The 144,179-nt window shown below is 39.7% G+C and overlaps 3 protein-coding genes and 1 long non-coding RNA gene across 24 annotated transcripts, besides 7 other annotated features; 2 read left to right on the top strand and 2 right to left on the bottom strand.

Annotated features, from left to right (window-relative positions):
• Positions 27,881-73,876, bottom strand: SPATA18 (spermatogenesis associated 18). Of its 14 annotated transcripts, none has more exons than NR_123728.2 (13): positions 73,389-73,876; positions 64,656-64,761; positions 64,283-64,398; positions 62,848-62,960; positions 55,264-55,359; positions 53,024-53,263; positions 48,140-48,401; positions 46,287-46,445; positions 45,261-45,436; positions 42,620-42,793; positions 40,181-40,264; positions 30,608-30,653; positions 27,881-30,300 (listed from the first exon to the last, which is right to left on the bottom strand). NR_123728.2 is itself a non-coding variant. In NM_145263.4 (13 exons), exons 1-13 carry the CDS (start codon positions 73,473-73,475, stop codon positions 30,293-30,295), a joined length of 1,617 nt encoding a protein of 538 aa, NP_660306.1. In that variant the 5' UTR covers positions 73,476-73,876; the 3' UTR covers positions 27,881-30,292. The 14 variants fall into 14 exon arrangements, 10 of the variants coding, with proteins under 10 accessions (NP_660306.1, NP_001284537.1, NP_001333031.1 ...); NM_145263.4 differs by having other exon boundaries at positions 42,670-42,793; NM_001297608.2 differs by lacking the exon at positions 55,264-55,359 and having other exon boundaries at positions 42,670-42,793.
• Positions 73,084-73,433: an enhancer, noted in NCBI's record as "active region_21553". NCBI's record gives its function as "activates an Ori minimal core promoter by ATAC-STARR-seq in GM12878 lymphoblastoid cells {active_cell/tissue: GM12878}" and the evidence as "EXISTENCE:reporter gene assay evidence [ECO:0000049][PMID:35858748]".
• Positions 73,084-74,227: a biological region, named in NCBI's record as "H3K27ac hESC enhancers GRCh37_chr4:52917119-52917620 and GRCh37_chr4:52917621-52918120".
• Positions 73,226-73,725: an enhancer, noted in NCBI's record as "H3K27ac hESC enhancer chr4:52917621-52918120 (GRCh37/hg19 assembly coordinates)". NCBI's record gives its function as "activates a minimal SCP1, AML or CMV promoter by ChIP-STARR-seq in naive H9 embryonic stem cells {active_cell/tissue: H9 hESC(naive)}" and the evidence as "EXISTENCE:reporter gene assay evidence [ECO:0000049][PMID:30033119]".
• Positions 73,604-73,903: a silencer, noted in NCBI's record as "silent region_15422". NCBI's record gives its function as "represses an Ori minimal core promoter by ATAC-STARR-seq in GM12878 lymphoblastoid cells {active_cell/tissue: GM12878}" and the evidence as "EXISTENCE:reporter gene assay evidence [ECO:0000049][PMID:35858748]".
• Positions 73,726-74,227: an enhancer, noted in NCBI's record as "H3K27ac hESC enhancer chr4:52917119-52917620 (GRCh37/hg19 assembly coordinates)". NCBI's record gives its function as "activates a minimal SCP1, AML or CMV promoter by ChIP-STARR-seq in primed H9 embryonic stem cells {active_cell/tissue: H9 hESC(primed)}" and the evidence as "EXISTENCE:reporter gene assay evidence [ECO:0000049][PMID:30033119]".
• Positions 78,261-80,375, bottom strand: LINC02480 (long intergenic non-protein coding RNA 2480). Its single transcript, NR_147189.1, has 3 exons — positions 80,145-80,375; positions 79,051-79,155; positions 78,261-78,501 (listed from the first exon to the last, which is right to left on the bottom strand). It is a non-coding gene; the product is annotated as a long intergenic non-protein coding RNA 2480 (long non-coding RNA).
• Positions 86,669-87,108: a silencer, noted in NCBI's record as "silent region_15421". NCBI's record gives its function as "represses an Ori minimal core promoter by ATAC-STARR-seq in GM12878 lymphoblastoid cells {active_cell/tissue: GM12878}" and the evidence as "EXISTENCE:reporter gene assay evidence [ECO:0000049][PMID:35858748]".
• On the top strand, positions 86,881-104,474 carry SGCB (sarcoglycan beta). Of its 4 annotated transcripts, NM_001440520.1 has the most exons (7): positions 86,881-86,953; positions 91,540-91,749; positions 93,219-93,328; positions 95,317-95,502; positions 96,259-96,450; positions 97,081-97,212; positions 101,020-104,474. In NM_001440520.1, the coding sequence occupies exons 4-7, from the start codon at positions 95,371-95,373 to the stop codon at positions 101,221-101,223; spliced, it is 660 nt and encodes a 219-aa protein (NP_001427449.1). In that variant the 5' UTR covers positions 86,881-86,953; positions 91,540-91,749; positions 93,219-93,328; positions 95,317-95,370; the 3' UTR covers positions 101,224-104,474. The 4 variants fall into 4 exon arrangements, with proteins under 4 accessions (NP_001427449.1, NP_000223.1, NP_001427448.1 ...); NM_000232.5 differs by lacking the exon at positions 93,219-93,328; NM_001440519.1 differs by lacking the exons at positions 91,540-91,749; positions 93,219-93,328.
• Positions 87,349-87,468: an enhancer, noted in NCBI's record as "active region_21552". NCBI's record gives its function as "activates an Ori minimal core promoter by ATAC-STARR-seq in GM12878 lymphoblastoid cells {active_cell/tissue: GM12878}" and the evidence as "EXISTENCE:reporter gene assay evidence [ECO:0000049][PMID:35858748]".
• On the top strand, positions 104,817-131,528 carry LRRC66 (leucine rich repeat containing 66). 5 transcript variants are annotated; one of them, NM_001024611.3, is made up of 5 exons: positions 104,817-104,876; positions 107,562-108,062; positions 121,788-121,957; positions 127,243-127,432; positions 129,015-131,528. In NM_001024611.3, exons 2-5 carry the CDS (start codon positions 107,567-107,569, stop codon positions 130,799-130,801), a joined length of 2,643 nt encoding a protein of 880 aa, NP_001019782.1. In that variant the 5' UTR covers positions 104,817-104,876; positions 107,562-107,566; the 3' UTR covers positions 130,802-131,528. The 5 variants fall into 5 exon arrangements, with proteins under 5 accessions (NP_001019782.1, XP_047271600.1, XP_047271601.1 ...); XM_047415644.1 differs by having other exon boundaries at positions 104,817-107,297; XM_047415646.1 differs by lacking the exon at positions 104,817-104,876 and having other exon boundaries at positions 107,704-107,764.

Raw genomic sequence — 144,179 nt, 5'->3', positions numbered from 1 at the left:
ATGTTGGCCTTTAAATATCTATCTGGGAGATATCTACTTCTAGCCAATATGGAAAGTGTAACATGAACCAGATTTACCCTCTTTCCTGGAATAACTTAAAAACCAGACAAAATATATGAAGCAAAGGTTTTCAAGACATCAGACATCAAGCAAGGAAGGACAGTGATCTCTATCAGATGGGAAACAAATGAAGTGAGCCCTGTGATTACCTCAACTTACTACCTGGAAAGTTTCCAGAGCACAGAGCAGGGAGAAGGACCCCAAGTGCACCCTGGCTCTCTCTCTGAGTTGAGGATGCAGGTTTGAGCATCTAGGGAGGGGACAGAGGCTAGAGTTTCAGGACAAAGTACTGGAGCAGCGAAACCCAGACAGTGAGATACCTGGAGGCCTGAAGAGGGTTCTAAAGGAGTCTCAGGTGAGTTTCAACCAGCACATCCATGTGAGGAAGCTACCCAAAGCAGGAAAACAACTACTGAGAAAGATTAGAGGGAACAATCCCAAAGATCACACCAGGTCAGGGATAGCTCTTGTCCCCACAAGCCAGAATGGAAAAATCTCATAATTCTTGGGCATTAGTAAAGTATTTAGAAGGATTTTGCCTCAATAATGAGATAAAATTAGCCCTAAACTAAATGCTGCTTTGATACCACATAAGAAAGCTGAAAAGCAAGTCCCAGGAGGATCAAACTGTTTACAAGTAACTTAATTATACCAAGTAACTTAATTAACATATTAGGTAATGACATGATAAATTTATAGGCAGATTTTGGAGGAATAAAAAAGAGAAATTGCAGATTACCAATAGGAGCAATGAAAAATATGACATCACTAAAGATCTTACAGCAATTAAAAGAATAATAAGGAAATATGAACACATTTATGCAATAAATTTAACTCTGATATAATGGACAAGTTCCTTCAAAGAAACAAACTACCAATGCTACCCAAGAAGAAATAGATAACCTGACTATCCCCTATATCTATAATTAAAATTGAATTTGTAGTTCAAAAACTTTCTCATAAAGAAAATCCTAGGGATAGATGGCTTCACTGGAAAATTCTGCCAAACACTTAAGGAAGAAATAATATGCTATTCAAACTCTTGCTGAAATTCTCAGAGGAAAGAATATTTCCCAACTTATTTTATGAGGCTGGCATTACTTTATTACCCAAACCAAACCTATGATAAGAAAAAAATAACTAGAGATGAATATCCTTTATGAAGACATATGCAAAAATCCTAAGTAAAACTTCAGAAAATGTAAACTAAAAATATATAAAAAGAATAATATATCATGACCAAGTGGGATTTATCCCAGGAATGAAGATTGGTTTGACATTCAAAATCAATCAACGTAATTTACCATTTTTACAAACAATAACAAAAAATGTGTACAACTGGCCGGGTGCAGTGGCTCATGCCTGTAATCCCAGCACTTTGGGAGGCCAAGGCAGGCAGATCACTTGAGGTCAGGAGTTCAAGACCAGTCTGGACAACATATTGAAACTCCTATCTCTACTAAAAATACAAATATTAGCCAGGTGTGGTGGCACACCCCTGTAGTCCCAGCTACTTGTGAGGCTAAAGCACGAGAATTGTTTGATTCTCGTGCCTTAGGCAGAGGTTGCAGTGAGTTGAGTTTGTGCCACTGTATTCCAGCCTGGGCGACAGACTGAAACTCTGTAAAAAAAAAAAAAAAAAAAGTATACGATTATTCCAACAGATCAAGAAAAAGCATTTGACAAAATCCCAACATCCAATATTAATTTCTGATAAAAACCCTCAGTAACTTGAAATACAGGAGAACTTCTTCAACCTGATAAAAAATTATCTACAAAACCCTATAGCTAATGCCATACTTACTGGTGAACAACTGAATGCATTCCCTTCAAGATCAGGAACAGAAGATATCCACTGTCATTATTTTACTCAGTCATTATACTGGAGGGTCTAGCCAAGGCAATTAGCCAAGGAAAGAAAAAAAAAGCATCCAAATTTAACATGAGTAAACAAAATCGCCTTTATTCACAGATGGCATAATCATGATGGTCTATTAAAAAAAAATCTTGGCAGTGGAGCCAAGATGGCCAAATAGGAAAAGCTCCAGTCTACAGCTCCCAGGGTGAGTGACACAGAAGACAGCTGATTTCTGCATTTCCAAATGACTTACCGGGTTCATCTCATGGGGGAGTGCTGGACAGTGGGTGCAGGACAGTGGGTGCAGTGCACCATGCGTGAGCCGAAGCAGGGTGAGGCATCGCCTCACCCTGGAAGTGCAAGGGGTCAGGGAATTCCCTTTCCTAGTCAAAGAAAGGTATCAGAGACAGCGCCTGGAAAATCGGGTCACTCCCACCCTAATACTACACTCTTCCAATGGGCTTAACAAATGGCACACCAGGAGATTATATCCCGCACATGGCTCGGAGGGTCCTGCACCCATGGAACCTCGCTCATTGCTAGCACAGCAGTCTGAGATCAAACTGCAAGGTGACAGCGAGGCTGGGGGAGGGGTGCCTGCCATTGCTCAGGCCTGAGTAGGTAAACAAAGCAGCCGGGAAGCCCACCACAGCTCAAGGAGGCCTGCCTGACTCTGTAGGCTCCACCTCTGGGGGCAGGGCACAGACAAACAAGACAGCGATAACCTCTGTAGTCTTAAATGTCCCGTCTCACAGCTTTAAAGAGAGTAATGGTTCTCCCAGCACGCAGCTTGAGATCTGAGAACCGGCAGACTGCCTCCTCAAGTGGGTCCCTGACCCCCGAGTAGCCTAACTGGGAGGCACCCCCTAGTAGGGGCAGACTGACACCTCACATGGCCAGGTACTCCTCTGAGACAAAACTACCAGAGCAACCATCAGGCAGCAGCATTTGCGGTTCACCAATATCCACTGTTCTGCAGCCACTGCTGCTGATACCCAGGCAAACAGGGTCTGGAGTGGACCTCCAGTAAACTCCAACAGACCTGCAGCTGAGGGTCCTGACTCTTAGAAGGAAAACTAAAAAACAGAAAGGACATCCACACCAAAACCCCATCTGTACATCACCATCATCAAAGACCAAAGGTAGATAAAACCACAAAGATGGGGAAAAAACAGAGCAGAAAAATCAGAAACTCTAAAAATCAGAGCGCCTCTCCTCCTCCAAAGGAACGCAACTCCTCAACAGCAATGGAACAAAGCTGGGTGGAGAATGACTTTGACAATTTGAGAGAGGAAGGCTTCAGAATATCAAACTACTCTGAGCTAAAGGAGGAAGTTTGAAACAATGGCAAAGAAGTTAAAACCTTTGAAAAAAAATTAGACGAATGGATAACTAGAATAACCAATGCAGAGAAGTCCTTAAAGGACCTGATGGAGCTGAAAACCAAGGCATGAGAGCTACGTGATGAATGCACAAGTCTCAGTAACCAATGCGATCAACTGGAAGAAAGGGTATCAGTGATGGAAGATGAAATGAATGAAATGAAGCATGAAGAGAAGTTTAGAGAAAAAAGAATAAAAAGAAACAAACAAAGCCTCCAAGAAACATGGGACTATGTGAAAAGACCAAATCTATGTCTAATTGGTGTACCTGAAAGTGACAGGGAGAATGGAACCAAGTTGGAAAACACTCTGCAGGATATTATCCAGGAGAACTTCCCCAATCTAGCAAGGCAGGACAACAGTCAGATTCAGGAAATACAGAGAATGCCACAAAGATACTCCTCGAGAAGAGCAACTCCAAGACACATAATTGTCAGATTCACCAAAGTTGAAATGAAGGAAAAAGTGTTAAGGGCAGCCAGAGAGAAAAGTCGGGTTACCCACAAAGGGAAGCCCATCAGACTAACAGCGGATCTTTCGGCAGAAACTCTACAAGCCAGAAGAGAGTGGGGGCCAATATTCAACATTCTTAAAGAAAAGAATTTTCAACCCAGAATTTCATATCCAGCCAAACTAAGCTTCATAAGTGAAGGAGAAATAAAATACTTTATAGACAAGCAAATGCTGAGAGATTTTGTCACCACCAGGCCTGTCCTAAAAGAGCTCCTGAAGGAAGCACTAAACATGGAAAGGAACAACTGGTACTAGCCACTGCAAAAACATGCCAAATTGTAAAGACCATCGAGGCTAGGAAGAAACCGCATCAACTAATGAGCAAAATAACCAGCTAACATCATAGTGACGGGATCAAATTCACACATAACAATATTAACCTTAAATGTAAATGGGCTAAATGCTCCAATTAAAAGACACAGACTGGCAAATTGGATAAAGAGTCAAGACCCATCAGTGTGCTGTATTCAGGAAACCCATCTCATGTGCAGAGACACACATAGGCTCAAAATAAAGGGATGGAGGAAGATCTACCAAGCAAATGGAAAACAAAAAAGGCAGGGGTTGCAACCCTAGCCTCGGATAAAACAGACTTTCAACCAACAAAGATCAAAAGAGACAAAGAAGGCCATTACATAATGGTAAAGGGATCAATTCAACAAGAAGAACTAACTATCCTAAGCATATATACAGCCAATACAGGAGCACCCAGATTCATAAAGCAAGTCCTTAGTGACCTACAAAGAGACTTAGACTCCCACACATTAATAATGGGAGACTTTAACACCCCACTGTCAACATGAGACAGATCAGTGAGACAGAAAGTTAACAAGGATATCCAGGAATTGAACTCAGCTCTGCACCAAGTGAACCTAATAGACATCTACAGAACTCTCCACCCCAAATCAACAGAATATACATTCTTTTCAGCACCACACCACACCTATTCCAAAATTGACCAGATAGTTGGAAGTAAAACACTCCTCAGCAAATGTAAAAGAACAGAAATTATAACAAACGGTCTCTCAGACCACAGTGCCAACAAACTAGGACTCAGGATTAAGAAACTCACTCAAAACCGCTCAACTACTTGGAAACTGAACAACCTGCTCCTGAATGACTACTGGGTACATAACAAAATGAACACAGAAATAAAGATGTTCTTTGAAACCAATGAGAACAAAGACACAACATACTAGAATCTCTGGGACACATTCAAAGCAGCATGTAGAGGGAAATTTATAGCACTAAATGCCCACAAGAGAAAGCAGGAAAGATCTAAAATTGACACCCTAATATCACAATTAAAAGAACTACAGAAGCAAGAGCAAACACATTCAAAAGCTAGCAGAAGGCAAGAAATAACTAAGATCAGAACACAACTGAAGGAAATAGAGACACAAAAAAGCCTTCAAAAAATTAATGAATCCAGGAGCTGGTTTTTTGAAAAGATCAACAAAATTGATAGACCGCTAGCAAGACTAATAAAGAAGAAAAGAGAGAAGAATCAAATAGATGCAATAACAAATGACAAAGGGGATATCACCACCGATCCCACAGAAATACAAACAATCATCAGAGAATACTATAAACACCTCTACACAAATAAAATAGAAAATCTAGAAGAAATGTATAAATTTCTCGACACATACACTCTCCCAAGACTAAACCAGGAAGAAGATGAAACTCTGAATAGACCAATAACAGGCTCTGAAATTGAGGCAATAATTAAGAGCTTACCAACAAAAAAAAGTCCAGGACCAGATGGCTTCACAGACAAATTCTACCAGAGGTACAAGGAGGAGCTGGTACCATTCCGTCTGAAACTATTCCAATCAATAGAAAAAGAGGGAATCCTCCCTAACTCATTTTATGAGACCAGCATCATCCTGATACCAAAGCCTGGCAGAGACACAACAAAAAAAGAGAATTTTAGACCAATATCCTTGATGAACATTGATGCAAAAATCCTCAATAAAATACTGGCAAACTGAATGCAGCAGCAAATCAAAAAGCTTATCCACCATGATCAAGTGGGCTTCATCCCTGGGATGCAAAGCTGGTTCAACATACGAAAATCAATAAACGTGATCCAGCATATAAACAGAACCAAAGACATAAACCACATGATTATCTTAAAACTAGCGATAATGTTATAATGTAAATTAAAATTCTTTTTATTGCTATATTCCCAAAAGATAATGATCAACTTTTAAGACATTTGTGAGACATTTATTTGTTCTTCTTTTTCTCTGCTTTTCTCCCTTTTCCCAGCCTCTGTTCTCTCTTTTTCTAGAAGAAACATTAAACAGTAAATGTCAAAAGTCACTGCCAGGCAAATAAAGAAATAAAATCATTGTTAGTTTTTTCAAACAAGGATTATTTCACCCATGTGAAAATGAGTGGTCAACTGTGCTTCATCTTATTATGTGAAAAAAGAAAAGATATTGAAAGCATCACACACAAAGAAATAAAGGAAATATTAAATCTCATTTACAGTACAGTGAAATCTACACAATTAAGCTGAAAAACATTTTCCCCTAGATGGCTGCTCCCCTGTGAGCAGATGTGGCCTTCGAAGAATTTTAGGCAACAGTGGATGAAAAACTTTCTAAATATAATTTTTCAAAATATTGTGCATGTATTTAAATATATACACAACTTTATATACGTTTGTATTCATATGTTTCCCAATACTCCAGTGGCATAGACCCATTTTTTTATGGGGGATTCAATTTTTTCTCAGTTGCCTTGATCTGTCTAATAAGTTTCAAATAATTGTGGCCTTTATTATATCCTAAAACTTAATGAATTTGGCAAGAAATAAATAGAACTTTGATTTCCTCTTTAGCCACTCACCAAAGCTATTATTTGTAATTTATTTGTTTTTTTTATTCCTCTGGCTCAAAATCTATTTTATTGGAAAGCCATGCAATGATATAGAGAAAGTCAAGCCAGGATTATCTCCCAACAATCAGGAAGCAAAAGTAAAAACCAAATTTGTCCGTTGTTTTCGCCTTAATGGGATTTTTGGGAAAAGATCACTACTTTGTCTCAATTCATTTGCAATGGAAAAATCAAACCTTGAACCTGGAAGAATCATCCCTTTATTAACATTTATGTTGTTATTTTCTCTGTAAGTCTAGTGGAGATTGCCACATGTCAGCTAGATGCCCAAAAACAATTCTGAGTTTATTTTCTTAGATGAGTTTATTTTTCATAAATGTTCCTAACCCCCAGCTTTTTTTTTTTTTTTTTTTTTTGGACAGGCCAGAGTACAGCTCAAGCAATCCTCTGCCTCAGCCTCCCTAGTAGCCTGGACTGAAGGCCCATACCACCACACCCCACTAATTTTTGTACTTTTTGCAAAGATGGGGTTCACCACATTGCCCGGGCTGGTCTTGAATTCCTGTGCTCAGCAATCTGTCTACTTCAACCTCCCAAAATGCTGGGATTACAGGCGTGAGGCACCGCACTCGGCCTCCTCTCCCTTTTTAAGCAAACAAATTTCATTGGCTTCTTCTAATGTGAGAAATTGTACCAATTGCTTTTGTATATGCATTCTTCCTAAAATTCTAGTTTCTATAACTCAGTTCCAGGGCGAGCTTCCTGGGTGTGTGACCTATTAGTTGCACAGGGACCCCACTCCCACTCCAAATTTAAGATACTCTGTTGTTGCCATATTACATTTCTTAATGATTATTGAACGAGGTAACATTTTCATTTTGTACTGAGTCCCCCAAATTATGTAGCAGGTCCTGTGCAATTCATGTAATCAATTACCAGAGCTTAAACGAAAGAGTATCATGAGCCCTATGTGGTATAATAATAGTAATAGAGAAGAACTTTATGGGTATTAACTTTTTTGAGCCTTGAAAAACATCACTACAAGATAAGTATTATCATTAGCTCCATTTTACAGATGGAGAAATTAAAATACAAAGAGGATAATGAAATTGCCCAAAATCACTGGTAATTGTGGGGCCAGAATTAGATCCCAGACAATTTGACTGCAGAGACCGTTATGCTAAAAACAGTGAATACTGTTTAAAGGGAACTTCAGAATCACCTGGCTTCCATAACACAGCTCTACCCCCAAGAACTTATAAAGCCAAACCTGTTTTGCATCTCTGTCTCTTCTGTTTGCCCCTAAGTTTTGGACTTGATTGAGTAACAGGTACACTATAGGTGTTTTAATTAGCAGAATTTATAGGACGACTCACTTCTTTGATCGACAAAATATCTCACCTGCAGTATATCCGCAGAGCAAAGGGTCACATTTTAATTCTTCTGGGAGCATCCACATTACCATCAGTGCATGTGGGAGGTGTAATGTTGATTTTCTAGTTCATGTATTTGCTAACCCAGGAAACACTCTTACTTTTTACTTCTTATTCAAGATGGGTTCAGTTCCTTGGCTAAACTAAAAAAGCATTTTCCCCATAAAACTTGCTCCACCAGACTTCTAATTAGTTTGCCTTCTGTCAGGAATGGAGAAACCAGCTTCTGGACACTAGTATTTTTCAGGCAAGAAAGGTAGTAAAATTTGGCAGTCAGCGTCTATGAATAAAAACAAAGAGCAGAAAGGAATTTCCATTTTGTAAGACATGGTAATAACTCAAGGCCAAATGTCTATGTGCTAAGTGATTTACTTAAAGTGTTTTTAAAGTAAAGAAGGTGTAGCATAAATACTCACTGGAGAGAATATAACTGAAGGTGCTGGACGGGATTGCCAATATATGTCCACTAAAGGCTGGTGGCTACGAATTCTGTATCCTGCAGACCTGGCTTTAAATCCTGGCTCTACTACTTACTAGAAAGTGAAATATTAGACAAAGTTTTCTTCATATGTAAAACAAACACTTGCTACATGCCAAGTGTTGTGCTAGATTCTGGATACCTAGAAGTGCCTGCTGAGGGGAGAAAAAACTATGGTGCCTGCCTTTAAGGTGCTTACAGTCTAGTGGGATACTACTATTCTACTTATAGACAACAAGTGTAGAAGGGATACAGTGGATTCTAGCATCATTCTGTATTTCCACCTCTCTGAGGAATTGTTATATCCCTTAACCAAGGACTAAGAAAATGATCTGGTTCAATCTGGACTAACTCCTGTGGGTCCCAAGATGACTGTACTGAAATATCCATTTCTAGCTTCTTAATCCTTTTTTCCAATGACAGACAGTTCTGACTCTGTACTTAGGTGCTCATCAAGAAGAAAGTCTTTACTTCCTTCTAAAATCCTCCAGAGAGAGGTTCAGAAAAAAAAAAAACTGTTGGGTACTATGCTCAGTACTAGGGTGACAAAGGAATCTGTACACCAGACCCCCAAGTCATAAGTTTACCTATATAACAAACCTGCACATGTACCCCTGAACCTATAATAAAAGTTAAAAAATTAAGTAAATTTAATTTAATTAACTAAAAAAATGCATTTAAAAACTTATGTGGAGGCCAGGCATGGTGGTTTATGCCTGTAATCCCAGCACTTTGGGAGACCAAGGTGGGCAGATCACTTGAGTTCAGGAGTTTGACACCAGCCTGGGCAACACGGTGAAACCCCATCGCTACAAAAAACACAACAAAACAAAAATTGGCCAGGTTTGGTGGCATGTACCTGTAGTCCCAGCTACTTGGGAGGCTGAAGTGGGAGGATGGCTTGAGCCCAGGAGACAGAGGCTGCAGTGAGCTAAGATCAAGGCACTATACTCTAGCCTGGGCGACAGACTGAGACCCTGTTTCAAAAAAAACAAAAAACAAAAAACAAAAAAAACAAGTATGTGGTACTTGATAGAAAAGTAATAAATATAATCCCAGTTCCTTGAAATTCCACATTTCAGATTTTATAACTTGTGTTGTTTTCAATGTGTGATTTTGTCTAAAGTTACTATGCTATATGTACATGTATACTAATTGAAGCTCTATACTACACTCAAAATAGATACTTAATCCTTGTAAAGCACACAAATACTTAGGATATATGCATGATAGAGCTTTTCTTTATTTTGACAAGTGTGACAAATCTTTTTAGAGAAACACTGTATTTTCCAAATATTTTTAATAAGATGCAATAATATACACTGCTTAAAATGCAATTCTTCAGTTTTATAAAATATCAGTGTTTTAATTCCTTCTGAAGCCCCTTTTTGTAAATGTGTCAATCTGCTCATCAGACAATATATTAATATGGTATAGTAGAATCTCTTTTATATTTAATAATAAAATTCTGTCAAGATTGGTTTAAATAAAAACATCCTCTAAAATATTGACAGCAGTGTCATGATGCTGCAGCTCGCTGTGCCTCTACCCTGAGCATTATTGTGTCTGGGTTCCCTCTGGTTGCTTTCTCTCCTGGGTACAGCATTTCCAGAGTCCTATATAAATTTGGACGTACATTTAAATACCTTCGTCGACAGGAGTCAGTCACCAGTGAGAGTCCAAGCTAAAAATGATGCTGCCTGTAAAAACACGCAGCACTTCTGGTCAATGCCATGAAACACCCTCTTCCTATAACCACAATATCCCTTAACAGTTGTGTGTTTCATATAGTGTTGAATCACTTTATGCCCAATTATCAGGTAGATGCATACTCCCCAGGAATTGAAGGTATACTATGAGTACATGAAGCCTCAGGAAGACATCTCCTCAAAGCATTGATTCATTCAGAGATGTGGAAGGAAAACACAGATTTGTCATATATATCTCCTCATGTATATGAATCTGGATTATCTAAATCTGACATCAAGAAAGTAGAAAAACCAGACTGACTGGGCTCAGTGCCTTGCACCTGTAATCCCAGCACTTTGGAAGGCGAAGGCAGGCAGATCGCTTGAGCCTAGGATTTCAAAACCAGTCTGGACAACATGGCAAAACTCCATCTCTACAAAATATACAAAAATTAGCTGGGCATGGTGGTGTGCACCTGTAGCCCCAGCTATTTGAGAGGCTGAGGTGGGAGGATCGCTTGAGCCCAGAGGGTGGAGGCTGCAGTGAGCCAAGATGGCATCACTACACTGTAGTCTGGGCACCAGAGGGAGACTGTCTCAAAAAAAAAAAAAAGAAAAAGAAAAATAAAGAAAGGAAGCAGAAAAACCACCTGATGCTGACTTGCTAGGCAGTGTCAATTCTCTTCAATTCAACCCAGTTCCCCACATTTATACACTTAATATAACATCTCCTCCACTGACCAGCAGGGCAAGTAGGAATTGTTTTTTGGTTTTTAAGATAAAGCAGGAGCTGTGAAAGTTTCATGCTTTAAAACTATGCTTTCAGCTACCCTCCCAGACTACGCAATCATAATGTAGCAGGATTGCATGTTAATTCTTTCTTATGTTGTTAGATATTTCCATGAAAATATGAGAAAAATACTGATCAGGTTATTCTTGCACACTTCAGAAGTTATTTATTCTCACAACACCAAAGGGATTAAAAACTACAATGTTCACTCTACAAGAAACCCTAGAAATCATCTCATCTGGGATTCCTCAAACTGTACTTTGAGAAGCCCCCTCAGGGGTCACTGCAAAGGTCAGGTAAGGGCAAGAGGGAACTCGGCCTCCTCCATCTCAACCCCTCTGCCAACCCCATTGCCTCTTTCCTGTGTCAACCAAATAGGATCTGCTTTGATCCTATTTTTTATTTGTCTAGGATTTTTAAGTAAGGCTTATTTAAGGAAAATATTGTAAGGGAGGGAAAAAAAGAGTGTGAAAATATCTGATCTAGTCCAATCCTCTTATTTTTTATGTTACCAAAGCCACATTTTGCCCCAACTCAGTCCCACCCAAAATCCCACCCACCTCGACCCAAAGCTACAGGGACCTAATCCTAGCTACAGGGACCCAGAGGAAGCCCCGCTTTAGAGTGGCGGGACAACAACCTCTACTTTCATTTGTGTAGCTGTCACCAGGATTCTTTGACAAAGTAATATGGCTAATGGGCAAATTGGGTGAATTTAAGAAACTAATTGCATGTTGTTTGTTGTGTGCATGTGTTTGCATGTGTGTTTGGTTTTCTTGTTTTGTGTTTTAATCATAACATGTTACTATCATTCATAGCAAAGAGTCATTGGCATTAGAGACTCCTGCCTGACGTGAGAAGGCGTTACTCCCTCTGAAAGCACTTTTTGAGGAAAGGGGATGCCCACACCTTCATGAGACAGGAATATAAGTGGCCAAAACACCTTTCACGAGCCCCATTTTGATGTATAACAGTATTTCTCAAACTGTTCAGAGTCATTATTATTATTCTTAAAAAGATTTCCTGGGAAAACAAGTGGGTAACCCTGGATTATAAAAGAAACACTTAAATGTATCTTTACTGAAAAACTTCTCACAGCTTTTATCTGCTAATACTCATTGCAGCTTTCCAAGAAAGAAATATGGCTTGCATTGTTTCTCAAAGCTATCCCATGGAACCCTTTTTTAAGAAGCATATCATGGAACTTGTGTCTCATGGAATACACTTTGGAAAACATTCTGGAATCATCCTGCAATGTAATATCAGCCAAGATTGAAAGCCCCCGGAGGAGAGAGACAGCACCTTTGGTACTTCTTCCTTTGCCCTAGACCCTGCTGGCAGAAAATCTGCTTACAATTGGCTACTGAGTATTGGAGAGATGAGACTTTGTGGAAAATTAGCAATTCTCTGGCAGAAGTTAAGAAGTAAGAGAAGATAAGGAGAGAAATGCTGGAGTATATAGCATTGACTGTATATGACTTACATTACACTCATAGACTCCCAGGAGATAGAAAGAGCTTCAACTCACTCAGAGTCCTAGAGACTGGGGTTGAGAACAGACAGACAGCATGTAGTATGTTGGCTGCACACTGAGGCAGAGGTGGGCTCGACACTTGCATTCAACAACTAATGATGTTTAGAGTTCTTCCCTTGGGACATTTCAAGTCTCATACTGAGCCAATGAAGATGATTTTGAATATTTTCTTAGGGCTAAGAACATAAATTTTACTATAAAACTGGAATTTTTTCAATGCTGTTTCCCCATAATGTGGGTATTTGGGTTTTTCTTTTTAAATATTTTTCCAGTAAAATTGCACACTGCTCGTCCACAGACATAAACAGCAGCCTAAGGGCAGATGGTGAAAACTATGGCTCTCTGAGCATGAGTTGTAAGAACATTTCTTCTTCAAATGTCACTGAATTTCTGAAGCCAAGTTAAGCACAATGTGTGTGCCATATTTATTCCCAGGGAAGCTTTTATTCTTATTCCCACCAGCAAAGTCATGAGTCATGTTTGGGTGTCTTGAGGCTTTATAAACTGTGGTAAATAGAGTCAAATTTTCTTTTTGCAATGTTATTGAGCAACAAACCCACTGCATTTGATACAACAAAATTAGAGTTGTTGACATGTGCCTAAAGGGCTTGTGACACCCCATATTTTAAGGTTCATGTTTTTCCAGGACAGATTTGTATGTCAACTTGAATGATATTTTTTAATGTTCTTTGTCTTGCTGGATTAAAATCCTATGCTCTGGCCAAATTCAATCTCTAATACAAACCTTTAACTAGATAAAAGAAAAGGTGCCAGTGATTATGCTCTGGAAAAAGAGTCCACAGGCCCTAATTAACCTCACAGGGATGGGTAAGAAGAAAACTTTCATTATCATCAGTTTGGTAGATTGTCTGAGTGAAAATGGCAGCAGTTATTCCCCTCCTTGCATCCAAGACCTTTGTAGTGCAATGTTGCAGCTCCTATCATCAAGAGGCGTGGTCTGTCACCCCAGTCCTTGGACCTGGACTGGGCTTGTAACTTGTTTGGCCAATAGAATATGGAAGAAGCAACAGTGTGCTAGGCCTTGCACGCTTGTCCTTTCTTTGACCCTTGTGAACAACCCAGGCTAGCTGCTGGAGAATGACAGAACAAGGGTTCCAGGGTCAGCCAGCCCCACTGTACCACTAAGACCTGAGCTGGTACATGCAGTACATGTGGTACATGGTACAAGAGCCCCATGTGACAAAGTCCACCAAGATGAGCTTGTTGATCTGCACCTGACTGGCGACACATGTGCAGCCCAGCTGAGATCAGCCAAACCTGGCTCAAATTATCAGAATACCCAGTTGACTGGCCCCATTGACTTGTGAGTAATAATATTTATTGTCTTAAACCACTAAAGTTTAGGGTGCCTTGATATGCAGCAATAACTAACTAGTACAAACATAATCATCATAACCATCTTCATCATCAATAACTATCATTCATTTTCACATTTTCCCCACATACTCCCTCTCTCTTAAGTTACTACGTTGCATTAGTGTGGTACATTTGTTACAAGTGATGAGCTAATATTGATACATTATTATTAAATGAAGTCCCTAGTTACAATAGGATTCTCCATGTTGTATATTCTATGGGTTTTGACAAATGTATAATGACGTGTATTCATGTTATAGAATCATAAGAATAGTATCACTACCCTAAAAAAATCCCTGGTGCTCCACCTATTCATCCTTCTTTCCTCTCCCCATGAATCCCTGACAACCACTGACCTTTTTAGAACCTCCACAGCTTTGCCTTTTCCAGAACTTCATATAGTTGGAATCATATGGTATATAGCTTTTACAGATTGGCTCATTTTATCATGTTCTATGTGTCTAGCACTGTGTTACATTTCCTAAATTATCTCCTTTAACCCAGTCGGATGCTACTATTATGCTCAGTATATGGCATATATATATATATATATATATATATATATATATGCTATATAGTATATAGCAAATAGCTACTATTATGCTCATCTATATAGATGAGAGAACTGAGCTCAGAGAAGATAAGTTAATTGGCCCAAGGACACATGGTAAGTGCTGGGGTTTGAGAAACTCAGGCCTATCTTATTTTAGAGCCTAAACTCTTAACTACCATGGGAAAAGTTGCAAAGTGGTGAGGCAGAGGCCACATTCAGCCTACAGCTTTGTTACATTTGGCTCACCTAGTGTAAATACCAGAACATTTCAGCCTTTCTTTAAAAATTGTAGTGTGTGGCAATTGTAGGCCTGCATTCCCACAGGGCAATTGTCTTAGTCAGCTTGGGCTGATACTACGAAATACTAGAGATGCATGGCTTAAACAACAGATGTTTATTTCTCACAGTTCTGGAGGCTGGGAAGTCCAAGATCCAGGTGCTGGCAGATTCAGTTTCTGGTAAGGACTCTCTTCCTGGCTGGCAACAGCTGTTGCCTTGTCTCTGTGTCCTCATATGGCAGAGGGAGGGAGCTCTGGTCTCTCCTCCTCTTCTAACTAGGACACCAGTCCCATCATGGGGTCCCACCCGCATGAACACATCTAAACCTAATTAACTCCCAAAGGCCCTACTTCCAAATACCATCATATTGGGGGGTATGGTTTTAACTTAGGAATTTTGCTGAGGACACAAACATTCAATCCATAGCAGCAATGATTGGCTAAAGTGAGGTAGCAGCTGTTCCATTAGGGCATAAAATTTCACTTCTCCAGAGTCCTCACTACTCCTTATTGTATAGAACCTGGTCCAATTTCCTTATTTACATTATCTCTCTGGCCCCAGAAGTATTTGAGATTTTACTGTACTCCCTCCCAGAGATGCCCCTAGCCCTGGCTAGGAGTCTTGCAGGGGAAGTGTGGAGTTCAGCAGTAAATATGAAACAGCTCAGCTAGGTCTTAAAATACAATGGTGACTAAAATATCTTGCTGCCTCAGAACTGTGCTGAACATATATATGGGAAGTCCTGACCTGGAATGTGGAGAACCTTAAACTAGGCAGTTCCCTGGGTTGATGCTTTTCAGCTTGAAAACTCCTCCCAAAGTGCTTTGAGTTCATAAGGGCCTCTCTACTTTGAGCATCAACAAGACCACCAGGACACCTTGACTCTGACCTAATGATGAGGCCAAGGGGCCAGCATAGCCAATCTCTGGTCTCTGAGAAGGTCTCTTCAGAGCGACCCATCTATCTGTCCCTAACTCATTCCCTGCAGTCAAAAGTCTATTCTTTTTGGTTGGGTGTGGTGGCTCATGCCTGTAATCTCAGCACTTTGGGAGGCCGAGGCAGGTGGATCGCCTGAGGTCAGGAGTTCCAGACCAGCCTGACCAACATGGTGAAACTCTGTTTCTACTAAAAATACAAAAATTAGCCGGGCATGGTGGCGGGCACCTGTAATCCCAGCTACTCAAAAGGCTGAGACAGGAGAATTGCTTGAACCCAGGAGGCAGAGATTGCAGTGAGCTGAGATTACACTGTTGCACTCCAGCCTGGGCAAAACAGTGAGACTCCATCTTGAAAAAATAAAAAATAAAAAATAAAAAGTCTGTTCATTTTAAAAGCTTCTGGGGAGCAATTTTCTTAGCTTTGTTTGAGAACATACTCCAACATTCAAGAGTTCCATCACTTTATCACTTCTTCTGCCATTTCTGGTATTCAGTGATCAGGTCCATTGTACCTTTGTTGGCTTCCTAAGAAAGTGACCCATCAGCTTCTAGTTGCTGTTGGTTTTGAACATAAAAACACTAATTGGCTTCATTCCCAGTTTTTTGAGGAATGGCTTTCAACTGTGACTTCTTAGGTATACCTGAAGGAAGAAATGCTTTGAAAAATACCTCCCCTGCCTTGTAAGGACCAGGGTCCAGTGAAAGGAATGACACTTTTATTCAACCAAACACCATGTGAAATTTGGACATGAAAAGGTAGGCCTGGATCTAAGTTGGGAATAAGGATTGGAGAGAACTGAGTTAGAGAAATATAGAATCCCTGGGAGCAATCTGGGAGATAAGTGGAAATTAAAGAAAAAGGAAATTAAGAAGACAAATTAAAATTGGAAGAGGAGCTAGCAAAGTGGCAAGAAGCATAGGCATTATGCAGAGTCCATGGTGGTGGCAGAGCTAGTGAGACATCATGATGGTGCTGGATGTCTTAAAACAACATTTAAGAATAAGACTACAGTTAACTCGAACAACAGGAGAGTTAGGGATGCTCACCTCCTGCACAGTTGAAAATCCATGTATAACTTTTAACTCCCCAAAAACTTAACTGCTAAAAGCCTACTGTTGATGGGAAGCCTTACCAATGACATGAACAGTCAATTAACACATAATTTGTATGTTATATGTACTACATGCTAATTCTTACAATAAAGTAAGCTAGAGAAAATAAAATATTATTAAGAAAATAATAAGGAAGAGAAAATACATTTACTATTCATTAAGTGGAAGAGGATCATCTAAATATGTTCTTTATCCTCCTTGTCTTCATGTTGAGTAGGTTAAGGAGGAGGAAGAGGAGAGGTTGGCTTGCTGTCTAAGGAGTGGCAAAGGTGGAAGAATATCCATGTATAAGTGAACTCATGCAGTTCAAATCCACAGTGTTCAAGGGTCAGCTGTATCTAATATATAATTTTATGCTGATTCCCATGCAGTGTGGTGATATGAAGCCCCCTCCTGGTAACATGAAGAACTTTGGTAAAAGTCCTGCTACAGTCTACAGCCGTGTACTTAACAATTGTTTGGAGGAGAAAAATCAAGAAGACCTCAAGTTTGGGGTAATATGGGGAAGAAACATTGAAACAGCTTTAAGATGCAAAGTATAAAACAAAACTTCAGAGGACACAGGAACTCAGAGCCAGAGGTGACAGTGAATTTCAGAATTTTGGCTGGGCATCGAACTTTCCTGGTCCTTATTTGGGGGCTTGGGCCATTCTTATCTAGATTATAAAAGTCCAGGGAACTCCAGATGAGATCTGAATTCCACAACCATTGTGTTTAATCCAGAATTTCCTACCAAAACCTCCCAGCTGGTTCCATTCACCCTGCCCCCAGATGAATACAAACCACAGGTATTTGACCCTATCAGAGGGAACTTGTGTCCAGACAGAATGAATATGTGGGCCACAGTGTGTGTATTTTCCCAGCAGCCTCTGCAATTTACAGAAGTTTGCGATTCAAGATTTGTAAAGTAGTCGTATGAAAAAAAAAATAGAATCCATCTGAGGTTTCTAGATGAGGTATGAATAACACAAATTCTTAACTTGCACTGAACTATTTACTTTCAAAAGCATGTCTTCTAAATAAGAGCCTTTTTGTCATCTTGACCTGGTGGAAATTTAAATCCCAAGTTCTTGACACTAAAGACTATTTCACTACATATTTTAATCAGAATAATATCTACATTGATAAGTCTCCATAAACCATTTTCCAGGGCAAACCTATTTACTGGAAAAGCATGCATAAACCCCATTGCAACCTATTGATTGCAAACCCAAACTTATGATCCTCCAAAACGTCTTCTGACTTCCTGAAATGGTTATGTAGCCAGGTTCCAGTTCACAAGAAGCCCGAAGATCTTATGCAACTTTTTAGCGTCCAAAAATTTGAGCTGTGTTCCCTTTAAGATGGGCTGGAAATCTGGAATTAAAATGTTTCTAAATCAGCTTCTCCTGGGCTGTGTGCTCCAGTGGCTCGAGTTTCATTAGGATGACTTCTCGGGGCCTTCAGATCTTATTTCACATCAGGCTAAGTCTGGTCTTGATTAAAGTCACTGTGAGGAAAGCATATGGCAGGCAGAGAGACGGAGGCTGGGTAACAAGCCCCTGCAGGTTCATGCTGAAAAAAAGGCAGAGCCCATAAACTGTCTGCTGTTCCTCCAGTTTGGGCTCCAAATGAAATCTGAGCTTGCACAGTGCCTGTGCTTATATATTTGAGTTAATTGAGTTTTTAATTATTAAAAGTGAGTCCAGTCAGGCAAGGGATTTAGCAAACTAAGTATTAAAATAGCACATGACTGAGGCAAATTTTTTCTAAAGTTTCCCCAAACACAATTAGTGTGGGACTCTTTGCTGTCATATGTTTTAATAGCAAAGGAGGGGTGAAGCTGTGACCATTCTCATTTTGTTAAGCTTTTGCATCTGCAGAGTGGGAAAGATAATGCCTTTAGCTTTTGAATTCCGTTAGGACCAGACAAAACACTTCTCCTAGGAAACACTTTCATTTGATGCAAGAACTAGCCATACAAAGAGGAAATGGAGCTTCTCTTCCTGTCATCAGAGCTCCAGGCCAGACCAGACCATAAATTATTCTGGTTACTTCTACAGATATAGGAAGGAGAGAGCCTTGCAGAGAAGTCTCATTACAGGATGAATTGGTGCATGGATTTTTGTCTTAAATGGTCATGAATTCTTTATGTTGTAGGAGAAAAAAAGCTTTAGAGGTAGTTTCCTTACTTCATACACTTTTGCTTGTCTCTGATAATAATGTGAAATATTTCAAAGTAGAAAGAGTATTATTACAGCAGCGTACTCTGTTTTTTAGAGCTATCTGCTCCCCTTCCTGTTAAAATAATTTTACTTCTTTCTCTTATGCATGGCTCTTAATTAGTTCTTTTCAAAAATGTTAACACTTTCAAAAGAAACAGCAACGATGTGCTTTCACCACAGCTGGTATGAGAACCAGGCCTGCCCTGGTAACCTGTACACTCTTCATGTTTTTCCTTGGCTAACATAGTGTCCTGCCTTCACTGGCAGCTTCTCCCAGGTAAAGTCCCAGGATTCTTGGAAATGCCCATGATGGTCCATACCCAGGAACTGAAGGCTGGAGGCCCAGGGAACTCAAAGAAATGAGCAGTGGCTACAAGGGAGAAAGGGATTGGGTTTGGGGAGGGTAGGTCCACAGAGCAGGGAAATGCTCAGCAACTCCAGCAAGAAACAACTTGTCACTTTATAGCTGCTTCTTTGACGTTCTATAGAAATTTGCGTTCTCAGCCTGCTTATTTAACACATCTTCTGTATTGTTTCAAATTCAGCTCCCACAGATGTTCCATTTTGTTCATCAAGAAAGTGAGTCTCTGGGAAGTTAAGTGACTCACATAAGTTCACAAAGGAAGCCATGGGCAGAGCAGAAGTTCTCACCTCAATGGCCTGAATCCAAGGCTTGGGCACTAGTTCCACAGAACAAACAGCCTGACCATGCGGCTCGGCGGGTCAGGAGTTGGTTCTCCCTGAGTAATAGAGCTATGCAGGGCTCAGCAATTCTGGAGAATGGGGATGGGATAACCCAGTTATCTGCCATCCTTCTAATGTACCTATATTTACTCCAGTATCTCTCTCTCTCCCCTGTCTCTTTCCACTTCAAATACGCCCCTCACACTGACTCATCTACAGCCTTCTTTCTTGCCCACCCAAATCAATTTCTGCTTCCTTCCAGTGCTCAGAGAGAATTTCCACCTCTGGTAGGAAAGTCTGGTTGCAGTGAGAGATTTTTCCCAGTTAGGGCAAAATCCAAGTAGGGAGGAAAGGAGAAGGGAGAGAAGGTAAGGAAGACAGATCAACACCCTATATCTGCAAGATGGCACCTTAACAAGGGTCAACCTCAGGGAGTCATTTCTGGTCTTTTTTCTATACCCTTTTATTCCTGACACAAGTCTCCCTACAGGCCCTACATCCCTCTACAGAAATAAGATCTCCAGGGTCCTTCTTCTGAAGTTTCTGGCCTGAGGGTTATTTTAAAGTTGGCATCAACTCAACTCAGACACTACTCTAAGAAGGGGAAGATATTTTACTTCATGAGTGAGTGATTTTTTTCTTTTAAGACTCAAGGTGTGAGTAGCTTCTCTCTTTGAACCCTCCCTCTCAAAAAAAAAAAAAAAAAACAGGCTTTCTAGCTGGAATATTTTACATATTCAAAGTAAAACTGCCCACAGCCACATCTTGGGCCTTTTCAGTTTGACAGTATCTGTGGTAATGTGTGTGTGTGTGTGTGTGTGTGCTCACGTCTGTGTGTTCGTGCAGAATGGACTCAATCCCACACTCCTTAAGCCAGTCCTGGAAGGTCTGTTGGTCTAAACCTGAGGGGAACCAGCCCAGTGAAAACGCAGTACCTTTGGCTCAGCCATACCTTGCAGACTTCATTACCTGGAGTCCTGAACTTTGCACAGAGCATCCACAATCTGCTGCCCTCAAAGCATGGCTAGAGAAATAATAAAGTAGATACCACACTCACTACTCTCAATAAAACCCACAGAGTTGAAATATTTCTTTCTGCAGAGATTTTTTTAAAAAAAAATTATTATTAACTATATTTTTTTTGCCTTCATACAGAATTGTGCCTCTTTCAAGTACTCTAGGAATTTCACTCTGGCAAGTTCCTACAATTTCTTTGAGAGTTGCTTAGCAATATTATTCCATCTTTTAGGGGAAAACTAAAACACTTACTTGAAATAACCCTAAGAGTTTCTGAAATTGAGTTTGGGTCATGTAAAATATTAATCATTTGAAAATCTTGGAAATCATAGAGGATCATGAAAGAAACCATTATTTTCTCCTTTTTTCCATGTTTAAGAGCAAAGACCTACATCCAAAACATTTGTTAACAAATTGCAATAAGAACTCCAAGTTGACAAGATGATGGTATTGGTTTGCATAAGGGGATTTTTTTAAAGTAGCAAAAAAAAATGTTCTAGCAGAAAAGTTGCCTCCTGAGCCTTAATGGGAACAAATGCATAAATCCTTTACTACATATACAGTTATTTAACACTCCACATTTTCTTTTTTTTTCACATTTTTTTATTTTTTATTTTTATTTTTATTTTTTTCTCTCTTTTTTTTTTAATTGCCTTAATGGGATCAAATGCATAAATCCTTTATTACATATATAGTTATTTAACACTTCAAATTTTCTATCACACTTTTTATTTTATCCCTGGCTACCCTCCATCAATTTATTATCCAAATTCATGGAGAGCAGTAAGACCAGTAATTAAGTTATAAATTTTATCTGAGGAGTTGCTATTTGTTTCCCAATTTGAATCTTATTACTAACTGCTGGTATCCTCTCATTTCCTAAGCAACATTGCCATCTCATGGCTAACTCCATACATTTCCCAGGGAAACACCAGGCCTAGGTGAACTAGAGAGACCCTAATAGGATCAATGATGGGAACTGATTTATGTCCCTAGAATTTCCTCCAATTGTCGATCAAGTTTGGTTACAGAGGGAGAGCTCATCCCAGGAAATTGTACAACTTTGGTTTCCAGTAATCAGTGTCATTTTATCTTACATTATCACCTTTGGCTATTTGATGAAGAAAAGTTTAATTCAGTCAAGGAAAACACAAAGAGGAAAATCTGTCATTGCCACCAAGGCATCTCTTAGATCTATTAGCCAATGTATTTGAAACGCTGGCACACTCCAAGTGGAGTTACTTTTGGCCCTTTCCTGGAGATTTTCAGAACGTACTTGTCAACACTAAGATACTGTAATGATAAGAAATTATACCCAGACTTGAAAAGAAGAAAAATGCTTCAATTTTCATGAATGGAAATTGCAACAAGTTCAATTCAAGTATTATCTTTGGAACATTTGCCAAGTAAACAGAAAAAGCCAAATTTTTCTATTCAGTGTTTGCGAAAATTTTAGTTGAGGTAGGCCACCTGTGAGATCTAATATTTGAATGTCAGTTTCACTCCATTTTAGATTTTTCTCTAGAGACTCATATGAATAACTATAAAGATGTTCCCAAATCTGAATCATCCAGGTGACATCTAGCTCTATTTGGCAGATGACCATGACTAATCAAACAATGACCAATAGGGACTCATTATTCTAAGTCTATGACTGCAAATCTCAATGACACATAGTGAACACAGACTTGTAAGATGGAAGGAAATGACTTATAAGTTTAGTAAGAAAACATATTCTGTCAGTTCAACAAAGAAGCTGTCCAAATATAAACCACAAGATAAGCAAATTTTTACCTCTAGGGAAGACAGAAGTACTATACTTTCTCATCCTTCTCCTTTTATTGAAAATTTAATTGCATAGCCCATAATTAGCTATTTACATATGAATTTTCAGTAAATTATCTATTTCTGGATTGTAGCAAATAACATTCTGAGAGTCTTTTAAACGGAGACATCATTTTCCATTTAGAAATTTCCATCTATTGCATGTATGATGCTGCCCCATCATATATGCAATAATTTATTTTTGCAATATTCTCCTTGTCGGGCATTAAGGATGGTCCAGACTAGTGTTTTTCACACTTGGCTACTGATGTTGAAAATACAGATGTCCCTGGAGACTTTGATCCAGGGAGCTTGAGGTGGGATCCAAGAGTTTACCTCTAATAATCAAGCCAAGTGATTTTCATCATCAAACAAACTTTGAAAATACTAGTCAACATTTTCATTGAAGTTACTCAAAATCTAAGTATATTCAAAGCTCAGACTTATTGGAAGTGTAATTCATCTTAAAACTTGTCACTTTTTAATAACCCATATATTTTTTAAATGTGAAACATAATTTGAAATGTTCATAAAATGCATTCATGAATTATGATATAAATGAATCTTCACATGAAATGCTATTTAGTGTGTCCTAATTTTGAATAATGTGTATTTGTCACTTTCATTGGCTCATAATTCCATTTAAGATTAGGTGTCTGTATTTTTTCATAAATTTTTTGATGCCTAATATTTCTGCATATTTATGAGGTACATATCATATTTTGTTACATGCATAGAATGTGTAATAATCAAGTCATGGTATTTAGGATATCCATCACCTCGAGCATTTATCATTTTGTTGTGTTGGGAACATTGCAAACCCTCTCTTCTAGCTATTTTGAAATATATATTGTTATTAACTGTAGTCACCCTAATGTGTTACTGAACATTAGAACTTATTCTATCTGCATGTATGTTTGTACTGATTAACTCACCTCTCTTTATCTCCCCACAATCCCCCCAAAACACACACACCCATCCCAGCCACTAGTAACTATCATTCTACTTTCTACCTCCATGAGATCAACTACTTTTAGCTCCCCCATGAGTGAGAACATGTGATATTTTTGTCTTTCTGCATCTGGCTTATGGGTGCCTGTATTTAAGAAGCATAAATGGATTTGCATCAGGGAGATTAATTAGGAAAACTCAAACCATGAGAAAGAAAGAAATTATAAGAGAAGCAGGGAGAAAAAATAGAAGTGAAGATGAAAAGGTACAATAGGGTAAGGGACTTAAGGAAAAATAGAAACACAGGAAAAACAACACTGACATAAATATTAGGGCTCAAGTGAATTTTATTTTATGATACAGTTAATAGAAGGGTGTAGAAAATAGATGAAAGGAAAAGATAGAATAGACGAAAGGGAAACATAGATATAAAGAAGAGATTTCTGTAAAAGGTTTTGGCCTTTAGTAGATAATTTGTTGGGTGAAAACTGTTTATCTGGTGATAAAACATAACTCCAAATGGTCAGCAACATCTTTAATTCGAAGGAAACAGGTCCCAAGGAAGCATTTTCTAAAACAGATCTTCTGGCACAGTACAGTGGCAAGAGCTTCATGAAGAAAGGGGTTCCTTGGTGAAATCAGTTTGGAGAATGCTGCATATTACATTCTTCTTCTTAAAGATTCTCATGCACAGTAGAGGATTAGGAGAAGACCTGTTAAACTCACTCTTACCTCAGTGTTTTCCAGGCCTGTCTGACCATAGGACTCATTTCACTCTAAATCTTACTAACATCCTATAGAGTTATTGACAAGAGGGTGGGTTGAATATCAGAAAACCTGGGTTTGAACCTTCACTCCAACATTTACTAGCTATGTGACCTGAGGCAGATTACTTAATAATAACCTTAAGCCTCAGCTTCTCCCTGTGTGAAATGGGTTTAATAATGTAAAGTTTTGGCACAATGTCGGGTACATGGTAAATGCTGGATTAAGTACCAGTTATTAGTTATCTTTCAGAAGATATTTTGGGAAACCTATGAACATCCTAAGCTTTCTGCCAAATTATCAATAAAAAGTACTAAATTATGCCATCATTCTTAGAACATCTAGAAGAAATATATTTTTCCAATCAAAGAAAATTAGCAAGTTTTTCTTTTATTTTTCCTTCCCTGCCTCCTCCACAAACTTTTTTTTTCCAGTTAGGAAATTTCAAATCAAACTAAGAAAAAACATAAATTAGTCACATCACAGCAAGTCAATGATTTGCAGCAAGGAGGTGTCATAAGCAACAGTCTAGACATAAATAGAACAGTATAGACATAAATAGATCTTGGATCAAAGATAACCATTTCTAAGGTGAAGCTGCCTTAGAAAACCACAACTCTCTCACAGGCCAGTAAGACTGTGTTCATGCCAAACACAACAGTGGAATAGGCGAAACCTGGTTTCCTGCCCTTGACTATCCAGCTCAGATAAAAAAAAAAAAGCCTTCCTTACAAAACCTGCCAACCCTGATCATGTACTAAGGGCCCTACGAGTCTGCATTGCTCCCTCTACCCATATGACTTTCAGGAAGAATCTAAAACCTCATTCATGCTATGGGGTTACTGCTCTGAATTATGTGCATTTGCATTCTAACATCCTTCAACTTCAGTCTGAGTAAAATTCTAAAAGTGAAATGTCAGGAATTTGCTAATAAAGTGTGGAGTGGGGAGGTCTTCCTAGGGAGAGCTCCTACAAGTACTTCTGTGGAAAGTAGATTCTCCAACCTCTGTGTCTGCTCTGGTTCTAAAGCCTTATTTCTAAGGGTGCATGCAAGGTCCTTTGGGCCCTGTTTGGCATTTTCAGCACTTTACTCAGGCAGCATCTGGATTTTCTCAGATCCATTCTCACTGTATGTTACACCGGGCAGGGAAACCTCCTGTTTGAAGCCTGAATGAGTTATTACACATTACTAAGTCTGGGCTTCCAGGTGACAGTGCCAGGAAAGATTGATTCAACCCTCTATCAACATCATGGACTTACTATTATCTCCCAAACAAGATGTCATTAACAGCCACTGCCCCATCTTTCAGAAAGATCACAGATCTATCCCATAGGTACACACTGCCAAGGAGTGCTGAGAGCACTCTCTCCATAACTGAAAGTCTTGCTCACCACTGTGTCCTCAGGGTCTAATGCAGTGCCTGGAACACTACTTAACAAAGCATCAGCAAGTGCTTCTTAAATGAATTAATGATGAATGAACAAATAACATTTTTCCATTCCAACTTCAAATTTGTGACCCAATCCTAAGTCTATTATTCTAAAGACATGGTTCTGAAACGTGTTCCCTGACCTAAGAAAACAGAAATAAATAGGAGGAAAATGTCACGCTCAATCCTCAGCATCCCAACCCCAGAAATCAATTGTTGAAGTGTCTGATTCATCAAATGACACTCAAGGTCTTCAGACAGTTGTCCAATTACTAAATAGTTTTGTAAGACATATTTTATCTCACATTTTAATACACTTATTTCCACTGTATCTCCAAAATTATGGCTTAAACTACATTGAAATAAACCTGTAACATAACCATTTATTACATTCATTTGTTGCTTACCCAGCAAAGAATAGAGATAGCTGCTTGGTGTTGATAGGCAGTTGTCAATGATATTATAGAAAGTATGATGTTCATGCTGACACCCAGTATGCAGTTTTTTAAGAGTAAAATTGTCCCATTGCATTTCATTTTGAAATAAGAAAATTAGTTCCTCTTTTATTTTTAAGGCCTCTGCCCACACTGTATTAAGTAAGACCAATGCACTTCATTGCTTTGGTATTTAAGTGGCATATACTGAATGCCACTTATCTATAGGGCTCCTGGGCTCATGTTTCAATGACCTCATGCGGTGTGTAACATTAGTTTCTTAAAAGCTCCATAGCCTCTTGCCTTTAATTATAGGTATGAAATTATTCAAAGCAATACTACTAAGACATCTTCCACTCAACCCAAATGTTATAGAATGCTATTGGCAGCAATCCACCTCATGAAGGATTTGTGGGGTACTTAAAAGGAAATTAGAATGGCCTGCAAATTGCCTTTACTTAGGAATACAGCAGGTGGAGCACCCAGCTATGGTCATGGGAGGTGCAAGAATTGATCTTATGAGCCCATCCTTCTCCCCACACTCATTTTATTACTAATAATCCTAGGATTATAGGCTTAATAAATCTTTGTTAAAGGACTGAGTAATTCACCTGTGGCTGACATAATTGAGTTACACTCTATTTTGTACTTCACCATACTACTTTTCTACTATTACCTTTCAAAGTTTTTTTTATGTACAGGTATTTGCTCCATAAATTCATGTATTTAAATCCTTCAACTGATATATAACATTTTCTCTTTTAATTTTGCTGTACTCTTATTTTATTGATTTCTTCCTTCATATCTGCTCTCTACGACACAAAAATCACCAAGGAATGCAACTGAACATGACATAAAACTCATAAAAACCAGAGCCTTGTCCACCACTATATCCCTAGAAGTGTGTATTATGGGTAGCACAGAGGAGGTATTCAATAAGATTATGAATGAATAAATGAACAATCAATAAACAGAAAAACTGATAATGTATGTCATGAAGAAACAAAAAGAACAGGACAGAATCTTATTCTGAAATAAAAGTCAGTCTTGGAACAAGACTGAATAGTGTATCGGATGAACAGATTCCTTACATATAAAGTTGACACACCTTGATTGCCATGGTAAGTGAAATAATGTAAGTGAAAGCTCCACAAAATGGTAAAGCACTACTCAGAGAGAGTGTCTTGAACATGACAATGAGCTGTGAATAAAATAAAGCTAGCAATTAAGGCTACCATATGGAATTGCAGCAATCCCATGGTCTTCCTCAGCGCAGGGTGCAGTAAGTATTTCTGAATGAATTTATGGTCCTGGTTTGGACCACAGACATTGGTATGGTTTGGTTCTGTGTCCCCATCCAAATCTGATCTCAAATTGTAATCTCCATGTGTCGAGGGAGGGACCTGGTGGGAGGTGACTGGATCATGGGGGCAGTTCCCCCCATGCTGTTCTTGTGATAGTGAGTTCTCACAAGATCTGATGGTTTAAACGCGCTTGGCAGTTCCCTCCTTGCGCTCTCTCTGCTGCCAACTTGTGAAGAAGGCATTTGTTTCTCCTTTACCTTCTGCCATGACTGTAAGTTTCCTGAGGGTTCCCAGCCATGCAGAACTATGAGTCAATTAAAAAAACCTCTTTCGTTATAAATTACCCAGTCTCAAGTAGTTCTTTATAGCAGTGTGAAAATGGACTAATACAGAGATTATAGATGGGTAAAGGACATCATTGAACTTGGGACTGTAGAAGGAAAGCATTTTATTGCAAATAACTAATAGTTACAAAAGCACTTTTTAAATGTTATTATTAGATGTTAAGCCGAAAATCTAGAAACTAACATTTACCCAGGTTACAAAATAAGAGCTTCACATTTTTCAAAGTCTCTAAGGGTAAGGTACATCCCCAGATAAAATGAGTATAGGCCAGTCTCCTTTGGCTTTGTGGATTCTTTCCAAAAATTTTCCAGACTATTTAGCTTTCCTTGTGTAGTTACAGCTCAAATTAGAAACTGAAGAAACAGCAAGTGGCCAGGCAGGGTAGAAAGCAAATAAACTGAGCTACCTGTGCCTTTTTCCAAATCAGTATATGTGCTTGGCTCCTGAAAAAAAAAATTCTGATATGTAGGCATTCTCATTACTTAGTGAGATATTAGTGAAGACCTTTCAACGTATAACACACAGTAACTGTTGCATAGTTTTAATAAACACTTGAATTTTCCAGGAATGTGACTGCTGTGTAAATCAGGGCAAGACTGTAAGGTTTTTTTTTTTTTGTTTAAAACATTAACAAGAATTGCCCACCACTTCAGAAAGTCACATCCAATGACAACACCGTGATTTTCTGTTGCCAATACACACATTGATTTTCATTTGTAGCTGGTGGCTCTACATGCAGGTTCAGCCATCTAATGACTTAATTTTATCTTCTAGGGTGGTTATACCCAAGCTTTTTTATTGAAATACATTTTATTTTATTAAAAGTTGCCTTTTTTTCTGCTTTATATTATAGTTAGGGTACTATGTTCACTGCTTAAAATTATACATGCACATAGATGATTATATTAACTTTAATTTTCATTTCATATTCAGAATAAAATACTTGTTATAAAAGGGAACATTGAGTCTGCAGGGTTAAGAGGGGCACTAATTGTATCCAACCTCCTCACCCTATGATAAAACCAAGGCTCAGAGAAGTGAAGTAACTTGCTCAGTGCCACAAAGCAAGCTGATGACCAAGTCATGACTAGCAGTTACCTAGGCAGATAGTGCTCCTTCCAGCACACTGCATTGCTTCAAAGTGATGACTAATGTAAATATGCAAAGAGGGCAAAAAATTCAACTCATACTTCAGAATGAGGTGGTGACCATTAGACTCAAGGGGCAGGCACTGAAGAGGTCCCTCAAACCTCCAGCACAGGGGTAAGATGCTTTAGAGAAGCTGTTTGTTTTATTTTCACCTGAAAAGCATCAGGTGCTGGTTCTGGCACTAAGCTTATGCAAAACTGAGCTGAGGCCAATTCAGTGTCTCTCTCAAAGGTATGTGGAGAAAGTAGATGTTTGTGAGGCATGTGTTTAAGGCTGACTTAAAAGTGAAAAAAAGGCAGAAAGAACATTACTTATTGCAAGAAAGCAACATTCCATTCTTATCTTGAACGTGAAGTTTCAAAAGTATTTGACAGTGAAGAAGTCAAGGGATATATACTCAATTTAAAATCAGTAAATGGTGCCCCTAGTTTTGGGCCTTGAGTTTAAGTAGTTTTGGTCAGACAGAGTTCAATAGGAGGTCTGAATTTGCAAATAACTAGGTAGAACAGGTGAAGAGCATGTCCCAAGAAACTTTTATATATAACACATGCATTAAAACAGTTTGAAATATTCCCAGGAGATATGCATGAGGTAATTAACATTTATCTCAAAGCTGGCTTCTAATCAAATCACTGCTCTACATTTATGAACAAGGAAATTCTCTCAACTAAGTAGCTTTGACATTCATTGGTCAACTAAACCAAACTGGGCACTCTCAAAATCAGAACGGAAAAGCAAGCCAACCAATAAATATAATTTGTTGGCTAATATATAAAGAAAATGTATCTTAAATTATCTTCTACACTTAGCCTTAAGTCACTGCTACTAACATGAGCTCCCCAACCTGAGATTAGGGCTGTCTTCCAAACCTTAAAAGGAAATTAAAACACCTAATATTGGTTTTGAGCTAAAGCTGATACCAACAATTATATTTACGATCCATCTGCAAACTAAAATGATTCATCTTTTCTTTTAGCCTCAGCATGGTAGATGCTTTCCACTTCAGTTCACACAGTTCCCATAAAAGAGCGTAGTGTTTTGAGATGGAAATCTTGAACCTTTGTAACGGACTTTGCTTCGAATGAATATGATCCTAAATGCCTATACAATCATTTTTATGAAATTAATGGAATTAGTATCTATAAAATAAAATAGAATGCAATATATCTAAAGTTACAAATGCGCCAAGCCAAAACATTTAACTCTCTGTGTGGGGTGATACACAGAATTGCCTTTTGACATTATCTTAAGTGAGGTCTGAGGCAGACACAGAAGACAGATGGCGGCACTGGAGAAAGCAGCTGTTTCCACGCACTGGGTCAAAGGAGCAGGTCTGGTGCTTTTAAAATCCTAGGGAGAAAAATAGACAGTTCATTATTATGGTCACTTTCTTCGATTTTCTTTTGGAAGCACCTAAATGAAAGAGGCGGTTAATCTAGGTTTATGGCAATGAAGCCTCTTGGTTGGAAGCTCCTTCTACATGACCCATGGGACCTGCCTGGGTACCATCAGCCAGAGGCCCAGACATGAAAGGTGTGAGGAGTAAGAAAAAGATGCTCTCTAGGAAGCAAAGCATTCATTTTGCTGCTCAGTGCTAAGTACTAGAAGGAGTATTAAAAAGCAGAAAATTTGATCCATCTGAACTAATCCCACTTACTTGGCAATCCACATCTTATTGGAGAAGGACTCCGACTTCGAGACATCTGGAAAATATAAAAGAATAATGTGAATTACATAGTAGACGGAGCTCAAAGGATGAATTCTTTTGACATATTTTTTTTCCCTAAAACCAACCAAATAGCTTTCTCTGAGGCACTTTAGCACTATGATTTTTCACCCTAAGGTTGACTATTGTGATTCTTTTTAGACTTCTGAAGTATTGGTTTAAATTATATTATTAGTTAAAAGCTGGGTTCAGTAGCCTAAGAGCAGCCATACTGAATTCAGTGCTTTCCAGAAAATAAAAATATTTATTAAAACTCACAAATTAAAGCTAAAATGATGATACAATATCTGGGAGATCCTTTATAAAAATTATAAGTCATAAACTCTGCTCTATTAAGAAGGGTCACCAGGCAACCAGAAAATCTTCATCTTTCAAATCTCACCTTTACTTTCACTAAGTAGAAGGTACTGCACCGGAACCACAAGTCAGTGACATAGCCGGTCAGGCGTAACTGGCTACAAGCATCATCCTTGCTCTGAGCTTTCAAACACTCTAGATAAATAGATGCTGATAAAGATGGAATCCATTCTGGATGAATCAAGACCCCCACATAGGCAAAAATAAACCCAACTAACCAAAAATATTTGTATTTTATTTTGCAGGTATACCCAGTTTTGTTGTGGCAAGAGGATGATGGAAACAGACAGAAAGTTGACTGCAGTGATACCTTTGAGATTAGATTTTATTCTCATCTAAAGTTTAAATTAATGTGTTCTTTCTGAGCACAACATGAGAAAGAAAGAGAAGGTATAGGGGATTCTCACAGAGGACATTGCCCATGAATAAGCCTTTTGATGGGAGTCCGGAGTTACAATTTGCCATGGCTGTTGCACAATAACTGTCTAATAGTATTTTCTTCTTATATGCCATTTCCTCTTAGAATGAGGAATTCTGGTTCTCTCAGTATCATGCTCCCAATGTTTCCTTTTTATTTACCAGTCTACTAAGTGCACTATTGTTTTGCTTTTACTTACCATAAATACTTATTCATGAAAAAAGATAATGATGCTATATGAAAATCTCTAAGAGCAAAAGGATTGTGCCAGATGCATGACTTTTCCATTTCCCTATCATTTTTTAGGTCATTTTCTTCACCTGAATATTCCTTCCCAATTTCCTAGCCCATTGAAATTCCACCCATTCTAAAACACCAAATTAAATACTACCACCCCATTGAATGCCTTCCTCATGACCAAATCTGGGAGGAATCTCTATCTCATCTGATGACTCTAGCCCTTTCTGCTTCTTTTATTGACTATCATATTGTATCATATTATAGATGTATTGGTTTGTTGACTGTATCACATTCAGCTAATCTGTTTAAATCATAATAATCTTTCTCTTTCCTATATTTTATTTTTCTTTTTAAGTTTAGGGGTACATCTGCAGGTTTGTTATATTGGTAAAACCTTGTCATGGGGGATTTCTGGACAGATTTTCATCACCTGGGTATTAAGCCTAGTACCAATTAGTTATTTTTCCCGATCCTCTCCCTCCTCCCACCATCCACTCTCTGGTGGTCCCCAGTGTCTGCTGTTCCCTCTTTGTGTCCATGTGTTCTCATCATTTAGTTTCAACTTATAAGTGAGAAAGGTATTTGGTTTTCTGTTCCTGTGTTAGTTTGCTAAAGATAATGACCTTCAGCTCCATCCATGTTCCTGCAAAGGACATGGTCTCGTGATCTTCCTATATTAAGACCTATTCAGAGAAGATAACATGTTTTTGTCATTTTTGTGTCCCTCCCAAATCAAGCATCCATCAGATCCAGAAAGAATGTATGATAAGGAGCATGCAGGAGTCACAATAGATGCTCATTAAAGTCCGTAAGGGGGAGTAGATTCAAGATGGCTGAATAGAAACAGCACTGGTCTGCAGCCCCCAGCAAGATCAACGCAGAAGGCAAGTGAGTTCTGCATTTCCAACTGAGGAACCCAGTTCATCTCATTGGAACTGGTTGGACAGAGGGTGTAGCCCATGGAGGGCAAGCCAATGTATGGTGGGGCATCACCTCACCTGGGAAGTGCAAAGGGCCAGAGAATGTTCCCCCCTACCCAAGGGAAGCCGTGAGGGTCTGAGCCTGAGGAACTCTGGCACAGATGCTGCGCTTGTCCCATGGTCTTTGCAACCTGCAAACCAGGAGATTCCCTCCAGTGACTACCTCACCAGGGCCCTGGGTTTCAAGCACAAAACTGGGCAGCCAATTGGGCAGACATCAAACTAGCTGCAGGGGCTTTTTTTTTTTTCTCCCATATCCCAGTGGCGCCTGGAACACCAGCAAAACAGAACCGTTCACTTCCCTGGAAAGGGGGCAATGAACCCAGGCAGCCAAGAGGTCTGGCTCAGCGGGTCCCATCCCCACGGAGCCCAGGAAACTAAGATCCACTGGCTTGAAATTCTCACTGCCAGCACAGCAGAAATCTGAGATCTATCTGGGATGGTCAAGCTTGGTCGGGGAGGGGTGTCCACCATTGCTGAGGCTTGAGTAGGCGGTTTTACAGCCACAGTGTAAACAAAGCTGCTAGGAAGTTCAAATTGGGTGGAGCACACTGCAGCTCAGCAAGGCTGCTGTGGCCAGACTGGCAGATTGCTCCTCTTTGGACAGGGCATCTCTGTAAAAAAGGCAGCAGCCCCAGTCAGGGGCTTATAGCAGACTTAAACGTCCCAGCCTGATGGCTCTGAAGAGAGCAGCAAACCTCCCAGCCCAGCATTCGAGCTCTGCTAAGGGTCAGTCTACCTTCTCAAGTGGATCCCTGACTCCTGTGTATACTGACTGGGAGACACCTCCCAACTGGGGCCAACAGACACCTCATACAGGAGCGCTCTGGCTGGCATCTGGCAGGTGCCCCTCTGGGTTAAAGCTTCCAGAGGAAAGAACAGGCAGCAATCTTTGCTGCTCTGCAGCCTCCACTGGTGATACCCAGGCAAACAGGGTTGGGAGTGGACTTTCAGTAAACTCCAGCAGGCTGACAGCAGAGGGGCCTGACTGTTAAAAGGAAAAGAAACAAACAGAAAGGATTAGCATGTCCACTCAAAGACCCCATCCAAAGGTCACCAACATCAAAGACCAAAGGTAGATAATTCCACAAAGATGGGGAAAAACCAGCACAAAAAGGCTGAAAATTCCAAAAACCAGAACACCTTTCCTCCTCCAAAGGATCACAACTCATAGCCAGCAAGGGAACAAAACTGGATGGAGAATGAGTTTGATGAACTGACAGAAGTAGGCTTCAGAACGATGGTAATAACAAACAACTCCAAGCTAAAGGAGTATGTTCTAACCCACTGCAAGGAAGCTAAGAACCTTGAAAAAAGGTTAGTCGAATTGCTAACTAGAATAACCAATGTAGAGAAGAACATAAATGACCTGATGGGGCTGAACACAGCACAAGAACTTCGTGAGGAATACACAAGTATCAATAGCCAAATCAATCAAGCAGAAGAAAGGATATCAGTGATTGAAGATTAACTTAATGAAATAAAGAGAGAAGACAAGATTAGAGAAAAAAGAATAAAAAGGAACAAACAAAGCCTCCAAGAAATATGGGATTATGTTAAAAGACCAAATCTACATTTGACTGAAAATGTACTTGAAAGTGATGGGGAGAATGGAACCAAGCTGGAAAACACTCTTCAGGTTATTATCCAGGAGATATTCCCCAACCAAGCAAGACAGGCCAAGATCCAAATTCAGGAAATACAGAGAACTCCACAAAGATGCTCTTCAAGAAGAGCAACCCCAAGACACATAATCGTCAGATTCACCAAGGTTGAAATGAAAGAAAAAATGCCAAGGGCAGCCAAAGAGAAAGGTTGGGTTAACCACAAAGGGAAGCTCATCATACTAACAGTGAGTGAATCTGTCTGCAGAAAACCTACAAGCCAGAAGAGAGTGAGGGCCAATATTCAACGTTCATTAAAGAAAAGAATTTTTAACCCAGAATTTCATATCCAGCCAAACTAAGCTTCATAAGCAAAGGAGAAATAAAATCCTTTACAGACAAGCAAATGCTGAGGGATTTTGCCATCACCAGACCTGCCTTACAAGAGCTCCTGAAAGACGCACTAAACATGAAAAGGAAAAACCGGTACCAGCCACTGCAAAAACAAACCAAAATGTAAAGGCCATTGACACTATGAAGGAACTGCATTAACTAATGGGCAAAACAATCAGCTAGCATCATAATGACAGGATCAAGTACACACATAACAATATTAACCTTAAATGTAAACGGACTAAATGCCCCAATTAAAAGACACAGACTGGCAAACTGGATAAAGAGTCAAGACCCATCAGTGTGCTATATTCAGGAAACTGATCTCACGTGCAAAGACACACATAGGCTCAAAATAAAGGGATGGGAGAATATTTACCAAGCAAATGGAAAGCAAAAAAAAGCAGGGGTTGCAATCCTAATCTCTGATAAAACAGACTTTAAACCAACAAAGATCAAAAGAGGCAAAGAAGGGCATTACATAATGGTAAAGGGAACAATGCAGCAAGAACTAACCATCCTAAATATATATGCACCCAATACAGAAGCACCCAGATTCATAAAGCAAATTCTTAGAGACCTACAAAGAGACTTATACTCCCACACAATAATAGTGAGAGACTTTAACACCCCACTGTCAATATTAGACAGATCAATGAGACAGAAAATGAACAAGGATATTCAGGACTTGAACTCAGGTCTAGACCAAGTGGACCTAATAGACCTCTACAAAACTCTCCACCCCAAATCAACAGAATATACATTCTTCTCGGCACCAGATAGCACTTATTCTAAAATTGACCACATAATTGGAAGTAAAACACTCTTCAGCAAATGCAAAAGTATGGAAATAATAACAAACAGTCTCTCAGATCACAGAGCAATCAAATTAGAACTCAGGTTTAAGAAACTCACTCAAAAGCACACAAATACATAGAAACTGAACAACCTGCTCCTGAATGACTACTGGGTAAATAACGAAATGAAGGCAGAAATAAAGATGTTCTTTGAAACCAATGAGAACGAAGACAACTTACCAGAATCTGTGGGACACATTTAAAGCAGTGTTTAGAGATAAATTTATAGCATTAAATACCCATAAGACAAAGCAGGAAAGATCTAAAATTGACACCCTAACATCAAAATTAAAAGAACTAGAGAAGCAACAGCAAACAAATTCAAAAGCTAGCAGAAGGCATGAAATAACTAAGATCAGAGTAGAACTGAAGGAGATAGAGACATTAACAACACTTCAAAAAATCAATGAATCCAGGAGCTGGTTTTTTTAAAAAAGATCTGCAAAATAGATATACTGCTAGCCAGACTAATAAGGAAGAAAAGAGAGAAGAATCAAATAGACACAATAAAAAATGATAAGAGGGGTATCATCACTGATCCCACAGAAATACAAACTACCATCAGAGAATACTATAAACACCTCTTCACAAATAAACTAGAAAATCTAGAAGAAATGGATAAATTCCTGGACACATACACCCTCCCAAGTCTAAGCCAGGAAGAAGTCGAATCCCTGAATAGACCAATAACAAGTTCTGAAACTGAGGCAGTAATTAATAGCCTACCAACCAAAAAAAGTCCAGGACCAGACGGATTCACAGCTGAATTCTACCAGAGGTACAAAGAGGAAATGGTACCATTCGTTCTGAAACTATTCCAAACAATAGAAAAATAGGGAATCCTCCCTAACTCATTTTAAGAGGCCAGCATCATCCTGACACCAAAACCTGGCAGAGACACAACAAAAAAAGAAAATTTCAGGCCAATATCCCTGATGAACATCGATGCAAAAATCCTCAATAAAATACTGGCAAACTGAATCCAGCAGCACATCAAAAAGCTTATCCACTATGAACAAGTTGGCTTCATTCCTGGGATGCAAGGCTGGTTCAATATATGCAAATCAATAAACGTAATCCATCACATAAACAGAACCAATGACAAAAACCACATGATTATCTTAATAGATGCAGAAAAATTCAATAAATTCAATAAAATTCCACACGCCTTCATGCTAAAAAACTCTCAATAAACTAAGTATCAATGGAACATATCTCAAAATAATAAGAGCTATTTATGACAAATCCACAGCCAATATCATACTTGCTGAATGGTAAAAACTGGAAGCATTCCTTTTGAAAACCGGCACAAGACAAGGATGCCTTCTCTCACCACTCCTATTCAACACAGTATTGGAAGTTCTGGCCAGGGCAATCAGGCAAGAGAAAAAAATAAAGGGGATTCAAATAGGAAGAGAGGAAGTCAAATTGTCTCTGTTTGCAGATGACATGATTGTATATTTAGAAAACCGCATCGTCTCAGCCCAAAACCTCCTTAAGCTAATAAGCAACTTCAGCAAAGTCTCAGGATACAAAATCAACATGCAAAAATCACAAGCATTCCTATACACCAATAACAGACAAACAGAGAGCCAAATCATGAGTGAACTCACATTCACAATTGCTACTAAGAGAATAAAATACCTAGGAATACAACTTACAAGGAATGTGAAGGACCCCTTCAAGGAGAACGACAAACCCACTGCTCAAGGAAATCAGAGAAGACACAAATAAATGGAAACATATTCCATGTTCATGGATAGGAAGAGTTAATATCGTGAAAATGGCCATACTGTCCAAAGTAATTTATAGATTCAATGCTATCTCCATCAAGCTACCACTGACTTTCTTCACAGAATTGGAAAAAACCACTTTAAATTTCATATGGAACCAAAAAAGAGCCCTCCTAGCCAAGACAATCCTGGGCAAGAAGAACAAAGCTAGAGGCATCACGCTACCTGACTTCAAACTATACTACAAGGCTAGAGTAAGCAAAACAGCATGGTACTTGTACAAAAACAGATATATAGACCAATGGAACAGAACAGAGGCCTCAGAAATAAAACCATACAGCTACAACCATCTGATCTTTGACAAATCTGACAAAAACAAGCAAAGGGGAAAAAAGATTTCCTATTTAATAAATGGTGTTGTGAAAACTGGCTAGCCATAATGCAGAAAACTGAAACTGGACCCCTTCCTTACACCTTTTACAAAAATCAACTCAAGATGGACCAAAGACTTAAATGTAAGACCTAGGACCATAAAAATCCTAGAAGAAAACCTGGACAATACCATTCAGGACATAGGCATGGGCAAAGACTTCACGCCTAAAACACCAAAAGCAATGGTAACAAAAGCCAAAATTGACAAATGGGATCTAATAAACTAAAGAGCTTTTGCACAGCAAAAGAAACTGTCATTAGAATGAACAGGCAACCTACAGAATGGGAGAAAATATTTGCAGTCTCTCCATCTGACAAAGGGCTAATATCCACAATCTACAAAGAACTTAAACAAATTTACAAGAAAAAAACAAACAACCCCATCAAAAAGTGGGCAAAGGATATGAACAGACGCTTTTCCAAAGAAGACATTTATGCAGCCAACAGACATATGAAAAAAATGCTCATCATCACTGGTCATTAGAGAAATGCACATCAAAACCACAATGAGATACCATCTCACACCAGTTAGAATGGCAATCATTAAAAAGTCAGGAAACAACACATCCTGGAGAGGTTGTGGAAAAATAGGAATGCTTTTACACTGTTGGTGAGAGTGTAAATTAGTTCAACCATTGTGAAAGAGAGTGTGGTGATTCCTCAAGGATCTAGAACTGGAAATACCATTTGACCCAGCAATGCCATTACTGGGCATATACCCAAATGATTATAAATCATTCTACGATAAAGACACATGCAGACATATGCTTATTGCAGCACTACTCACAAAAGCAAAGACTTGAAACCAACCCAAATGCCCATCAATGATAGAATGGATTAAGAAAATGTGGCACATATACACCATGGAATACTATGCAGCCATAAAAAAGGATGAATTTATGTCCTTTGCAGGGACATTGATGAAGCTGGAAGCCATCATTCTCAGCAAACTATCATAAGATCAGAAAACCAAACACCACATGTTCTCACTCATAAGTGGGAGTTGAACAGTGATAACACATGGACACAGGGAGGGGAACATCACACACTGGGGCCTGTCAGGGGTTGGGGGTGAGGGTCTAGGAGAGGGATAACATTAGGGGAAATACCTAATGTAGGCGATTGGTTGATGGGTGCATCAAACCACCAGGGCACGTGTATACCTATGTAACAAAACTGCATGTTCTGCACATGTAACCCAGAACTTAAAGTATAAAAGAAAAAAGTCAGTAAGGAAGCTGGGTTTCATCAACTGCAGGGGTTTTTGGTTTTGTTTTTGTTTTGCTGAGGAAGTTTTGCAACTTTGGGGCTACAGCTGCATGCTAGAGGCAATTTCAGAAAAGTGTGTAGGGTTGCCGGATGTGATTCTCCTTCTCTACCACTCTCTCTAAACAAGGTTGGACAAATATTTAAATAATTATTATTTGGAGGAACAGCACATTGTTAGCCTATTTGGTGTCCACATGTCTTGGTCTAGCCCTGTATTCAAAAGACACTGACTAAATATGTGTTGAATAAATGAATAGTGGTGAATCATAATTTTTTTAATGTTTTGGGGAGTTTTGTTTTCTTTTGTTTAAGACAGGATCTCACTCTCTCACCCAGGCTAGAGTGCAGTGTGGTACAATCACGGCTAACTGCAGCCTCGACCTCCCTGGGCTCAGATGATCCTCCCAGCTCAGCCTCCTAAGTAGCTGGGACTACAGGCACATGCCACCATGCCTGGCTAATTTGGGGGGGAATTTTTTGTTATACCCAGATAATTTGGGGGAGGATTTTTGTTTTGTTTTATAGGGACAATGTTTCCCCATGTTGCCATAGCTGGTCTCAAACTCCTGGGCTCAAGCAATCCTCCCACCTCAGCCTCTGAAAGTGCTAGAGTTACAGGTGTCAGCCACCCTACCCAGCCCATAATAATGTTTTTAGGGATGTTATCTTCATAGTTTTCATGATGTTTTTGCTGTTATTTTTTTCTTTAACAGAAGTATTAGCAATCTTTCCAAAAACTAATACACACAAAAAAACCTTATTTTTTCTAATTTGAAGTTGAGGACACATTAATACCTGCAATGCCCTTTATAAGGTATTGAAATCCAGACCATTTGAGTAATTTCTCTAAACTCATACACAAATTTCTAGAGGAACCAGGGACTTGTGCCAAGATCAGTTGACTATGGTATCCCATTCACTCTTCAGTCCACTATCTGATCTCTAATAGCCCATTTCATCCAAGATAAAAATAAAACTATGAAATACATAAAATCTACTATTCCTTGAACTAAGAAAGAAAGATAAAACTCTACTCCTTTCTAGAATAATAAATTATTTAGCCCACAGTAGTATAAAAATCAATTTGGAGCTAGCATTATTGCAACAGGTTCTCTTTCCACCTGTAGACTTATAATCACCTCTTTTGTATTGCTGAAGCAAAAAAAAAAAAAAGCCAACCATAGATGAATTTTGTGTAAAAATGATTAGATAGATATGTACCGTGTTTAAACCAATTTGGCTACGGGGGCAAATGGGACTTAAACTCCTGCTTCGACAACGACTTACAGATCGCACCGAATTCCACTTAAAAAAGAGAGAGAAAGAGAGAGACATAGTCAGGAGTTTGTGAAAACTGTCATGGCTCAAAACAACATGCATATCCCACAGAATAAGAGTTTTACTTATGTGATTACACTTGCCCATTACTGATCATCTGCACAAGCCACACTCCGTTCACCTCCTATAGCTGCCCAATATTTGGCAGTAACTTCAGGTACTTTTTAAATATAATCCCATTACAATGAACCTTGGGATATTCTGGTGTTTGATGCCAGTAGAATGTTTTTTATGAGTAAGCTATTGGAAATTACATAGGAGTTTGTTAGTGCTGGAGAATGTAAGCTCCATGTGGGTAGAGATTTGTATCTGTTTTATTTATTGCTAAATCTCTAGCACATAAATACAGTGTTTGGGTCATAAATAACTATTGAATAAATAAATATCATTGGATGAATGAATAAAACACCACTACTGCCTATCTGCTTTCTAACTAAATGAATAAGAAGAAAGCTATAGTCACTAAAATGAGATTTTACTGGTAAAATCCTTGAAATTTCCCTACTTCAACCCCTTTCTTTTCCAAGTTCTTTCTTTTAGGAAGAACTTCCTATTATTTTGTTTTAGGGTTTAAGCTTGGACAAATGTTCCTGATATGCTTGATGGGAGAGAAGAAGGAAGTTAAAAGGCAATGGCTATTTGATGTAAAACGTAAGAATAATGGGTATTTCTTCTCCCTCCTTTCCAAACTGCGCAACAGATAAGATCTTCTTAACAGAGTGTGACTGCTGTAGGAGCAAGAAGTATGTTTTATTGTAGAACATGTGTAGCTGTTGGATCAATAAAACCCAATTTCTATTTCTATGGACTCAATATCTTTTTTTTTTTTTTTGACAGGATCTCAGGCCGGGTGTGGTGGTTCATGCCTGTAATCGCAGCACTTTGGGATGCTGAGGTGGGTGGATCATGAGGTCAGGAGTTTGAGACCAGCCTGACCAACATGGTGAAACCCCGTCTCTACTAAAAATATGAAAATTAGCTGGGCATGGTGGCATGCACCTGTAATCCCAGCTACTTAGGAGGCTGAGGCAGGAGAATCGCTTGAACCTGGGAGGCGGAGGTTGCAGTGAGCTGAGATCGTACCACTGCACTCCAGCTGGGAGACAGAACGAGACTCCATCTCAAAAAAAAAAAAAAAAAAGACAGGATCTTACTCTGTCATCCAGGCTGGAGTGCAGTGGCACAATCATGGCTCACACAGCCTCAACCTCTCCAGCTCAAGCAATCCTCCCTCCTCAGCCTCCCAAGTAGCTGGTACTACAGGTATGCACCACGATGCCCAGCTAATTTGTTTATTTTTTGTAGAGATGAGGTCTCGCTATGTTGCCCAGGCTCATCTCAAACTCCTCAAACAATCCTCCTGCCTTGGCTTCCCAAAGTGCTAGGATTACAGGTGTGGGCCACCATGCCCAGCTAAGGGCTCAACATTTATGGAACAAAACATTTTAAGATAGTATTCACTGTAATGGGATTTTTAAGCTACAAAAACCCTTTTCTTCAGTTCTTTTAAAATAAAATATTCCCCTTCTCCACTGTATGTGTGAAAGCTGCCATAAAACACTTCCCCTATTCTTCAGTTCAAGGAGAACAGGAACAGAGATCAGCCAGCTGTGGGCATCATCCTGGACTAAGGGGCTTCATTTAACTCTTTCTAGGAAAGGCAGGGGTAAAAACTACATAACATAAACTATGCAGAATATCCAAGCACTACCAGTTCCATCACCCAATCCCCAGTACAACACGTACACACCCACATGCTCACATACGGTACCTAAGACTCCTTTTTTTTAAAGGCTGTTCAAGTATTTAACATTCTGTAGGTTCAAAACATTCTATAACCAATGGATATAGGAAGCGACCTTCCCAAACTGATTGGTTCCTCTCTCCCACCTCCTCTGCCCTCTTTGTCTCCATCCCTCCCCTCCATACACATCATACCAAGGAGAGAAAAACAGGGCACATTGGCAGTTTCCCAAAACAGAAAATCGTCAGTAAAAATTTGGCAAATCGTTTCCTGAGAGTTAATTGATTTTAAGTGCTTAGGATTATGGCAATCCTCCTACAAGATAACTTCAAAGGGCTTTGTTTTTAAAATATTATAATAATTCTAAGATGGAGGAGGTAAATATGACTGATTCCATCTCCTAAATAAAGCAAGAAGTAAAGAAATTACTGCCAGGAAATTATGCAGAATTATGGAAGAATCAAAGAAAAGAATCAGTTCTTCTTGAGATCATCTCCGACCTCTCCTTTGTATGAAATCTTATCAACTCTTTATAAACTTCTTTTATAGAATCTCTGGGTTTATAAATGTTCTCGAACTTGTGAATCAAACACTTGGGATGAATTGTCACTATGCAAGGCCACCGTACAAAAGCCCCTCTCCTGGTGACAGCTTCTCCCTTCATAATGACACAGTCATTCTCCATGAGAGCAGGCCACACGTGATAGAGGACTAAGGGAGCAGTGAAATCCGAGTCGTAGCTGCGGCGGTATCTGTTTTCAATATACAAAAAAAGAAAGAGAAGTTAAGCAATTATGGAGCATATCTAGGGGAAAACATCAGTGTGAATTCTCATTTTGTATTATGCTCAGATCTGAGTAAATATAGGTCAAATTCTGTTATTTAAGAATCTTTGTGGCCTCTTAGAATAGGAACTAATGATAACTGGGACCCAGCACGGATATGCTAAGACCAAATCGTGTCAAACTAATTGTATTCCTTCTCTTCTCAGGATTACAAGAGTTGCAATTCAGGGGAATTCTAAAGACATAGACTAGCATCTGAAGTCCCATCAGGCTTCCCATAGAATTTTTCATGCTGTCTTTGTGGACAAAATAAAAGAAATATAGGAGGATGATTAACTTAAGTAGGTGGATTGGAAACTAATTAAATGATCATATCCAAAGAGGGGTAATTAATGGATCGACAGAAACCTGAAGGAAGATGCTGAGGGCTCTCTCTCAATCCCATGATAAGTCATCATGTTTATGAATGAGTTGTATGAAATATAGAAAACATGCTCAAAGATGCAGGTGGTTAGGAAAAAAAAAAGATGACATTGATTAAAAACAGCTCAACAGGCTGGAACAATAAGCTGAATTTAATAAGATAAAATAAAATGTGAATAAATATGAGGTCCTATAATTGAGTCTAAAAAGCATTTTCACAAATAGAGGAGATATATGGTTTAGTCACAGTACAAGAAAAATACAGCAGGTTTCAGTTGTATTCAAAATGAATAAACACTGTTAGAAGGCTAAAAAAGAAAGAAAAACTACTGTAAGTTAGCTGAATTAATGGAGAATAAGAATAAAAAGGGTGTTAGTCCCTCTAGGCCAGTCAGTTCACTTTCTTTAAAAGGTGCACAGATCAAGAACAAGACAATGAATCTATTTGTCAAGAAGTCCCAAATCTACTTCATATGAAGAAACCCTGAAGCCCTGAGGCCAGAAGGAGGAGGGTTTGAGTAATTGCTTTCAAATGTACAAAAGGCTGCCAGGGTGAAAAAGGGTTAGCCTTGTTCTGTGAAGTTCTAGAAGTAGAACTAAATCCAATCATTGTTAGAAAATCCAATTCCAGCTGCACAGATGTCCAGGCACACAGGCCAGAGAATGCCCTAGAAGCTGCACATTCCCTCTGGTTAAAGGAATGTCAGCAAGAGGCCCTACAGAAGTCTTTGACATGTGCAGATTCCATAAACTAAAATGGTGAATGGTTCTGAATGGCACTCTCCATCCTCTAAAGGAGAAAGGAATAAAGGGAGACAAATGAAGATAATGTGCTCTGTGGAACCAAAAAGACCCAACTGCAGTGTAATGTCCTAGTATCAGCTCTTCCATGAGTTGATCCATGTTGGAGAAACTAGAAGCAAGACAATGGCAAGAAAATATTACATGCTATAAGGCAATTGGAAAGTTCATTATTGTTGTGATTTGCATAAGTGAAAGAAAGTGAATGATTCTGAGTGGTACTATCCATCCTCCCTCATCAACAAGCTTTCAGGAATGCTGGGCATAACTTTACAACCTGAACAAAAACCCGGAGTGAATATTTCCTGGGCACCCACTTCATGCTGGGCAGCATCCTAAGTGCCTTGTCTGAATTATCTCAACTAACCTTCTACGACCCTAGGAAGTAGGCATTATTATTGCCCCCATTGGATAGAGAAGAAACTAAGAAATAGAAAAATTAAGTGGCATGCCTAACATTATACAGCTAATAGGTGATGGAGCTGAAATTTGAACCTAAGCAGCTTGAGGCTGCTTAGGTTCTTAACCACTAGCTTGTGTTCTTAACCACTAGCTTGATTTCTTCCCAGATAATCTCCAGCTATATCCTGTGATCTCAAGAAATCACAATACAATGTTTTAAATTAGTTTAATGTATTTTAATTTATAAGGGGAATATTTATCCTGTAAAAGTTGGTAGCAATCTATTGGTCCTAGACAAAAGAGTCAAGAGCATTAATTTTCAAACATTAGTGTGCACAAGGAACACCTGGGTGCTTGTTAAATTGCAGATTCCTGAGCCCTGTCTTAGACTTACTGCATAAAATGTCAGAAAATGTAATCCAGGAATGTGTATTTTTAACAAGTACCTTGAGTAATTCTGATGCAGGTGATCCACACATCATACTTTGAGAAGCCTGGCCTGAGTAATGCAATAAAAACCAATAGAAAGTAATGCACATTTGTATTTATAGAGCATCTTTAAAAAAGTGTTCTAGATAGGCTCCAAGTCCTCATTAGTTCTCTCCCAAAGACCAATATGTTCAATGGAAAATAACTCTAGGAGTGGGTCCTGCCCTGGAGTACAGAGAAGTATATGGTAGGGCCTGAAAATCAGGTAGTGTCTGTTAATTTCTCCACCCAGAGTTCTTTTCCTTAAATTGTTTTCAGGAAACAGACAAGACAATGTATTCATGATAAATCCCTTAGCTTCTGCTCCTGTGTCTCTTACTTGCAATCATTAAAAACTTCTCCATCTGCTCCATATGCAATATCTAGGGGTGGTTCTAAGGCCTGCATTGCAAAGGCAATGCAACATATCTCCTGGATGAAGTCACTGAGAAGGCAAAAGTCAACGACAGGAGGGAATGAAATCTTGGGATTGACATTCATGGCTCGGATCACATCCTGAAAAACAAAAGATGGCATCACTTTGTTACCAGCCTGTGACAAAAACACTCTGACATCCTAAGAATATTAGGATTGATGGGAGGTGGGAAAAGAGAATGTGAGCCAAAGCAAGTTAAAGCAGAAAAACAGTGAATGTGCTAAAAGGAGAAAGATGTTGCCACCCATTCACAGGGAAGAAGGAAAGAGGACACAGAGTAGAAATGACACAGTAAAAGCCAAGAGAGTCCTAAAAAAGCAAGGAAAAAAACCTTCTGTGGCTTTTATTTATCATATCCTTATTTTTCTATTCTGAGCAAGGGTATGATGTGCCAACACAGAACTCTGAATTGTTCATAATCCATAACAATCATTATTAATAGTTTGCTTTTATTGAGTGTTAACTATGTGCCATGTCTTGTGCTAAGCAAATTGCCTACTTTCTTTCATTTAATGCTCTCAATGACTCTATGGAGTAATGAACAGTGTTACTCCCACTTAAGGATTAGAAAACTAAAGCATACAGAGATTAAGTAAATGTGTAAGATCACACAGCTAGTAAGTGTCAGAGTCAGGAAGCAAATCCATACATACTTTTCCCCAAATCCTTGCTCTTAAGAACTATGATATTCCATCTCCTGATCATAACAGCCTATCTAAAGAAACTCAGACATTTTTTCCCTATAATATGTTTAAGGAAGAAACAGTCAATAATGGCAGGTGCTACCAAGTAAATTGAATGCTGTTCCTTTCTTCTTTTTCATTACATAGAATTAATACTAAATACTGGATGGATTTCTGAGTTATTAGTACTCAATATAAACTGCAGCAGCAGCAGCAAACCAGTCCTAATAAAAGACTCAACACTTACATTGACACTGCTTTGAGAATCATATAGATCAAGATGACAAATGACATAATCCAAGACAGCATTCTCAAAGTCATTCGACCCCACATAAGATGGTGTCAACGATTTTCTCACATGGATCTTGAAGTGTCTGAATGCCATTTTTGCTACATGGAATGCCTCCTGCACATAAAAATGCAGCAAATTTATTTGGTGAAAAGAGGTAGGTGAAGAGATCCAAAACAAGGAATTAGAAAGAATCCGAGCTTCAACATCATATTGGTCTTCTGATAACTAAACACAGTTGATCAAAAACATTTTTAGTCTGGAAGAAAATACATCTCTAACTTTGAAAAGTACATAAACATATAATAATCCATGCTCACTAACATCAAGACAGTTGACTATTATTCTAGAAATTCTGAGTGCAGGAAGCAGGACAGTGCAGAAATTGAAGGAAATAAATCCCCTGCTATAAGCCCATAGCAATATCACATTACTGGTCAAGAAATAAGAGAACATTATCAGTCTAGTGTTTATGTTATAAACACATATCCAGACTCAGACATGTGTCCTGGCATATGTTAATTCAACAAATATTTATTAAATGCTTATGGTGTGGTAAGCATTGGGAAAACTCCGTTATGCAAGGAAGATGTGGTCTGTACATTGACAGAGCTTTAACTAACTCAGTAAGTGGTTCTTAATTATATAAACCAGGGGATGGCAAACGTTTTTCAATACGGAGCCAGACAGCAAATATTGTATGCATGTTGAGCTACATACAGTTTCTGTCTTTTTTTTTTTTTACAACCCTTTAAAAATCTAAAAACATTCTTACATTCTTAGCTTTCAGACAGTAGTATTTCTCTTAGAAATATGAGCCAGGTCCAGATAAGGTCCATAGATCATGGTTTGCTAACCCTGATTTAAATGAATAAATACAGGATAAAGTTCAGTATTTCTGATAATTCTGCTCTCATACCAATGTTTTGTTTTGTTTCTTAATATTTAACAATTCTCCTCATGAACTCTCAGTATCTTAGTATGACACTAACCCATAGAACAAACATATTTGTTTTGGAAATTAAGGATACATATGTGCACTTTTAAAATTTGTCATGCTCAAATAGCTGATATGTAAGCAGTTTTAATAACTACTCTTAATTAAACAAACAGAAGCATTAATACAATCACAGCCTTCTCATTTGTTTAAGAACTAAAGTAAACCAAATGACAGCCATTAGCAATAATATATCCACTGTGTGTGCATATGCTCATATTAGACAAAAGGTACAGTGCAAATCTACTTTGTATAAACCCATTTGAGATAGTCCTGCGTTTACGGATACTTCTTAAACAAATGCCTGGTCAATATAACCAACTAAATAAATAAATATTATATAACTATTCATATATATATGAATAGTTATCGATTGTGAAGATGATTCATCCCCCAAATATTTGTAATGAAAGGGAAGGAAGGAAGGAAGGAGAGAGAGGAAGGAAACAATGGAGGAAGAAGGGAGAAAGGAAGGAAAGAAGGAGGAAGAGATGGAGAGAGGGAGGGAAAGAGAAAGGAAGGGAGGGAGGGAAGGAAGGAGAGAGGGAGAGAGACGGGAAGAAACAAAGAGGAAGGAAAGAAAGGAGGGAGGGAGGGAGGGATGGAGGGAACAAGGAAGGAAGGAAGGAAATAGGAAAGGAGGAAGAAAGGGAAGGAGGAAGAAAGAGAAGGAAGGAGACAGATGGGGAGACTGGAATCTCCCCCACTTCAGTGACCTCAGGATCCACTAGTCTTTGTAAGTTGTTCCATTCACGTTACAGAACTTGTCTCCCGGCTGCCCTAAGGAGCCGGGAGTCCCGCAGGCGTCACATACCACTGTGGCGATGTAGATGATCCGCTGAACGGTCTCAGCCTTGTCGATGCAGCGCCGCAGCAGGCACTGCGCGTCCAGGCGGGCCTGGGAATAGGAATCGCTGAACCGGGACAAGAGGGCAGCCTTGCGCGCCACATTGGACAGCTTGGAGCGGTTTGGGGACGGTCTCCTGACCTTGACAGCGGTGGAGGGGCTGGCAGATCTGCTGCGGCTGCAGCTACGGCTGCGAGGGGCAGGGCTGGGAGACCGGCTCCTGGAGGACCTGTTGGTGAGCGAGAATCAGCCAGGGAAATCCTTTGATTTGCTTCTTAAGTAAAGCAAAGATCATCTGGTGGCCAATGAATCCGACCATCCGGAGGCAAAACTCCTTATCTGAGGAATTCAGAAGTGATTAGACTTCCCTATTATCTGACTCCAGCATCTGGTACCAGACTTCTGTCCCAAAAATTTATAAGCAACTAGAATTTCTATACATCTCCAGAATGCATGCGTTCTTAAAAATCAGTCCGATTTTGACCCATAAACGCTCAAAAAGAAGCATGTAATTTTCTTTTGTAATCCCTAATACATCAAATTGGCCTATTAATGGAACTTTGCATCACAATATTATTTTACAAGTAGATGCATTTTACCAGACCCTCAAAAAGGATATGTTCTGGTCTTTTTGTCTTTATCCCATATGTTCAGGTCTTTTTGGCTTTATCCCAAAACTCAAAATTACATAAAAATTTTCATGTATCCTTCCAAGAAACTTCCTACCTCCTCAAGTCTGGTGTCTTAGATGACCCTTTTGCCTATCACTCTGTCCTCAGCCTGCTCCTGCTTTACCTACGCTCTCCCCATCTGCTCCATCCCCTAATCAAACATCCCCATGTCCATATACTTTATCCCTGTCAGATACTCACACAGGAGTTACATATACCACTAGTACAGAGTCCTCGGAAAATCCCAAAATGTTTTGCCTCTCTGTGAGGTAGCTAATGGAGATTTAGGAGCAATCCAAGTTCATGTCCCTTTTCTAATGTCTGATTTTTCACAAATTTAATCCAAGTTTGGGTTCATTTAGCCTGGATCCCTCTAAGTTCATTCAAGAATTTTAGGCTTCAACTATTGCCTTTGATTGAATCTAGCAAGATATATTTGTGGTATTAACTACTTGTTGTTCCCATGAAGAAAGGTCACGCATATGGTCAAGCTTGGGCAGATGAAGCTCATGTCCATAATCCTAACAATGATAAAGCCGGGGCAGAAGCTGTCCCTGACCCAGAACCCAATTGGCAATACCGGGCCGCTGATGCCGGCCCAAAGAGAGGCAGGGGCAGATGACATTATATGATCTCTTTTTTGTTGGAAGAAATGAAAAAGGCAGTAATAAAACCTGTTAATTTTTCTAAATTACAAGAAATCACTCAGGAGCCATCTGAGAGCCTCATCCTTTTCCAGGCTACACTGGTGGAGGATGTGCATAAATACACAAGTTTTGACCCCCAAATCCCTAACAGCCTATCAATTCTGGCCATACATTTTATAAGTCAGACTTCCCCAGACATCAGACAAAAACTCCAAAAATTAGAGCATGGCCCACAAACTCCCTTTCTTACTTTATTAAATGTAGGCTTTAAGATTTTCAATAATCAGGAGGAAATATCCAAAACAAAAACAGTTCCATTGGAGGAGGAAAAATGCCAGCACCACACTAATTACACGGTGACAGCATTGGCACATTCTTTTTCATTAGCCAATAACCCCAAGGCTCGTCCCCATAACACTAACAGAACACGGGCCTGTCATCACTGCAGAAATCCAGGACACTAGAGAAGAAAATGTCCAAAACCTCCAGATTACAAGCCACCCCCAGGACCCTGTTCTCATTGCAAACAAGAGCATCATCAGAAAAATGAGTGCCCCTCCCTCCCTTGTGACAGAGGGGCACTTCTTTCTCCTAAGCCATCACAGCCACAACCTCACCAACATACCTGACAAGGGGGTTCTGCAGAACAAGGACAAGGGGAAGGACATGCAACTCTAACTTTATTCCTGGATTATAACCAAGCCTCTCAAAGTCATCCTCTAGATGACTGCTGGGGCCTTGAGTCCTTCCAGGCTCCTGTCTTTTCCTTTTCTATGGATGAGCCTTGGGTAAATCTAATTGCGGCTGAGCAAGTCTTCTTATCACACCTTCCTACCCCAACCATTTCTCTCCATGCTGGTAAAATGGGAAATATCTCCACCTTCGTGTAATCTTAGTACTCCCCCCACCATTCATACTTATAATATCATTGGAACTTCTTTAATTTGTAATGTTACTTTAGGATGTACACCCTGTTATAATGGTACTCCTGTGGGTAACATTAACCCATTTGAGGCTCTTACAACAAAACTCTGAATCTGTCTAATCACTGCCCATTTTTAAGCCTTTCAGACAAACCAGTATAGTAAGGCCTCCAGTATACACCACCCCTTGCACTCCTAATACCACTCATGTATGTTACTAGAATGATATAACCAATGTCGGAAAAAACCATCATGCCACTTATATCCTATCCATTGCACATATGCTTCCCTGGTTTTGAACACCACCGCTGCGCCCCCCACTCACCCAACCAGCTGGGACATTACCATGACTTTTCCTCTCATATGGGGCCTCTCAAAAACTGTCATGAGGCCCCTTTCCTTTGTTTCCAACATTTTAATCAAACCAATCAACACCATATTACCTGGCTGCCACTCCTGGGCTCTTATGGCTTTGTGGCACTGCTAAAAATTATTTAAACTCCTTTAAAGCTTTGGCTTTATTCTATCTTCATAATTCTCTTCATTATGATGTTTGTACTCCGGGTACAATAGCTCCCACCCAAATCACTGTCCTGAACATAATTTCCAATCTAGAATCCCATTCTAGAAGAAAAAGGACCCTAGGATTTATTGTGGCCAGAGTTGTGGGAACTATCGCAACTCTTGCCCCTTGGGGAGGTTTTACTTACCATGAAATCACTACGGGAACTTAACCACCTCCCTTGAAATACTGGCAAATACTGGCCTTAGCAAATACTGGTGCAAGTCTATCGTTGCTAGAAAAGTCTTTAGGCTCACTAGCAGGAATGGTTTTTGAAATAGACGAGCTCTAGATTATCTCCTAGCTGAACAAGTTGCTGTCATCAGTAAAACCTGTTGATCTACATTAATGTGTCTGGAAAAGTGGAAACTCATGTCCAAGAAATTTTCAAACAAGCCAAATGGCTAAACACACTCTCCCAAAGTAACAAAAACTGGGCCAGAACCTTTACTGACTGGTTTCCAAAAATCCCTTGGCTCAATCATAGCTCACTGCAGCTTCAAACACCTGGGCTAAAGAGTTCCTCCTGCCTCAGCCTCCAGAGGATCTAGGACCACAGGCATACCCAGCTAATTTATTCATTTTTTTAACTTTTTTTAGAGATGAGTTCTTGCCATGTTGCTCAGGCTTGTCTAGAACTCCTGGGCTCAAGCAATCTTCCCCACCACAACCTCCCAAGTAGCTGGAATTCCCAGTTTTCACACACATAACTTTTGCCCTATTTTAGGGTGGAGGTGGGGATTGGAAGGTCAGATGAGCAAATACATGTGGAAGTACTGGGTATATTGTAAACTACTGTATCAGTAAAAAGTTATATTGCCCTCAAGTACGAAGTAAATTATCAGACTAGCTAGCCTGAAGTAAACGGGTCTCCATAAAGGGAGGTTTTACAGAAGAAACTACCTGGCAAAAGGTATTGCAAAACTGAGTACAACAGTCAGGGAGGTTGGGTTGGGTAAGGCAAGACTTACTTATGGTGTTTTCCAATTCCCATGGTGTAAATACTACCACCATGTCAAACAGGCACAGAATAGGTTATTGGAAGCCAATACAAGTTGGCACAAACACAACACTGACAGAATGATTCCCCAAAATTAAAGACTGTGGTGACATTTAGAGAATGGGAATGGGGGCTCTCATAGCCTGGAGCAGAACACATTAGGGGCTTGAGGGGGGTTGTTAAAAAGAATAAGGGAAATGCAGAGACTCCAGAGAAACACCTACTTTGTCCTTACTTAACACTGTCTGGATGACCTGTCTTAAAATCTGTCCATAAGTAGAAAGGGATTTCACAAGAACACTTCACCTACACATGCCATCAAAGTCAGATATAAAAGGGAAATACCCTGCAGTGAAATGGACAGTATCCCTGGAGAGAGGACTCCCAGGCATCAGAGAAAATGACCCCTCATATTACAGAACATTTTTTCCATGAGGGTACCACCTCTTGCACCATAGGCCTGCACAAATCTGGTTTCAAGCCAAAGAACTTTCCTTATAGCCGGGCGTGGTGGCTCATGCCTGTAATCCCAGCACTTTGGGAGGTGGAGGCAGGCAGATCACCTGAGGTCAAGAGTTCGAGACCAGCCTGGCCAACATGGTGAACCCGCATCTCTACTAAAAGTAAAAACAAAATTAACCGAGCATGGTGGTGTATGCCTATAATCCCAGCTAGTCGGGAGGCTGAGGCAGGAGAATCACTTGAACCCAAGAGGCAGAGGTTGCAGTGAGCCGAGATCATGCCATTGCACTCCAGCCTGGGTGACAGAGCGGGACTCTGTCTCAAAAAGAAAAAAAAAAGAACTTTCCTTCTCCATATCTCTCAGCCCAAAGTTAATTAGTGTCCAAGTGCTGGCAACTCAGGAGGTATTTTCTCTCTCTGGAAGGGGTGCAGTTAAGAAAACAATCCCTTTACAATTCAAAGCTTGGCAGATTGCTGAGGTTTTGGTTCAGGGTATCATTTTATCATTTTACTTATTTCCTCCTCCCCGATCCCTTAACTCAGCAAAAAGAGCCTAAATGAGAAGATCTTTGAGAGTTTGTCTGACCTTCCTTGGAGTGCACTTTTCTCAGCAGACAGAACAGCTATCTCCTCCTTCAGGTTTCGGAGCTGTTTCTTATAATCGGACATGGCTTCTGTGTCCTGCTGGTCTGCATTCTGCTTGAGTGAGTTCCACTGCTCACGCTTCCGCTCCTCCAAGCTCCAAGGCTCTGACCGCCTATTCTCTGAGCTCCTCTGATCTGTGTTTCTGTGGCGGGCATCCTCCTGAGCTTGAAGAGATTTAAGCCTGAACAGCAAAGAGAGAGGGCAGAGGAAGGGAAGAGAGGAGAGGGGAGGGAGTGAAGGAAGGAAGGAAAGGTAATAAGCAGCAATTGGCATGCTTAACAACAGAGGCTACTCAGCCTGCCATTATTGCATTGGGAAACTCTGATGGAAATACACATGAATGAACAAATTAGCAAGGAGCAGAACTGCCAGGGCCAGGGTGCCACTCCATGTCTGCAGCTTGCATGGGGAAAAGTTCCTAAAGAAAGGACACTCATGCAGATCCTCTAGCAAAAACACTGGACCCATAGTCATACTGTCCCATGTTGGACAGATCTTAACTGCATGCTTATTTGACCTCCAAAAGCTATTCAGGCAGCTGGTCTAAAATACAATCTCCTACCCTCATTAGTTCTTTGATTCTCTGAATAGTCTCAACTCTATTTTTAACATATTAATTGGAATATTTAATATTAATTAGAATCTTTGATTCTCTGAACAGTTGGAATATGAGAGAAAACTACAATGGAAATTGAATAACATCCACAAAACTAGCTAGAAGTGTGAACCTATGAAAATAATGTAGCAAACAAAAAAATCTTTAGAAATAAAATTGGCATCCTTATCAAGATACAAAGTGGCATGGCCACCATAAAACAAGAGCAAAAGCCAGGAGAAGAGAAGATGCTACGATGAAAATGACAAGGGTGTAAAATGAAAAGGTAAGATTAAGAAGATAAGAAAGTTAGTAAGATTAAGAAGGATGCAAAGAAGCTAAAGATATAATAGAATGAAAAGCTGCACTACAAACAGTAAAGAACAGAATTGGTGCTATAGGTAATTGATGAGTAATATGATTGATGGATTTGAGAAGGTATAACAAATAGGAAATTAGAGATTAAAATGATGAGGAAGGGGAAGACAGAAGTAGAAAATAGAACAGTGTTCCTAGTTAAGATTTGTGGGTGTTCCTGACCAAATCAGAACCATTGGAACACATGCGAAGATAATCAAAAGGGGTGTGTATGTGTGTGTGTGTGTAAAACACCCCCCCCCCCACTTACTCTTTTGGGAGGGGGAGATCAAAATTAAGATCCAGGAAGGTATAACCTTATTTTTTTATGAGATTGCTGTTTTTATTTATCTTTATGAAATTTGTTAAGTTTGCCTTTGCAGGCTAATATATGGTCAGTTTTTATGAATGTTTTATACATATTTGAGAATGTGAATTCACTCTTTTTTTATTTTATTATTATTATACTTTAAGTTTTAGGGTACATATGCACAATGTGCAGGTTAGTTACATATGTATACATGTGCCATGTTGGTGTGCTGCACCCATTAACTCGTCATTTAGCATTAGGTATATCTCCTAATGCTATCCCTCCCCCCTCCCCCTACCCCACAACAGTCCCCAGAGTGTGATGTTCCCCTCAGGAAGGTATAACTTTAAAAGATCAATGTTTATTTTCCCCTTCTAGAAGTTTATCTTTAAGGAATAATCTGACAGTTCAACTGATATTTTTCCACAAAAATTATCCCAATATTATTTCCCATGTTGAAAATTAGTATACAAGTAAATATTCAATATGAGGGAAATCCCCAAATGATGGAACATAATGAACCTATTTAAAACTAACTTCTGCAGTATTTTTTCTTAGTGATAGAGAAAACAATGTCAGGTGAAAAGTTAGGATCCAAAATTGTATACTTATACATTTTATTCTGTAGTCTCCACTCTATTTTTAATATATTAATTGGAAAGAATGTAAAATGGTAACAGTCACTGGCTCTGCAATTATGAAAGGGTTTTTATATGCCTTTATACTACGTTGTACTTTGGAAGTTTTCTATAGTAGATAAGTAATATCTTTGTAGTAAATATATATATATATATAATTAATAAAAATATTTCTGCATTTTCTCTCTGATAGTGAACAGATTCTTTCATGTTGTAATGGAGCACCAAAAAAGCTAAATTCAATGATTTAGGCTGCAATAATCCTGTAATTTTTTTCTTACTGCTTTTTCAGCTGATTTATTTCCTCCTCTGCAGCCAAAAGGGATATGGCCGATCTGTTCTTGCTTTCTTCAAGATTCTTTTCAGTTTCAACCAGACTGTAAGATAAATCAGTAACTAAAGATAGATTTTTCAAAATTGGCAGACTTTCTAAATCAAGGCAGAGGCTCACTTAGGAACTTCTGGTATATGACATAGTTCAACATAAACAAGATCAAATTAAAAGACATCTGCATTCAATCAGGTAATATTGCAAATATTGTGGTGGACTTGTATGCTAAAACATGCTAACATCCTTTGCTCAATGTCAAACACTAGGAAATTATAGAGCTACTACCCCCAAAAGACTATTAGTATTAGAATATAAAGGACAAAGAAACTTGTTCAATTTCTCCTTCTCACCTGCCTAATTCATCTGCTCTAATTACATCAAAGCCCCAAGTTGGCTTTCTCTACAAAATCTCCACTTTTCTATAATATACCAACATCGATTTTTATTGCTTTGGACTGTGGGGCTGCAGACTTCTTCAATATTTAAAAAAATTATGTGCCCACCTATAAAGTCCTCACAATCACCCTTGACAATCAAGTACTTCATGTCTTCCTGCCTCTGACTTCTACTACTTATTGAGCACAAATTCTCTGAGTTTTCACTGTATCTCTGTCATAGTTAGCTTCAAATCCTCTTCATGGTAGACAAATCATAATAAATCATGTTATTTAGGTCTATCTAGTTTAAAAAATAAGTGAGGCTGGGTGCAGTGGCTCATGTCTGTAATTCCAACGCTTTGGGAAGCCAAGGCAGGAGAATCTTTTGAGCTCAGGAGTTCAAGACAAGCCTGTGCAACATAGTGAGACCCTGTCTCTATAAAAAATAGATAAATAACATTAGCCAGGTGTGGTGGTGTGTGCCTGTAGTCTCAGCTACTCAGGAGGCTGAGGTGGGAGAATCTCTTCAGACTAGGAGTTTGAAGCTGCAGTGAGTTATGACTGTGCCACTGCACTTCAGCCTGGGTGACAAAGTAAGAACATGTCTCCAAAAAAAAAATGGAAGTGAGATAGATGATACTGAATGAAGACCAATGGTCCTCAATGAAGTTGCCCCAGAACAGTGAGACTTGAGTTGACAAAGTCTTCTTGACTTCTCTGACCCTGCCAGATATCATAGCACTTGTCCTGAGGCTAAGATAGTGCAATTGCCTTCCAAACTCACACCAGCCTTTATCCTTCCCTCTAGATGGTAGAACAGTGGAAGGCAAAACACTGGGATTTTCACTTAGAGAGTGAAGCAGCCTAAGAAATAATGTGCTAACAGCATCCCTGTCAATCCCACAGATCCTAACCAGACACCGAAAATTCCATCCCCCACCTGCTTCCTCCTCTAATAAATGCCCACTCGGCAAGGGCCTTCCACATAGTATCCCCAATTCTCCCAAGAAAACTTTGTTTCCCCTTCTCGGCACTCCATTCCCATTTACCTCATTGCATTCACACTATAAACTATTTGAGGGCAATAATTTTATTTTATTCATCTCTATCCCCAGTACCTAAACAGTTCCTGTCACACGGTATATTTTTTAAATGAGAAATGAATGAATGAATGAAATGTCTAAAAATGAAAAGAAAGCAAAAAATAGCATTAACTTCATAATATGGCTATTGGAGATTGAAAGGAAACTAATATATTTAATTCAAATATAAGATGTAACAAGTTCTTAAAAGTAAATATGTGAAAATGAACATTTTTATCAAGAGAAAATGAACTGTAGAAAATGGATCAAGAAAAGGAGGAAAATACAAGCAGGAATGAAGAACTTGGGTATTTTTCTCCTAACACATACAAGCGGATGCACATATAAGCAAACATACATGCTAATTTCACACGCTTGGATGACATAAAGAAAGAAGAAAGAAAAGTACATCCATATGCTAACAATTGTTTTAATCAGGCTGACGTTCTATTTAAATGTTTTGTTGCATATCTGATCATTCATTGAGCAGATTATTGAGGACTTACTATGAGCCAGGCATGATGCTCAGTACTGGGGATACAACAGTGTCAATTCAGCAATGCAAGACAGTAACCCTTTGGATCTTCCAGGCTAGTTGGGGAGATAGATCATAAATATGCAAGCAAGTTTATTTTTTTAAGTTCCCAGTTGTGACTTCACTCTCTAACTTTTCTCATAAGTGCTATTATGAGAAAAGCAGATCACCATGGAAGAGTATTAAAGGAGAGAAGAAAGACCTTTCAACGTATGGTGGTCACAGAAGGACTCTGAGAAAGGCACATTTAAGCTGAGACTTGGAGGATAATAAAGAGCCAGGCATGCAAAGAGCCAGTGGAAGACTGAAAAGTTCTTTCAGGCAATGGAAGAGCACAGGCAAAAGCCTCAAAGTGAGGAAGTAGACAGTAGACTGGGTCAGGGGAAAGTGACAGGAGATGACACTGGAGCAGAAATACAGCCAGATCAGGAGGGGTGTTATGAGAGCCCTGGTGAGAAATTTAGAATTTTTTCTAAGTATAAAGGGAAGAGAATACTTAAACAAACTTAAAAGAAAAAAACAAACAACCCCATCAAAAAATGGGCAAAGAACATGAACAAACACTTCTCAAGAGAAGACATTTATGTGACCCACAAACATATAAAAACAAGTTCAACATCACTGATTATTAGAGAAATGCAAATCAAAGCCACAATGAGATACCATCTCATGCTAGTCAGAATGGCGATTATTAAAAAGTCAAGAAACAACAGATGCTGGCGAGGCTGCAAAGAAATAGGAACTTTTTCACACTGTTAGTGGAAATATAAATTAGTTCAACCATTGTGAAACACAGTGTGGTGATTCCTCAAGGATCTAGAACCGAAATACCATTTGACCCAGCAATCCCATTACTGGGTATATACCCAAGGGAATATAAATAATTCTATTATTGATACATGCACATGTATGTTTACTGTAGCACTATTCACAATAGCAAAGACATGGAATCAGCCCAAATGCCCATCAATGATGGACTGAATAAAGAAAATGTGGTACATATGCACCATGGAATGCTATGCAGCCAAAAAAGGAATAAGATTATGTCCTTTGCATGGAGATGGATGAAGCTAGAAGCCATTATCTTCAGCAAACTAACGCAGGAACAGAAAACCAAACACCACATGTTCTCACTCATAAGTGGGAGCTGAACAACGGGAACACAGGGACACAGGGAGGGGAACAATACACACTGGGCTCTGTTGGGGGTTGGGGGAAGGGAGAGCATCAGGATAAATAGCTAATGCATGTGGGGCTTAATATCTAGGTGATGAGTTAATCTGTGCAGCAAACCACCATGGTACACGTTTACCTATATAACAAACCTGCACATCCTGCACGTGTATCCCGGAACTTAAAATAAAATATAATATTTTTAAAAGGAGGAGACTAACGGCTTTTAATCAGAAGGATGATTTGATATGGCTGGGCGCCGTGGCTCACGCCTGTAATCCCAGCACTTTGGGAGGCTGAGGTGGGCGGATCATGAGGTCAGGAGATCGAGACCATCCTGGCTAACATGGTGAAACACCATCTCTACTAAAAATACAAAAAATTAGCCAGGCATGGTGGCGGGTGCCTGTAATCCCAGCTATTCAGGAGGCTGAGGCAGGAGAATGGCATGAACCCAGGAGGCATAGCTTGCAGTGAGCCGAGATCGCACCACTGCACCCCAGCCTGGGTGACAGAGCGAGACTCTGTCTCAAAACAAAAACAAAAACAAAAAAGAAGGATGACTTGATACAATAAAACATATACATATTTGCTAAGTGGAAAACGGATGGTGGTTGACCAAGAATGGAAGTGGGGAAGCCAGTCAGAAGGAAGGCAATTGGTTCAGGAAAGAGATGTCAGAGGATTGAACCAGGGCAGGGGTGGCGGAATAGAAAGAAAGGGGCAAGTGTGAAAGTTTAGGCGATAGATTCAATTGGACATTCTGATAGATTGGATATAGGAGAGGAGGAAAAGCAAGATTCATAACCAGAATCCAGGCATAAAATCTAAAAATCTTCCCTTGCTTGGGGGTTCATCAAACCTGTGCAGACTTGTGGCCATTTGCCCATAATTATTGGAATTTGCATTTTGGAACTAAGTCAGAACCAAAGCAGTCTCTACAAGGTTAGACATAGGGAACCTCCTTGGGTGGCCCATTCATTCCATCGTGGGCAGCACCCTGGCTTAAGAGACAAGTAGGCAAAGTAAGGGAGGGAAGAGAGAGCTGGCTACCATAGAATGTGGAGAACAAATTCTTTTAGTGATACCTTAAATTTAAAAACAGAATAAGAACTACAGGTGAGTTAAAACTAAACAAAGTGGAGAAAGGACACCCTATTCAACAAACGGTGTTGGGAAAACTGGCAAACCACATGTAGAAGGATGAAACTGGATCCTCACCTCTCACCTTATGCAAAAATCAACTCAAGATGGATCAAAGACTTATATCTAAGAGCTGAAACCACAAACAGTCTAGAAGATAACACCAGAAACTCTTTTAGATATTGGTTTAGGCAAAGAATTCATGCCTAAGAACCCAAAAGCAAATGCAACAAAAACCAAAATAAATAAAATGGGACCTAATTAAACTAAGAAGCTTCTGCACAGCAGAAGAAACAAAGAAACAAAAATAAACTTCTGCTCAGCGGAGTAAACAGACAACCCACAGAATGGGAGAAAATATTCACAAACTATGCATTTGACAAAGAACTAATATCCAGAATCTACAAGGAACGCAAAAAAAAATCAGCAAGAAAAAAAACCATTAAAAAGTGGGCAAAGGACATGAATGGACAATTCTCAAAAGAAGATACACAAACAGCCAATACACATATGAAAAAAATGCTCAGCATCACTAATTATCAGGGAAATGCAATTTAAAATCACAATGCAATACCATCTTACTCCTGCAAGAATTGTCATAACTAAAAAATCAAAAAACAATAGATGTTGGAGTAAATGTGGAGAAAAGGGAACACTTTTATGCAGCTGGTAGGAATGTAAACTAGTACAACCACTATTGAAAACAATGTGGAGATTCCTTAACTAAAAGTAGAACTACAATTTGATCCAGCAATCCCACTACTGCATACCTGCCCAAAGAAAAAGAAGCCATCTTATGAAAAGGACACATGCACATGTATGTTTATAGCAGTACAAATCGCAATTGCAGAGATATGGAACCAACCTAAGTGCCCATCAACCAAGGAGTGGATAAAGAAAATGTGGTATATATACACCATGGAATACTGCTCAGCCATACAATGAAATGAAATAATGGCCTTTGCAGCAACTTGGATGGAGCTGGAGGCCATTATTCTAAGTGAAGTAACTCAGGAATGGAAAACCAAATACCATATGGTTCTCACTTATAAGTGGGAGTTAAGCTATGAGGATGCAAAGGCTTAAGAATGATATAATGGACTTTGGGGACTTGGAGGGAAAGGAAGGAGGAGGGTGAGGGATAAAAGACTACATATTGGCTATAGTGTATACCGCTCAGGTGACAGGTGCACCAAAATCTCAGAAATCACCACCAAACAATTTATCCATGTAACCAAATACCACTTGTTCTCCAAAATCTATTGAAATAACATAAAAATAGAAACTAAGAAAACCAGGGAAAAGCAGCAAGCATCTTCATGTATGCAACTTCCAAATGGTTGGTGGAGAGAATATATATATATATATATATAGAAAGAGAAGGAACACATACGTGATAAAGCATATAGGGCAAAAGGCATATGAAAGGGCATATGGAAATGTTTAGCGCTATTCTAGCAGATTTGCTGTGTTTGAAATTATTTTCAAATGAAAAGTTTTTTTAAAGCATGCATTAAGTTTCTTGATCTATGGTACCCCTTATAGGTAACAACAGTGTCACTGAAACAAGAAAGAGAAGTGGGAAACCCTGGCCCCTACTGGTGCTGACAGCCATCAAGAACCAGTAAAGTTTTGATGCCCTTCCTCACAACTAGAGGAAAATGGAGGGTCATCTGCAGCCGTTGCTAGCTAATGTCCCAGGATACCTCCCCAGACAAGACATGCACAACTCAGGACCCATCAGCACGAGACACTAGTGCCTACATGAAATTAAGGCCAGCAAGAACCCAGAGGGCAGTATAAGACCAAAAACTCCTCATGTCCGTCACCAGGAGAGTATACAAGCATCCCTTCCCTAGAAAGGATGAGGGGAAGGGAGACCCCATGAGAGGGCAAAAATAGCTCTTAATGCATGTTTGCACTTGGAATGAGCTGAATGTTTACAGAAAATGGACTACGATAAACCAAAAATGACTGTGTGACCTTGAAGTGGCTTATTGAAGAATCCTTCAAAATGAGCTCACATTGGTTGAAATAAATTATATATTTTATGCTTTTTGCATGTTACATTTATAAATTTTGACTGCTTCAGGTATATAACTGCTCATTGATTATGATTCCAGTTGGAAATATGAATGGATATGTGTGGAGGTGCAGGCACAAAGAAAAATGTCTGGAGTAAAATATACCAAAATGTTAATGGGGACAAGAAAACAAGTGATTTTCATCAATTTTTATTTGTTGTATGCATTTTGAGAAAGAAATTTGTATTACTTTTATAATCAGGCAAAACTAAATCAATAGAGATTTCTTCCTTAGAAAAATGGAAATGTCATCAGGGAACAAGGCAGAGCACCACACATTATTCCATCCTAGCCTTAACTAGTTATTAATTTTTTTTAAAAAAAGATTTCCTTTCTGTCCCATTTATGTCAGCAATGAAGCAATGCTGTGGTAGGAGAAATTCCCATTGATGGATTTTTGTTAGGTATGTCAAACACAGTTTCATACATATTTGTCTACCTGCCTCAAGTACAAACCCAAAGTCCACATACAATTTTCTTTGCAGTGATTCCCTAAGCTTGCTACCCTGGCTCTGCCCACAACATGCATCTGATATGTGTTGTTGCCTGGAATTGCTTAACTTTTAAAAAATACATTCTTATACCTAATAGATATTGCAAAATCTTGAATTCTTCCTTTCTTAAAAGACTCTGACTCTCTCAGATTCAGAGAAGCACACATACACCCCTAAATGAGTATAATGGACTGATAGATGCAGCCTGCTTCATTTGACTTTTGCTGTCTTTCTCTTAATTCTCCTCTTTGCCTGATTGTTCACTCTCTTTTATTCTTTCCCTTTCACATCTTTTTAAAAATTTTTCTCCCAATAGGTAGATTTTTGTCTAACAATCTTTACCTGTTTGTCAATATAGGCTGATGATGTGCCTATGAAGAAGGAACTCCAAAGAAGGAACCAGGGGACCATGTATCATAATATATCCTGTCCCCAAATCCACAGACACTGACCACTGACTCTCTCTCTCTGTCTCTCTCTCCCTCTCTCTCTGTCATACACACATGCCCACAGACACACACACAATCATATTACTTATTTGCAAATGCCCACATTTTACATGAGCCATTATTCTCCTTTCGAATTTAAAACTTAATTAAATTGAAAACAATTCTTTTTGGAAAAAGATAACTTGCATTCCTCTTACTCGTCTTGAACCTGGTTGCATTGACTCCGGGTTGAGTTCAAATTAGAGTCTAACTGTTGCATATCCCGATCCCGAGGACTGGGATCTTTATGTCTCTCCCTATCAAACGTGTCCTGGAAAGATACACCAAAAAAAAAAAAAAAAAACAGTCTGAATACATTAAATGACATGGATGAATTTTTAAAAAACAGCCCAACTCAAAAGAGCACAATTATGCACGGCTCCATGCACATGAAGTTCTAGTACAGGCAAAATTAATCTAGAGTGATAAAAATCAGAAGATGGTTGCCCTGGGGAAGGTGCAAGAAATGCTCTAGAGTGATGGAGATGTCTGATATCCCAATAGGGATGGGAATTTACACAGGTATATGCATTTGCTGAAATAGCAATCTATGGATTTCACTGAATATAAATTATACCTCAATTTCCAAAAACAGTTTGAAATTCTACATCTTTATACCTAGAATAACACCCACACAGAGGATAAAAACCTGAGAAGCGTCCATAAATTCTCAGGGAAAAAAAATTACTTAATGATAACTGAAGTCTATAAAGTACTTAACATGTGTCAGGCCCTGTGTAACTTGTTTAGTGTGCTTATCACATTTAATTCTCACAAATGAACCTTTTAGATCAGCAAAACCATTGTCTCCATTCAGCAAATAAGAAAATTGAGACATAAATGTTTAGATACCTACCCAGGGCCATAAAAGAGGGACTGGTTTTCTGCTCAGTGATCTCCAAGCAGGGATCCTTCAGCCACTATCTTATAATGCTCTTGCTCAGAACAGACTAAATGCTTTCTTTCTGTTATTATTATTATTATTATTATTATTATTATTATTTTTACTTTAGGTTCTGGGATACACATGCACAATGTGCAGGTTTTTTACATAGGTATACGTGTGCCATGGTGGTTTGCTGCACCTATCAACCTGTCACCTAGGTTTTAAGCCCCACATGCATTAGCTATTTGTCCTAACGCTCTCTCTCCCCTCACCCCTGCAATCCCCCAACAGGCCCTGCTGTGTTGTTCCCCTCCCTGTGTCCATGTATTCTCATTGTTCAGCTCCCACTTATGAGTGAGAACATGTGATGTTTGGTTTTCTCAGAACAGACTAAATGCTTTCTAAATGCTTCTGTTTTAGAAAGGATTATAGGTAAATCCATATAAATGTTTCAAAGTAAAGTAACTAATGTTTTGGTTGCCCAGATGTAATGATGTGGATGCCTTAAGCAAGGTATGTGCGCTCTTTCTAGTCTGATCTCTACCTGTTCAAAAACTAACACCGTCCCATGGAAACCACCAATATCCATCACAAATTGTGACACTCTATCAGTCTACCAAAATCAAGTCCTCTTCTTCTCTTGGAGGTTTCTGATTCGTTTTATCTCACTGTTCAGAAAGTCAAGGGTTATCCTTCAGCATCCCTACCTGCAGAGAGGGGACCTTGCTGTCAACAGATTTTCCCAGGGAAGCAGCAGTAAAGGAAGCCTCCAGCCAAGGCAAAAGGCGTGACTTGATTGTTTCCACACCATCATTACGTCCTCCTAAAATGTTAAATGACGAGTTAATGGGTGCAGCACACCAACATGGCACATGTATACATATGTAACTAACCTGCACGTTGTGTACATGTACCCTAAAACTTAAAGTATAATTAAAAAAAAAAGAGAGAATACACACATCAGGTCATCAGGTCAGTGAGAGAAACCCAACCACACCAACAGTCAAAGAACACAAAAAAGCACCAAGAAAAGAGAGAAAGGCAAGCAGAACTGGATGGGAAATTACAGGCCATTCTCACCTTCTTGGGCTGCTGCTGTGAGGATCCCAAAGAGTTGTCCCTGCACCTTGGCAACTTGCTCAATGAGTTCAAGGCAATGGTTTAGATTTTGATCACACGTGTTTGTCTGCAAGGGCAAAACAGTAGATAACCAGGGTAATTACTTCACTCTGGGACCCACTGCAGACAGACCAGGGCCTCACTTGACCCACGAGCTGCCTGGCTCTGGTATGCTTTTGTGGCAGGACTGCTGTGTAGTCACCAAAACCTATCTCCCTTTCCTCCTGGACACAAAACTAGACCACATTTCACAGTTTCCCTAGCAGTTCGTGTGGCCATGTAACTGAATTCTGGTTAACTGGATGGGAAGTGATATATGCCTGGGGCCTGGCCCAGAAGAGAACCTCTTGAATGACTTTTTTTTCTTTTCCCTTCTGCCAACTGAATGCAGAAGAGCCAAGAGAGGATGCTGAGGGCATAAGGGATGGTGGAGCCACAAGATTTGCAAGGCTGCTGACTGAATGCTTGCACTGAATTGTCACATGGTTGAGAAAGTTGGTTTGTGTGTAAGCCACTGAGATTTGGAGGTTGTTTTTTATAGCAATAATCCTACTCAGTAAAACCCTACAAAAATACATTTAAAAAGTAAATAGACCTGTTATAAGACAATACAAATGACTGCCGAATTTACCTGCTTTATTGGTTCCTGTCCTCTACATAAATTCAATTTGTATATATTATATATGCATAGAGAACATTACTTCTTAACAGCAAGAAGGTATTGCTGGGTTGAGGATATAAGGGACTTGGCACTTGCAGACTCGTGGGGCAGACAGATGAATAGCCAGTTACTCTGCAGCGGAATAATAAGTCTTACCTACACAGATGAGCGCAAGCTCTACCCAAGAGTCCATTGTCTTGGAAAGTCTGGGAAGGCTTCCAAGAGGAAGTGAAATCTAGTCCAAGGTGAAATTAGCCAGACTTGGAAAAGGAAGTGGTTCCAGTGGTTGTGAAACATTCTAAGCAATGAGAACAAAACATGAGGAGGCCAAGAAGTGAACCTTTTAGCTATTATTCTGCTTTCCTCATTCCTTTGAAAGATTCTACCATTTCAACATAAGCCAAATCTCTAACTGACTCCAACATTAGAAGAAGGAATACAACTACAAGCAACAAACATCATGTGGTTGTAAAAATGCATCGATTTATGTGTCACCTCAGGGCTCAATAAGGCATCGGTCCTTGGTGCCTCCTGGACACAACAAATCCCAGAACAGAAAACAGCGTACAAGGCAGATAGAAACTAGGAGTGGAGTAAGAGAAAAGTTGAGATAATCTCTAGGCAAAAGTTTACAAGTCAAAAGCACATCTGCATCAACCAAGGAAATGGTTCAGACAGGCAGAAGCTCCTTGAGGACAGAGACTGGGCCTGTCCTGTTGGTTGTTGTATTCCCACCCCTGCATTCTACAGTGCCCCTGTATTCAGAATCATTGTGTATTGGATGGATGCATATAAATGAGATGATTCACTCACTTTGTATTTATTATATCTCTCCTATATGCCAGGCTCTATTAGTGCTTTACATATATAAACTCAGCTAATTCTCTCACTAGTACAATAGGAGCTAGAAGAATTATTATTATCATTCCCATTTCAGATGAGAAAGCTGAGGCACAGAGAGGTTAAGTAACTGGTTCTTGGCTACCCAGCTAGTAAATTATCAGAGCTGAGATTGGACCCCAGCAGCCCAGCTTCCAGAGCCCATGCTCTTAACTACTAAACTATACTGACTTTTAGATCATGATTCTTGCTGGGAGTACATGGAGGACTGGATGATGCAACCAAGAGTGAATGGGGAGGGCATCCAGGGAAGGCTTCTCTGTGGAGGGGACCCTTGAGTATTCCTGGGTTATAAGATTCAGGGAAGCACACCACTAGGGAAAGAGCTTACCAGGCAGTGGGAACAGCAAGGACAAAGGTTCTGTGACAGGAACAAGTTTGGCAACCTTGAATATGTCAATGTGGCAGAGGCACAGAAGGACATTTAGAGGTTGGCAGGGCAAGTTGACCTGGAGAGCCTTTCGCACCTGGCATGGAGTTTGGATGGGATGGACTTGTAACTGAGAGGGCAGCTGGGTTAATTTCCATGCTTGGTAAATGGTACCTGATGACTAATTCTGTTGTAGCATTGATTTCTCCTGCAGCCATTTTTTCTCCATCTCATCCATCTAATCTCTCCTCCCAAAAAGATCATGAGTTCTTTTTAAAAATGATATTGCTTTGCTCATGTTTGTATCTATTGCCACTAGTATCCTAGCAAATTGAAGGGTCTAAACAACGTTGATGAATGAATAATTTAACAGTGTAATGTTGACATGATAGAGCATTTAAAACCCATAGCCTGAACAGCTATCTCCATTTCTTCCTCGTTAATTCAGCAGCTCCTTGCCCTGGCCATTTTATACCTGCACTTATTACACTGAACTTCAATTACCTGCTTACAAGCCTTTTGCCCTCTGGCTAGATCATTCCATGTGCTAAGTGGACGGAGAATGAGCTTGGGAGTCAAGCAAACCTGAGTATCTCAGCTCTGCTGCTTGCCACAGTTCTATGTGACCCTGCACAAGTTACTTAACTTCTCTGAGCCCATTCCTCTCCCATGCAATGGGGATAATAATGCCTTGTGGAGCATTAGAATTAAATCAAAATAATACACGCCCAGCACCTCAGACACAGAAGGTGTTCATCAATTGGCACCTATGAGGTAGCATGCAGTATTGAAAGGAGCCAGTGGCTTAGGAATAAGGCAGACCTTTGTTCAAATCTGGTTCTCAACTTATCAGCTGCATTCCCTTAGAAAAGACATTTAAATATGAGGCTCTGTTTCCCTCTGTTTAGGAGGTAGCTGATCTCATGAGCAGAGTCTAGCATAAAAGAGGTACACAATAATTAGAAGTATTATTGTGGTATCATTACTATCTATTCCTATGCCTTGCCCAGTGCCTGGTACATACTGGGTACCCAGAGGAATGGTGGTCAAATGAGTTTTTAAACACATCTTAAATAACAGGAGAGAATATCCTATGCCACACAGTTCCCCTTCCCAAGACATGTTACAACATGCTGCAACTTCTAAACACAAAGCATTGCACAAGATAATCAAGTTGCAATAGGGTCACATTATTCTAGTAAACACATACTTACATACCCACACAAGACAACCAGAGCAAAGATATGGACTAATTATACTGTCTCCAAAGCACAGACTCTCCAGATTTATTCATTCATAAATCATTGAGTTTCTATTATATGTAAGGCCCTGGAAACAAAGCTCAGGAAACAAAGCTATATTAAAAAAAAAAAGTTGCCTGCAGTCAGTGAACTAATTAGATGGGGAAGTGAGATGGAGAACAAGATAAGAACAAGGGGATAAATAATTACCTTAGAGTTTATATTAAGTGCTCTGTGTGGATAACAAGCTATAGGAGCAGAAAAATAACCTCTGGTGAGGTGTGAAGGGTAAGAGGGAAGGGCATTTCAAGAGGAGGAACAGAAGGCACCAAGGCATATTAGCGGAAAGTGAGTACAGGGTCCAGAGACCAAGTCTGAAAGACTTGACTTGCCACATTAAGGGTCTTGGGCTTTATTCCATCATCAAAATGTTTAAGGATGCAACAGAGGAAGGTGGGTGTGACATGCTCATATTTGCTTTGCATGTTACAAAAATCTGTCTGGCAAAAGCAGACCAGATAGACTTTGGGTCACAGGGTGAGTCTGGTGGGGAGGTAGATGGGTATAACCATCTAGCTGAGAGATGCTGGAGGCTATAGACATACTAAGGGTCTCCCAAAGGTCCTTCCCAGCCCCAAATTACACCTGTGCCAGTAAAGGTCCCACCGATTTCAGCATTACCTAAGAAGGTCAGAGAGTTTAGAAATGAGTAAGAGGTATGAGAGGGATGATCCTGAGTTTGGGTTTGAACAAGTCAGGGGGCCTGCAGGACCTTCGGATGGAATGTCCAGTAGTGGTACCTAATAATTACTGATCACCTACTATATGCCAGCCAGGCCCTGTGCTAAGAGCTTTATATACATGGCTCCATTTAATCCTCAGAACAATCCTACAAATGGGATGCCATCATCATCCAAAATTCACCACTGAGGAAAAACAAATTAAGTAATTTGAAGAGACAATGGTGGAGACCCATTCCTGCAGCCTCCAGCACTGGAGCTGAGCTCTCAAACACAATGCTTTCCCCAAAGCAGATGGAAAGTAAGTCTGGAGCTTAGAAGAGAGACAGGACTGGGAGGTGTGGCTTTGGGAGGCTTCAGCAAGTGGGAGAGTGCAGAAGCCACATGCACAGATGAGATTACCAGGGAGAGGAAAGAGTGAGGAGAGGGCTGAGGGCAGAATGAGGGGCAATTTTGCTATGTCAGAAGTGGTCTGAGTAAGAAGAGCCAGTGAATAAAAAACAAAACAAGAGCAATCAGAAATGAGAGGACACCCAGGAAGCAAGATGAAGAAGAATAAGGAGGCCGAAGAAGCAGATGGTTTCAAGAAGCAGAAGGGCATGGTTTATTCATGCATTTATACTCTCAAGAAATTTTATGGAGACGCCACTATGCAGTAGATGCTAGGGACACAATGTCTCCTGCCCTGGAGGAATTTAGAGTCTAAGATAAACACGAAAATAAATGCAAAAACACATGCTACTTACTATAATAAAAATTGGTCCAGATTTCAGAGGTAAAACTCAAAAGAGAAGCTGGTAAGGGCCACGAAGTTTCAGGAAAGCCTTTGCCTGAGGAGCTTTGTGGGCTCCCACTCCTAGAAATTGATTTAATTGCTCTCGCGTGGGGCCTGGTCATTGGAAACATAAAAGCTTTTTAGACAATTCCTATATGCAATGAAGATTGATAACCACAGCATTAGTGGGTAACAAAACCAATTTAGTGAGTCTCAAACAGCAAATAATACTAAAAAGAAAATAGAGAAACACACCACAATGAGTAAAGGTAAGAATTATTAATGAAACTTGAGTTTTTAAGTATAAGGGTTTATGTGTGCTATATTGTGAAGTAAAATGCATTGAGTCCTGTAGGTAAGTTTTAAAAACAATGTTCTAGGGGACAATGCCTTGCCTGTGTTGAGAATCACTAGTATTGGCAATGAGAGCCATAAAAATGATGCTTCAAACAGCTGTATCAAAGTTGGATTGGAAGTGGGCATGAATGAAGGCAGGGAAATGAATAAGAAGTTTCCACGTTATAAGTGTAGAACTGAAATAAGTAAACTTCAAACACATTCTAATGGCTTTGTGCAGACAGGAAAGCAAGAGTTAATAGAAAAGAATAAAATATTCAGGAATACAACCACCAACATTATTAACATAAAGACATGTTCTTTTAAAGTCACTAACCCCTGTCACACAAATATGGGCTAAGAGCCTCCTTTGGCTACCATGATTGCTGCAAAAATACTGCTAGTTCTGTTACAGGCAAAATTTTCTGGACTGCATGAAGCTACTGTTAAAATAGAGATCTTAAGACTAATATAACAGACTCTTTACAGCAATAAGATAAAGACCTAAGGTCATGCCAGGCAAGGATTAAGTCACATACCCCTACACATAAAGAATCAACCATGTTCTAATTGTCAAAAGGTTTTTTCTTTTTATCTAGTAGCTAAGCAAGTACTGGCCTCGAGATAAACAATGTTAAAACAATTGCAACTCACTGACCACCAGACTCTGACTAACTGATCCCCTCCCGTTCCACAGTCCATAACTGCAACTTCAACTGGATAAGAGACTGATTTCAGTAACTTTCTCTTGATAAGAGATCACGGACCATAGGCTGGTTCTGGCCGGTCCACAGAGGCTGTACACTAAGTTCCTTCATGTCCCTGCCTCCACCTTTGATGTATAGGGCCTAATTGTAATACATTTAAATGTTAAGCTTCTACCCCAAAATGAATATAGGATGAACGTAACATGCATGTTTGCTTACTATGCTTGTGAGCGTTCCCCCTTCGTGAATATTACCTGTTGAATATGTATACATGTGGCCAACCCATTCATCATTAATTCCTGCCTTACCTTTCCTACCTCCAAGTGCCTGCCTCTGGTTTCAGCAGGGGCCTGCTTCCCAGCCTGCAGGTTGCTACCCTTTCTAAGAAATAAAGCTCTCCTAAGAAAGTGAGGATGTTACTATCTCACTCAAATATCAACAGGTGAAAAGTTTTTCAGGCAGAGAAAACAGTGAGTGCAAATGCCCTGAAGCAGAAGCATGTCCACATCTCTAGAACTGTGCTGTCTGAGACAGCAGCCATGAGCTGCATGTGGCTATCTGAATTTAAATTGGACTTAAGTCAAATTAAAAATTCTGTTCTTCAGTGTGTACTTGCCACATTTCAAGTGCCCAATAGTCACCTTATTGGACAATGCAGATATAGAACCTGTCCATCATCATAGAAAGTTCTATTGGACAGCATTGCTCTAGGACGAGCAAGAAAGCTGGTACTGCTGGAGTGGGCTGAGCAAGGGAGAGAGTAACAGATAAGGTTAAAGAGCTTAAAGGGGCACAATTGTGTAGGACTTTGAAGGTCACTGTAGGAGCTTTGGCTTCTTCTGACTGAAATAGGAAATTTGGAGTGTCTTGCAAAAAGAGTAACTTGATCTGACTTGACATTTAGAAGCATCTCTTTGGGTTGTTATTTTTGTAATAATCCAGGTGAAAGATGATCAAGGATGGAGAAGGGTGGTAGCAGTGGGGGTGGTGAAAAGTGTTTAGATTCCGTATGAACTTTGAAGTTAGAACCAACAGATTATGATGGTGAAAAGGGAGTGGAGTATATAATGATGAAGACGACTTAGAAAAATGAGACCTGTGGTTGGGGCATGGGAGAGGCTAAATTCCATTTTGGACAGATTTGACTTTGAGCATTCTGAGCATTTCAATAGCATTCACTATTGAAAGATGTCCAATGGGCAGTTGGAGAAGTGAGAGCTCAGATGGGAACACATCCTATAGAAATAAGATTCATCAGCATACTTGTAACAGATGAAGCAGGAGTGGAGGGGGAAGAATACAGGTGTCAACATTCCAATGTGATAATGATGCCTGCAAACTCAAGAGAAATGATGGAACCTGGGGAGTGGCCACAAGGTATGAAAAACACTGGTGGCTGTGAGTGCAGCCTCTACTGTAGAGAGATGAAGGGAAAACAGCTGGATGGAAATGGTTTTAATGAGAGCAGAGAATGGGATGTTATCAAGACAGGAAAATGTAATAAACTAAGGCACTTCTCATCACTTACAGGGAGTTTCTAAAATAATTGTTTATTAGTTCCAGACAAATCCTAGTGTTATTTGTAATAAACATTGTGACAAACAACATGTTTTTTTAAAATTCAGAGTTTAGTTAGGCCACTGGGCAAAAAAAAAGGGGTAAATACTGTATACATGTTAGAATTTCTTATTCTCAACCTCCTGAGACTAAGTAGTAGGTACTTTTAAAATTAGTTGGGGGGAACCCAAGTCTTTTATGATAAAGAGGTCATTTTAACTTTCCAGAATTCTTAATGGAGAAGGAATGGTCAGCGCTTGTTCTTTAAAAGGGAGCAAAGGACTGAACAGGAAGCACTAGAAAGGAAGGCTAAGGAGAAAGCTGTAGCTGCTCTTTGAGCTCCCCTCCACTTCAGGAGCACTGGTTAAAGGGTGAATGGGGAAGCCTAAGGACCTCATAACAGGCAGGATCTCAGAAACAAGCTAATCTAGGCTCAAAAACTTAAAATCTGAACAGGAAATTTACATATCATCTAGACCAATCTCTGCTATTTCACAGATGAGGTACTAAGACCAAGAGAAGTTAAATAATTTGACTCCGTCATTCAGCTAGTTCTATGCAGAGCCAAATGTAGAAACAAGGGGGGGCTAATTTCCGGTCCACAGTTCTTTTGCCTGGCCGCTCCACTTATTATGTAAGAGGGGAAATCCCTATTTAAGACGGACCGACCGAATGTAAAGCAAATTCAACACTCACCGTTCTATTTGGGGGAAGGGGGGAATTATGGGGAGGCAGGGTGCGAGTAGGGATTAATGAGATTTGAAAAGTGCTCATGGGTTTGGTGACAGAATACTGGCTTCTCACAAATGCCTGGAAAAAGGCCTGAATCCGCCCTGGTGTTGGAACTGTGCCTCAATTTCCAGGCCCACCAGCACGCAAGTGAAACCCGCAACGTTAACAAGTGTCCGTTTCGCTGATTTCTGGGTAAATAACTCCTGGGTGTGTGTTTATACAAATCCATTCTGATACAAACCCTGGGCAGGAGAGGGTTGTAGTAAAAAATAATTCGGGATTGGGGAAGCAGGCGGTGTGGATTGCGCTGGCAAGGGGGATGGGAAAGAGTGGCAGGCATGACCAGACCAGCCGCGGACAGCAGGGCTTCCCTATTGCTAGGTCGCCGGCGTCCTTAGTTACCACTGATTGGAAGCACTCTCCAGTCTCCGCAGCCTAGTGCTGCGCTCCGCAGGCCGCCTGCGCGCCGCCTCCCGAAGCTCTGAGACAAGGGCATGTACACACATGTCCTTCCTTCCCCAGCGATCCCGGTCGAAAGCTGAGATCCTGGTTAGGAATCGCAACCGCGGAGGCTTTGCAAAGTGGCCACCAACTCCAGCCCTAAGAAATCCCCGACAAGGGCTGTGCTGGAACCTATGGGAGGGCGAACCCCGGGGGTTTTTCACCCAGACTCACGTTGTACTCCTTCAGCCAGAAGTCTAGCTTTTCCTGCAACGTTCGTAAAGTTTCGTTTGAGACCAGTCTTTTCAGGTTTTCCGCCATCGCTCACTATTCCTCTCGGCCCCACGCTGCGCGATGGAGACTTGGGGGGACCAGGCGGTGGCCTCCGCAGGACCGTGGGGTGATATGGCGGGAAGGGTGTTCTCTTCTGGGGGGCTCAGAGCGCGGCAGGTGTTTCCATCCTCCCCCTCGGGTCGGACCTGGCCGGGTTCGGGAAGCCAGAGGGGAGGTGCCCTGGGCCGCAGCCGCCGCGCCTCATCCGCCGTCCCGCGCGGTCTCCTGGCTCCCCAGCAGCCGCCTGAGCCCGGCCATAGATACCCTGGCGATTATTAAACAAACCTTGACGTGGACGGGTTGGCTGCCAGGGACGCGCGCGGCCCGCGTCGTGGCAACGCCCGCGCCGCCCCGCCCTGGGTGACAGCCGCGCGCCCCAGGGGTGGACTGAGACGCGCAGCCGCGCGGGCTGGAGGGCAGCAGGGCGTCTACAGCATTCCTCCCCATTCGGGGTTCTGGGTGCCCACGCGTGTCCAGAAAAGCAGAAGTTAAGTCTCTATAGAAGTTTGGGGCTAGGCTCTCAGGAGATCACCTCTTTGGCCCCTTTATTCTTTCGCCTTTCATTCCTTTAATTCTTCATTTGTAGCGCCTTGGGTTTACCTGTATGAAACTTGTAACTAAAATTTCAGTACTTCTTACTTCTAGCTTTTACTTTGTTCCTTGACCCACTGGGTGGGTACCCAAGTTAATAGAGTTTAGCTCCAGGATGTTCACAAATTAAAGTTAATCCCTCAGGTTTGGATAAGATTTGGCAGTATGTATTTTAGTACTTTTTTTTTTAGAGTCATTGAGCACTCTAAAGCTTCATTTAATTCTGAATTCTCTAATTGGGACTTTCTTGACCTAGTTTGGCACTATTTCAAAAGTGTGTATTCTGCTACAGAAACAGGTTCAACTACTTAGGAAACCATTTCGACCATCTTTAAGCGCTTTCGAAGCAAGCTCTTTTATATACCATCAAAAAATGTGCTGATTATAAATCATTCCTATCCATTCATTAAAACAGCGGTGGGGAGCAGAGCCTCAGCTGGTTAGCTAGCTAGTTTAACTTAGTTTCATCTCTGTAGGTACTTGAAAATCTGTGAACACTGCATATATTCAAGTATTGTAAAATCAAGAATTTTCACCACCTCTCATTTTTTATTTCTCTTGATTACAGTGGCTTTACTATCTGCTAATGAAAATGAAAGGCTCAGTTTTGGAGCCTGTGTTCCTACTATTTTCTGTAGACCACAAAATAAGGACTATAGGGGTATAACATGTTATTTGATTGGAGTAGAATAATAATTTCTAATGTTAAAAATACCCACTCAACAAAACAGCTAAATATTCATTAAACAACTTCATATATATATATATATATATATATATATATATGTAAAATGAATTGAGAAAAACTTCAAATTTCTCAATTTGGACCTAATAATTACATATTTCTACAGGCATTTGGAATCTTTGAACAGTCCCATTTACTTATTCATAAAAACCCATATTGGAACATTTATGTCAGATAAATTAGAGGTAAAGGATTTTTCCTTGCTGTGAGCACCTTAATTAGCCTGTAATCCTTGGTTTCATCATCTGTAAAAGGAAAATAATTCTCTCATAGGATTATTATGAAACTTAGTAAGATAATTCATGTATTTAGTACAATGCTTGGCAAAATGCAGTAGCAATTGCTCTAGTAATTGCTGTTTATTAAATATAAACTAATACTGGCCTACATTTGCTATTATTAAGAATGTGGATTAGTATGTTTATATTTAATAAAGAAAACTAGTTGTAAACAATCTAAACCTCCAACAATAGGGTAATGGTTAAGCAAATAATGAAATGTTGCACACTAAAAATCTTGTTGTTGTAGAATATATACTATCTACAAATTTTCACTATAACGAAAAAGGCAGAACACTAAATTGTATACACTGTGTTAAATTACACAATGTGAACCCAAGGTATAATTGTGGGTTATTTTAATTGCTCTTTTATATTTTTCTGATTTTTTCAAGTTTCTATCATGAATATGAATTGTTTGTATGAAAACTTATTCAGAAAAAAGTTACCCCAAACAGTTACTAACATGGTTTGGCTGAGTCCTTGCCAAAATCTCATCTTGGATTCCACGTGTTGTGGGAGGGGTCCAGTGAGAGGTAATTGAACCATGGAGTCAGGTCTTTCCTGTACTATTCTCGTGATAGTGAGTAAGTCTCACAAGATCTGGTGGTTTTGAAAAAGGGAATTTTCCCTGCACAAGCTTGCTGCCGCCCATATAAGATGTTACTTGCTCCTCCTTGCCTCCCACCATGATTGTGAGGCCTCCCTCGCCATGTGGAACTGTAAGTCCATTCAACCTCTTTCTTTTGTAAATTGCCCCGTCTCAGCAGCTTGTAAACCAACTAATACAGTAAATTCTTATGGGGATTGCAGCGCCACTGAAAATATATCCAAAAATGTGGAGCACTTTAGGAACTGAGTAACTTTCTGGAACTGAGTAACAGGCAGAGGTTGGAACAGTTTGGAGGACTCTGAAGAAGACAGGAAAATGTAGGAACGTTTCGAACTCCCTAGAGTCTTGTCAAATGGCTTTGACCAAAATGCTGATAATGATATAGACTATGAAATCCAGGCTGAGGTGGATGGAAATGAGGAATTTGTTGGGAACTGGAGCAAAGGTGACTCTTTTTATGTTTTAGCAAAGAGACTGGCAGCATTTTGCCCCTGACCTAGAGATTTGTGGAACTTTGAACTTGAGAGAGATGATTTAGGTTATCTGGCAGAAGAAATTTCTAAGTAGCAAAGCATTCAAGAGGTGACTTGGGTGCTGTTAAAGGCATTCCATTTTGAAAGGGAAGCAGAGCATAAAAGTTCAGAAAATTTGCAGCCTGACAACGCAATATAAAAGAAAATCCCATTTTCAGAGGAGAAATTCAAGCGGGCTACAGAAATTTGCATAAGTAACAAGGAGCCAAATGTTAATCCCCAAGACAATGGTGAAAATATCTCCAGGGCATGTCTCCAGGGCAGCCTAGGGACTTGATGCCCTGCGTCCCAGCCACTCCAGCCATGGCTGAAAGGGGCCAATGTAGAGCTCTGGCCATGGCTTCAGAGAGTACAAGCCTCAAGCCTTGGGAGCTTTCATGTGGTATTGAGCCTGCAAGTACACAGAAGTCAAGAGTTGAGGTTTGGGAACCTCTGCCTAGATTTCAGAAGATGTATGGAAACACCTAGATGCCCAGGCAAAAGTTTGCTGCAGGGGTGGGGCCCTCATGGAGAACCTCTGCTAGGGCAGTGCAGAAGGTTAATGTGGGGTGTGAACCCCCACAAAGAGTCCCTACTGGGGTGCTGCCTAGTGGAGCTGTGAGAAGCCTCTGTCCTCCAGACCCTAGAATGGTATATCCACAGAAAGCTTGTACTGTGTGCCTGCAAAAGCCACAGACACTCAACACTGGCCTGTAAAGGCAGCCCAGAGGGAGGCTGTACCCTGCAAAGCCACAGGGGCAGAGCTGCCCAAGACCATGGGAACCCACCTCTTGCATCAGCATGACCTGGATGTGAGACATGGGCTCAAAGGAGATCATTTTGGAGCTTTAAGATTTGACTGGCCAGATGCGGTAACACACACCTGTAATCCCAGCACTTTGGGAGGCTGAGGTGGGTGGGTCACCTGAGGTCAGGAGTTTGAAACCAGCCTGGCCAACATGGCAAAACCCTGTCTCTACTTGAGCGTGGTGGCGGGTGCCTGTAATCCCAGCTACTCAGGAGGCTGAGGCAGGAGAATCACTTGAACCTGGGAGATGGAGGTTGCAGTGAGCTGAGATCACACCACTGCATTCCAGCCTGGGTGACAGAGCAAGACTCTGTCACCAAAAAAAATAAATAAATAAATAAATAAATAAATAAATAAATAAATAAATAAAATAAAAATAAAAAAATTTGACTATCCCACTGGATTTCAGACTTGCATGGGGCCTGTAGCCCCTTTGTTTTGGCCAATTTCTCCCATTTGGAATGGCTGTATTTACCCAATGCCTGTATCCCCATTGTATCTAGGAAGTAACTAACTTGCTTTTGATTTGATTTGATTTTTTTTTTTTATTATACTTTAAGTTCTAGGGTACATGTGCACAACGTGTAACTTGCTTTTGATTTTAAAGGCTCATAGGTGGAAGGGACTTGCCTTCTCTAGGATGAGACTTTGGACTTTGGACTGTGGACTTTTGAGTTAATGCTGAAATGAGTTAAGACTTTGGGGAACTGTTGGGAAGGCATGATTGCTTTTGAAATGTGAGAACATGAGATTTGGGAGGGGTCAGGGGGCAGAATGATATGGTTTGGCTGTGTTCCCACCCAAATCTCATCTTGAATTTCCACAGGTTGTGGGAGGGACCCAGTGGGAGGTAATTGAACCATGGAGGCAGGTCTTTCCTATGCTGTTCTCCTGATAGTGAATAAGTCTCCCAAGATCTGGTGTTTTTTAAAAAAGGAGAGTTTTCCTGCACAAGCTATCTCTGCCTGCTGCCATTCATGTAAGATGTGACTTGCTCCTCCTTGCCTTCTGCCAGGATTGTGAGGCATCCCCAGCCATGTGGAACTGTAAGTCAATTTAACCTCTTTCTTTTTTAAATTGCCTAGTCTTGGGTATGTCTTTATCAGCAGCATGAAAATGGACTAATACAGTTACCCCCAAATTTTACAACCCTCAGAAAGAAAAATATTGGCTAAAATACCAGTATTTAAGCAGCTCCCTCAAAACAGAACACACTTTGACTAAATGTCTGTATTGCTCATTTAATAATTAGACTTACAGTGTCTTAAGATAGAATAGATCTTCGAAATCACCTTAGCATATGCTACGTGATATTTATCTCTACATATGCCCCAGTGCCACAATTAGATTCAAGACCTTTAAGACCTGCAGTCATTTCATGTACATCTTGGCTTCCCTAGAATTCAAGGATGTGTTGTGTATAGCAGGAACTTGTGTTTATGATAAGAAGCGTTGGTCTTCCTCCTGCTGATCAAAATAAAGGAAATGTTTCACATGTTTATTCATTATTTACCCTCTCTACCCTAGTACTTCCAAAAAAGGATCTGAGATGGCTTATAGTAAGACACTTGAAAATACTGTCAGATTAGTAATATTTTTAAAGGAAAAAGCAAATATGCCCAAAATGTACGCCCATGTACTAAGAGCGTCATTTTATATTATTTTTCTGGGCTTAGTGGAAGCCAAAGCAGAAAGGAAAATGAGTTTTATGATAATGATTGATGTTTAAAGTACACATACTAGCTGTTTCAATGAAAACATATTTTATTGGTACCAATCTACAATGTGTTTGCTCATTTCCAAAGAGTATTGGACAACCTAGATGAAAGATCTCTTAATAAATTTTTTTAAAAAATATGTAGAAAAAATCTTGATATTATTGTTTTGTGAAACCACCTTTGATGAATGCTGAAGGAGTAACGCTAGAACAGCTCATCAAAGAGCAGGCCAAGTAATTGACACTCCATTTTTAGTTCTCAGGTGATGTTATTTGATACAAGCTTAGAACTTGCATACCTGTTGGAATAAGTGGATGTCTTCGTAAATGCCGTTAATGATGGTCCCCTCTGCAGAGCTTTTGATGGGTGCTAAATAGCAATCAATTTAAGAGAGAGCAAAAGCCTAGAGTGCAAATAGTTTATATTGCTAATTAAAGAGTCCATGTGTGTTAAATTATAAGCATGTAGTCAATATGGCTGAGATTCTATTTTAAAAGTTGATAAGTCTTGGCCGGGAGTGGTGGCTCACGCCTATAATCTCAGCACTTTGAGAGGGCAAGACAGGCATATTACTTGAGGCCAGGAGTTTGAAACCAGCCTGGCCAACATGGCAAAACCCTGTCTCTACTAAAAATGTAAAAATTAGGTGGTGCACATCTGTAGTCCCAGCTACTCGGGAGGCTGAGGCATGAGAATCACTTGAACCCAAGAGGCGGAGGTTGCAGTAAGCCAAGATGGCGCCACTGCACTCTTGTCTTGAGTGACAGAGTGAGGAGACTCTGTCTCAAATAAATAAATAAATAAAAGTTGATAAGCCTCGTTTTTTTCACATATGACAGAAAATATCCGATAAGTAATGATTCTCTTTGGGGAATATTCTGATGCTCAAATTTTGTCCTAATTTGATTATTTTAGGACATTACCAATTAAGCAATTTTGGGAGAAGTTGAAAGAACAGCAAACTCAAAACATAAACACTGTTGCTTTATCTCACACTCTGCCAATTAGTGAATTCTTATGACTTCATATAAATCTTTAATCACTTGGAGACATTTTTTTCATCTATAAAATGAGTAATATGGAATAGATGAGCTCCCAGATCCCCTGCAGTTCTGACAGTCTTTAATACTGTTTTACCATACTGATTAGGTTCAAGATTGAGCAAATCTTGATCTTTGTTTCAATTTTTGGTTCATAGTTCACCTTAGGTCAAGCATTGATTTTGGGCGCATTAGCCAATCACCAAAAGTTGGGCTCCCTTTTTTAGTAAAATTTATTCTGCCAGCTTGCTAGAATAACTACTATTTCTAACCTCCAGTCAAGGAAGTTCTCTATAGTTGCACTTTTAACAAATTTAAACCCAGCTTAAACTGATAAACTTTTCCTAATTACCTCAACCCCTCAGAGCTCATCACTTTCTTCTTTATGCTTTCTCTCTTTAACTTTTGGACATGTTAATATTCTTGCAATTATCATGCTATATTATATTTATTTGCTTCCTATCTAAGCTTTTGAGCTTCATGAGGAAAAGGAGAGAGGCTTATTTAGCTTCATATCCTCAGCACAGCAACTGGCACATAAGAAAGAAGAAACAAGTTGGGAGCCAGGAGGAGGAAGAGAGGAAGGAAAAGGAAACAGATTGGAAAGGAAAGGATGTGATTGGCTGCTTTGTATCTGATGTCATAATCCACTGAGATAGAAGGCAATTTTAACAGCCAATTCGTGGTTCTTACGGTGTCATAATTCTACTACCTAGCCAGGAGTGATTTGTTCTAGAAAGGATAATGTGTCAAGTACGTAGATGGAATAGGGTTTTTGTTTGTTTTTGAGACGGGGTTTCACTCTCGTCACCCAGGCTGGGGTGCAATGGCATCATCTTGGCTCACCTCAACCTCCATCTCTCGAGTTCAAGCAATTCTTCTGCCTCAGCCTCCCGAGTAGCTGAGATTACAGGCATGCACCACTACGCCCGGCTAATTTTATATTTTTAGTAGAAACGGGCTTTCTCCATGTTGGTCAGGCTGCTTTCAAACTCATGACCTCAGGTGATACGCCCACCTCGTCCTCCCAAAGTGCTGGGATTACAGGCGTGAGCCACCATGCCCGGCCTTGGAATAGATTTTAATTTTGTCTACCCTGGATTTTTACCTACATCAGTCAGCTTGAAAGATTTTTAATTGGGCATTTTAAGAAGCCAACAAAAGATGAGCTGAATCCACTGCCTGAAGTGAGAGCTGAAGTGAGAGCTATGTATATTTAGTTCACACTACACCAAACATAAATATATGCAATAAATTACAGGGGATTATATTACGCAGTAGGATTTTCATCTTAATTTCAAGTCTTCTTCACTAAGGACAGTTGCTAACCCTTAGCCAGGGGCTGATAAGAACAACCTGTGTTTGGCTTGGATGCTCTTTTAAGCACTCCTCATCCTTTCCTGGCTGAGCCACGGTATTCTTCTCCTTCTGCTGTCTGTGTTTGGATCTTGTGTCTTTGGATCAGGGCCTGTATTACTATTTGAAGAAAATCTTTTAGTCTTTGCTGACCCACTTGCATAAAGTTGCCTTTAAATGCAATGTTTATCCAAGGTATTGCTTAGGCCCTTTGTGCTCAGAGGCACTTTGTTCTTGTAGGTAGCAAAACACTTCTTTGTCCACTTAAGTGTTTTCTAACCTGAGTGTTCTGTATTCTCCTTTCAGGAGTTCTGTTTTGTCCTTTTCTCTGCCACATTAAGGGAAAGGAAAATATTTTCTAAAAAACACCCATTGGAGAACAAATGAATTTATTGGGAACTGAGTGGGAGGCAGGTTCCCCCACTGACAGAAGGAAGAATGCTGTTTGCTGTGTCATACCAAGGAGCACTACCCACACAGAGCAGCAGTTCAGAATTTTTTTGTACAATTATTTCATGTGCACTATTGATTAAACTATAAAAACAAGAGGAAATTTTAAATATATCACAAGTGTATCACCTTAGCCCCTAAATAAACTATAGAACATTTGCAACAAATACAGATTAGAAGGAGAAAAAACCCAAGGTAGATGTAGTGTGATTTTGGAGAGCTGCAAAATATTTTTCCTATCGCAACCCAGGTTTCCATCATAGGTTTTTCAGAAAAGAAGGCGTCCTCACCCTCCATCTTTTCAGCTCTGCTAGCTAAATGCAATGGCAAGGTCATGGTTCTGTGAAAATCCCCCGAGGAGGAGTAAGCTCAGGACATATCAAGCTATTGCAGAGACACAGTGGATATGGTCTACCTTGCAAGATGTCCTTAAGCACATCAGGAGAGGGATATGGGATAGCACGAGATAGTCCCTAGGATGAGTGATGTTGAAATAGATCCTTTTCAGCACTTTTAATAAACATTTACTGGATTTCTAGTGTGACACAACCATCTGCCTTAAGCATGGACAGAATTAAGCTCAGTCTCTGTTCCCTAGAATCTCATAATCTATTCAAGAAAGAGAAAAGCAACCATACTTCAATGTTGTCAGTTAGAGTAGATAAACGTTCTGCGGAAACAATGACTCCTCCTTTGCCTCCTTTCCCATCTTCTGAAAAAGGATCAGGGAAAGTCATAGAAAGGTAATGTTTAGAGCCTGTTTTGGAAGGATGGAGAGACGTTCACCAGGAAGAGAAGAGCAACTTGAAACAGGAAGAATCATAGCAAAGAGGCATGAAATTGAATGGAGGGGCAGAAAATGACAAATAGTAGTCCAATGTGACTACAGAGTAGTCAGGGAATCAGAGACAAGACTGCAAAGATAGTCCTGGTTTCAACTATGATGGGTCTTATGTATCAGGCTAAAGGAATTGATCTTTATTTCATAGGCAGTGGGGAGGCAGCAAAGGGCTGTAAATAGAAAAACTGTATGATTGGGTCTCTTTTATATCACATTGGAGGTCACAGAGGTTAAGTATGGAAGGGGCAGAACTGGACCCTTGAAAGAGCACTTAGAAGACACAGAGATGAGGGTTAGTCTAGTGGCCTTCTCTGGGGTATGGTATGGTGAGCATTAGATACCGATGTCAGAGATACTTAGATGCTAGTAATATTTTTTACCCAATAGAAAAAATTAATTTAATATTCATCAGAGCTATTAAGTATGTATTATATACTTGGTTCTTAATGTGTTCAGGACTTAGAGCAACATGGAAAATAATAACACATTACCTCTGCTTTGTAAGGAACTCAGTCTAATCAGAAGCAAACTGTATATGCATGAAAAGTAAAGTAACAAGATACTGCACTAAGTATCAAATGGGTGTTACAGCAAATTAGTGCAATAATAGTTAAAAGGAAAGAGGAATAAGGACTGGCTGTGATTGTCAGGAGGAGGTAGGACTGAGGTTGGTTCTGAAAAATGGGAAGAATCTGGAGAGGCATGAATTCACAGATAACTAAAACAGATGGACAAATAAATAAATTTCAGTATAGTGTGATGTGACAATAGCAGCATGCTTGGGGATCACAGAGAGGTCCACACAAATCAGAAATGTATGATTGGGAGAAGGTTTAAGAAAGGCTTTTCAGAAAAGATATCCCTTGATCTGAGTTTTAGTGGACAAGTAGAGACAGCTAGATTAAAAGGAGAAAGAGCCACATATGCAAAGGAACAGAGCCATTAAGAACTTGAGTTCGGGCAAGCAGATGGGGGCTGCAAATATTGCACAGGGATAAAGGGATAGATTACTTTGTCTCTGATTCCCTGACTCCTCTGTAGTCACGTTGGATGTGTGTGTGGGACAGGCAGGAAACAAGGCTAGAAAGGGGCAGAAGGACCAAAAGTTTCTAACCTTTTGGTGAAGGACCAAAATTTGGTGAAGGACCAAATATAAGGAGCTTAAATTTTATCATGAAAGGTATTGGAGTATGGTAAGCTTGAGGGTGAGGAGTGACATGATCAGATTTGTATTTTAGAAAGATCATTCCAGAAATAGTATAGAACTACTTTGAGGTGTCTGACTAGATGGTGATATCATTCACTAAGGGAACACAGGAGGACCAGATTGGGAAGAAAGGTTTTGAGTTCAAATTTTTCATGTGTTGAACTTGAAGTGTGTATTTGTAACACACAAACTTGGTGGCTTTAAACAACAGAAATTTGTTGTCTTACAGTTCCAGAGGTTAGAAGTAAGAAATCAGAGCCTTCTGGAGGCTCTAAGCGTATATCTGCTCCATCCCTCTTTCTTAGCTTCTGGTAGCGGTTGGCAATTATTGGTATTCCTTGCCTAGTAGAGTGATCACTCCAATCTCTGCTTCTATGTTCATATCATCTTAGTGTATGTTGCCATTCTGTCCTCTTATAAGGATAAGGGCTCATCCTAAATTCAGAGTGATCTCAAGATCCTTAAAAACATCTGTCTTAGTTCATTTGGGCTGCTATAACAGAATATGGACTAGGTGGCTTATAAACAACAGAGCTTTATTTCTCACAGTTTTGGAGGTTGGGACATCCAAGATCAACATGCTTAGAGATTTAGTGTCTGGTGAAGGCCTGTTTCCTGATTCATAGATGTCACTGTGTCCTCACATGGTGGAAGAAACAAACCAATTCTCTTGGATCTATTTTATAAAGGCACTAATCCTATTCATGAGAACTAATCATGAATAGTGATAGCTAATCACCCATCATTTCCTTCTATGATGTGAATGTGTCCCCAAAAATTCATGTTCGGAAATTTAATCTCCAATGCAACAGCATTGGGTGGTGTTGCCTTTTGAGAGCTGTTCAGGTCATAGGGGCTTGGCATTCCTCCCCTCAGGATGACAAGGTGTTCAAGGTAACATCCTGGAAACAGAGACCAGACCCTCATCAGACAACTGAACCTGCTTGGACTTCTCAGCCTCCAGAACTGTGGGAAAATAATTTTTTGTGCTTTATAAATTCTTCACTCTCAGATGGTCTGTTATAGAAGCACAAAGTGGACTAAGTCAGCTTCTAAAGGCCCTACCTCCTAATATCATCACACTGGGGGCTAAGATTTCCACATGTGAAATATTCAGGGGAGACACAAACATTCATTCTATAGCAATCTGCAAAGACTCTGTTTCAAAGTAACACCACGTTCACAGATACTGGAGGTTAGGACTTGGATATGCCTTTTTGCAGGGCACTATTCAAACCACTGCAAAGTGAACAAAGGTGTAAGTGTCTTCATAATCTGACTCATACTCCAGCCCTGGGGACCTGTGTTTTGTGCTTCCAAATGCTAATATCATGCAACAGTCAAAAGAAAGAGCAAAATTAAAGGCTGTGATGTATGGTAGAAAGAGCAAAGACTAGTCAGATGGACCTAGATTCAATACTGGCTCTTTAGGAGTTGAAAAGATGGTCAGCCATTTAACCTCTACAAGCCTTGATTTCTTCATTTGTAAAAGAGGCATTGCCAGGCACAGAGTTGACTTTAAATGTCATTATTTCAGGGGAAAAAAGGCTGACAATAGTACATTTGAAAATAACCCACATTAAAATGTGGTCATGTGAGTGAATTGGATCTCTTTAAAAGAGAATAGAAATTGGCATTAAGAATAGTGGGATGTCCTGTCAGAGATGGACATCAGCGATGAGGAAAGAATCCAAGAGAAGGTGATATTCAAATAGCCAAAGGAGCATTTGGTTTCAGGAAAATTGGCTACCAGGTATCTCACCACCTAAGTGGGAGGGAGGTTGGCAAAATCAAGTCAGGGCTTAGAAATTGGGATACTGGGCAGATTTCTAAGATATCTATTAAGTTTAATTACTGTGCTAGACATTGGAGATTAAACGATGAGTAAGACACCTACCTTCCAGATAGAACACACCATCTTTTGAATGAAATCAGCAGGTAGACAAGATAAAAATACAATGCAATCTGAAGTGCTAGAAAAGGCTAGGCACACAGTTAAGGAACAGATCTGTGGGAGCCTCTGAAGCCTTTAGAGAAAATATGACGTTTGAATAGAATAGTTCTTGAAGGATGAATAAGAGTGCGCGTGCCAGGGAAGAAGAACTTTCCCAGCAGAGAGAAAAACGCAAAGCTTAGGAATTAAGGACTAGAAGATAGGAACTCAGAATCAGTTAAAAGCCCAGTTGTGCAAATTGATCAATGAGACCACAGGCAGAATATTAACACAGAGCCTTACTGCTGACTCCTGCATCATTGGGCTTTAACTTAGAATTTTCCTGCCTAAAATGCATGTTTGTCCCACAGACTCAGAGAGGAGTGAGTCTAGAGATATGAGTCAAGTGGTTCCAGCATTTAGGAAAAAAGAAATGCAGAGAGACTGATGACCAGCTAGGTACTGACTCCCACTGAATTAGACAGTACTAGGGCCCAAAGGTGCTTATTAGAAGTGATTCAGCTACATGAGGAACAGTTGCTATTGACTTCACTGCATTTTTTTTCAGCTAAAATAATTATTGGATTATATCTACAACAGGGAACAATGAATGTCTACTCAAGTAACTCGTACATTTGAGTGGCTTCCCGGTGTTCAGTAAATGTCCGTTCAATTAGGTTCCCGAGGATATACATGGTAACACTATCTCCAACACTAAATGAAAAATCCATCCCCAGTATCGCAGGATAAAAACATCAGACTTCATAGGCCTCCGAAGTCAAGCAGCCCGAAGGATTCAACGTCCTCCTTGAGGACTCTCAGTCTTCAAGACTCCAGCCACCTAAGTGACCACTCGTTCACTTCTGCCCACGCAGTCACCACGCCGGTCCGCGTCCACTTGTGGTCTCGATATCGGCCCCTCCCACCCTAGCCAAGGAGACCTTGGTCCGAGAAACAAAGAGAGCCTCACAGCTCCGGATGGCACCGATCTTTCAGCGATGGGGAACAAAGGGGAAGGGGAGAAGCGTCCTCGATTTTTGAGGGTGCCCTTTCTGAGGAATCTGCAGGCGGCCCGGGGTGGAGCGGAATCCCCATAGGCCCCTTCTGGCCCCTGTGCAATACAACGCGCCCCAGGCCAAGGTCCTAGGTGCAGGGGCCGCCGCAGAGCCTGAGCCCGCAGGGCTGGGATGCGGGTCGTCAGGGATGCGGGCTGGGGAGGGGAGGGTGTGAGCAGCGGGTGCCCCCAGTCCCCGCCAGGGCGCAAGCGCAGGCGCGCAGGGTGCGGTCGCGGAGGGGCGGGCACAGTCGGGCGGGGAGCTCGGCGGCGGCGGGCGCGGGAAGATGGCGGCAGCGGCGGCGGCGGCTGCAGAACAGGTCTGTGAGTACCGCCGCGGCCGCGGGCTGGAGGAGCGGGGGAGGCCGCGTCCTGCCGGCTGGGCCCGCGGGAGCCCTGGCCGGGGGTGCGGGGGGCGCGGGCCGCAGGGTCTGGGTTCGGCGGGGCCGATCGGGGCGGGGCGGGGCGGGAGGAGCTGTGCCCCGCCGAGGATGCTGGCACAAGCTAGGGACCAGGAGCCAGGGGCGGCCTCGGGCTCGGCCCGGCCTGGCTGATCCTCGGAGGGGGTGAGGAGGGGTCTCCTTCCGGAGAGCCTGGGAGGCGGTCGAGCCAGCCTGGAAGCCTGCGCTGGGACGTGCCAGGGACGTACCCCGTTCAGCCGCCAGCAGAGATTTGGATAAAAATAACCGCAGCCCCAGCGAGAAGGCTCCTCTTACAAGAAACGGGTCAGCTGTTGCCCCGGTGTCAGCTTGCCATCTTTGTTTTTTGTTTCTGCCATCTCCAATATGCAGACATCCCAGATTTCCCCTCACGCTTTGGTTTTTGAAGATTTAGTCACCAGTCTAAAACTATCTCCTGTTCACTTTTAAAAATGATTTATCCAAGATTTCCTGACCTGCATTGTAAACTTGTAACTTAGAATGGTTTAAAAGGCTCCTCATCCCCCCAAAATCTAGTTATACGTATGCATACATGTACATGCATATGTGTGTGTGTTAATATATACATACACGTAATCGCTAGGGTGATTTATTGTAATACAGATAATTTTCAGTAACTTTCCCCCTTACCTAACTTACTTTTCCTTTGAACAATTATAGTAGTTTCTCTTTAAAAAGTCTCATTCTAAAACATTGTTGAAAAAAATGAGTCAAGTTTTGACCTTTGGAACGATTTTCTTAGATAATTAACTTTTTAGAGACCTATTAGATATATGTCACTGGAGGGCTCATTCTGAAGATAAAAGACGTAAAATCTCTCTTCAAGGAGCTTAAAGTCATACAGCCAAATACATGCAGAAAAAATCAGCTAAAGACAATAGGCAGGCTGCAGATTTGTAACAGTAAAATAAAACATAGAGGAATGAGTGAAACTGAAAGGAGACAAAACTTCTTGGAGTTGGTATTTAAATTGTGCCTTGGCTTTCCTCATTTCCCGCCTAAGTTATCAGCTTCTGTTTCAGATGATTGTTTTTCCATCTGGTTCTATTTTTGCTTTACACATAAGTGGGGCAGTCTGATCCGTTACTCAGTCTCCACTTCAAATTTACGCATTACGTCTCCAGCCCTGAACTTAACTGAATTTTCCATAGGCACCTCAAACTCAAAAATGTTCAAAACTGGACTCTGTCATACTTACTATTAAAAAGGCTACAACCATCCATTCACTTGTTTAACCTAGCCAGAAACTTAGGACCAAGGCCATTTTAAGGGAGCTGAGAAGGACCTGCACTTGGTTTAATGTTCTGCTGTCCTGGGCTTGAGATTTAAACAGTGAGCCCCACATTTTCTTTTCCCCCTGGGCCCCACAAATTATATAGCCAGTCCTATTTGGGAGTCATCTTCGACCCCTTTGTGCCACACTCATATCCAAACAATCACGAGATCCTGACAGTTCTACCTCTTAACACCTTTCCCCAGACTTCAGCTTCAAAGTCAAACCTCAGTCAGTACCTCATTGGGACTCTTAGAGAAACCTGCTGTTGATATCTTCACTTCTAGGCTCTTCAGTTCCAGTTCATCTCTTTTTGGAGTGATTTTACTACAATGCAAATCTGATTGTATAGGAAACCTATTTTAACTCTTCAGTAGTTCCCCTTTGCCTTCAGGATAAAGTCCATTGTTCTTGTCATGGTATTTATGTTGCTTACTGGCCCCTAAGCACATCTCTCATTGTATTTCTTGCTTCATCCCTACACCTATCCTTCTCACCATCCACATAAAGTGACCAAAATTAGTTCTCCCAGAGATGGTTGCCTCTCAAAGTCTCCATGCTTCTTCCTCTGCCTAGAGTGACCTTCTTAGCTCTTTTGCCTGGTTAACTCCTGTCCATCCTTCAAGAGTTAACTCAACCTTCAGCTTTTCTTAGAAACTTTCCCTGATGCCCTTGCCTGCTAGGTGGAGATGCATTCCTCTTCTGTACCCTTTCTGTATTGTATGCATTGCTCCACTACAGCACTTGTCATGCTTTGTGAACTGTTAGTCACCTTGTCTGTCTACCTGACTGGCCTGTAATTAAGCTCCTTGAGGGTGGACACTATGTTCATCCTGGTAGCTTGGAGCACCTGGCTTATAGTAACTATTCAATAAATGTTAAATGCATCAAGATGAAGACAGTAATGTGCATGGTTTGGCAGAGAAGAGTAAAGACTACGTCTCAGGAGGGATGAATTTTGTCCTTTCTCTCTTTTATGTGGACCTATATTCAAACTTTGGCTAACACTTTTAAGTTGCCCATCTGTTAGGGCTGTCAGAAGCCTGAGGTTCTTTTTTGGAACCTGACTACAAATTCTGTTAAGTCTTCTCTTAAAGTATCTACTTAATCTCTCCTTTTTCATCCCACTTTAGTTTAGGTCCTCTTAACCTCAATCCTCCATTACTACAACATCCCCAGCAGCTTACTTACTGGTACTCCTCTTTCTTCTCTCTCGTACAAATGCCCACACCTTTAACACTCTGAATTTGTGCTCAAAAACCTCCAGTGACTCCCAATTAAATAGAACATAAAGACTAGAATTTGTACCCTGCTGTCCAAGAACCTTCACAACCTGGCCCTACTTTTCCAACTTCCTCTTCCCTGCCTTGCCATATCTGACCCATCTACTTCTCCCCATTTCCCTAACAACTCCAGGTCATCCTGTCTCTCCTCCCTTTGAACTCTGCAGTGTGTATTGCCTAGACTATTGATTTTGGCACCTGAACATACAGAGTGCTTTATTGCATTGTTAAATATTTTATGTTAACATGTACACAAATCATATCTGTTAATACATAGAGGATAAGGACCCTTTCCTATAGTTCTTTTGTATTCCTATCTATGGAATTAGTGTTTAAGCGTAAAGTGCTTAATACATGCGTATTCAACAACTGAATTTTCTCAGAGCTTTAAGAAATAAGTAGGACAGTATCCATTTCTGCCCATTTCTTTTGTGCTCTTGATATTCAAGATTATTACCCAAAATGTCATTCAACCATAGTCTAGGTCAGAGGTTCTCAAATCATTTTGGTCTCAGGTTCTCTTTACACTCTTAAAAAATGGAGGATTCCAAAGAGCTTTGGTTTATGTGGGTTATATTCATTGATATTTACTATAGGAGAAGTTAAAATGGAGAAATTTTTAAAGTACAGGGCTATACAAGCATACATTCTGTTGAGTGATGATGCCATCACATTGGTCATGTAGCCTTTACATTCATGGGCCTAGGAGAGTAAAAACAGCAAACAGTATCTCAGTGTTATTTCAAAAATACAGCCCCCCAAAGGGTTTGTGGAACCCTCCCAGGACTCCCCACCCTGCATTTGAAAACTACTGATCTAGGGTAATGTGAGCTCTAGTCAGTGAAATTATAAGTAACAAACTATGTCAGCCTTTCCGGTCTTATTTTCATATAAATGAAAATATATACCGTTGTCCCTCAATATCTATGGGGGATTGGTCTCAGGACCCCCAAAGGATAGCCAAATCCATTGATGCTCAAGTCCCTTATATAAAGTGGTGCAGTTTTTGCATGTAACCTCTGCACATCCTCCTGTATACTTTAAATCCATCTGCAGATTACTTACAACACTGAACACAATGTAAACACTATGTAAACAGTTGTTATACTGTATTGTTTAGGGAATAATGACAAGGAAAAAGTCGTACATGTTCTGTACAAATGCAACCATTCCCTTTTTTTTTTTTTTTTTTTTTTTTTTTTTTTTTTTTTTTTTTTTTGAGACGGAGTCTCGCTCTGTCGCCCAGGCTGGAGTGCAGTGGCGGGATCTCGGCTCACTGCAAGCTCCGCCTCCCGGGTTCACGCCATTCTCCTGCCTCAGCCTCCGGAGTAGCTGGGATTACAGGTGCGTGCCACCATGCCCAGCTAATTTTCTTGTGTTTTTAGTAGAGACAGGGTTTCACCATCTTGGCCAGGCTGGTCTTGAACTCCTGACCTCGTGATCCACCCGCCTCAGCCTCCCAAAGTGCTGGGATTACAGGCCTGAGCCACCGCGCCTGGCCTCAAATATTTTTGATCCACAGTGGTTAAATCCATGGATATGGATCCCATGGATATGGAGGGCCAGTTGTATACGTAAAAAAATTAATAAATTATTAATAAAAGCAGTTACTCACTATAGGATACGTATGACAACTCTGCTCAGAAACAAGCTGTATACTTTGACAGTGGGACTGTTGAAAGCAGAGAGGAAAAATATCAGATAGTGACCTTGAAGTTTCTTCTGTACTTTCCTTCTAAGCACAGTTATGCCCTTATTTGGAACTGCAACTCAATGTGATTTGCAGTTTATTCATGGAAAATGTGTCAGTAACCAATTCAGCTTGCTATAGCTATGAATTTGCACCTAATAGATAAATGCACCAAAACGAGAGGGTATAGCTGTTCCATTATGTTGTATTTCATTTTTAGCAAAGTTCCAATGGTCCTGTAAAGAAGTCCATGCGTGAGAAGGCTGTTGAGAGAAGGAGTGTCAATAAAGAGCACAACAGTAACTTTAAAGCTGGATACATTCCGATTGATGAAGATCGTCTCCACAAAACAGGGTTGAGAGGAAGAAAGGGCAATTTAGCCATCTGTGTGATTATCCTCTTGTTTATCCTGGCTGTCATCAATTTAATAGTGAGTATTTGTAAGAATACTCATTTTAATTGCCATGGGGAATTTTTTATCTGCTTTATAGTGAAATCATAGACTTTATTTTCTCCTTTTCTATACATGTCTTGTCTCTTACTGAATTTTAATGAATACTTTATTAAAAAAACTAGTGTGCTAATATTTTCATATATTAATTTCATTTACAAAAAAATGTGCATGGGTTTATCCCTTTAATGGACTTAATTTTTAGCAAGGATAGAATTATGAGGCTCCCACCTAGCTCAATCGGTAGAGCATGAGACTTTTAATAAGGATAGGATCAACTCAATAGAAGAGAACTTTGCCAAGATGATTTTATTGCTTTCACATCTCCTTAAAAATATAATCCTTTCTGTTTTCATTTAACTTTTCCTACATTTAATGTTGCCTCCTCAGCTGGATTTTAAAATTTTAAACCCTTTGATGGCAGTAAAAGGTTATATTTTATAGTCCTAAGTCCCCGTTGTCAAAGGATGCAAGAATCTGGTAGGCTGATTCACACTAAAGTACTGAGGACCTGATAGGATGCCTTTTCCAAAGATATTTGCTTTTTTAATGAAGAAATCCTTTTAATCTGAAGTTGTGACTGTCTGGGGTTAAATCTGAAACTCTGGCATGTGCATGTACAGATATTTTCAGAAGGAATGATTATTGATATACTTAAGACTGATCATGAACATAGTCTGCAGCAGTTTTGAAGTGATTCTTTTTGTGTTATTTTCTACTTCTAATGCATGCAAGGCAGTCTTTTTGTATTTATGTATGTCCAAAGCACTTCTGTCTAATTCTTCACTCAAATCAGAAAGACCTCTTCCTATATATTTCATATTAGATATATAAATTTTTACTAGGAGCACAAATCTGAATGCATTTTATTTTATAAATGTATTTTATCGGAGACTTCTGGTCAAGATGGCAGCATAAAGACATTTTTATCTTCTTCTCTAAAAAGCTCGTTCCAAAGTAACAATGTCACGAAACAGAAATATCTTTGAAGAAAGTCGGAAGCAACTGAAATCCTAAATCATAATAAATGAAGACACAAAGTAGGAGGAACAATGGCAGATAACTTATCAGAGAGGAGAATCTGCTTGTTGGGGAGGGGATGTTGGTGGAAGTACCTTGTAGAACCCTAAAAAGCCTTGGGAATTAGAAGTTCCAGTACCTTGAAAAGCAGAAGTGAGGCAAGAACTGAAAACAGAGAAGTCATTTGAAAATCTGTATAAGAAGCAGTGAGATCCCTAGGCCTCCTCTCCCTTCCAGCCAGCAGTTAGACAGCTACCCCTCCTAATGTCATACAAAACTAGTGTGTCTCTGGACACACTGGACCAGAGAGGATTCTATCTGCCTGCGGATACTGGAGGGTAGGGGTTGGGTTTCCATACTGAAACAGGAAAGTCTGGGTCCTGAGACTCCCTTTCCCACGCTCTCTTTTCCTCATTCTCCACCTCCAGCTCCCTGGCAGCCAGGCAAGAGACAGAAGAGCCTTCTCTGGGATTCCTGATGCATATAGAAAAAAGATCTGAAGATACTGTCATTTGGCAAGTCCCGGTGAAAAAGCCATGTAATTTCCCTCTTGTGACACCTGTCAGTCACAAGCCCTACCCCTCAAATAATTTTCTATGAATTCATCACTAAGTATGAATACTGAGCCAGGGATCAATAGACTTTTGAGGAAAGTGCCAAGAATTGAAAAATGATAGAGATGAAAACTCCTAAACCATGGAAAAAATAGAAACTCATGGAATAGAGAAAATGCCACAAAAACTACCAAAAAAACAAAAGCCCTAAATTCAGTATTTTCAGAGAAATAAGAATATACTGCATCAATGAAACAAGAATAACATGCCATTTAAAAGGCACAAGCCAGGCACAGTGGCTCATGCCTGATAAAGTGAGACCCTGTCTCTACCAAAAAAAAAAAAAATTAAAAGGAACAATTAAGAACTCATAGATATGCGCGTGCACACACACACACACACACACACACACACACACACACACACACATACACACACACACAGAGATGAATGGGTGGGTGGGTAGATGGATATAGGTAGGTAGGTAGGTAGGTAGGTAGATAGACAGAAGACATTAGAAGATAAAAAAACTCTTCCAGAAATTTCAACAAAATTAATCAACTCAGGAGCTCTAACATGCTGTTAATAGGAGTTTCAGAAAGAGCACAGAAAACACTGGGGGGGAAATGATCAAATACATAAGTCAAGAAAATTTCCTAGAACAGATTGAAAACTACCATACTGGGTCCAGCGTAATGCATAAAAAGACACAACAAGGCCATTATTATGAAATTTAAGAAAACCAGTAATAAAAGATCCTAATATCTTCCAGAGGGGGCAAAAAAGCAGGTTATGTATAAAGAATACAAAATCAGAATGGAATAGGACCTCCCAAAAGCAGCATTGGGACCTGGAAGGCAATAAAGCAATGGCTTTCAAAATTCAGAAAGAAAATAATTTTCCATCTAGAATTGTATACTTAGCCAGTCCAGCAATCAAATATGAAGCATTATAAAGACGTATTTTTGCCATGCACACTTTCCAAAAAATTTTACTTCTCATACATTGCTTAGAAGCCACTGGAGGATGTGCTCTACCAAAAGAAAGATGAGGATACAGGAAACTGGGTGTCTATCAGAAGAGAAAGACAAAAGGAAGTTCAGCATGAACGTAAGGGAAAGTTTATGATTACAGCTGTGCAGGGGGCCCATACAGACCAGTCCAGCCCACGCAGACCAAACCAGAAAGATACAGGTTCCAGAAAGATTTCCTGAGAGAGAAAAATAGAACTAATATATTATCTGAGAGGCTCAGACCTACAGAAAATTGTATTGAGAGATTTTACAGAAATAGTGGAGGATTTGAGATTAATTAGATTTTTAAAGAAACTAAGGAAAATGAAGTATTAAATTCTGAGAGACAAGGTACAGGAAAGAAACTGCCATTATAGGACATATTTGGTTTGGTAATGAACAATATTTATATGGTTGTAATACTGAAAATAATGACCTTGGATTTAATTAAAACTTGAGATTGGAGCTGGAAAAGAAAAGAGATATAAATGAGCTAAATTTATCATCTGCTAAAATAGAAAATTAATAATAAAACCTAAATTATGATAAATGAAGAAATAACATATTTAGAAGAAATATTTGTTAGATATTTTAGAAATATATGTTTAGAAGAAATACATATATTTAGAAATAAGGAGATAAATTCTAGATGAAATAGCTAAATTTGTTGAAAGTGATTGTTCCTGGGAATGAGATGTGGAGAGGGTAGAAAAAATAAGAAACTATTCATTTTAAATTATAGACCTTTAGCACATTTTGACTTTTAGCTATTTGCATGTAATACCTTAATAAAAATAAAATTCGTTTTGTTTATAAGTGGAAAATTAATTGATATATTTACCTCACTGATAAAACATTTTAGGAGGTCTTTAACATTTTGGTGATAATATTTTCTATTTGTTTTCCAATTACATTAAATGTATGCGGCCTACCAACAGTGGACTTGTGTTCTTTTTCAGATAACACTTGTTATTTGGGCCGTGATTCGCATTGGACCAAATGGCTGTGATAGTATGGAGTTTCATGAAAGTGGCCTGCTTCGATTTAAGCAAGTATCTGACATGGGAGTGATCCACCCTCTTTATAAAAGCACAGTAGGAGGAAGGCGAAATGAAAATTTGGTCATCACTGGCAACAACCAGCCTGTAAGTTGCCACATTAACTGAAAGAAATGCAAACAGGAGAGGGGCATTAGAGAAAAATACTTTGCAAAAACCTAGTTGATTATTGGAAAGAGATATTTTCCCTTAGAAAAATTAGTATATTTATAATATATCTATAAATGTATGAATATAGTGAATACAGTTTAAAACATCCATAAATATTAATATTTAATAATACTATTGCTTTTATCATCTGTTAAAATTAGATGATTTCTTAATATTTGAGATTTTGTTCAATGGTAGCATTTTCTATGACAGATGTAATTTGTATGAGAATACATAGGTTACTCTTTTCTCCTCCATATGAGGAAGCCATTAAGAAAGCACTTTCCCAGGTGAGAATACTCTGTAGTTTTGGGGGCTCTTGAAGAGAATATGCCAATCTAGTCAGTGGCATCCCATGCCAAGAGCTGAAAACATAGTTTTCAACTGAATAAAACCTCAAGGAGGTATTCTTACCACCACCCCTGCCTATCTTAGGCCTTGGGCCATGTTCCTCCATGACTCATGCATTTTTGCAGAGCTAATGAGCAAATAAATGTATAAACCTTCATTCTAAAGAACTCTTCTTCCAAGTGGATGGAGGGAGAACAGACAGAGTTAAACGTATTTGAAGTTAGTCTGTTATTGGGGTTTTTAAATTTCTGTAATTTTTGTAATTTTTAAAATATATTGTTCAGGAATTTTGTTTGCAGTCTTCTTTGAAAATATATTCACAATAAACTGTTTTTTTTGAAGATTGTTTTTCAGCAAGGGACAACAAAGCTCAGTGTAGAAAACAACAAAACTTCTATTACAAGTGACATCGGCATGCAGTTTTTTGACCCGAGGACTCAAAATATCTTATTCAGCACAGACTATGAAACTCATGAGTTTCATTTGCCAAGTGGAGTGAAAAGTTTGAATGTTCAAAAGGCATCTACTGAAAGGGTATGATTTATTGGCTTTGTTTTACTAATGGGAGAGAATTATTCTCTAGAGTTATAAAGTGGGAAGAGAGTTATACTGTTGTTGTTTTTTTTTTGAGACGGAGTTTCGCTCTGTCGCCCAGGCTGGAGTGCAGTGGCGCGATCTCGACTCACTGCAAGCTCCGCCTCCCGGATTCACGCCATTCTCCTGCCTCAGCCTCCCGTGTAGCTGGGACTACAGGCGCGCGCCACCATGCCCGGCTAAGTTTTGTATTTTTAGTAGAGACGGGGTTTCACCGTGTTAGTCAGGATGGTCTCGATCTCCTGACCTCGTGATCCGCCCGTCTCGGCCTCCCAAAGTGCTGGGATTACAGGCGTGAGCCACCGCTCCCGGCTGAGAGTTATACTGTTTTAAAGTAGTATAAAAGAATATATTCCAGAACACCGGAAAGGATTAATTCTAGATTTGTAATTAACTAGCTTGTGTGATCATTATCAAGTCATCTTTATCTCAATTTCCACATCTCTAAAACATTAATAGAAACATTTGACTTTCATCTCTCATGACTGAAGCTTCTATTTCTCTATCTCTGATAACAATTCTCACATTAATTTAGAAACTCTTTTTAGTACTTGTTTTTTAAATTTTCAGATTACCAGCAATGCTACCAGTGATTTAAATATAAAAGTTGATGGGCGTGCTATTGTGCGTGGAAATGAAGGTGTATTCATTATGGGCAAAACCATTGAATTTCACATGGGTGGTAATATGGAGTTAAAGGCGGTGAGTATTCTTTTAAGAGCTTAAGAGAATTATTAGGTTCTTGGGTACATAAATCCATATGTGGAATAGTATACAATTATTGAAAATGATATAATTGTCTATTTTTTGACATGGAAAGATGTTCAAAGTGGGTTGTGAAGTAAAAGAAAGTTACAAAACAATTTGTGAAATTCATTATTTTTATTTTTCAGAACATATGTATGTTTATAAAAACCTAGCAGGGTGTGCCAGAATGTCAACAATGTTTAGCTGTGGATAGCAAGATAACAGATTATTTGTTTTATTTTTATTTCTACTAGCCTGTATTTTCTGTTTCTTTCTCTCTTTTTTTTTTTGTATAATGATCACTTGTATTGTTTTAGAAGGCAAAAAAAAAAACCTTCTAAAAGAGAATTCTGGAAGATCAAAGTAAATATTCATGCCTTGTAGTTGTTGTTTTTAATTAAAGATTTTTCACATCCCTCCCTGAGTTTCATATCCAATGATGTGAAAAAAAACAATTAGCAAATTTATAAAATTATTTTATTTAGATATTTTTATTAAAAATGTATTTTTAATCTATTATTAATTGTAAAGGAAAGAGGTTTTTGTCTTTATCGTGGCTGTTGAAAGTGAATTTTCTTTGTGCTTAACAGATTAAATCTGAACTTTAACAGGTATGGTATTTCATGTGCCATAAGTCCAAAAACTTTTTAATGTCTCACAATTCTGGTCAAAGTATACTTATTCAAAATGCCTTTGGGTACCTGCAATATGCTATTTAATTAAAGCGAATTAAATTTGTCTTACCAAGTATTACATGACAAAAGTGAACTTAAACGTAGGGACTTATCATTCTTTCTTATTAAAAAAAATTTCAATTTCATAGTTCCTGGGAAAAATACTTTTTAAAAGTAGTTGTTTTACTTTTATAAGCAGTTTTTCCCCCAGAACACATAATCCCATCTCTAAATAATAAAGATGGACATAAAATGTAATTCTTGCCAGAAACTCAGTTGCCTACAGAGTTAATTTGTATGTATATTGTGGTGTAAGAAGCCATTCTTCTAAGAACACTGTTGAAGAATAGCCACAGTACAACTGCTGTTCTCAGCAGTAGAAAGTCACAGAAGCAAGAGATTTGTTTAGAGACCATTAGCAACTTACCAAACCTTTTATTTTTTTCTACCTGCCACTTCTTGTCCCATTCTACCTTGTAGTTAATATGACAAATATTTAAATACTTTGAAATATACATATACACATATCAGTTTCTCTACTGTTAAAGGAAAATAACCTAGTATTAAAAAGATAATTAGCTTTATAACTTCGTTAATATCAGTGGTTAGTTCTAAAGTGTATAAGCCAATCATTAGAAATAATTTTATCAATTAAACTGCTTTTTTGAAAAAGCTGTTTAAGAAGCAATTTAGGCCGGGCGCGATGACTTACGCCTGTAATCTCAGCACTTTAGGAAGCCAAGGCGGGTGGATCACAAGGTCAGGAATTCGAGACCAGCCTGGCCAACATGGCGAAACCCCGTCTCTACTAAAAATACAAAAATTACCTGGGCGTGGTGGCGGGCGCCTGTAATCCCAGCTACCCGGGAGGCTGAGGCAGGAGAATCGCTTGAAACCAGGAGGCAGAGATTGCAGTGAACCCAGATCGCGCCACTGCACTCCAGCCTGGGAGACAGAGCAAAACTCCGTCTCAAAAAAAAAAAAAAAAAAAAAAAAAACCAACAACAAAAAACAATTTAAAGAAAGTAAAATTAAATGACCACAAGATGGCAGCATTGGAACAAATTGGAAAACTAGTCACTTAAGAATTACTGTCTATTCCATATACTACCACTGCATAATCAGTTAACCATCTCCATTATTTATAACCAATTTTCTCTCTTTGCTTTAAATACCCTCTGTAAGCCGATGCCTCCCAAATTTGGAATTGTGCTTTAACCTCTCCTCTGAACTAAGAGTTACATATCTAGCTGCCTGCTTAACATTATCCATTTTGATATCTGATAGGCATCTCACATTTAACAATTGAAAAGTTAGATTCTCCATCCCCACAAGCATGCATTTCTTTCAGTATTCTTGTACCATTAAATGACACCCATCAGTCCATAGCAAAGCCTTCTGGCTCTACCTTCAGAAGATACAGAGTCTTGCTGTTTCTCACCACCTCGGCCATCACCACCCTGATGTAAACTGCCATCATTCCCTGCCTGGATGGTTGGAACAGCCTCCTGGCTGATCTTCTTACTTCCAAGTATTCACTCCCATAGTCTGTTTTCTACCCAACAGCCAGAGTGGCCATTTTAAAAAGATCAAGTCATTTCTGTATTCAGAATCCTCCAAATGCTTCCCGTATAATTTGGAATAAAATCTAAAGTCTATTCCCTGCCTACATGTCTGATCCTCAGTTATTTCTTTGACTCATCTCCTACTGGTTGTTCCCTTCACCCTCCGTGCTTCTTCCACACTGGCCTCATAGCTGTCCCTGGAATCCAGGCACATCTTCACCTCGGGGCCTTTGCAGACACTGTTACCTCTGCTTTGAGTACCCTTCCCCAGTTACCTAGACAGCTTCCTCCCTCACTTCCTCTAGTTTCTGTTGGAATGTGTGACCTTATCAAACCACAGGTGGTCCTTCCTGAGCACCCTGTGTAAAACTCAGTCCCCATCTGCTCACTCTCTACTTATCCTGCTTTATTTCTCCTCATAGCATTTATCCCACCTGATGTCTTATGTGTTTTACTGTTCATTTTTTTTATTGTCTCCCCCTACCCCATTAAAACATCAACTCAATAAGAACTTGGGCTTTGCCTGTTTTACTTACTGCTGTATTCCCCAGCACCTAGAATAGTGTCTGGCATACAGCAGGCACTCAGTAATTATTTGTTGAGTGAATGAAAAGAAGAAAGGAGGAAAGGGAGAAAGCAAGAGAGTCCTAAGAGTCACTAAAAAGAAGGATTTTAAGGAACTACAATAAGAGAATGTTTCTGGAACAGTGGGCGTGAAGAACCTCCAGACTAGAGTGCCTGGTCTTCAAATTATATGGTTTGAATCTTCATTTGCAGTGTTGCAAAAACATTGGAAATTAAAATTAATTCCCTCTAGGAGGAAAAGTCTTTTTTTTTTTTTTTTTTTTTTTTTTTTGAGACAGTGTCTCGCTCAGTCACCCAGGCTGGAGTGCAGCGGTGTGATCTCTGCTCACTGCAAGCTCCGCCTCCCGGGTTCACGCCATTCTCCTTCCTCAGCCTCCCAAGTAGCTGGGACTACAGGTGCCCACCACCACGTCCCGCTAAGTTTTTGTATTTTTAGTAGAGACGAGGTTTCACCGTGTTAGCCAGGATGGTCTCGATCTCCTGAACTTGTGATCCGCCCACCTCGGCCTCCCAAAGTGCTGGGATTACAGGCATGAGCCACCGCGCTTGGCCAGGAAAAGTCTTTTTGTACTCATGATCACAAACTTACCAATCAGTACCTTTGTTATAGTTCTCTTAGGACTTACAAATGAAAATGATCTGAAACTTTATCAACATCAATTTTATTATGAACTTAGGAATTCTGATGTAATTTTAACTAACAATAGAGGAATTATGTTGCAGATTTATTTACATATGTTATGGATATATGAAGTGAAGAAGTCACTCATTGAATCCTGATATTTTGTTTTTTATTGTTGCTGTTGTTGTTTTGTTTGTGACTTTACTCTTTCTTACTGCTTGCTTTTCTCATTGATATTTCAGGAAGTTTTGTTTACTGACTTTGTTCTGTACCCCCTCATGGAGGTAAATAAATCATATTACTATTCTCCTAATAGGAAAACAGTATCATCCTAAATGGATCTGTGATGGTCAGCACCACCCGCCTACCCAGTTCCTCCAGTGGAGACCAGTTGGGTAGTGGTGACTGGGTACGCTACAAGCTCTGCATGTGTGCTGATGGGACGCTCTTCAAGGTGCAAGTAACCAGCCAGAACATGGGCTGCCAAATCTCAGACAACCCCTGTGGAAACACTCATTAAAAGAACCCCAGAGGTCACCAACATGTTTATATCTTGACTTGACTTTTTTATGCATGCAAATCATTGTTTTTACAGAGTTTGTGATAACTCATAATTATTTTAATGGCAGAGCACTGCTGTATCTGTTTTATGGTCTACATAGTTAAAATCTTCTCAGAGAGCCTAAATTCTAATACATTTTATTAATTTATACTAATCTTCATATTTACTGTTCTCTAAAATAATTATGAGAAGCAAATAAAATCAAAAGTCATGTTTAAAGACGTGTTTTTAAAATTCCACTATCCCTTTTCTAAAGGTTAAAGGTCTGAAGCAGCTGTTTAGATTCACTGTAAGTAAACTTTGGTAACTCTAATGGGGATAGACCCACTTAAGATATTTAAAAAGGTATGGCATCAGCGTTTCATGCTCTGCCTTTTAGCTTCTAAAAGGAAAGATGCAGATTTCTAGTGCATTAAGCCTGAGCCATATTCTCACATGCAAGTGAAGTCATTAAAGAACTTTACATATGTGAGATAGAAACAATGGTTCCTTAGTTTTGCACTGGGAAGAAAATATTTTGTAAAAGAATGTTTATTTGAAATAATGATAACTATCAATTGTTCACAATGTGGTGGAAATTAAAACACCATCTCAGCTTTAACTTTTAAATAATAATGATAACTATCTTTATTGAGCATCTTCTACATCCTAGGCATTGTCCTAGGCATTGCATGTTTATATCCCCAATTCTCACCACAACCCTGCAAGTAGGTGGTATTATCCAAGTTTTACCCATTAAGAAACTGAAGATCAGAGAAGTTAAGAAACTTGCTCAACATCATATAGTAAGTAGCAGAGTTGGGATTGGAATTCAGGCATGACTCAAACCTGGATGTACTTGATTCCAAATGCCATGTTGTTTTCACTCTCTGCACTGACTTTTTAATTATTTAAAACTCTAGAAAGATGAACAAAGGTTAATTTAAACTTACCTAAGAAGATGAGAATCAAACAAAACAGATATGCTTACTCTAGTTAAAAAGAAAATAAATCTCATGTCAGACCCAGAAAGGACCAATCACTGTCCGATTGTAAGCTATGTTGGGCCAATTCCAAAATATTATACGATGGAGAGGTCAAATTTACCTACTTCTGAGTTACCTCAGTTTCCCAACAATGGACCTTGGCACACTGGAGTAACAATACATAACAGAGTTGCCAAGATATTTATACCCTCAGCACTCGGGGCAACACAGTGGAAAGTGGGGAGGCCATAGACCCAAACAAGTTCTTTGGGCCAGGCATGGCCTAGTAAGTACACCATGCCTCGAAAATAAGTCCAGAAGCACTGGACTAAAGAGTGCTAATGCAGGAAATAATACACATAATTTTTAGGTAAGGATAATAATTTATCTCTGCTCCTAATATTACTATCCCATTGTAATTATTTATAACCCTCAAGCCAGTTGATTTTTAATATATTTGATTGGAAAAGAACTCTCTGGTATTATTAAGACTCACACAGAATCAGGGACAGGGCCCCCAAAGGAGTTTGCTGTAAAATAGGCAGTAGAGTTGTGGCATGGGCCCAACCCTGCATTCAAGTGTAACAGCATTCTGTCAGGGTCACTTTGAATTGTGCACATAAGAAAACCAATACAAAAAACAATTTGTATTCAATATTGTCACATTTCTCTCTGGTAGAAAAATCAAATACCTTAGAGATTATGAAGTCATTAATTTATACTGAAATTGGATTGACTTACTACCTAACACTGAGCGCTGTTTTTAAATGAAAAGAATGAGATTTATAACCACTTGAGTGTTATTGCAGTGATATTTGAACTCATTTGAATATATTCAGTATCATTTAATGTCTGAATTCAGAAAAAAATGCCGAAATTTTTATTCAGATGGTCCATAAATTAAATTGCATATTCATTACTTATCTGCTCTATTTAGATTTATTTTAAAAGTTTATTTAAGTAAATATTTTTATAAAAACCAGAAAACACTGTATTACAAAATATTATTTATTAAATGTAGTTCAGGAAATAATCTATTTTTACTCTTTTTTGGGAAATACTTGTGTTTTTGATACATCTCCATGAAGTTCTTTTGAGAGGAGAGGCTATTTTGATGTTTTTATACAACTGAAGGTTAACAGCCATAGCATTTTATGATACTTTACAGGTAGTCCTGGCTTTTTCCCTGAAACATAAGCTTGGAAAATCTATTAGAAAGCAGAACAGGGCAAACTCTCCATTTTACTTATGGCTTTTCTAATTTTTAATTAATTAATTTATTTTTTTGAGACAGAGTCTTGTTCTGTCGCCAGGCTGGAGTGCAGTGGCACAATCTCGGCTCTCGGCTCACTGCAACCTCTGCCTCCCAGGTTCAAGCGATTCTCCTGCCTCAGCCTCCCGAGTACCTGGGACTACAGGCATGTGCCACAGTTCCCGGCTAATTTTTGTATTTTTAGTAGAGACGGGGTTTCACCATGTTGGCCAGGATGGTCTCAATCTCTTGACCTCGTGATCTGCCTGCCTTGGCCTCCCAAAGTGCTGGGATTACAGGTGTGAGCCACCACGCCTGGCCGGCTTATTTTTATCCACAGTAAATCTTCAGCAACTCATTGTCTCCACCAGATAGTATTTTTCTGTAAATGAAATGCTGACTTCGCCTCTTCCTGCTGTATGCTCATCCCTGCACTGAGCACAGATATGACAAGCAGTAGCCATGGGGGAGGTGGGTGACAAAGATAGGACCCCGGGAGGGGGCGCAGGTACATGCTAGTTTCAATTACCACAGTATTCTAGAGACGGGTTGCAATGACAAGGGGGGCAAATGAAATCAATGCAAGATTTCTTAATAATGGGCAGACAGAAAAATGTAAAACCACACAAAACGGACTGCTGATAATATTTTAAAATATACTTATTTGTCTTCTTTTTGCATTGTGAAAAAAACAAAATAAATTTTGTGTGATAATTTTGATGATGAAAGGTGGAAGTTCTACCTAGATTTGAATGAGTGTTTTTTTAAGGGAATGAGAATGTCATGGTGCTAAACCTGACAAATAAGAGATCATTGAAATGCTGAAAATTTTAACAGTCTTCTTAAAAGTATTGAGGGGGCAAAAATTACCAATTATGGTATACAAAAATAAGCCTATAAATGTGTTTCACATTGCTAACTTGAGTTTCAGTTGATTCAGTTTGTAATAACTAGTAATGAGCTTCTGTTTACAATAAAAATTCTGTAAATTGTTTGCTGTTAATTTTTTAAGGGTTATATATTAACTGTTTTCTACTTAGTCATGCGAACGTGATGAATTTAAATATGGCTTGAGAATGGGACGCTGTCAGTATTTATGTAATCTCTCTGGACTCCTAGAACTCAAAGTTAGAAAGTTGTACATTCCAAGTTTTGAATGCCCTCCTCTCTGTGCATTGCAGAAGGCCTCTCTCCAGTGGTGCTTCCCTGGTGTCCTAGGGGAAAGTGCACACTGTCACCATGGCAGGAGGCCAAAGCCGGAGATGAAAGGGTGAGGGCTGGCCACTGGGCAGCCTTGATGGCAGGTTGGGTGGAGCCTCAAAGGTTCAGGTCTTAAATCCCTACCTGGCTTGATCCAGATATCCACCCATTTGATAACCACTTAGGATACGAAGGTATGTCTTAGAGGCATTATTACTTTCCAGGTCTTGTCCTTACCCGAAATAGCCTCTGTTGCTTTTTTCCTTCAGTTTTGCCACCCTTTCTTTTATGTATAAATGAACTCTTCATTTCCTTTCTATAATACTTTGTTTTTTTGTGCTGCCTTCTTCCTATCTTTCACTTGCTGACTCACAAATGTACACACCCAGTATTTCTAACTGCTTCCTCCTACTTCAGCTTGACTATTTCCATTTTGAAATTTACATTTTGCCTAATTGTTTCCAGTTTTCTAAGCAACTTTTTCTGGAGTTCTGAGTGGTTCCTTACCTAATACATATAAATTTATAAATAGTATGATTTTTTTAACAAATTAATACCTTTCACTTTAAGATATAAGATTCCTTGTCTAGCTGTTTTGAACTCAAACCTAACATGTATAAATCTCTTCAGCTTAAAAAGAACCAGGGCAATTTTAATTCATGTCCCCTTAAGAAAAAGTATTTTTCAACCATGTCTTTCTCTTCAGCACTACAAAGTAATGTACCTGTGAATGGTGACTATATTTTTTTGTTGCTGATTTTGTTACATTAGCTTGGTGCACCATTGTATATATAATGATCTCAGCTTTGAACGTAGAAAAAATATCTTTGTTCCTGGGCAAATCAATTCAATTTCTAGTATTGCATAAGAAGCACACTGTAAAAATAAATCACTCCTCCATGCTGTAGGCTACCTTTGCTGTTCATGGCCATGTGTACCTGAATTTAAATGCCCTTGAAAATATGGGAGGATTGACCTTGTATGAAACAAAAGTTTTAAAGTTACATTGTAAATTTCATTCACTTCACTCCATGCATTCATTTACACACAAACAACATAACCCAGTGACAGACTGCAGACTATTAAAAATGTAAAACATTGGATAGATAGATAGATAGATAATGTTCCTTTTTTTTTTGGGAGTTCAGAACAGATACAAAGCAAAACAATAGCAACGCTGAATGTTACTAATGTGTATCAATTCCTTCAGTGTTTACTGAAAGATTTCTGTAAGAATAAAGACAAATTTGGAGGCTAAAGCAGGAAAAATGACCAGGCCATAAGATGTGAGATGAATCTGGAAGGATACACAAGACTGTGGCTGGCCGGGTGTGGTGGCTCACGCCTGTAATCCCAGCACTTTGGGAGGCCAAGGTGGGCGGGTCACCTGAGGTCAGGAGTTCGAGACCAGCCTGACCAACATGGAGAAACCTCATCTCTACTAAAAATACAAATTAGTGAGTTGTAGTGGCACATGCCTGTAATCCCAGCTACTCGGGAGGCTGAGGCAGGAGAATTGCTTGAACCCGGGAGGCGGAGGTTGTGGTGAGCTGACATGGCGCTCTTGCACTCCAGCCTGGGTAACAAGAGCGAAACTCCATCTTAAGACTGTGGCTAAGAGGAAAAGGCATTGAACTTGGAACTGGGAATGAACTGAAAGTGAATTTCAGTATGCGATATGCATAGATCATTCTTTGCAGAAGCCACATCTTGTAGTGGCTCCACATGAACTTATCAAGCTAGGTCATTAAGTTTACCTAGATAACACAGGCTTTGAATACCAACCTGAGGGATTTGGACTATAGGCAATAAGGAGCCCTTTGAGGATTTCAAATGAAGGAATAATATAGGAAATACGTTATTGTAGGAAAATAATCCTTTGGAGTCACCTAGGATGGATCACAAAGAAGGAAAGTCAAGAGGCAGAGGCAAGAAAGTCAGTTAAGCCATTTTAGTATTTCAGACTGCAGTGATGAAAACTAAACTGAGTGCCATTAGAACAGAAAGGAAGGGACAATTTCTTGGAAACTCATATACTCAATAATGTGATTATTTGTACACACAGTGGCTTTTAAGTGGAATTTAGTTTAAAACAAATCACAAAAATTACCCATTTTTAAACTTATTTTTGTGATACATTCAGCCATTGTAATTTGTACACACTTCTTTTTAAAAACTTTGAATTTTTTCTCAAAAATGTTTGGTACAAAAGATACTCAATGTTTCTGTATCGTATTACATCTTCATGGCTTGGAGCCAGAACATGTATTTGATAACACATTATGTTGTATGTATCTAAATGATTTCATAATGATTTGAAAAGTCACACAAGCCACACAGCAAAACTTGTATTTCTTCTAGTCATGAAAAGTAAGAGCCTCTTTTGTGAGTTAAACTTTTTACTCATAGAGTTATGGAGGGTCACGGTTTAGTGTAACTGGTTGTCATTTATGTAATAAACTACATGGTTGATTACTATGTTGTAGATAAGCATAATAGACTTTGCTCTGTATTAATGGCCTGCAAAGAAACAGGGAAGTCTTTAATCTTGGTAAGGTTTCATTCATCCCAAAGCACACTGTGGAGTGAAAACTACTGGAAAAGCAGATGCAGAGGTGAGGCCTAACTGAATATGTATTTTCTGAAAAATCAGGGGAGTCCTTTCTTTAAAATGTGACATAAATGTAATTTTATACTATGGCTATTTCATTTTGGTAGCTACATTTTCATGCCCCAGTAAGAAATCAAACATTCGCTTAAATTGGCAACCAAGACAAGATAACTTTCCGAAATCTTAAATTGAAAATTAAATTTGCTGCTTATTGCTGTTAGTTTTTATATATTATTGTGAATAAGTCAATTCATTTTCCTTTTTCCAGGCATTATGAAAAACCTCTATTTCAGAGTCATTACCATAGTTATAGGTCTTTATTTTACTGGAATAATGACAAATGCATCAAGAAAAAGCAATATTTTATTCAATTCTGAATGCCAATGGAATGAATATATTCTGACAAATTGTTCTTTTACCGGAAAGTGTGATATACCTGTGGACATATCACAGACAGCAGCCACTGTGGATGTAAGTTTCAATTTCTTTAGAGTTCTCTTACAGTCTCACACGAAAAAAGAAGAGTGGAAAATAAAACATCTGGACCTCAGTAACAATCTCATATCAAAAATAACCTTAAGCCCTTTTGCATATTTACATGCTTTGGAAGTGTTAAACCTCAGCAACAATGCCATCCACTCCCTCTCATTGGATCTACTCAGTCCTAAGTCCTCATGGGTGAAACGCCACAGAAGCAGCTTCAGAAACAGGTTTCCATTGCTGAAGGTGCTCATTCTTCAAAGAAATAAACTCAGTGACACTCCCAAGGGTGAGTACAATTTTAACTAGGCAGAGAAACAATGCTTACGTGGAGTTGTTTCATGTTCATAAGAATTCCACATTTGTTTTCAGGTTCAAGGGACAGCTGAAAGTAAAGCAATTTGATCAGAGCACATATAATAATGTTTCTTAGTGGCATTGGAAGTTATAGTGTGTGGAATTTACAGCTAATGAAATTTAGTCTCCCATTAGTATATCTGACATTAATGTTATGTGCGGTTATCGAGACACTAGGAAGTATTTAAGTGCTAAATAATAATGAGTGATTGTAAGTTACCTACTTTAATTATCATGTATTAGTTAATATAGAAAAGCACTGAGCAATAACTAGTTCAAATACATTTAATATGTAATACAATTCAAATTAAATGTTGCCATATTATAATATTTTTCTTCTTTGAGTACATTTTGCCTCAGTCTATCTAGTTGTCCTCCAAACTTACAGCAGAAGTATCCTAATATTATATATTGGTATGTAAACCTTCTGATTATCAAGTCAAAATCAGAATTCCTTATCCTAGTTTCTAACAGGGTACTCCAGATAGCCTCCAATTATCATAAATTCTCATCTGACATTCAATAGTCTATATGTTGGAGTTCCTTAACGGATACACCAATGTTTTCTTTGGAAAATATATCAAGTTCATAAAGCAAAACTTCCTTTGCCCTTTTTATATTCCAGAGTGCTAGACAATTAATTTCCTTTCCTTGTTTGTTTTCAGGCTTGTTCACTCTTTGCTAAGCACCTCCTTTATATAAGACATTATTCAAAAAAATGTATAAGGTTATTGTTCTCTTTCTCCATTCCAAATTGTGCATATTTAGTTTTTCTTATTATCCAGTTCTGACATTTCATGTTTTTATCTTCATGCTCTTTCTCCAGCTTTGCTTTAAGCATCATTTTGGCAATAATAGCCTAGCAGGTATAGGAATTATTACAGTCACCATGTCAGCAGAATTGTTTGAGAAGGGTGGGCGTCTTATCTCCCTGACCTTCTCCATAAAAGTAGTATGTCATATTTTCAGTGTAAATGAATTGCATTTTATTTTATTTTTATTGTATTATTTTTATTACAAGAAGAATACCTGTTACTTATAGAACATTTAACAACTGAAGAAAAATTTAAAGGGAAAAATTAAAGTCATTCATGTTATATATGTTCTTCAAGTTTATTATTTATGCCTATTTGTACCTTTTTCTTTCAAAATTGGATCATACTGTCCATATTTCTAATTTGTATTTTCATATCATAGAATATTTTAATAACTTTATATAATTAAGCAATCTCACAAATATTTCAAATAGTTGGTTTTTATATATGCGTATATCATAATTGGTTTAATCAAGCACTAGGTTATTTCCAGGTTTTGTTTTTTGATGGACGTCATTATAGCTACATATATCCATATAATATAACAAAAATTTTTAACTGGTATGGTAGATGTGATCTCAATCCACAAACTCAAGTGTACTAGAGATATAACCTTCTGTTGTCTGTAGTAACATAATTTCCGATTCTGAGCCCCCATTAGGGGGAGTTGTAGGGATACTTAACATCAGTCTTTCATCAGCTTTCCTCTGCCTTTGCCTGGATTTGTACCCAGCTTGAGAATCGTATACTCTAACAAGGCATCAAATCGTATACTCTAACAAGGCATCGAATCGTATACTCTAACAAGGCATCGAGGGGTGAGCATTCCTTACCCCTGCTACCCAGATAATATTTCTTTTCAGCCTCTTCAGTTTGGAGAAAATTTCTTCTCCCTTTTTTTTTTCTTCAAAACCCTCTGTCTGGAAATCACTTTCTTCTAAAGGGTTAGGGTTTTGGAAAACAAAAGCCAGAAAGACTTGTAGACTCAGCTACTTTCTGCCTTGCCATATGCCTTCCCTGGGACAATGAACGTGGAGCCTACTTTCTGTGTGAATGGAGAGAAAGAGCAAGAGGAAAATATAGGGAAGTAAGAGATTAACATGTCAAAATATTACCCCACCACAAGAGTAAATAGGAAGTGCTGAGTTTCTCTCCTTAAGGCAGATGAATTCCCCTGAGCTAACTGGGGGTTAGGACTAATACAGTTCCACTTAAAGACCAAATATCCCTATAAATGCAGATACAGATCCATCTTCTTTTTTTGAGTTAAGCTTTTGCCTCCCAAAAGATCAAGAAAAATGTTCAACTTGAAGAGGAGGGGGAAAAAAGAAGGGAAGTGAGCAAATTCTGTATCTGAAATTCTATTAAAATTCTAGCAAATGAAGACATAGAGAGATGAATGAAAAGAGATAGACGGTGGAAGTTCAGTGTAAGGCATGAATCTGATTGGATATAATTCAGAGTCCTTTTATCCATAGTATTTTGTGATTTAAATTATTTTCCCATAATCATCATATTAGTTTTCACTAGGTTGAGTCTCCTCTAACAATTTTTCCTATTTTATGATTCTGTGACTATGGCTGAGTTGCTCTGACTTTGAAATCCCATTTTGAGGGGAACTGCTGGTGAGAGAGATGCTGCCTAGGGCATGCCCTATTTTTGGCCTATTTCTTTGTTCTTCAATTCTTCACTCTAAGTCTATTTATAGGTGACATCTGGATAATATAAGATTTACTCATTGGATCATTGTAAGGATAAAATGAAAAAATGTATCTCAAAGACCTAACTTAACATGGTATTTGGCATAATAAACTGTCACAATATAAATATATGAAAACTACTTCAGAATCTTGTCTGAAGATTTACCTTGCAAATACTAGTTTTTATTATTCTCTTGGCATAAATTGAGAATAACAGTATATTTAGAAACAAATAATTAATTTTTGTCTAAATCTCAAGGTTTTTTTTGTTTTTTGTTTTTTGAGACAGAGTTTCACTCTTGTTGCCCATGCTGGAGAAAAATGGCACGATCTCGGCTCCCCGCAACCTCCGCCTCCCAGGTTCAAGCGATTCTTCTGCCTCAGCCTCCCAGGTAGCTGGGTTTACAGGCATGTGCCACCAGCCCGGCTAATTTTGTATTTTTAGTAGAGACGGGGCTCCTCCATGTTGGTCAGGCTGGTCTCGAACTCCTGATCTCAGGTGATCCGCAGGCCTCACCCTCCCAAAGTGCTGGGATTAGAGGCGTGAGCCACCGTGCCCGGCCTCAAGTTATTTTTTAAAATGTTCAACAACTATTGAAGTAGTAGCCCACTATAATTCATGAGCAGATAATTATTTGTGTCTGACTATATAGGCACTTGCATTCATCTAAAATAATAATAAATTAGAGAGATCTCAGAAAGCAACAATCAAGCAACCTTTGTAACTATGTACCACATATTTTAAAATGGGGACTATTTCTAGAACCAATGAAAAGTTGCTTTCACTCAGGAAAGCCCATTTGTGTAAGGGTGAGATATCACACGAACTAACCCTGTCTTCAGAGTCAGTTGTGGTGTCACCAATAAGCTTCATGTTGGGAAAATGCCCAAAAGAGGTGCTGGCCAATGCAATTTATAAAACAGAAGCCAGCCATGAATTTAATTTTAATGATGCTTCTACCTTCCTCCCATATTTTTGGAATACAGCATTCATAATTGAAAAACTAGTTTAAAAACATGAAAACAATGGGATCAGTCTCTGGTTAATCTGTCCTACCTTCATCAAGCAGTATTTTTGGAGTGCTCACAGAGTAACTGGAAATGCAGCAGGAACAACATCTTGTTGGGATTCCAGTTAGGTTGATAGACCAAATGTAGCAGCCTCACATTAACCAACTAAGTTCTAGAACCTAAGAGGTAAATGTGTTAGAAATAAGATAAAATAATACCTAACATTTGAAACTGGGGGAATTAAAAAAAATACACAGTGTATTATAAAAAACTAAAGTATATTGTGTTCCTTTATTCATAGAAAATTAAAGATTTCATCCTGATTGCTACTGGATTATGGAATTATCAATAAGCAATGTACTCAAAACTAATTCAGGTTCTAAAGAAACAAAAAGTATATAAGACACTAAACTAAGAAGGCAAGGCCTTTGGCTAACCTACATAATTTGACCACAATAAGATCTGACCTAATGAATCGAATATCTTACCCAGGACCATTCTAGACTCTATTCCAATTCTTAATTGCTCTTTGGACTAACAGCCATAATCCCTGAATATTGTTTTATGTTATCAGGTTATCACACTTGGGAGAGCACTTAAGTTCATAGTACAGAAGGAGTATTTACTAAGTGTAATGTCTGAGTATCCTTTCTGTGGCCTTTTTTTCTGAGAGACAGGTCATTTCTTGGAAATAATAAAACTGCCTCTGGCCACTTAAATGCAAAGGCTAATAAAATTCCTGCCTAGTGTGTCCTTTGTAATCTTTAGAAAGCAGTTCAATAAATAATTCCCTTTCCACAGAGTACCTCTATATTTTCCTCCCAGCATTCAACTCTCCTCTCTTGAAGTATAAAATGTACCCCTGATGTCCAAGCCCCAGCCGTGAATGCACCATACAGCCTCTTTTCACTCATTTGACTACCCTCTGAACATTGGCTTACCAAGCAAAAATATTAAAAGAATACATTTTCCCATTGAGAAGTGCAGTCAAGTACCATGCAAGAGTTTTCTTAAATTTCCCAACTCCATCCTGAGAGACGCTATACAAACCAGGTCTGTACCAGTTCCCTTAAAAAAATAAAATCTTAATTATCTAAAATTGAAAGTAAAGGAAAAGTTTTCATTCAGGAGGTGTAAACTGAACTTCCTGGTCTTTATTCTCATCTCCAGAAGAAGTTTACCTTCCTCTTGGAAAATCTCAGCTTGATATTATGAGGGGAGTTAAATAAGAGGATTCTCTAATAACTGCATTCAAAATCAAAATCACCCTCTCCCCACATGCTTGGGTATGTTCGGGTCCCACTCTTTTTATTTACTCCTTTTTTTTTTCTGTTTTTAGATGGAGCCTCACTCTTGTCACCCAGACTGGAGTGCAGTGGCATGATCTCAGCTCACTACAACCTCCACCTCCCGGGTTCAAGAGATTCTCCTGCCTTAGCCTTCCATGTAGCTGGGATTACAGGTGCCTGCCACCACACCCAGCTAATTTTTTTGTATTTTTAGTAAAGATGGGGTTTCACCATATTGGCCAGGCTGGTTTTGAACTCCTGACCTCAAGTGATCCGCCTGCCTCAGCCTCCCAAAGTGCTGGGATTACAGGCATCAGTCACCGTTCTCAGCCTGTTTACTTGTAATTCTTTTACACATCTTATATTACACTATTTACTTGTTTGTTGACCTTAAACAAGTCACTTAACCTAAAAAAGCTTCCTGGTCCTTATCTTTAACTGAGAATAAGTATATGTATAGGGTAGGTATAAGGTTTAGAGACAGTGTGCATCAAGACTATAACACATAGAGTGATGATACATGTAAAACATCTCTCATAGTGCCTGGCACACAGCAGGTGTTCAAAAGCATTAGTTCCCCTTTAGTGCCACTTGATCGTCCTGAGTCTTTAATTCTATATTTCCTGCCCTGGTCTTTGCTGTAACGGTAACTTCCTTGATTTCAGGCACAATAGATAATTAAAGGGGATTCTCATTCTCTGTCTTCAGATGTTTAGAGTATTCACCAACAGTCTGGGTGCCTCTGTTCATATTTATATAGGTCTGCATAATGTTGGAAGCCTCTGCTCTTCCTTTTTCAGAGCACTTTTTGATCTGTCCTCTGACTCTCTGAACCACACTGACTCATGAAACCATCACCACTATCAAGATAATTAAAACAAAAAGTATATAAGATACTCAACTAAGAAGGCAGAGCCTTTGGCTCACCTACATAATTTGACCACAATAAGATCTGACCTAATGAATCAAATATCTTACCCAGGACCATTCTAGACTCTATTCCAATTCTTATTGCTCTTTGGACTAAAAGCCATAATCCCTGAATATTGTTTTATGTTATCAGGTTATCATACTTGGGAGAGCACTTAAGAAGTTCATAGTACAGAGGGAGTATTTACTAAGTGTAATGTCTGTCACCGCAAAAGCTTCTTCATCCCCCTTTGTAATCTGTCTTTTCCACCCATCCCTTCTCCCCAACCCAGGAAACCGCTGATCTCCTTTCTGTTTCATTATAGATTCACTTGCATTTCTATAATTTTATATAAAAGGAATCATACAATATGTACTTTTATTTTTGGTCTAACGTCTTTTTTCAGCATAATTATTTTGAGACTTATCCATGTCGTTGTATATATTAAAAGTTCATTCCTACTAAAAACAGAATTACAATTCGACCTAGCAAGCCCATTAGTGGGTGTATATGCAAAGGAAAAATAAATCATTCTACAAAAAAGACACATGCACTCATATGTTCATCACAGCACCAATCACAATAGCAACTACATGGAATCAACCTAGGTGCCCATCAACAGTGGATTGGATAGAGAAAATGTGGTACATATACATCATGGTCTCCTACACAGCTCTAAACAAGAATGAAATCATGTCGTTTGCAGCAACATGGATGTAGCTGCAGGCCATTATCCTAAGCAAAGTAATATATTCTCGCTTATAAGTGGGAACTAAATCTTGGGTTCAAACAGACGTAAAGATGGGAACAATAGACACTGGGGACCACTAGAAGGAGGAGGAGTGTGGGAGGAGGGAGACTAAAGCTGAAAAACTACCTATTGAGTACTATGCTCACTACCTGGGTGATGGGATCATTTGTACTGCAAACCCTCAGCATCAGGCAATATACCTGTGTAACAAACCTGCACATGTACTCGCAAATAAAAGTTGACATTATTTTAAAAAATAAGACAAAAAGAAAAAATTTTGTGAACTGTGGGGAAAGGTTCATTCCTTTTCATTGCTGTGTAGAATTCCATCATGTGGATTCATTTATCTGTTGATGGACACTTAGATTGTCTTTTTGGCTATTAAAAATAAAGCTGCTAGATCTTTCATAAATGCTCTATGCCAGGTTGATGAAATTCTCTCTATTCCCAGTTTGCCCAAGACCTTTTCTGGATCTACTGAGATGATCATATGGGTTTCTTTTTTAATCTGTTAATTTGGAGAATTGTGTAGATTTTCTAATATTAAATCAACTTTGCATTCGTGGGATGAATTCCATTTTGTCATGATTTATTGTCTTTTTTATATATTTTGGATTCAATTTGCTAAAATTTTAAGAAATTTTACACCTATGTTCATGAGGAATATTGGGTTATTATTTTCTTTTGCTATATTGTTGATGTCTAGTTTTGGTATTAGAGTAATGTGGGCCTCATAAAATGAATTGGGAGATATTTATTCCTCTTCCGTCTTCTGGAAGTGTTTGTTTAGAATTGGCTTTGTTTCTTCCATAAATGTTTCATAGAATTCCCCAGTGAAGCTATCTGAACAGGAGTTTTTTCATGGGAAGGTATTTAATTACAAGTTTACTTTCATTAATAGATGCAGGGTTATTCACATTATCTATTGCTTTTTGAGTGAGTATTGGTAGTTTATTAGCATAAAGCTGTTCACAATGTTTCATTATCCTTTTAGTATCTATAGACTCTGTAGTAATGCCACCTCTCTTATTATTGACACTGATAATTTATATCTTCTCTTTTCTGATCAGCCTGGCTAGAAATCTTTTTAAATCAATTTTATTGTTGTTAAAGAACCAGCTTTTGGTTTTATTGATTTTTCTCTATTATTTTTACATTTCCTACTTTATTTCTTCTCTGATCTTTATGATTTCCTTTCTTCTGCTTACTTACAATTTCATTCATTCTTGCAAGTTTCTTAAAGGGGAAGCTGAAGTCAATGACTTGAGGCATTTCTTCTTTAATAGACATTTAGTGCAACTTGATAATAAATTAGTAATTTGCCTCTAAAAATGGCTTTAGCTACGTCCCACAAATTTTGATATGTGATGTTTTCATTTTTAGTTGAGTCAAAATTATTTCTATTTTGATTTTTCTTGGTCCCATGGGTTATTTAGAAGTGCGTTATGAATATCGAATAATCTGTGGATATCCTAGAATTCTAGCTTTGGGATTTCCAGTATATATCTTAAGATCACAGTCTATTTTTATTTGGTATTAAACTACTTGCCTGTAATATAAGAACCTTACAATGGTGTTCTCCCATTTTTTCCCCTCTTCTGTCCTTTGTGCAGGTATTGTCCTACATTTTACCCCTATATATAATTTCCACAATATGTTTTTACTATCTTTGCTTCACAATGTTGCTTTTAAAGAGATTTAAATATAAGAAAAAATATTTAACCTACATAAATTTCTGGAGCTCTTTGTTCCTTACTCCAGACTTCTATCTGGTTTCATTTTTTCCTCTAAAGGACTTCCTTGAACATTTTTTCTACTCTGGGTCTACTCCTGATGAATGCTTTCAAATCTTTATTGAAAAGGTCTTTATTTGCCTTTGTTTTTCAAATATATTTTTACTCAATAAAGAATTCTAGGCTGACCGTTTTAAAGATTTTCAGTTTGTTTAAATGTTGCTCCATTATTTTGAATTTGCATTGTTTCCGATAAGAAATCTGCTCTCATCCATATCTTTATTCTTTTTATAGTGTTCCTGACATACACTCAATTTAAATTTTTGGCAATCAAATATATTAATATTTTCCTTTATAATTTCTTCTTTTAATCTTAAAAAAAAAAACAGCTTTCCCCGTGTGCAACTACACCAATCTTTTATTTATATGTGCCTTAACTCCATGGATGGCAAAATTGTCAGAGAAGATTTTTCAGGCATATTATACTTATAATCCAACTGGAATTTACTTTGTTGTGTGGAGATTAGAATAATGTTTGCAGCAGATCTCTGGAATTTACCTAGGTCAAATTATTTAATCAGGAGCTCTTTTTCTGAAAACTTGATCTCAGAGCATCTCATCCCACCAGTCAGGGCCAGCTAGGTATCATGACCTGGATTTTCTGCAGACCAGAGTTGGGAAGCCATCTAGCCTATCAAACAGCTTCTGTCCTCATCTTCATCCTAGCAGCAGCCCATTCACAAGATAGTGTCAGTACTTACAAAACTTAATCCAGCATAATTCACACACAGTCACCTGAGGCTAGTAGAACTCCTGCCAGATCTCACTAAACAACTTTGATTCTATAAATTAAAAAAAAAAAATTGGCAGTCAAGATCTCTAACCCTACTCTAACATAGTTAGTTGTTATTCCTCAAGGGCTCGTCCCTATTATCTTGAAAGTTACACATGGGTCCCAGTCTGTTCCACAAGGCCCTCATTCAGATCAGCAGGCCACCAGGCCATGTTATTTAAATGACACTAGCAGAAACCAAGAAAGCAAGCCCTGCCACATAAGCATGCTTCAGATCTTTGCTCACAACACCTCTGCTGCCATTCCTTTGGCCAAAGCAAATTACATGGCCAAACTCAACTCAGTGGGATGGGGAAGTGTATTCTGCCCACAAGACAGTGAATATTTGATGAACAATCATCCAAACTAATGGACCTGGCTTCCACTGGACTCCAAAAGCTTGAAGATCGTAGTAATCAAAGACATATCTCAATTCCAGCTATGAGAAACAATTTTTAAGGAATGTAACAAGCATGGAGGCCTTAAGTGATTTTCTTCGGCTCACATCAAAAGTCACAAACAGGGCTGGGAGCAGTGGTTCACACCTGTAATCCCAACACTTTGGGAGGCCAAGGTGGGAGGATTGCTTGAGGCCAGAAATTTGAGAACAGCCTGGGCAACATGGTGAGATTCTATCTCTACAAAAAATTAAAAGAAAAAAAAATAGCCAGACATAGTGGCACACACCTGTAGTCCAAGCTACTCTGAAGGCTGAGGCAAGAGAATCGCTTGAGCCTAGGAGTTCGAGGTTACAGTGAGCTATGATTGTGCCATTGCATTTCAGCCTGGTGACAGAGCAAGATCCTGTCTCAAAACAAAACAAAAAGTCACAGATAAAGGTGGAATAAACCTCAGTCTCTTAAGTTCAACTCCAGCGCTGACTCTAGTACTCCGTGACACAAGCAGATTAACTAAGCAACTCCCAATACATCTGGCAATTTCATTATGTACCATGGCCCAGACCACCCTTTTGTGGTTTTGAGGGAGGGTTGTTTTTATTTGTTTTTAGTTAATAAAAGATGGGCATGGTTAAAGGGTAATGATTAAGAGATCTAGGTTTTGATTCCAGCTCCACCTACCATGGTGTTGTTGGGCAAGTTCTTAACTTCCCTGAACTTAGTTTTTTTTCATTTGTAAAATGTTGTTAACTCCTCAGGCTTTTTGAAGATTAAAAAGAGATGTCTGTGAAATGCTTAGAGCATAAAGAGTACACAATTAGGAGCTTAAAAATAATTTCTTCTGTCACTTTTTTTTTGTTTTTTTGTTTTTGTTTTTTTTTCTTTATTATTATTATTATTATTATTATTATTATACTTTAAGTTTTAGGGTACATGTGCACAATGTGCAGGTTAGTTACATATGTATACATGTGCCATGCTGGTGCGCTGCACCCACTAACTCGTCATCTAGCATTAGGTATATCTCCCAATGCTATCCCTCCCCCCTCCCCCCAACCCACAACAGTCCCCAGAGTGTGATGTTCCCCTTCCTGTGTCCATGTGTTCTCATTGTTCAGTTCCCACCTATGAGTGAGAATATGCCGTGTTTGGTTTTTTGTTCTTGCAATAGTTTACTGAGAATGATGATTTCCAATTTCATCCATGTCCCTGCAAAGGACATGAACTCATCATTTTTTATGGCTGCATAGTATTCCATGGTGTATATGTGCCACATTTTCTTAATCCAATCTATCATTGTTGGACATTTGGGTTGGTTCCAAGTCTTTGCTATTGTGAATGATGCTGCAATAAACATACGTGTGCATGTGTCTTTATAGCAGCATGATTTATAGTCCTTTGGGTATATACCCAGTAATGGGATGGCTGGGTCAAATGGTATTTCTAGTTCTAGATCCCTGAGGAATCGCTTTAAAGCTAGGCATGATCACTCCCTCCACTTAGCTCCTAGGGCACTTACTCAATTCAATTAAGCACTGAGATATTTTAGGAATCATGAGTTCACATCCTTATATAGGCCAGGCAGGTATCATGAAAATGTTAAGAAAGCTGTAGCTTCTTTCATATTGGTGTCTTATTTTGCATTTTTTCTGACAGACCCATATTAAAAGATGTAGGAATATGCTTCTATGCACAAAGAAACATTTTCTCCAGAGGTTATATTCAAAATATTTAACAACTGGCCTTCAGCCTGGGCTCCACAGTTGGATGCCTCCTGGCTGTAGTGCTGGAGCCAGGTGCTGCTGGACTGAGGGAAGGGAGAAGATAGACTGAAGTAAGTGCTCAGGGCAGCAGGGCTGTGCACAGGGACTTGGGCAATGGTCATTTCCAAACCAATATGGAAATATTTTTTACCAGAATAAGCTGACTATAAGCCTTAGTTCTCTCTCATTCAAAAAAAAAAAAAGTCTTCTTGGCCTATCCTTTGTTTTCCTGTTTTTTTTTTTTTGTTGTTTGTTTGTTTGAGACAGAGTCTCACTTTGTTGCCCCAGCTGGAGTACAGTGGCATGGATCTCGGCTCACTGCAGCCCCTGCCTCCCGGGCTCAAGCACCACCTTACTGGCTAATTTTTGTATTTTTAGTAGAGACAGGGTTTCACCACGTTGCCCAGGCTGGTCTTGAACTCCTGACCTCAAGTGATTCACCCGCTTCGGCTTCCAAAGTGCTGGGATTACAGGCATCGGCTACTGCGCCCAGCCTGTTTTCTTGTTTTTGATAGAGACATGAGTACAAAGAAATGATAGTCTTCTATAAGCTCACGCCCCCATTGATAGCAGGCAGCCTTCATTCAGCTCCAGCCAAATGTCATCTAGTGCCAATTAGAACTTCCAGTTTTCTTAAGAGAAGCCAGAAATGCAAATTTTTATTGAATTTTTAATGTCAGTACAATGATTTTTAAATCACTATGCAGGCCAAACATGGTGGCCTCTGGCCTACTGAGTATATACTATATTCTATCAAACACTGCAAAAATTCAAAGATGTGAATTCTGCCCTGAAGGGACTTGATCATCTGATAGACATGCAAACAAACAAATAAAACTTAATTTTATGGTTGGATGGTCCATGTGATGAACTACTCTGTATAACTAGTAACTTTACTTCGAGTTTATGTCTTATCATTGGACCATATTAAACTCTTTAAAGAGTAAAGATTCTATGCTGTCCATACTTGTCCTCAGCACCGACTGCCTTGCCCATAATGTTTTGATTGATTCGTCGTCCTGACGATCTCTTGCTTAGCATGTATACAATTAAATGGACATATGACAACCTTGATGGTGCAGCCATTTCAATTAAGTCATCTCCCTGTATAATCAATCTTACAATAAGTACCTTGCAGACAGTAGGCAAGGAAAAAAGCCTCCTGTAATTGAACCAACCTGATCTTGTTATGTTGATTAAAGACACAGGCTACATGCAAGAACAGTGCAGAAGGAAATGTAAAAATGCAGGCACTTCCTTCTGAGACCCATATGGGAAATGAAATTTGAGAGACAGCTATGACTGGCACCTCCTTCTCAACCTTTATTTATTTTCAGTGCCAAATGGACCTCCTGGTTACTCTCTGAAATCAAGTGAAATACAAAGGCAGAGACCAAAATTCAATTTGATTATTTTCCTGGAAAACAAAATCTAGCTATAACTTACTACCTTTGGAAAACACAAGAATGCCTAGGAAATAGTCATAATGTCAACAATAAGTAGCTATAAGAAAGGACATGGCTACAAAATAGAATAAGACAACCGGGTGTGGCGGCTTATGCCTGTAATCCCAGCACTTTGGGAGGCCAAGGCGGTGGATCACTTGAGGTCAGGAGTTCGAGACCAACCTGACCAACATGGTGAAACCCCGTCTCTACTAAAAATACAAAAAAAGAAATTAGCCTGGCATGGTGGCAGGCGCCTGTAATCCCAGCCACTCAGGAGGCTGAGGCAGGAGAATCACTCGAACCCGGGAGGTGGAAGTTGCAATGAGTGGGGATTGTACCACTGCACTCCAGCCTGGGTGACAGAGCGAGACTCTGTCTCAGAAAAAAAAATAGAATAAGAAAAATCTTAAAACTGGAAGAACTCATCCATGTAGATAAAGCATCAAAACAATTTTTTTCCTCTATTGTTTAGCAAGATTATTTAGTTTTACTATATAGTTCAAACAAATAAATATTTATCACGTCTTTCAATCAAAGTTATATTTTTAACTGATTCTCTTATTTTGAAAGTAGTACATGCTCATTGAAAGAAAGAATTCAAAAGTGTTCAAAACAACATTTCTTTTCTTATCCCTCTTCACTTCCCTCAACTCAACCATCCTAGTCCTAACTCTAACTGTTAGTAGTTTAGTTTATCTCCTGCCAGGCCTTTTCCTGCTCACTCAAAATCTATGTATATGTTTGCATATGGCTCTTTTTCCCAAGGACATTGGACTTTATACTATTCTGCACTTAACTTTTTTCTTCCAGTTCAGTCAGTTTATATGTTGATCTGTCTCATTCTCCTTTGAGACCACATATTATTTCATAGTATTAATATACCATACGTTGTTTAACAATACCTCAATTGAGAACTCTTAATGTTGTCTCCAATTTTTCACCATTACAAACAGTGCTGCAGTAAATTTTACCAGTTTAGATTTCAACTTACTTTTTCATTTTAACAGGACTGTGGAAACTGAAGTCATTGCAGAGTTTGGATCTGTCATTCAATGGGATATTGCAAATAGGGTGGTCTGATTTTCACAACTGCCTGCAACTGGAGAATCTCTGTTTAAAGAGCAACAAGATATTCAAAATTCCCCCACAAGCCTTCAAGGACCTCAAAAAATTACAGGTTCTAAAATCATTTTTATAATATTTGAATAAGGAAGACACATGGGCAATTACATTAGAAGCATATTTCTATTGAAGAGTTTCTTCATGTCCAGTAGTACTGGCTATTAATCAAAAACTGTTAGTCTATTTTAAGATCCCTTAAAAGAGCTGAAGTCTCTTTCTTGCCTCAAAAATCAAAGGCCACAATAAGGGACATGAATTTTACTCCAACATAATACTCAACAGCAAGAATTGACACATTATTTTTCTAAATCAAGTTATATCCAACTCCAAGATTTCACTTACCAGTTGGCAAGGAATTAAATCTTAGTTATTAGTGAGGCTGTCTCCCTAAGCTACAAGATTGGTCAAAGGTCCCAGGGGTCTTATGCAATATGGAACGCTTGGGGAGGCCCCGCTAAACCACCCTGGCTGATGCTAAGATGTCAACAACCGTGGACTAGATGGGCCTCTGAAACCCAGTGACCCTGTTGCTTCCATTTCAAAATTGGACACAAAACAATAAAAATGATAATGATATTTCCATACTTGTATAGCATGTGTGCCACATGCAGTTCTAAACGTCCAACCCATATTGGGGAGATTTATGTCACATTTTGGCCCAATAGTTCCTGTCTCTGGCGCGTTGCAGTTAATCTCCCAAGGTGCCAATTATACTACTGTAAGGGTAAGGAACTCCTGAAGCCCTGTTCCAGGTCTGGCAGCTTCAGCCCCTTCTCCTCCAAGCACTTTTCTCCACACCCTTCCCTTTGGGAGAATGTTGTAAAATCTCCTCTCAGTGGTCTTTTAGCAACACTGGAGTGGCCTGCAGTGTAGCACTACTAGATGGTTTGTAAGAGTCCTTAGTCCCCCATCTCCATAACCTCCACGACAACTCCCATTCTTTGTATAGGCCAGCATCATTCAATAGAAACATAGAATGTGAGCCGCACATGCAATTTTAGATGTTCCAGTAGCTACAGTGAAAAAGTTAAAATAAGCAAGTGAATTTCTTCTTAGTGGTAAGTGTTATTTATCCAATATTATCTTTTACACATCATCAATATAGAAATTATTAATGAGATATTTTATATCCCCTTTTCATAGTAAGTCTTCAAAACCTGGTGGATATTTTGCACTTACCACACATCCCAATTTGGACCACCCCTGTTTTAATTGCTCTATAGCTACATGTAAGCTCTTTGAGGACATACATGATATCTGTTTTGTTTTCCAGTGCTTAGCATATGCCTGGTACCTGATATATATGTTTAAATACTTGTTAAATGAATAAGTGGCTGATGGACATGGATAGGTGTATTAGTCATCTATTGGTGTGGCTATCATATTAAGCAATGTCAACAAAGAAAACTGAGGTTTTCCCAGTGTTCTGCAAAGTGCTATTCAGGCATAGCTGCAAGATAAGCCTCCAACTCCCCACTTCCAACCAGAATGGCTCCTGGAGTCCCTCTTCTGTAGAAGGGAGACTAGTGAAGCAGTGATGGGGAGCGTGGCCTTGAGCCAGCTGCCTGGGCTTAAACCTAGCCTCGGCCACTTTCCAGCCACACTATCTTAGGCAAGTTACCAAATCTCTCTGTGTCTCACTTTTCTCTTCTGAAAAATGAAGATAATTTAGTTCCTCTCAGAGTTTTGTGAGAATTAAGTGCTTAGAATACAGTAAGTACTTTATAAATGCAGTCTGTGTATAGAAATTTTAAAGTGGCCACTGTCGCCTGCTCTTTTAACATAGAAATCTGATTCTCCCACTTCTTGGTTAAAACACTTCTAAGATTTCACTGCAAGGACCTGACCCCTGTCTGCCTCTCCAGCCTCCTTTCAAGCCTCTTCCCTGGCTCCCTGCACTCCTGCCTCTGTTTTCACCTCAAGTCCTCCCCACTTGCTCATCCTTTGCCTGGAGCCGACTTCTGTTAATCCTGTCAGTTTTGCTAAAATATTATTTCCTCAAGGATTCCTTCCCTGGGCCTCCAGATTAAATTAATTCCCCTTTATAAACACTTATAACATGCTATACATTTCCGTTTCCTCTCATTGCACTTATCCCAGCTGAAATTACTTAGTTTTAGGTATGATTAGTTGTTAATGCCTGTGTCCTCAAACGCTTCTACCCTATCGTAAGCTCTTTGAGGACATACATCATATCTGTTTTCTTTTCCAGTGCTTAGCATATGCCTGGTACCTAACACATATTTTAAAATACTTATCGAATAAACAAAGGAATGAATACATGGGTGATGGACATAGATAGGAGTATTAGTTATCTGTTGCTGCATAATACATTACTACAAACTTACCAGCTTAAAACCACACACATAGATTATCTCACAATTTCTATGAGACGGAAATCCAGGCATGGCTTACCTGGGGCCTCCACTTAAGGCTCTCTCAAGAGGCTGCAATCAAAGTGTTGGCAAAGGCTGGAGTCTAACATAAAAGCCCAGCTAGAAAAGGATTCACTTCCAAGTTCACGTGGCCGTCGGCAGGATTCAGTTCCTTGTGGGCTGCTGGAGTAAGGGCTCAGTTTCTTGCTGGTTATTGGCCAAAGCCTGCCTTCAGTTCTGTGCCATGTGGGCCTCTCCATAGGGCTGTTCACAACATGTCAGCTTGCTTCAGAGCCATCGAGGAAGAAAGTCTGCTAGCAAGAACATTATAATTCTTTGTAATGTCATCATGGAAGTGGCATTCCATTGTTTTCCATAGTCTGTGGTTAGAAACAAATCACTGGTCCTGCCTGCACCCAAGGGAAGGAGAGTACTCAAGGGCCTGATCACCAAGGAGGCAGGATCACTGGGGACCATCCTAGAGTCTGTCTGCTACAGTAGTCATGAGGACAGATGAAAAGGTCCACTTAACTTGGTAGTTAATTGGTAGTATATAGTATACTCCTTGTGTATGTAATTTGCCCTTCATCTGTTGTATTTTCTGTGCATTTTTATTGTGCTCTATGAGTCTTCTGCAACTCACAGGTAATAGATGTCACAGGCAGACTAAAAATCAACCTTGAGAATGTTTTATATACAGCTGTAATTCTCAATGCACTGTAACTGCCCCAGAATCATACCATTTCTTCTCCTCTAATATCCCTTCTGCATGTTTGGCAATATCTCTAAAAACTGGTTTTGGAACATGATGAACATATTTGGTACCAAAAAAGCTGAATATCACAATGGATGTTGTTTTCTTCTGGGCAATGAATTTGATACTTGCACTATTCTATGTGATTTCCCATGTGGAAATCTTTTCAGAAGCCAGATAGATTTTTCAAAGCATACATTTATCACCATGCTTTGATGGGATGAAATAAGTTTCACTGACATTTCAAATTAGCATTTCTTTTCCTAATCTTATCCCATTCTTCTTAAATGCAGTGATTTATGAAGCAATATTACATATGCTTCTCCCAACCTTTCCATAATGTATACCCCTTTCAAATGCTGGTAGATGGGTATTTCTTTAGCCAAATTGGACCATTCTGTTTTACTCCTCTCTCAGAAATTGTTCCTCCTGAGTAATTTTATTAATTTTCTATCCTCCCTCCAGTTTTGCTTCTGGTTCCATGATTTGTAATATAATAAGACGCTAGGACAAAAAATAAATGTAGACATGCACTAAAAAGAAAATAATTACCTAAAAAACATTAGAATATTTCAATCTGTTGTCAAGCGATACATAAGAAAGCTACTGATCGTCACCAAGACCAGACTAAAGCTAAGTATTTTTTCTTTCCAATCCCACAGTCTCCCACCTCCAATTTTTGGCAACCTTCCTTTGAGAGTCAACACTGCTTGGCTATTCATTAATGGAAAACTCACGCTTATTACCCAAGTTCACAAAAAATTGTGATTCTGTATGTAATGGTCTTGTTTGTGGCAGTGTTTGATTATTTGCTTGAATAAGCCCTTCTTTAGGAATTTACATAACCCAAAATGTAAATGCTGATTTTTCACGGGTGTCTATAAAGCAATTGGCCTTGATAACATTCAGCCTTTCTAGATTATATTCATCATCCTCTTTTTTGAAAGCAAGGACTGTATTTTCATCTTTATGATTTTCTCTTCTCCTAATAACCATGTGCCTCTCCCCAAACCTCATGAGCCACCCTGGTGCCTCTGCCCCAGGCCTCCTCAGCCCAGCCCTTCCTTCACTCTAGTGTAGCAGGGGCTCAGGCACCAAGAGGGTATGTTCTGCATTGGAAGGCACACAGCTGTGAAGCCAGATCAGGTTTCAGCTCTACCATTTCATTAATTCCTTCCTTCCTTTCTATTGTTTACACAGCACCTGCTATGTACTAGGTGCTAGGGTCTATGTGGGATATACTGTGTGGCTTAACCCAGCTTCTTCCTCTGTAGAATAGGTGAAAATGAGGAAATTGTTGAGATCAGAGATCATGTATGTGAAGCACCCAGTAGCATGTCTGGGACCCAGCAGGGCTCGGCAAATGGCAGCTAAAGCTCCTCCTAACTGTGCTTTCCCCTGCTATGTCATGCTCCTGTCGTGTCCGACACTTACAGATCCTGCTCTCTGTTTCTAGAGCCACTGGATACTTCTTGTTCCCCTTTCCCCTTCATTTCTGATCAGACTAGAAAAATAAGTCATACTGCATGTACTGAATAGCCATGGATGTGGAGAAATGTACTACTACTCTTGAGATAATATTTGATTCAAAAGATCTCTCTCTGAGGTCAGGTGCGTGCCTGTAATTCCAGCATTTTGGGAGGTCAAGGCCTGGGGAGGATTACTTGAGCCCAGGAATTTGAGTCCAATTAAGCAACATAGTGAGATTTCATCTCTACCAGAAAAATAAATAAATAAATAAGATTTCTGGTCAACCACAAGTCTGTGTTCTGTGTCTTCATCATCCAGTATTTTCTGCTGCTTTCAAGATTGCAGTAGTTCTAGAAATTCTTGACCTGGTATCCAATTCTAGACCTTGATAACATGAGTATCTAGGTTTTATTTAACAGTACAAATTACACTCAGGAAAGAAGGAAGAGAAAATGATTAGGCATCAAATATAGGCATGATACTGAAAGCTTTCACATACAGTTAATGCTTCCAGCAACCCTGGGAGGGAGGCTTATAGAAAGTGAACAATTTATCAAGACTCATAAACTTTTTAGGGGTAGAACAGAGACTTAAAACCCCACTAATTCCCTGACTTGTAAACCAGTGTTAAATCCATATTGCCTCCATAGAGACATAAACAGTAGTTTTCTGTAACTCATTTATTTTATCTGTAAATGTCTTTATCCACAGACCATCCTAAACTTGTTTCTTCTCAAACAGGTCATAGACCTTAGCAACAATGCTCTGATTACCATCCTACCAATGATGATCATAGCTCTAGAATTTCCCCATCTAGTGGTTGACTTGGCTGATAATAACTGGCAGTGTGATGATAGTGTGGCAGTCTTTCAAAATTTTATTTCTGAATCCTGGAGGAAAAAGTGGAATGTCATTTGCAACAGGTCTATAGGTAAGTCAGTAATGTCTCTCTGAAAAGGCTCCATTTATAATGAAAAATGCACATAGACATTTTAGTCTTTTTGAAATAATGACAGTCCCCATGAAAGCAAAAGTGCTGATCCTTGGCATTAGTCAGTCTTGGGCTGTGTCATAGAAAAATCATTGGTGTCAAATAACTATTTTCCTCAGTTCATCAATTATTTTCTTCATGTGGTCAAAGAAACACAGTTCAACTCACTCAGCATCAATTGGATTTGGTGAAAAGGAGGAATTCCACTAGAAGTGAGTTTTGTTCTGACACACCAAACTTTATTCTCAAGAACCATAGACAAGCTGTTGGCATTAGACAAGAATTAAAAATTGAATAAAATTTAACGTCACAGTTTTATCCAAATTCCTAACAAATAATCTATTAAAGAAAGAACTTTTAAAATTAGAAACATCATTATTTTAAATGTTTGCTAACACTCTAAAAGTGTGATCCTCTACATACGCAAAACACACACACATATTACAAAAGCATATTTTCCTTTAATTTGTTCCTTGCCCCTCTCCTAAAGTGCTGGAATATGTTACTGGGGCTGAACATTCTGGGAAGCTTGTTTTCACTCTTAACTACCTTGGCTAAATCTCAACCTCATATCTAGAAAAAGAAAAAGTCCATGAAAAAAATGAGTCATAGATTCTGTTCTATTCAGGACTGCCATTCAAGTAGGAACATGGCCATGCCTACCAGGTTTAGAGGAAATTCATGAAGATCAGAGAGAAGTCTTAATGTCATCAGCTACATTTGTTTCACTCCACAACTGGCATTCTGAGGGTAGAGAGCAAAATGTAAGGAACCAGTAAAGAAAACTGAATATTTTTGCTGTTTAACAGCACACAGAGTCGGTAAGATTATGGAGAAAGGAGAAGCCATGTACATGTGGCTGTCCCTCTAGTCTGGCTTCTTCCTCCCACAGGCAGCAGTGAGGCAGGAAGCCTAAGGCACATACAACCTCCAGGACCTCTGAGCAACAGACCTCAGCCTGATAGCCATGTGTAAATGCGTACAGCCATAAACATGCTGTTGGCATTAAACAAAAACGAATGAATGAATAAAATTTTTAAACTGCTTATCATCATGTAATGTACCCTTTAACATATAGCTAGATAAGGACTGAGGAGGACTCACAGAAGCTTCTGAAACCACTAGAATCTGGAGCTGGGGCAGCAGCTCACACCTATAGTCCCAGCTGTTCAGGAGGCTGAGGGAGGAGAATCGCTTGATGCCAAGAGTTTGAGACCAGCCTTGGCAACATAGTGACAGCCCTTGTCTCTGTAAGTAGGAAAATAAAAAAAAAGCAGCCCAGGCGTGGTGACACACACCTGTAGTCCCAGCTACTCTAGAGGCTGAGGTGGGAGGATCACTTGAGCCCAGGAGTCTGAGGCTTCAGTGAGTTATGATTGTGCCACTGCGCTCCAGGCTGGGTGTGCCTGGAATTCAAAATTCAAAAAAATTGAATTTTTTTCAATTCTGTAAAAAAGAGAAAAACCCCTGAAATCTTATTTCAATGTTCGCTCAATGTGTATTTTTTTAATCCCACTTGCAGGGAGTGAGGAGGCCAACGGGGGCACTCCCCAGAGCAGGATTTCCAGGGAAACCCGCCTTCCTCCCATTCATCTGCATCGCATGAAAAGCCTCATAAGGAGCAAAGCAGAGAGGCCCCAGGGAGGAAGGCACACGGGCATTTCTACTCTGGGGAAGAAGGCAAAGGCCGGCTCTGGTCTCAGGAAGAAGCAGAGACGGCTGCCAAGGAGTGTTAGAAGCACCCGCGATGTGCAGGCTGCCGGCAAAAAAGAGGACGCTCCCCAGGACCTGGCTCTGGCGGTGTGCCTGTCAGTGTTCATCACATTCCTTGTCGCCTTCAGCCTGGGGGCTTTCACAAGGCCTTATGTTGACAGACTGTGGCAAAAAAAGTGCCAGAGCAAAAGCCCTGGCCTGGACAACGCGTATTCAAACGAGGGCTTCTACGATGACATGGAAGCTGCGGGGCACACACCACACCCAGAGACCCATCTGCGCCAAGTATTTCCTCATCTAAGCCTCTACGAGAACCAGACCCCTTTCTGGGTGACACAGCCACACCCACACGCCACCGTAATTCCTGATAGAACTCTGGGAAGGAGCAGAAAGGATCCTGGCAGTTCGCAGAGCCCAGGACAGTGCGGGGACAACACCGGGGCAGGAAGTGGAAATGATGGTGCAGTCTATTCCATTCTCCAGAGACATCCACATGCCGGTAACCGTGAACTAATGTCAGCAGCGCAGGACCACATCCATAGGAATGATATTCTCGGAGAATGGACTTATGAAACTGTGGCCCAGGAAGAGCCTCTCAGTGCACATTCAGTGGGCGTCTCTTCTGTAGCTGGCACGTCTCACGCTGTCTCTGGCTCAAGCCGTTATGATTCCAATGAATTAGACCCTTCCCTCTCCGGAGAAATAACAGCTTCCCTCTGTAAAATGCTAACACATGCAGAAGCACAGAGGACTGGAGATAGTAAGGAAAGAGGGGGCACTGAACAGTCACTTTGGGACTCGCAGATGGAATTTTCTAAGGAAAGGCAAGTGAGTTCATCCATTGATTTGCTGAGCATACAGCAGCCAAGGCTGTCCGGGGCAAGGGCTGAGGAAGCGCTTTCAGCCCACTACAGCGAGGTTCCATACGGTGACCCAAGAGACACAGGCCCATCAGTCTTTCCTCCAAGATGGGACAGTGGCCTGGATGTCACTCCTGCTAACAAGGAACCAGTGCAGAAATCCACTCCTTCTGACACTTGCTGTGAGTTGGAGAGTGACTGTGACTCTGATGAGGGGTCTCTGTTCACTCTGAGCTCCATAAGTTCAGAGAGTGCAAGGAGCAAGACTGAAGAGGCAGTGCCTGATGAGGAGTCCCTGCAGGACGAGAGCTCAGGGGCAAGCAAGGACAATGTGACGGCTGTAGACAGTCTTGAGGAAAATGTTACCTTCCAAACAATTCCAGGGAAATGCAAGAATCAAGAAGATCCCTTTGAAAAACCTCTCATTTCTGCTCCAGACTCTGGCATGTACAAGACTCATCTGGAAAATGCCTCTGACACTGATAGATCTGAGGGCCTGTCACCCTGGCCCAGGTCACCAGGGAATAGTCCCTTAGGGGATGAGTTTCCGGGCATGTTCACTTATGATTATGACACAGCTCTTCAATCCAAGGCAGCAGAATGGCATTGCTCACTTAGAGACTTAGAATTTTCAAATGTGGACGTTTTACAGCAAACACCACCATGTTCTGCTGAAGTTCCCTCAGATCCTGATAAGGCTGCCTTCCATGAAAGAGACTCAGACATTTTAAAATAAGAATCTTTCATTAAGGAAATATTCACAGCTCTAAACAATATTCTTTTAAAGATCATGGCAGGGGAAAACTAAAGCCTTCACAACAAGATCCTGAAGGAGACAACATGAATTCCAACCAAGTGGACACTGATGCAAATGAGGGTTTTGTGGGCCCACTTGAGGGCGATGATTCTAGAAGGGTTATAAGCTAAACACACTTGTTAACATCCTATGGGGATGAACCTGCTCTTCAGTGTGAAAGAGAAAGAGGGGAATATTTTGAGATCATTCCAAGAACCATGCACCATTATTACAAGAGCTCCAAACAAAACCAGTTCACTGAGAACACAGGAGCACTTCATCAATAGGTTGGGGTAAATATTCAGAAGAGAATCTGTTGCAGTTAGACGAAGTGGTTCTAACTTTCCTTCTCAAATACAGACCTGGAGCAATCTGATGGGATTTGGCTCTCTGAAAAGAACAGCTTTAGGATGACAAAGACAAGGATGTTCAACTTGATCATCAAAGAGAATTCAAATGACATTTTTTCATACATATTGAAGCACTTAAGTGGAAATGCTGGATAGATTTTAATGAATTCTGAACACACACTAGCACAACTTTTTGGAGGCTGATCGTGAAACTGCAAAATTGGAAAAGTTCTGAGTAAATATAAATGTTTTTAAATAAGTTATGTTAAAAGAGAAGAGGGGCCACTTTTTAGAATAAAGTGTAAATTAAAAATCAATTTTCAAGAAAAGAATTGATGATTTCTGTAAAGAAAAAGACTCTCTGCACATCCTTGCCTAGCCCTTCCTTGGTGTGACTCGCTACACTCTAGCCATCATGAGCTGTGTCCTGTTCATGCTCTGCTTTGCAATATTTTCTCATCTTCCTTCCTGACATCCCCCCTCTGCTTGCCCTCTTAAAGACAGCACTCCTCAAGGGTTTTGGTTTGTTCCTAGTCTTTCTTTATTATTCCTTTCTCCTTGAACCCCACTGCCTCAGCAACTGGCTCTACACAGATACGCCAGATCTGCATGGTAAGCCCTACCTCCCATCTAAGCTCCAGACTCACATTCCCAACCCTAGTTGCCCAAATTCATATAGGTCATCTGAGCACCTAAAATTCATTGTTTTTTTAATATAAAATTATAATAGACTCAAAGTTTCCCTATATTGCCCAGACTAGTCTTGAACTCTGGGGCTCAAGCAGTCCTCCTGCTTCAGCCTGTCAAAGTGCAGGGATTACAGGCATGAGCCACTGTGCCTGGCCAAATTCATCATTTTCTTTCACAAATATAATCTCTCATATTCCCTTTCTTGGTCAACAGTATCATAACATCCACCCAGTAAACCCAGTTAAAATTTCTGACTTATCTGTCTCCTTCTTTTCATTTTCTATATCTGAGCAGCCTCTAAGCTCTGTGCAGTGGAAGTTCCTGAATGTCTATAAAGGTGGATGTTTAGGCCTGGCAATATGGAGGAGGGCTAGCCAATTTGTGTTAAACCATTGTTTGCATAGAAAGCACACTGTTTTTACTTACAGTGTATATTTATTTAGGGTAGACTAAGGTTGAATGTTTTGGGGTTCTGTGGAAGGGCCTTAAGAGCCCCCTAGTCCACCTGTTGGCATCATCACTAGTCCAACCGGATCTAACTCCTCAATAACTCTTAACTTTCTTACATCTGCTCTCAATCCCCAAATAAAGCACATCCCTTGTCTATTGCCTAGATTATTGTGACCTTTAGTACTTCTTCTTGACCCCCATTCACCCCAAATCATCTTATATCCAACCCATCATGCTCCTGCTCAAAAACTTTTGATGACTCCCACTGACTGTATAAAAACAAAATTCCATAATCTAGACACACCCTACCTTTCCAATTTCATCTCATCACATTGTCACTTGACTGCACATTCTACATTCTGGTTTACATCATGTAACATCAATCATTTATTTATTTCAGCAAACGCTTTAGGCCTTTTCTGGGCCCCTTATCAATTTCTCCCCAATTGTTATTTTGAAGTTTCACTGTCCTTGAATTTTCACTGAGAATATTTAGGAAGAAGCTCCTCACTCACCTACTCCATAGCTGTAAACATTCTCACTCACCTACCCTCATTCCTGTCCTCTCATGACCCAAGGTCATGGGTCCTTTCATGTTTCTCTTGCATGCTCTTCCAACCTCCCCCTATCTAATGGATTCTTCCCACAGGATAAGCCTGCTCAAGTCCCTAAAAGAAAATGCCACCCTGCAGCTCCCTCAAAATGCCACCTTCTTCTCTCATAGCTAGGTGCCTCAAAGTGATGGTCAGCAACTTGCCATAGCCTCTTCAGCACACTGCAGCCTGACTTCGGCTCACCTTTCTTTTAACCTGTGCTCACCAACAACCTCCAATTGCCACGTACAATGGACCCTTCAGTCTTCACCAAGGAAAACCTCTTCAGCATTCCCCAAAGCTTAGCTTAAGGAAGAACTACAGGCTCCTATCTTTGACCACCGTTGACCACTCCCACCTTGAAACTCATTTTCAGTGGCTTTTGTGATACATCTCTGTAAAGATGAGGTCTCAGGAGTACACAGATGGCAAGAAATAGGGATGACTGAAGAGAGTTTAATGAAGGAATCATTTGTAAAGATCTAGGATTAAGGGAAACTAGCAAGGGAAGGTGACGGACCTATAGGCTAGCAACAGGGGACAGCCTTGACACCCTTAGGCCTGTAGAGATAAGGCAAGTTGCAACTGTGAGGTTGCCCAGCAGAAGCCCTGGTCTTTGGCAGACTATAGCCACTAACAATCCATTTACAGCAGAAAGAAGCCAGAAGATGATCACCCCAGCCTTTCTCTTCTTACTCTCCAATCTCCTGGCAGTGCCCCCAAGTGGCTGAACACTTGAAGCCAGAGGACAAGAGAGGCAGTTGATGTGGTCCACAGCAATCAGCCTTCCAGGCCACAGAGCAGGATGGAGAAGGATAGTGGATTTGGAGGGGCAAACAGAATATCCAGTGCACACTTCCTCCTAATTTTTCTGGCTTTCTGTGATTCTTTCTCAGGCTCCTTTTCTGGCCCCTCTTCCTATACTCACCTCGTAAATATGTGTGTTTCTCAGGGCTTGGTCTTTGGCCCTCTGGTCTTTTCACTCAGTTCACTTTCTCCATGTAAGCTATCAATCATCATGGCTTCAGCCACTAGCTAAGTGCTGATATTTCCCCTTTCTATAACTCTTAGCTTTGAAATCTTTCTGGACCTTTACATTCACATCCAGTTGCCTATTAGCTATCTCCATGGGCACCTCAAGCTAAGTGTATACGAAATGAAACCCATCAGCTCCCCCTAACCCTACCCACTCACAGAATCTGATCATCTGTGTTCTCATCTCACTAGCTACCTGGCTGCTCCATCCAGAAATTTAAGAGTCATTCTTTTGATGTCTCTCTCCTCCTTTCCCTTATCTAACTCATTAGTCACTAACTACAGCCAATTCTAGCTCCTATGTACCTTCCAAACGTATCCCATCCTGTCTGTCCACATTGCCACAGCTTTTGCCTTGACAAGCTTTTACCTTGACACTCTGAGATCCATCTTAACAGTGCTTTCTGTATTTTCTGTATTAGTCATCATTCTCCAGAGAAACGGAATCAACAGGATACATACAGATAGAAAAATACTTATTATGAAGAATTGGCTCATGTAATTATGGAGGCTGAGAGGTTCCACAATCTGTTGTCTATAAGATCAAGGCCCAGGAAAGCCAGTGGTAGAGTTGCAGTTACACCCAAAGACTTGAGAACCAGGAGAGCCAGTGTTGTGAGTTGCAGCGTGAGTCCAAATGTCAGAGAACTGGTGGTTCCAAGATGGCCAAATAGGAAGAGCTCCAGTCTACAGCTCCCAGTGTGAGTGATGCAAAAGATGGGTGATTCCTGCATTTCCAACTGAGGTACTGGGTTCATCTCACTGGGGCTTGTCAGACCGTGGGTGCAGGACAGTGGGTGCAGCACACCAAGCATGAGCCTAAGCAGACTGAGGCATCGCCTCACCAGGGAAGTGCAAGGGGTCAGGGAATTCTCTTTCATAGCCAACCAAAGCTGTGACAGACGACATCTGGAAAATCGGGTCACTCCCACCCTAATACTGTGCTTTTCCAATGGTCTTAGGAAACAGCACACCAGGAGATTATATCCCATGCCTGGCTCGGAGGTCCCACGCCCATGGAGCCTTGCTCATTGCTAGAACAGCAGTTTGAGATCGAACTGCAAGGTGGCACCGAGGCTGGGGAAGGGGTGCCCGCCATTGCTGAGGTTTGAGTAGGTAAACAAAGCAGCCAGGAAGCTCCAACTGGGTGGACCCCACCTCAGCTCAAGGAGGCCTACCTGCCTCTGTAGACTCCACCTCTGGGAGCAGGGCATAGCCAAACAAAAGGCAGCAGAAACCTCTGCAGACTTAAATGTCCCTGACTGACAGCTTTGAAGAGAGTAGTGGTTCTCCCAGCATGGAGTTTGAGATCTGAGAACGGGCAGACTGCCTCTTCAAGTGGGTTCCCGACCCCTGAGTAGCCTGTCTGGGGTGCACCCCCCAGTAGGGGCAGACTGACACCTCACACGGCCAGATACCCCTCTGAGATGAAACCTCCAGAGGAAAAATCAGACAGCAACATCTGCTATTCAGCAATATTTGCTGTTCTGCAGCCTCCGCTGCTGATACCCAGGCAAACAGCGTCTGGAGTGGACCTCTGGCAAGCTCCAACAGACCTGCAGCTGAGGGTCCTGACTGTTAAAAGGAAAACTAACAAACAGAAAGGACATCCACACCAAAACCCCATCCGTACATCACCATCATCAAAGACCAAAGGTAGATAAAACCACAAAGATGGGAAAAAACAGAACAGGAAAACTGAAAATTATAAAAATCGGAGCACCTCTCCTCCTCCAAAGGAATGCAGCTCCTCACCAGCAATGGAACAAAGCTGGACAGAGAATGACCTTGATGAGTTGAGAAAAGAAGGCTTCAGATGATCAAATTTCTCCGAGCTAAAGGAGGAAGTTCGAACCCATCGCAAAGAAGTTAAAAACCTTGTAAAAATATTAGACAAATGGCTAACTAGAATAACCAATGCAGAGAAGTCCCTATATGACCTGAAGGAGCTGAAAACCATGCCACGAGAACTATGTGATGAATAAAGAAGCTTCAGTAGCTGATTCGATCAACTGGAAGAAAGGGATCAGGGATTGAAGATCAAATGAATGAAATGAAGCAAGAAGAGAAGTTTAGAGAAAAAAGAATAAAAAGAAATGAACAAAGCCTCCAAGAAATATGGAACTATGTGAAAAGACCAAATCTACGTCTGATTGGTGTACCTGAAAATGATGGGGAGAATGGAACCAAGTTGGAAAACACTCTGCAGGATATTATCCAGGAGAACTGCCCCAACCTAGCAAGGCAGGCCAACATTCAAATTCAGGAAATACAGACAACTCCACAAAGATACTCCTCGAGAAGAGGAACTCCAAGACACATAATTGTCAGATTCACCAAAGTTGAAATGAGGGAAAAAATGTTAAGGGCAGCCAGAGAGAAAGGTCGGGTTACCCACAAAGGGAAGCCAATCAGACTAACAGCTGATCTCTTGGCAGAAACTCTACAAGCCCGAAAAGAGTGGGGGCCAATATTCAACATTCTTAAAGGAAAGAATTTTCAACCCAGAATTTCATATCCAGTGAAACTAAGCTTCATAAGTGAAGGAGAAATAAAATCCTTTACAGAGAAGCAAATGCTGAGAGATTTTGTCACCACCAGGCCTGCCCTACAGGAGCTCGTGAAAGAAGCACTAAACATGGAAGGGAACAACTGTTACCAGCCACTGCAAAAACATGACAAATTGTAAAGATAATCAATGCTAGGAAGGAACAGTAACAACTAGTGAGCAAAATAACCAGCTAACATCATAATGACAGGATCAAAATCACATATAACAATATTGACCTTAAATGTAAATGAGCTAAATGCTTCAATTAAAAGACACAGACTGGCAAATTGGATAAAGAGTCAAGACCCATCAGTGTGCTGTATTCAGCAAACCCATCTCACCTGTGGAGACACACATAGGCTCAAAATAAAGGAATGGAGGAAGATCTACCAATCAAACAGAAAACAAAAAAAGACAGGGGTTACAATCCTAGTCTCTAATAAAATAGACTTTAAACCAACAAAGATCAAAAGAGACAAAGAAGGCCATTACATAATGGTAAAGGGATCCATTCAACAAGAAGAGCTAACTATCCTAAATATATATGCACCCAATATAGGAGCACCCAGATTCATAAAGCAAGTCCTTAGAAACCTAAGAAGAGACTTAGATGCCCACACAATAATAATGGGAGACTTTAACACCCCACTGTCAACATTAGACAGATCAACGAGACAGAAAGTTAACAAGGATATCCAGGAATGGAATTCAGCTCTGCACCAAGCAGACCTAGTAGACGTCTACAGAACTCTCCACCCCAAATCAACAGAATATACATTCTTCTCAGCACCACACCATATCTATTCCAAAATTGACCACATAGTTGGAAGTAAAACACTCCTCAGCAAATGTAAAAGAACAGAAATTATAACAAACTGTCTCTCAGACCACAGTGCCATCAAACTAGAACTCAGGATTAAGAAACTCACTCAAAACCGCTCAACTACATAGAAACTGAACAACCTGCTCCTGAAGGACTACTGGGTACATAACGAAATGAAGGCAGAAATAAAGATGTTCTTTGAAACTGATGAGAACAAAGACACAACATACCAGAATCTCTGGGACACATTCAAAGCAGTGTGTAGAGGGAAATTTATAGAACTAAATGCCCACAAGAGAAAGCAGGAAAGATCTAAAATTGACACCCTAACATCACAATTAAAAGTACTAGAGAAGCAAGAGCAAACACATTCAAAAGCTAGCAGAAGGCAAGAAATAACTAAGATCAGAACAGAACTGAAGGGGATAGAGACACAAAAAACCCTTCAAAAAATCAATGAATCCAGGAGCTCGTTTTTTGAAAAGATCAAGAAAATTGATAGACCACTAGCAAGACTAATAAAGAAGAAAAGAGAGAAGAACCAAATAGATGCAATAAAAAATGATAAATGAGAGATCAACACCGATCCCACAGAAATACAAACTACCATCAGAGAATGCTATAAACACCTCTATGCAAATAAACCAGAAAATCTAGAAGAAATGGATAAATTCCTCAACACATACACCCTCCCAAAACTAAACCAGAAAGAAGTTGAATCTCTTAATAGACCAATAACAGGCTCTGAAATTCAGGGAATAATTAATAGCTTACCAACCAAAAAAAGTCCAGGACCAGACAGATTCACAGCCAAATTCCACCAGAGGTACAAGGAGGAGCTGGTACCATTCCTTCTGAAACTATTCCAATCAATAGAAATAGAGGGAGTTCTCCCTAACTCATTTTATGAGGCCAGCATCATCCTGATACCAAAGCCTGGCAGAGACACAATGAAAAAAGAGAATTTTAGACCAATATCCCTGATGAGCATCGAAGCAAAAATCCTCAATAAAATACTGGCAAACTGAATCCAGCAGCACATCAAAAAGCTTATGCACCATGATCAAGTGGGCTTCATCCCTGGGACTAAGGCTAGTTCAACATATGAAAATGAATAAATGTAATCCAGCATATAAACAGAACCAAAGACAAAAACCACATAATTATCGCAAAAGATGCAGAAAAGTCCTTTGAAAAAATTCAACAGCCCTTCATGCTAAAAACTCTCAATAAATTAAGTATCGATGGGACATATCTCAAAATAATAAGAGCTATTTATGACAAACCCACAGCTAATATCATACTGAATGGGCAAAAACTGGAAGCATTCCCTTTGAAAACTGGCACAAGACAGGGATGCCCTCTCTCACCACTCATATTCAACATAGTGTTGGAAGTTCTGGCCAGGGCAATCAGGCAGAAGAAAGAAATAAATGGTATGCAATTAGGAAAAGAGGAAGTAAAATTGTCCCTGTTTGCAGATGACATGATTGTATATCTAGAAAACCCCATTGTCTCAGCCCAAAATCTCATTAAGCCGATAAGCAACTTCAACAAAGTCTCAGGATACAAAATCAACGTACAAAAATCACAAGCATTCTTATACACCAACAACAGACAAACAGAGAGCCAAATCATGAGTGAAATCCCATTCACAATTGCTTCAAAGAGAATAAAATACCTAGGAATCCAACTTACAAGGGATGTGAAGGACCTCTTCAAGGGGAACTACAAACTACTGCTCAACAAAATAAAAGAGGACACAAACAAATGGAAGAACATTCCATGATCATGGATAGGAAGAATCAATATCGTGAAAATGGCCATACTGCCCAAGGTAACTTATAGATTCAATGCCATCCCCATCAAGCTACCAATGACTTTCTTCACAGAATTGGAAAAAACTACTTTAAAGTTCATATGGAACCAAAAAAGAGCCCACATTGCCAAGTCAATCCTAAGCCAAAAGAACAAAGCTGGAGGCGTCACATTACCTGACTTCAAACTATACCACAAGGCTACAGTAACCACAACAGCATGGTATTGATACCAAAACAGAGATATAGACCAATGGAATAGAACAGAGCCCTCAGAAATAATACCACACATCTACAACTATCTGATCTTTGACAAACCTGAAAAAAACAAGAAATGGGGAAAGGAATCCCTATTTAACAAATGGTGCTGGGAAAACTGGCTAGCCATATGTAGAAAGCTGAAACTGGATCCCTTCCTTACACCTTACACAAAAATTAAGTTGAGATGGATTAAAGACATAAATGTTAGACCTAAAACCATAAAAACCCTAGAAGAAAACCTAGGCAATACCATTTAGGACATAGGCATGGGCAAGGACTTCATGTCTAAAACACCAAAAGCAATGGCAACAAAAGCCAAAATTGACAAATGGGATATAATTAAATGAAAGAGCTTCTGCACAGCAAAAGAAACTACCATCAGAGTGAACAGGCAACCTAAAGAATGGGAGAACAATTTTGCAATCTACTCATCTGACAAAGGGCTAATATCCAGAATCTACAAAGAACTCAAACAAATTTACAAGAAAAAAAACAATGCCATCAACAAGTGGGCGAAGGATATGAACAGACACTTCTCAAAAGCAGACATTTATGCAGCCAACAGACAGATGAATAAATGCTCATCACCACTGGCCATCAGAGAAATGCAAAGCAAAACTGCAATGAGATACCATCTCACACCAGTTAGAATGGTGATCATTAAAAAGGATGTGAAGGACCTCTTCAAGGGGAACTACAAACCACTGCTCAATGAAATAAAAGAGGATACAAACAAATGGAAGAACATTCCATGCTCATGGGTAGGAAGAATCAATATCCTGAAAATGGCCATACTGCCCAAGGTAATTTATAGATTCAATGCCATCCCCATCAAGCTACCAATGACTTTCTTCACAGAATTGGAAAAAAATACTTTAAAGTTCATATGGAAGCAAAAATGAGCCCACATTGCCAAGTCAATCCTAAGCCAAACGAAAAAAGCTGGAGGCATCACGCTACCTGACTTCAAACTATACCACAAGGCTACAGTAACCAAAACAGCATGATACTGGTACCAAAACAGAGATATAGACCAATGGAACAGAGCAGAGCCCTCAGAAATAATGCCACATATCTACAACTATTTGATCTTTGATAAACCTGACGAAAACAAGAAATGGGGAAAGGATTCCTTATTTAACAAATGGCGCTGGGAAAACTGGCTAGCCATATGTAGAAAGCTGAAACTGGATCCCTTCCTTACACCTTATACAAAAATTAAGTCAAGATGGACTAAAGAATTAAATGTTAGACCTAAAACCATAACAACCCTAGAAGAAAACCTAGGCAATACCATTCAGGACATAGGCATGGGCAAGGACTTCATGTCTAAAACACCAAAAGCAATTGGCAACAAAAGCCAAATTGACAAATGGGATCTAATTAAACTAAAGAGCTTCTGCACAGCAAAAGAAACTACCATCAGAGTGAACAGGCAACCTACAGAATGGGAGAACATTTTTGCAATCTACTCATCTGACAAAGGGCTAATATCCAGAATCTACAAAGAACTCCAACAAATTTACAAGAAAAAAACAACCCCATCAAAAAGTGGGCAAAGGATATGAACAGACACTTCTCAAAAGAAGACATTTATGCAGCCAAAAGACACATGGGAAAATGCTCATCACCACTGGCCATCAGAGAAATGCAAATCAAAACCACAATGAAATACCATCTCACACCAGTTAGAATGGTGATCATTAAAAAGTTGGGAAACAACAGGTGCTGCAGAGGATGTGGAGAAATAGGAACACTTTTACACTGTTGGTGGGACTGTAAACTAGTTCAACCATTGTGGAAGACAGTGTGGTGATTCCTCAGGGTTCTAGAACTAGAAATATCATTTGACCCAGCCATCCCATTACTGGGTATATACCCAAAGGAATATAAATCATGCTGCTATAAAGACACATGCACACGTATGTTTATTGCAGCACTACTTACAATAGCAAAGACTTGGAACCAACCCAAATATTCAACAATGATAGACTGGATTAAGAAAATGTGGCTCATATACACCATGGAATACTATGTAGCCATAAAAAATGATGAGTTCATGTCATTTGTAGGGACATGGATGAAGTTGGAAACCATCATTCTCAGCAAACTATTGCAAGGACAAAAAACCAAACACTGCATGTTCTCATTCATAGGTGGGAATTGAGTAAGGAGAACACTTGGACACAGGAAGGGGAATATCACACCCCAGGGCCTGTTGTGGGGTTGGGGGAAGGGGGAGGGATAGCATTAGGAGACATACCTAATGTAAATGAAGGCTTAATGGGTGCAGCACACCATTAACGTTGTGCACATGTACCCTAGAACTTAAAGTATAATAATATATATGTATATAAAGTATATGCATATATATAAAATAAAAAAATAAAAAATAAAAATCTGTGTACCACACTGGGTACCTGTATACAAAACAAACAAACAAACAACAACAACAGAAAACAAATCTCTGAGAACCGGGAGTGCTGATGTCTAAGAGCAGGAGGAGATAATGTCTCAGCTCAATAAGACAGAGGAAAGCCCTCTTTTCTCCACCTTTTTGTTCTATTTAGGCCCTCAATGGATTGGGTGCTGCCCACCCACATAGGTGAGAGAAAGCTTTATTTGGCTGCTGACTCAAATGCTAATCTCTTCCAGAAACACCTTCACAGACACACCCAGAAACCATGTTTTACCAGCCATCTGGGCATCCCTTACCCATCAAGTAGGCACATAAAATTGACGATCACACCTCCTGCCCTACATCCCTTTACTATTCCCCACACTGCAGCCAGGGGGTGGTTTCTAAAATGCAAATATGATTATGTGGCTTCCCTGAGTAGAGTCCATCCATTGGCTATAGGTTTTTCTGTTTCCCTAAAGCTCCACATGTAACTGAAACACAGGTTCGGTCACTCACCACCTGCAGAGTCCAATTAACAAGATTGAGTCTGGTATAAAGAAAGTGACATTATTCCACAGCATAGCTTAGGGGAAGAAGTACAGGCTCCTGCCTTTAAGGATATCACTTTACTTTTGGGCAGAAAGCAGAGGCTTTTAAGCAGGGACTTGGCATGAATGGCATGCAGGAGAGGGAGAAAGCAGGTGTAGGGTCTGCATGACTCGCTTTGATGCCATAACTACCGAGCTGGCACCATCGTGGGCAGAGCTAGGTTGTAAGGTGGCCACTGTCTTGAGATCCACTCCAGGTGAAAGAGAGCTCTGTTGCGGGGCACTTCAGGTTGTAAATTGACTGTTGTCTCTTGAGGCCATCTCCTGGTGGGAGAATTCCCTCTCTGGTGCATAGTTATTAGGTTGGTGCAAAAGTAATTGTTGTTTTTGCCATTACTTTTGCCAAATTACTCTGGCACCAACCTAATAGATAAGCTTGCTCTGTAGGAAGTGTCTGGCGAAGGGAAGGTAAAGGTTATAATTTCATTTCTAAAGAGCTAAGAAGTGAGGAACAAGGGAAAAGGGGGAAAGAGAAAAGAAGGAAAACAATAAAACATAACCCATTCTTTTTCTCTTAGAAAAGAGGGGGTACTTGGTTATACACATGCCTGTCCATCTCCCCGCCCTTGCCCATGTTCCTCCTGCCCAAAGCGCTTTTTCACAAACAAGCCCTCCTTTAGCTGACACGCTCCCACTTAGGTCTCCGCTGTGTTGTCACCTCCTCAGGGAAGACGTCTCAGATGCCTCACTAAGTTAGATTTCCCTATTACAAATTCTGTCATTACACAGCATTGGCCTTTCTATAGGAGAGCTTATCACAAGTAAAATTAAATAATTAGTCATATGATTAGGTTTAATGTCTGTCTGCCCCTTTAATACTGTAAGTGCCACACAAACAAAAAAATTGTGTCTATCTCCCCAAGACTTGGCACTGAGTAGGTTCTTAATACATGCATTCATTAAATAAATGAAAGAGCAAACTTTAGTACAGTGTACAAGGACATCTAGCATCTGTCCCTGCTTACCACCCAGCTTGTATTTCATGGTGCTTTGCCCCATTCCTAACATCCAAAGTTCATGCCAGTGCACCAAGTGTAACTGCTTGCAGTTACAAACTCACCAGTCTATATCATTTCACCATGTCTTGGCCCGTATTGCTGCCTGCTTTCTGGGTGGTACCTCTGGCCTCCCCACCAAGTCCCATCTCATCTGCCTGGTGAGTATCTACTCTTCTTTGAATAAGCTGTTTATGGATTATTTCCTCCATGAGCTTTTCTCACCTCATTCCACCCAAGTAGAATCTACCACTTCCTTCTTCCCTGGGGTCTCCACTGTACCGTTTTGTGTATTACAGAAGAAACAGGGCTTCACATGACTTTACTGAGATCTGCTAGAGACTCTTCTATTGGCCAACTTCCAACTCAGGTGAAATTCAGTTTTGCCAAGAGTTTACTCCCAATGTGGAGTCCATAAAGTCATCTCAGAGCTGGTAAGTATTTCATAGAGTGAAAAATTACCTCCTATTCCATCAACACAGAGAAAAGAGGAATATACCGCATTCACTATTTTTGTTTGTTTTGTTTAGACTTCCAAAAGAAGCTTCTGGTAGCATGGCATAAATGTCACAGTTTATATGTAGGTGTTGCAGATTTCTCAGTAAGCCTCTTGTTTCTTGCAAAAACAAATTTTAAAAATCTTTGTCAATATGCCTGCCATAAGCTTGGCTAAAATTGCTTGATGTGAGTGATATTTGAAGCCTTCCACTTTCAGATTTTTAAAATGTCTCACCCTTGGACTCT

Source organism: Homo sapiens, chromosome 4 (assembly GCF_000001405.40).
Source record: "Homo sapiens chromosome 4, GRCh38.p14 Primary Assembly".
Taxonomy (NCBI): Eukaryota; Metazoa; Chordata; class Mammalia; order Primates; family Hominidae; genus Homo; species Homo sapiens.
Note: the sequence above shows the minus strand (reverse complement) of the source record. Positions and strands in the feature narration are given on the sequence as shown.

Coding starts and splice junctions, on each gene's coding strand:
- LRRC66 (XM_047415644.1), top strand. CDS start 107,147: ATGGTTGATTACTATGTTGTAGATAAGCATAATAGACTTTGCTCTGTA. Junction 107,298..107,561: donor CTGGAAAAGCAGATGCAGAG/GTGAGGCCTAAC, acceptor TCCTTTTTCCAG/GCATTATGAAAAACCTCTAT. Junction 127,433..129,014: donor CATTTGCAACAGGTCTATAG/GTAAGTCAGTAA, acceptor TCCCACTTGCAG/GGAGTGAGGAGGCCAACGGG.
- SPATA18 (NM_145263.4), bottom strand. CDS start 73,475: ATGGCGGAAAACCTGAAAAGACTGGTCTCAAACGAAACTTTACGAACG. Junction 64,762..73,388: donor TCTGGCTGAAGGAGTACAAC/GTGAGTCTGGGT, acceptor TTGCCCTTGCAG/ACAAACACGTGTGATCAAAA. Junction 48,402..53,023: donor AAAAGTGCACTCCAAGGAAG/GTCAGACAAACT, acceptor GCTCACCAACAG/GTCCTCCAGGAGCCGGTCTC.
- SGCB (NM_000232.5), top strand. CDS start 86,921: ATGGCGGCAGCGGCGGCGGCGGCTGCAGAACAG. Junction 96,451..97,080: donor AAAAGGCATCTACTGAAAGG/GTATGATTTATT, acceptor TTAAATTTTCAG/ATTACCAGCAATGCTACCAG. Junction 97,213..101,019: donor GTAATATGGAGTTAAAGGCG/GTGAGTATTCTT, acceptor TTCTCCTAATAG/GAAAACAGTATCATCCTAAA.